The sequence below is a fragment of the Brachionichthys hirsutus genome, chromosome 6 (genome assembly GCF_040956055.1).
Source record: "Brachionichthys hirsutus isolate HB-005 chromosome 6, CSIRO-AGI_Bhir_v1, whole genome shotgun sequence".
Classification (NCBI taxonomy): domain Eukaryota; kingdom Metazoa; phylum Chordata; class Actinopteri; order Lophiiformes; family Brachionichthyidae; genus Brachionichthys; species Brachionichthys hirsutus.
The window spans coordinates 413956-528955 of NC_090902.1; the positions used below are offsets into that span (position 1 = coordinate 413956).

The following is a 115000-nucleotide window of genomic DNA, read 5'->3' on the forward strand; positions in this document are numbered from 1 at the left end:
CGAACTCGCTGGGATCCGAGCCGCCCGGCAGGTTGGCTCTCAGGATGGCGTTGTTCATCACGTTGAGGAACGCCCCCATGCTGTGCCAGCCTTTGTTATTGAACCAGATCTGAAGACGGACACGAGTTAATCACCGATCAATATCTCCTGATCATTAATAGGGTCGGACTGCTCGGTATCATCGGCCCTCCAGTAGCCGGCGCCGCACCGCGCCGCCCCGCCCCACCCCACGCCGCCCCACCCCGCCCCGCCCCACCCCGCCCCACCCCACGCCGCCCCACCCCACGCCGCCCCACCCCACCCCGCCCCACGCCACGCCGCCCCGCCCCACCCCACGCCCCGCCCCGCCCCACCCCACCCCACCCCGCCCCACGCCACGCCGCCCCCACCCCACCCCACGCCACACCACGCCACCCCGCCCCACGCCGCCCCGCCCCGCCGCTCACCTTCACGTTGTTCTTCGTGTCCATTCCGTTGATGAAACCAGACAGACTGTTGAGGAATCGATCAGCAGCGGCTCCCTGAAACATCAACGAGTGTTCCAATCACTTGGATCAATAACCGCCAGCGCGCCTTTCACAATAAGAGTCCTTCAGGTGAGGGCTCGGATCCATTTCTCTCTCTCACCTTCTGCAACTCAAAGATCTTCCTCACTCGTTCTATGGCGTCGTCGATCTCATTGGCTGGTGGGAGGAGCTGAGTGCTGCGGGCGCCCAATGAGAAGCCTCCGTACCTGCAGACAAGGAAGATCCAGACATACGGGACACGGGGGACGGGACACGGGGGCGGGACCGAAGTCTCTCAACCCGAAGCAGAACCAGAGGACGCACCTGAACTCGTTCACGCCGAGTTTGTTCCTCAGGCTGAAACAGACGGCCGACTGTTAGTCACCAGAATACTCGTTCGTGTACATCTGCAGTACTCGTGTGTGTACTGCCTCACCTCTTGCCGAGAATCTGAGCGTAGGTCTTCACCAGGTAGTCCGAGATGTTTTGTCCCGTCAGGTTCTGCAGGATGTCGCTGGCGCTGATGTTCATCTGACCCAGAACAGACCTCTTTAGAACCATCGTCATAAAGAACCACCAAGACCAGAACCTGGAGTCTGGGCGGGCCGGGGGGGGGCTCACCTCGGGCGGGGGCAGTCCTCCGGCTCCGGCGGGACACTCCGGCAGCATCATCTTCTTGTTCCCGGCGCTGCAGAAGCAGGCCGGAGACGGGTCCTCCATGGTCCAGTTGTTGGAGCTAAAGATCTGCGCGACGCTTTCAGGGACCTCGGGAATTCTCCACTCCTCGTCGACCATCGTGCACGGAGCCTCTCTGGCGGGGCAACGAGGCGTGTATTACATGTAATAAGCCGTTTATTACATGTAATAAGCCGTGTATTACAGGCGCCGGGGCCCGGGTCCTTACGGGACGGGGTGTCCCTCCATGCAGCGCGTCCCGAGGCCCGGATGGTCCAGAAGAGCGTCCAGCAGCTTCTCCACGTTAGCATCTCCCGGAGCGTCGTTGCTAACAGGCAGGTAGCAGTTTAGCTGTGGGCGCTAACGCCCTCCTGTGTGGGGCGGGGTGCAGCGGGGGGGCGGGGGGGTACCTGATGAAGGTGACCTGGTCCTCGTACATCCACGGCTGCAGCTCCAGGCTGGGGTACTTCCCAAACGGGGGGACGATCAGACTGAAGACGAGCGCGATGCAGACGAAGACGGCCGGGAGGACAATCTGGAAAGCAGCGCGACGTCAGCGGCGAGCTCAGGTGAACCGCCTCACCTGGGCGGCGAGCTCACCTGAGCGAAGAAGCCCTTCCTGGAGCGCCGGGCGTACAGAAAGCGTTTCCACATCAGGGCCACGAACTGCTGGCGCCGCAGGCTCCACCCACTCACCTGGTGGGAGCCCTTCCCGTCGGTGCAGGTCAGCCAATCGGTGTCCCTGCTCTCTGGGGGGTCACATGACACACAGGTCGGCTAAGCTAGCGTTAGCGCGTAGACGGGAGGTCCAAGTCTGGTCCAGTCCGATGTGGGCCCATCAGAACCAACCTGGATCCGTCTCTGTGCTGTTAGAGAACCTTCAGAACCAACCTGGATCCGTCTCTGTGCTGTTAGAGAACCTTCAGAACCAACCTGGATCCGTCTCTGTGCTGCTAAAGAACCTTCAGAACCAACCTGGATCCGTCTCTGTGCTGCTAAAGAACCTTCAGAACCAACCTGGATCCGTCTCTGTGCTGCTAAAGAACCTTCAGAACCAACCTGGATCCGTCTCTGTGCTGCTAAAGAACCTTCAGAACCAACCTGGATCCGTCTCTGTGCTGCTAAAGAACCTTCAGAACCAACCTGGATCCGTCTCTGTGCTGCTAAAGAACCTTCAGAACCAACCTGGATCCGTCTCTGTGCTGCTAAAGAACCTTCAGAACCAACCTGGATCTGCCTCAGAATCGTTGCCGTCGTTGTCGTCTTGGGTCAGCGGCTTCAGGCAGCTCTGATGGTCCCCTCCCCCGAAGGCGTGGCTCCGCCGCTGCCTCTGGACCGGAAGCGTTCCGTCTGAAAGCGCGTGACATCATCATTAACCGGAACGCTGTCGAGACTGATGATGTCACAGTCGGGGGCCGGCCCTCACCCGAGGGCACCTCCGTGTCGACGCCGTTATCTTCAGCCACCTTCAGGAAAATCTACGAACATTGAACATGATCAGAACAATCGATGAAGGGCGGTCGGGTCATCCTCAGCCGGCCGCTCGTCACCTCCTCCAGGGTGGTGTCGGACACGCCGTAGCTGGAGATCCCGAGGGCGGGCAGCCTCAGGTCCAGGTCTTTAAAGAGCTCCACGAAGGCCCCGTCCTTGGCGGCGCTGTACGGGAGGACGTAGGTCAGCTCGTGTCCCAGGTCCTCCACCAGGCGGGCGGCGGGGACGTGGCGCAGGATCACCCCGGAAACCAGGGACGCGTCGGCGGGGACAAAGGGGACGTCACAGATGGAGGCAGAGGGCCCGTTCTCTGGGGACGGACACGTGGGGTCAGATCCGCCTGCAGGTGAACGAATCAAACGTTCCGCAGCAACGGAGCGCTCACCGATGGCGGCGGCCTCACTCTCATGGTCGCTGCCGAGTCCGGCGTCGCTGCTGCTGACCGAGGCTGACTCCTCCCCCTGAAACAGCCGCGACACAGGCGGTTACGGAGCCGGCCCCGAACGCACCGCGGGCCCTGGCCACCTCGCCCCCGACCTGTTTGGTGAAGGACACGCCGCTGGACGAGTTCCTGCAGGAGCCGAGGGACGGCTCCGGGTCCCTCTTGACCAGGGTCAGGTAGTAGCCCGTCCCCAGCTGGGTCTTCAGGAACAGGGAGGAGCCCACGCAGCACAGCTTCCCGTGGGAGATGATGGCGATCCTGTCGCCCAGGATGTCGGCCTCGTCCATGTGGTGCGTGGACAGGATGATGGTCCGGTCTGCGGGACAGCGGACGTCCAGCGTGGAGTCAGGACCCGACACCGGCACCGCGCAAACAGCCAATCAGGGCAGCTCACCCTGTCGGTACTTCAGCAGCAGATCCCAGATCCCTCTGCGGGCGTAGGGGTCGACGCCCGCCGTGGGCTCGTCCAGGATGACCACCTTTGACCCCCCGACGAAGGCCAGCGCCACGGACAGCTTCCTCTGCATGCCGCCGGACAGCGCGTTGGTCCTGGAGGTCCGTTTGTGGGGCAGCCCGGTGTCCCGCAGGATCTGCTCGATCTCGCCTTTCACCTGCTGCTCCGACAGGCCCTTCAGGCGGCCGTAGAACCAGATGTGCTCCTCCACCGTCAGCCTGCAGGGGGCGCCGCCACGCAGTCGCGAGTCAAAGTGGAACGGAAGTCGGGGGTCGCACCGCGGCGCCGGACTCACATGCTGAAGAGGACGTTGTGCTGAGGACAGACGCCCAGACTCTGCCTGATGGCGCTCAGCTCCGTCCGGATGTCCTTCCCCAGGATGTAGGCGGTGCCAGAGGTCGGCGGGAAGAGACCGGTCAGGATGGACCTGCGGGACGGACGGCCCGGTTAGAGGCGTGGCCGCTGGTCCGTCACGCTGGTGCGTTGGGGAACTCACATGGTGGTGGTTTTTCCGGCCCCGTTGTGTCCCAGGAAGGAGGTGATCTGTCCCTCGTAGAAGCCGAGCGTCAGTCCGTCCACCGCCAGCTTCTTCCCGTGGCGGTACACCTTCACCAGGTTCTCGATGTAGACGCCGGGCTCCAGGTGAGCCGGCTCCTCCTCCATGCAGATCACTGAAACACGCGGCGCGTTCGTTCATCACCCCAGAGCGGCGCTGGGCTGCCGCCGTGTGGTTGCTTTGTGTCACTGCAGTCTCACCGTCGGGGTTTCCTCTCCGGCTCAGGGGAACTTTTCCGGACGATCCGTCTTTCTCTCCGAGCCAGTAGGACTTGGTGAAGGGGAAATACCAGGGCCGAGGGATCCCGTACTGGCCTGCGGGGGGGGGGGACATGTCCTTTGTGTGACCCGGTGAAACCCACGTCCACAGGTGTGACGGACTCCTCTCACCTGGAAACACTGCCTCGATGTACCAGGTGAGGGCGCCGTACAGGAAGGAGTCGAAGTACATGAGGACGATGGCGGCGCGGAGGCTGAAGTCGTCCTCCTCCAGGGGACTCGCCAGCAGGTTGTTCCACTGGATGCCGACGCCCTGCTCCTCAGACAGAGCGAAGTACTCGCAGCCGAACCCAAACGCCACCGGGGAGAGGAGGCTCTGCAGGGGGCGGGGACACGCGGCTCACGCGGACCAATAGGAACACAGCATCAGAACAAACGTGTCCCAGAGAGGACGGCTCACTGCGAAGACTTTGGCTGCGAAGCCGATGTAGTCCTGCCAGGCGACGCAGAGGATGTAGGGCAAGTAGAGCGTGAAGTAGACGATGCCCCCGCAGGCCGCCGCCAGGTTGGCACGGGCGAACGCCGTGCTGAGCAGAAAACACTGCATGATGGTTACCACGGCGAAGGATCCCAGGAAGAAGAAGACCACGCCCGGGTCGCTGTAGGGCAGCAGGTTTCCCTTCTGTTCAGGAATAAACGCAACATTCAAACGTCATCGAGGGCCCCCGAAGCTACAGAAACGTCATCGAGGGCCCCCGAAGCTACAGAAACGTCATTGAGGGCCCCCGAAGATACAGAAACGTCATCGAGGGTCCCCGAAGCTACAGAAACGTCATCGAGGGTCCCCGAAGCTAAAGAAACGTCATCGAGGGTCCCCGAAGCTACAGAAACGTCATCGAGGGCCCCCGAAGATACAGAAACGTCATCGAGGGTCCCCGAAGCTACAGAAACGTCATCGAGGGCCCCCGAAGATACAGAAACGTCATCGAGGGCCCCCGAAACTACAGAAACGTCATCGAGGGTCCCCGAAGCTACAGAAACGTCATCGAGGGTCCCCGAAGCTAAAGAAACGTCATCGAGGGTCCCCGAAACTACAGAAACGTCATCGAGGGTCCCCGAAGCTACAGAAACGTCATCGAGGGTCCCCGAAGCTACAGAAACGTCATCGAGGGTCCCCGAAGCTAAAGAAACGTCATCGAGGGTCCCCGAAGCTAAAGAAACGTCATCGAGGGCCCCCGAAGCTACAGAAACGTCATCGAGGGCCCCCGAAGATACAGAAACGTCATCGAGGGTCCCCGAAGCTACAGAAACGTCATCGAGGGTCCCCGAAGCTACAGAAACGTCATCGAGGGCCCCCGAAGCTACAGAAACATCATCGAGGGTCCCCGAAGCTACAGAAACGTCATCGAGGGCCCCCGAAGATACAGAAACGTCATCGAGGGTCCCCGAAGCTACAGAAACGTCATCGAGGGTCCCCGAAGCTACAGAAACGTCATCGAGGGCCCCCGAAGCTACAGAAACGTCATCGAGGGTCCCCGAAACTACAGAAACGTCATCGAGGGTCCCCGAAGCTACAGAAACGTCATCGAGGGTCCCCGAAGATACAGAAACGTCATCGAGGGCCCCCGAAGATACAGAAACGTCATCGAGGGCCCCCGAAGATACAGAAACGTCATCGAGGGTCCCCGAAGCTACAGAAACGTCATCTAGCTGTCAAGGAATGAACAAAAGACTGGCTGCAGACATGCTAACGTTAGCAGTAGCTGCTGCAGACATGCTAACGTTAGCTGTAGCTGCTGCAGACATGCTAACGTTAGCTGTAGCTGCTGCAGACATGCTAACGTTAGCTGTAGCTGCTGCAGACATGCTAACGTTAGCTGTAGCTGCTGCAGACATGCTAACGTTAGCTGTGGCTGCTGCAGACATGCTAACGTTAGCTGTGGCTGCTGCAGACATGCTAACGTTAGATGTAGCTGCTGCAGACATGCTAACGTTAGCTGTAGCTGCTGCAGACATGCTAACGTTAGCTGTAGCTGCTGCAGACATGCTAACGTTAGCTGTAGCTGCTGCAGACATGCTAACGTTAGCAGTAGCTGCTGCAGACATGCTAACGTTAGCTGTGGCTGCTGCAGACATGCTAACGTTAGCTGTGGCTGCTGCAGACATGCTAACGTTAGATGTAGCTGCTGCAGACATGCTAACGTTAGCTGTAGCTGCTGCAGACATGCTAACGTTAGCTGTGGCTGCTGCAGACATGCTAACGTTAGCAGTAGCTGCTGCAGACATGCTAACGTTAGCTGTGGCTGCTGCATTATTTGGATAGAAGGACGGATATTGATGCGTCATGGCTCTGGCTCAGGCTTCATCACCTTGAGCAGCAGCACCAGCAGGGCGGCGCTGATGAGCAGGGGGACGAGGCTGCTGATGAACCAGCTGAACCACAGGATCCCGTTATCCAGTCCCATAATCCTCATGGTCTCCTTCAGCCGCGCCTCCTTCTCGTACACGATGCTCTTCAGGATGATGGCCACCGAGTACATCCACGCCAGAGTCATGAAGAGGGGCATGGAGCGGTTGGTCACCCTCAGGAAACTGTGGACAGGCGTGGACAGGCGGGACGGGCGTGGACAGGTGTGGACATGCGTGGACGGGCGTACTTACATGTCGTCCACGTAGCAGGGGTAGGGCATCTGCTGGATGTAGACCCCCGTCTTCTCCTTGGTGCCCGTCATCGCCCGGATGATGCCGTGTTCAACGACGTCCTGCAGGTACGAGAATCCGCCCCAGATGTACCGCATGTCCTCAAAGGGGTCGGCGCGAGGACCGGGGTCCCAGTACCTGGAGAGGACAGACGTTAACGTCGCCCGACGGGTTCTCCAGCAGTCTGTGAAAGGTGAGAGAAGAGGCCACGCCTCCTCTCTCAAAACGATGACATCACTGATCTATTCTGATATTCTACGTCCGTCAGGCTCAGTAAACCAGGACTGTAGTAGTAATATAGAGTACTTTAGTATTAGTAATAGTACTTCAGTAGTAGTAGTACTGGTCTATGATCAGCTTTTCCGATTGTCCACAAACAAACATGTTAACACCGAGGTCGTTGTCCTCAGGAACAGTGTGTGTGTGTGTGTGTGTGTGTGTGTGTGTGTCTCTGCGTGTGTGTCTCTGTGTGTGTCTCTGAGTGTGTCTCTGTGTGTCTGTCTCTGTGTGTCTGTCTCTGTGTGTCTGTCTCTGTGTGTCTGTCTCTGTGTGTCTGTCTCTGTGTGTGTGTGTCTCTGTGTGTGTGTCTCTGTGTGTCTGTCTCTGTGTGTCTGTGTGCGTCTCTACGTACGCGTCTTTGATCTTATTGGTCCGTTCCACGTTGTCGATGTCCATTCGGATCTTGTAGTTGAGACTGGCGGGCAGTTCGGTGGCGTTGGGGTCAACGTCCGGGAAGACGATCCCCGCCCAGAACTTCCTGTCCTCCAGCAGCAGCATGGACTGGTTGACCATCCGCTCCTCCGTGGACACGGGTTCCAGCTTGTCCAGGTTCACGCACTAACACACACACAGAGGGGTCAGACAGCCACGACGACGCGACGACCACGGCCACGTGACCTCTGACCTCCATGAAGTGGGAGATGCTCATGATGGCCTGGTCGGTTTCGTTGAACACGCCCCTCCAGGTGAGCGCGCTGCCAGGTGGGCGGGGGTCCTCCGCCTGTTTGGACAGGAAGCTGGAGACGTCGTTGACCGTCCAATCAGTGGCGGCGAGCTGAGCGTGGAAGGCGCGCGCGGTGACGTCGTTCTTCAGCAGAGTCTGGAACATCAAAGGAAAACATTTAGAAAGCATTCAAGACAGAAAATACACAATGGGAGGGGCCTGTTTACCCTGATCGTGTTCATGTACTCGCTGTCCTCCATGAAGCTCCAGACTTTGGGTCTCACCTCCTCCCACATCCCACCGAGGTCCCTGAACACACCAAGCTCCTGGAAAGTCCGGTTCACCTGAAGGCACCACAGACACAGATATGAGAATGAAACAGACCCCGCCTCCTGCAGAAGGCAACTCAACAGGATGTGATGTCACACCTCATGGATGACCCTCTGGGTGGCGGGGGTGTGGGGGGTGTAGAGGATCTTCCCCATCAGCAGAGGCTTCACAGCCTGCCAGATCATCCTGGACATCGGGTTCGAGTCCATGTTCCTCATCAGACTGTTACAGTATGGAGCTGGAAGACAGACCAGTGTGAAGCCAGTTCAGTGTGAACCTAAACCAGTTCAGTGTGAACCTAAACCAGTTCAGTGTGAACCTAAACCAGTTCAGGCTGAACATAAACCAGTACAATATGAACCTAAACCAGTACAATATGAACCTAAACCAGTTCAGTGTGAACCTAAACCAGTTCAGTGTGAACCTAAACCAGTACAATATGAACCTAAACCAGTTCAGGCTGAACCTAAACCAGTTCAGTGTGAACCTAAACCAGTTCAGTGTGAACCTAAACCAGTTCAGGCTGAACCTAAACCAGTTCAGTGTGAACCTAAACCAGTTCAGGCTGAACCTAAACCAGTACAATATGAACCTAAACCAGTTCAGGCTGAACCTAAACCAGTACAATATGAACCTAAACCAGTTCAGTGTGAACCTAAACCAGTTCAGTGTGAACCTAAACCAGTACAATATGAACCTAAACCAGATCAGGCTGAACCTAAACCAGATCAGGCTGAACCTAAACCAGTTCAGGCTGAACCTAAACCAGTTCAGGCTGAACCAGATCAGGCTGAACCTAAACCAGATCAGCCTGAACCTAAACCAGTTCAGTGTGAACTGGAGCTGGGTCCTGGCCCTTGGGTCTGGGTTGGGTCCAGGTCGGTGTCTCACTAGACTTGGCGCTGTCCAGGCTGGAACCAGTGAAGCCAGTGAAACCAGTGAAGCCAGTGGAACCAGTGGAACCAGTGAAACCAGTGAAACCAGTGAAACCAGTGAAGCCAGTGGAACCAGTGGAACCAGTGGAACCAGTGAAACCAGTGGAACCAGTGAAACCAGTGGAACCAGTGAAGCCAGTGGAACCAGTGGAACCAGTGGAACCAGTGGAACCAGTGGAACCAGTGAAACCAGTGGAACCAGTGGAACCAGTGAAACCAGTGAAGCCAGTGAAGCCAGTGGAACCAGTGGAACCAGTGAAGCCAGTGGAACCAGTGGAACCAGTGGAACCAGTGAAACCAGTGAAACCAGTGGAACCAGTGAAACCAGTGAAGCCAGTGGAACCAGTGGAACCAGTGGAACCAGTGGAACCAGTGAAACCAGTGGAACCAGTGGAACCAGTGAAGCCAGTGAAACCAGGGAAGCCAGTGGGACTTACTGGTGGAGTTGTCGTAGGGCGTGGCGCCGGCGTCCTCGCCGCTGCTGTTCTGGTTTCCGAACAGAGCCTTGTAGTTGCTGTCCTCGTACCAGTTGAGGGACTTGATCTGCAGGCCGCCGCCCTCGGGGTGTCCACACACGATCCTGGACACGGCCTGGTACATGCTGGACGGCGAGGACGTGGCGTTCCGGGTCAGGAAGCGGATCTCCTTCCTCAGGTGGATCCAGCTCTTCATGCCGGCCAGCTGGACCACAGAGACACGGGTCAGAGTGGGAGGAGCCCCCGAACGCAACAGCAGCCTTCACAATAAAAGCACCACGCATCTCATTCTCAAAACCTGGAGTACTACTGAAGTACTCAATGTACTAGTACCAGTAGTACTATAGCAGAGGCAGTGAAGGACCAACTAAATCAGGGCGTCGGCGCTGATGTCCCTGAAGGCACCGTTTTCAGGAAGCGCAGGAGGTTACGTCAGGTCAACGGAAGTGAAACTATCGGTTCAAGACTTCCTGTTCTATTGATCCGAACAGGAAGTCGTCGTTTCGGCCGATGAAAGCGTTCCAGATGTTTATGGGCGTGTTCGTTTTCCAGAGTGACGTCATCGAAAGCGCTGAAAGGGAAGACTTAAGACAAAACTACCACAAGAACGGAAACGGGTACTTCTATTGTCCTCACAGTACAAGTACAGGGCAAAAACGAAAGCAGCGATAAGGCGCCGCCACACAATAAACACACACACATACTGGAAGGACAAGTACACAATAAACACACACACATACTGGAAGGACAAGTACACAATAAACACACACACATACTGGAAGGACAAGTACACAATAAACACACACACATACTGGAAGGACAAGTACACAATAAACACATACTGGAAGGACAAGTACACAATAAACACACACACATACTGGAAGGACAAGTACACAATAAACACACACACATACTGGAAGGACAAGTACACAATAAACACACAAACATACTGGAAGGACAAGTACACAATAAACACATACTCGAAGGACAAGTACACAATAAACACATACACATACTGGAAGGACAAGTACACAATAAACACATACACATACTGGAAGGACAAGTACACAATAAACACACACACATACTGGAAGGACAAAGCTGGGACCATGGAGGGGGGGGGGCAGGACAGTCCAGGGGTGTGTGTCTGTGTGTCTGTCTGTGTGTGTGTGAGCCTCAGAACACCGACCTGTCCTTTGGGAAATGTTTGGTCAAAGGGACAGATTAGTCCAGCAGGGGGGGACCCTCTCTGATCGGGGGGGGGGGGGTAATTAAATTTCAGCCGAAAAACGATGAATTTGTCTTGATCCAAGTCGGTCTCAGTAAATCCACATTTCTGGAGCCAAGGACGGACCCCCGTCCCTCTGAGTCCCTGCCCCCGTCCCTCTGAGTCCCTGCCCCCGTCCCTCTGAGTCTCTGCCCCCGTCCCCCTGAGTCTCCGCCAAGTCCGGCGGTCTGTGGAAACAGTCCTGCCTGCTGGGACAAGACGGGACCCGGTCTCTGCCGGCCCCCCCGGTCTCTGCCGGCCCCCCCAAAGCCTGGAAGAGTACTTTAGATCCATGGTCAATTTAGATTCACTTTAGTAGAGAGTAGAGAAAGAGACACAGAGAGAGAGAGACATCGAGAGAGGGAGATAGAGATAGAGAGAGAGAGAGTAGAGAGAGAGAGAGGGGGGGAGAGAGAGACACACAGAGAGAGGGAGAGAGAGAGACATCGAGAGAGCGACACAGAGAGAGGGAGAGAGAGAGACATCGAGAGAGGGAGATAGAGAGAGAGAGAGTAGAGAGAGAGAGAGGGGGGGAGAGAGAGAGACACAGAGAGAGGGAGAGAGAGAGACATCGAGAGAGCGACACAGAGAGAGGGAGAGAGAGAGACATCGAGAGAGACACAGAGAGAGAAAGAGAGAGAGAGTAGAGAGAGAGACATCAAGAGAGAGACACAGAGAGAAAGAGGGGGGGGAGAGAGAGACACACAGAGAGAGAGAGGGCGAGAGACATCCAGCTGCTCATCCTGACTGAACTTTACTCTAATAATCAGAGGAAACAGGAAACTAGTCTGTCCAGCGTGTCATCAAGATAGGACATCTCAGGGGGGACAGCGTTCCTCTCAGGGGGACAGCGTTCGTCTCAGGGGGACAGAGGGGACGTCTCAGCGGGTCAGGGTCTACTGCTGCGTCCCCCTAACAGACTAACTGTTGTTTGTTCCCTTTCTGGACGTCTTGCTGAGACGTCTGTCAGGAGGACACGCTGCCCAGCGGACCCGGTGGACCCGGTGGACCCAGCGGAACCAGCGGAACCAGCGGACCCGGTGGACCCAGCGGAACCAGTAGAACCGGTGGACCCAGCGGAACCAGCGGGACCAGCGGAACCGGTGGACCCAGTCCCCTCTGATGCTCTGGACAAACACACTGTCCTCCTGTCCTCCGCTACACCTGCTAATGCTAACGCTACACCCGTGATGTCATCGATGACATCATTTCAGTCATCGGGTGTGTTCTTACCTCCACCGCCAGCGAGCCCAGACTGTCCAGCAGGTTGTTGGTTGCCGTGGCAACCTGTTTGACGGCCTTGGGGTCGGACTCGACATCTCGCTGAGAGACAGAAGGAGACAGACGAGTCCGCGGTTTTAAAGACGCACTTTCGTTTTCACGCTAAACGTTCCCGGCGCCACTGAGGAGGCGTTCCCAGCTTTGGGTCTGCGTTGCCGTGGAAACGCCCCGTTCCGACAGCTCGTAGATTCCAGCTCACAAAGAGAAGGACCGGAAAAAACCCAAACTGGCCTCCGGGCCACGAAAACGGAGACAGTTCAGAGACGGGCTGGGACACGCCTCCTGCGTCTCACACACACACAGAAGGTACAATAAGCACACCTGGGGCCAGGTGAACCCGTTAGCTGCGTGGCTAATCAAGCTAACGGTCCAGCCGCCGCTCCAGAGGTCGACATGCCGTAAGCTAGCGGTGCGACGCTAGCAGGTCACGTGATCCGGCGTTCACCTTGAGGGGTCTGAAGAAGTCCAGGTTGTTCAGGAAGTGCTCCTCGGCGTGGTCCAGCCAGAGGGGCGGGGCCTGACAGATGATTTCCTGGACCAGCATGGTCACCTGTTGGTCTGGGATCGTCACATAGTCCTCCAGATTCCGCCCGCCCCCCTTCCGGGGACACATGTCCTTGAGGTGGACCCCAGAACCTTTCAGGATGACCTGAGGTGGACGGCGTAGAGGTCAGGACCGGTACCACGGGCCTACTGATGGATGGATGTGCAGAACGTGACCCCCCCACCTTCTCCAGGTTGACGCCGGCCTCCTTGATCTGCTCCACGATGCGTTCAGGGACCGACGCATTCCTCAGCAGGAAGCTCGACATGGTCTCGTTTTCTTGCAGGAAGTGTTTCAGCTTGAAGCCTGAGGACAAAGACAGAAACACGACACCTGGGACTCCCATCAACGGACCTGGATCCAGACAAGCCGAGACACACCTGAGGTTACATGGAAATGAAAGGGGGCGGGCTCTCTGGAAAGCAGCCAATAGAAGGCGAGGTCACACATCGGGGGGGGGGGCGCTCGTTTCTTCTTCTACAGGTTTAAACACGCAGCTGATCTTCAGTCTAACCCTGAACTCATGTTGGTCACAGCTAAACCCCGCCCCTTTGGGGGCCATGATGGTGAACGTTTAAACCCCGCCCCTTTGGGGGCCATGATGGTGAACGTTTAAATCCCGCCCCTTCGGGGGCCACGATGCCGAACGTTTAACCCCGCCCCTTTGGGAGCCATGATGCCGAATGTTTAACCCCGCCCCTTTGGGGGCCATGATGCCGAACGTTTAACCCCGCCCCTTTGGGGGCCATGATGACGAACTGCTAGCCATGCTAATCTGGAAGCTAACAGAAGTACACTTCCTGTTTGGGGAGGAGCAACAGGAGCTGAAATCTGATTGGTTCATTGATATTCTTGAAGCGCTGCTTCTTTCACTAATCATTAAACCCTCAAACGAAGCGCCTCACTTCCTGGTTCCTACGGCGCTACGGCGGCCCCGCGGGGACAAAGCGGCTCAGACGACACGCCGAGCTGCCTGACATCGGCGTCTCCGAGTGATGTGATTGGTCAAATTAGGACCAGCGTCCCCCGAGAGCTCCAGCAGAGAAACGCGGCGGCTTCAATCGGACTTCACTGCACGCCGCTAAACGACCGCGACAGCCAATCAGCCGCCAGCTACAGACCCAGAGGTGAACCGCTCCGGTTCCAGACCCCCTGCCGGGTCTCTCGACGGGATCTGTTAGTCCAGCTGCAGACGGACCCGTGTGAACCCGCCGCCGCTCGGCGTGGCGCCGCCCGGACGGGAAGCGCTTCAGATGTTCCTCTGAACACCTGGGACGGCGCTAGGCCGAACCTGCCGGGGCTCGTAGATCTGGGACACGTCAGAAGCTGCAGGCCCGCGCAGGCAGAGAAAAGACACGCCCCCCCCCGCCCCCGCCCCCGCCCCCCCAAGGGACGGAAAGCCGCAAATTAACACACAAAGAGGAAACATTCTTCAGGTTCAACGAGACGGAAATGTCCCGGAGGAGAGCCGGGAGGACGTGTAAAAGGCCGGCTCCGCCCCCAGAGGATCAATGACTGTAATCGATCACCTGGTGGACAGAACAGGTATCGATCGGACGCTCGTTAACGCCCGGAACAAAGCTAGCGCTAATGCTTTCTGAGCTCCGTCCCAGGCGAGCGTCCCGAGGACGAGCGTCCCAGGCGAGCGTCCCCAGGCGAGCGTCCTGAGGACGAGCGTCCCCAGGCGAGCGTCCCCAGGCGAGCGTCCCAGGCGAGCGTCCCGAGGACGAGCGTCCCCAGGCGAGCGTCCTGAGGACGAGCGTCCCAGGTGAGCGTCCCCAGGCGAGCGTCCCAGGCGAGCGTCCCAGGCGAGCGTCCCCAGGCGAGCGTCCTGAGGACGAGCGTCCCAGGCGAGCGTCCCCAGGCGAGCGTCCCAGGCGAGCGTCCCAGGCGAGCGTCCCCAGGCGAGCGTCCCCAGGCGAGCGTCCCAGGCGAGCGTCCCAGGCGAGCGTCCCAGGCGAGCGTCCCAGGCGAGCGTCCCCAGGCGAGCGTCCCAGGCGAGCGTCCCAGGCGAGCGTCCCAGGTGAGCGTCCTACCTGCGCGGCTGCTCTGCAGCGCCGCCAGCGCCCGGGTCAGCTCCTTGAACCCGTCCAGGTTCTTGTCGTTCTGACTGTACAGGAGGATCCTCTTGGCGTCGGAGAACAGACGGGAGATTCTGAAAGCAGCAGGAGGGACAGGAGGGACAGGTGTGACGCTGGTCCCACGCCGAGGCGGAGCCTCGCTGCGTTCAGGCCTCACATGGAGTCGTTGAAGTTGCCGACGACGCCCGGAGACTCGCCGGGTGTCGGGTGTCGGAAGCACGGGTTGTTGGCGTTGCAGAGAATTCCCTGGAGCCACGGCAGCGTTCCGGCCGACGGCATGGCCTTGTTGGGAAAATGACCTGGAGACGGGAAAACACAGAGACAGGAGCGGCGCCATCAGCAGCTAAGACTCATGGGAGATGTATGCACTTCAGCATCGACCACTGACTACCGTCAGAGTGTAGCCCCGCCCCTCTTCAAGATGCAGAAGCCTCGTCTTCACCGGACCTGACGGACGTTCTCACGTGTTCCCGAGGTGGGTTTGGACCTGCTGCAGGCAGACGACCTGAGGTGGGTTTGGACCTGCTGCAGGTAGACGACCTGAGGCGGGTTTGGACCTGCTGCAGGTAGATGACCTGAGGCGGGTTTGGACCTGCTGCAGGCAGACGACCTGAGGTGGGTTTGGACCTGCTGCAGGTAGACGACCTGAGGTGGGTTTGGACCTGCTGCAGGTAGACGACCTGAGGCGGGTTTGGACCTGCTGCAGGTAGATGACCTGAGGTGGGTTTGGACCTGCTGCAGGCAGACGACCCGAGGTGGGTTTGGACCTGCTGCAGGTAGATGACCTGAGGTGGGTTTGGACCTGCTGCAGGCAGACGACCTGAGGTGGGTTTGGACCTGCTGCAGGCAGACGACCTGAGGTGGGTTTGGACCTGCTGCAGGCAGACGACCTGAGGTGGGTTTGGACCTGCTGCAGGTAGACGACCCGAGGTGGGTTTGGACCTGCTGCAGGCAGACGACCTGAGGTGGGTTTGGACCTGCTGCAGGTAGACGACCCGAGGTGGGTTTGGACCTGCTGCAGGTAGACGACCCGAGGTGGGTTTGGACCTGCTGCAGGTAGACGACCCGAGGCGGGTTTGGACCTGCTGCAGGTAGACGACCCGAGGTGGGTTTGGACCTGCTGCAGGCAGACGACCCGAGGCGGGTTTGGACCTGCTGCAGGTAGACGACCTGAGGTGGGTTTGGACCTGCTGCAGGTAGACGACCCGAGGTGGGTTTGGACCTGCTGCAGGTAGATGACCTGAGGTGGGTTTGGACCTGCTGCAGGTAGATGACCTGAGGTGGGTTTGGACCTGCTGCAGGTAGACGACCTGAGGCGGGTTTGGACCTGCTGCAGGTAGACGACCTGAGGCGGGTTTGGACCTGCTGCAGGCAGACGACCTGAGGTGGGTTTGGACCTGCTGCAGGCAGACGACCTGAGGTGGGTTTGGACCTGCTGCAGGCAGACGACCCGAGACGGTCCAGGACGCAGCGGCGACCTTTCCTCCCAGCTGCACGCCGCTATCAGACGACCTTTAGGACTTCCAACGGGTCTCATCCAATCACAGCCCAGATTAGATTCGAGGATTCAAGATTCCTGGAAGGTCGGGGCCGATTGAGAGGAATGATCACCCCCCCCCCCCCCCCCATTCGACTCCCGAGTTCTCGGAAACATCTCAGAGTGAGACCTCCTGTCGTTCAGACACGTCGCCACGGTGACGGGCGCCTTCATTTATCCGTTGTCTTTCTTCACCTGATGATGTTTGTGTTTACCAATCAATGGAATCCATCCTATAAGCCCCGCCCCTGCATCGCCCGGACCTTTGGGGGTTTGGTTCTAACCCCAGCCGGGTTCTGGCAGGATATGAGATCCTGATCTGGGTGAGGGGAACCCGGTCTCCAGAGCTCTGCAGCAGGCGGGTTGCAACACGCCGCGTGAATCACGGCTCAACTATTCCTCACGTCGGGCCTCAGTTCTGCTTTCACATCCGGGCCTCTGAAGCAGAACCAGAACCCTGCAGCCGACAGCCTGAGTCCCCCTCTATCCAGACCTGGACCCCTCCCGCCTGTCTTACGTAACGGACCGCTGACCTTCACCTCCGCCGGTATCTCTCACGGCGCCGATAACGACCATAAAGCGTCATCCAGTCCGGATCCGGCTCCGATGTCCAGGAATAAACCAGATCCAGCTGATACCCCGAAGGATCAAAGGTCTGAAGCTGCTGCTGCTTCAAGCGTGATCACGTGACTAGAAAGGCTCCCAGCATGCACCTGGCTCTGGCTGCTGGTGCTTCTGCAGCGGGAGCGGGATCCTGATCCGATCCATCGGTCCGTTCTCCAGAAGAAACAAACTGCGTGGCCAAATGTAAGCGGACGCCCTGCTAACGCTGCCGGTTGTCACGGTGACCGGATGAGACCGGAGAGGAGTTCCTAATAAAGCGGACTGAGGAAGAAACAGCGGCTAATCAAATATTAATAATCAATAATCGTCCTGCCGCGTGTTTACACGCTGGCTTGTACTAGTACTACCACAAATACTATGACTACTACTATTACTACAGGAGAGGAGAGGCAGCGGTTCCACTGCCGAACAGGAAGCCGGACCGCTGATCGATCGGTTTCGTGGTCGTTTTGCCCTCAGCAGTGACTGCAGGCGGAGACGCTTCCTGTCTCTGCGTCTCGTCGGAACGTTAATCAATAACGGTCCTCGGGGCCACTGTCTCCTGACACACGCGTCAATAAAGTTATTTGAACTCACATTCATGCTGCTCATATGGAGGATAGTTCAACCGGACGGCGATGAGGATGAAGAAGATGAGGAGCGGCCAGATGATCTCCACCAGGAGCTGAAGCTGAGGGAGGAGATGGAAACCATCAATACACACAGGCTCCGCCCCCCGGCTCCAACAGGAAGCAGTTTAAAGTCCTTATTAGGATCCATTCACAATAAACGAGGAATCATTGATCGACTCAACAGAGACACTTTAGAGTCTCAGATCTCCTGAGAAGTGCAGTAAAGCGATGAGAAGTGCAGTAAAGCGATGAGAAGTGCAGTAAAGCGCTGTGACATGCGGTAAAGAGTCGTGACGTGCAGTAAAGCGTCGTGACGTGCAGTAAAGCGTCGTGACGTGCAGTAAAGCGTCGTGACGTGCAGTAAAGCGTCGTGACGTGCAGTAAAGCGTCGTGACGTGCGCTAAAGTGTCGTGACGTGCAGTAAAGCGTCGTGACGTGCGCTAAAGCGTCGTGACGTGCGCTAAAGCGTCGTGACGTGCGCTAAAGCGTCGTGACGTGCGGTAAAGCGCCGTGACGTGCGGTAAAGCGCCGTGACGTGCAGTAAAGCGTTGTGACGTGCAGTAAAGCGTTGTGACGTGCAGTAAAGCGCCGTGACGTGCCGTAAAGCGTTGTGACGTGCAGTAAAGCGCTGTGACGTGCCGTAAAGCGTTGTGACGTGCCGTAAAGCGTTGTGACGTGCAGTAAAGCGTTGTGACGTGCCGTAAAGCGTTGTGACGTGCAGTAAAGCGTTGTGACGTGCCGTAAAGCGTTGTGACGTGCCGTAAAGCGTTGTGACGTGCCGTAAAGCGTTGTGACGTGCAGTAAAGCGTTGTGACGTGCCGTAAAGCGTTGTGACGTGCAGTAAAGCGATGAGAAGTGCAGTAAAGCGTTGTGACGTGCAGTAAAGCGTTGTGACGTGCAGTAAAGCGTTGTGACGTGCCGTAAAGCGTTGTGACGTGCAGTAAAGCGATGAGAAGTGCAGTAAAGCGTTGTGACGTGCCGTAAAGCGTTGTGACGTGCCGTAAAGCGTTGTGACGTGCAGTAATGCGTTGTGACGTGCCGTAAAGCGTTGTGACGTGCAGTAAAGCGTTGTGACGTGCCGTAAAGCGTTGTGACGTGCAGTAAAGCGTTGTGACGTGCCGTAAAGCGTTGTGACGTGCCGTAAAGCGTTGTGACGTGCAGTAAAGCGTTGTGACGTGCCGTAAAGCGTTGTGACGTGCCGTAAAGCGTTGTGACGTGCGGTAAAGCGTTGTGACGTGCGGTAAAGCGTTGTGACGTGCCGTAAAGCGTTGTGACGTGCCGTAAAGCGTTGTGACGTGCAGTAAAGCGTTGTGACGTGCAGTAAAGCGCTGTGACGTGCCGTAAAGCGCTGTGACGTGCCGTAAAGCGTTGTGACGTGCCGTAAAGCGTTGTGACGTGCCGTAAAGCGTTGTGACGTGCGGTAACTGACCGTCTGTCGTCGTCGGTAGGTGAAGTTCTTCCACAGCAGCAGACCCAGCTGTGTAGAGACAGACATGTCCCTCTCTCTCTCTCTCTCTCTCTCTCTCTCTCTCGTTCTCTCTCTCCCTCTCTCTGCATTGAAGAGACAGACGCCAGCACATGGCTCAAAGGTGTTGGGGTTAAAGGTCAAAGCAGATAGACGACTCCTGAGACAGCGAGGATCTGGGCTGATAGCGAGGCTGCTGATCACGCACACACTTATCTCATGAACATACATGTATGTAACCACGACAACCACTGTCTCACAGGCTGATGTTTATTTGATCGGGGGAGGGGGTCCTGATTTACACACCATAAAGTGTTGATCAAAGGAAGGGGTGGAGCCATCCCACGTAAATGTCCCTGAACGCTGATGATTGATTAGAATCAAACAACCTCACAGAGCTTCAAAATTAATCACGTGACCCAATTGATCCAATCATCATCATCGTCGGCACATTCACAGACACGATCCGGTTCAGACCGGGAGCCTTCATGGACCGTCCCAGAACCAGAAGCTGGATCCGGATCCGGATCCGGATCAGGCTAACAGCTAACGGGCTGGATCACTGATGACTGCGTCACTAAAACACCTTCATATCTGATCGATTGATTATCAATAGTTCATAAACAGCAGGTATTACAGATAAACCTGTGATGATCGGGGACTCGGATGCCTAGAAATCATTTTCCAGAAACAATTTGAAATATTTTACGTGCCTTCTTCTGACGTCATGACGCTTTAACTTAATTACCGAGGAGTAAAACGGACAAACAAATGTTTACAGAGTGACGCGTTCACGGATTTTCTCCGAACGCTGCAGAAAAAAAGATTTTTTTTCTCTTTTAAAACTTTTGTTCTCGCGTCTCAAATATTTTAAATAAAGTTTAAGTTTAGTTTCAATAAGTCTGAAGAACAAACAAAAGTTCTAAAAACTTTATTCGCGTTTAACGAGATGATTTAAATTCGCCGTTGTTTCGCCTGAGACTGATCTGAAGTCAGATTTAAACTCCTCTCCCGGCGGAACGGCACCGGAAATAAAGTGTTGATGACGTAAACGTTCGATACGGCCCGTTAAATGTTTACGTACCGGTGTGGCTGCGGTCCTCCGGTCCTCCGGTCCTCCGGTCCTCTCTGCGGCGTGTCAGCTCTCACTGTCAGCGACTCACGTAAGACGGAGACCATAACAGCGATTCTGGTTCCGGTCAGAGCCAACAAAATAAAAGACATTGACGTACCATTTCCGGTTCGATCATTACAAATAAAGGCATTATTTCCGGTAATACTGATTCCGGTAAAATAGTTACAAATAAAACTAGCCAGTAAAATCACTGAAGAAAAAAAAGTCGTTATTCCGGATCCCGGAAGAACCTTGAATAAAACGACATGTTGACGCTGGTCAGGGTAACGTAACGTAAGTTACCCGGACGCACTGGTTCCGGTTGCATACTTCAATTTAAAACGCCTGCCTAAGAATCAAGACAGATTACCCCAGAGAAAACGACTTGTGATTCCGGTCAGATCCTTCAAAGTAAAACGAGTCGCATTGTTCCAGTCAGATCCTTCAGAATTCAGAGGACCAGATATGCTGGTTCTGATTAGAAACATAAACAAAAGAATAAAGGAATGAATTAGATCAGTATCCGGTCAAATCTTGACACTCATCAAAATAAGATATCCAAAAGACTCGTCAGTTAAGATATACTAGATCCTGTCATTCTTCAAAATAAAACAATCGGTACACCAATCAGTTCTGCTAAGATACTTCAAAATAAAAGACGACACACTGGACAAGGTAAATACTTCATATAATAAACAGATATAATATTAAAAAATCCCTCAAAATAAAGCAGTTTACAGCAAGTTATATCAAAATAAAATGCAAATACGTTAGTCAGACTGCTTATTGATTGATTGGCATTACATTGCGATGGGAAATATTTTCAGCTGCTGAACCGATTTAAATCAGCCGATTATCACTCTTTGATCAATCTGATTGGTTTGCAAGTCTAGGAACTCATCTGAAGCGGCTCCAGTCCTTTCTCTCCGGCTGAACGCAGGTTTGATTCATGTTTCCAGTGTAAACTCTGAAAACATGAATCGTGTTTGTCTCTTTCATGAATTTTATTTATCGGGGAAGATTTCAAAGAAAATCAGAAAAGCAAAGTATTTTTGTGTTTAGAGTTTATAAAGTATAAATTAACTTTAGTTGTGCTTAAAGCAAAACTAATCTACTGTTTAACACACACACACACACACACACACACACTCTCAGCCTGGTACAACAGTAAACAAAGAGACAAAAGCTCTCTGTCCACTGAAGCCGGTCAGTCCCACAGCCCGACTGTCCTCAGCCTGACTGGAACACCACGACCCTCCAGCATCCTCCCGGTCCTTCCCGGTCCTTCCAAGATCCTCCCGGTCCTTCCAGCATCTTCCCGGTCCTTCCAAGATCCTCCCGGTCCTTCCAGCATCTTCCCGGTCCTTCCCGGATCCTCCCGGTCTCCTCAGGTGTCCCCAGGAACATGGACTCTAAGCATCAGTCATCAGGCTCTCAGCAGCTCTTCCAAGTAAAGATAAAGGTGAAGCTGGTTTTACTGGTTTTACTGGTTTAAATCTAAATGTGATGAAATTGATCAATACACTAAATGGATTTTATGACTGATTATTTTTCCACCTTTGTTATGATTATCTGTGATTACAACTAACATGCCGTCATCACGTACGGAACCCAGGCACGGACCGAATACAATCTGTATTAGTACTACTATACTACTAATACTACGGTACTTTCTGCTTGTCCCGTGAGGGGTCGCCATAGCAACCCAACCGTCTCCATGTCTTCTCCTGGGTCGTCCTCTAGGCCTGAATGAGTAAATAACAAATTGTCTTGGTAGCCGATTATAAATAGAAAACTACTCTCTAATAGTATTACTTACATATTAATACATCAATAACGTACTAGTATCACACGCACGCCTTCCTTTGTACTGAGACTATGCGTTATTTTTAAATACTTCGGTTTAACTACACGTTTGTACTCCAGATGAGCGTCTGTCAGCGCAACAGCGCCACTCTGTCGTTGACTTTATTCAGTGGCCACTTCCGGTATTACATCGGCAAACGGTTTCTCGTGCGTCTTCCCAACATTGGAACAATGTGCGCATGCGCAATGAGATGAATGGCCGCTGCACCTGACGGCCCACCAGGAAGTGTCCTCAGCGTAAATCCCGCTCGGTTCGGTAGTCAGAGGACCGTGGTTGGACCGGACTGCTCCGTCTCCGCTCCGGGATCGGTCACCGGGATCGATCCGTTCGGGCTGAGCGCGGGGGGGCTGTCCGTCTCGTTGCCCCGCCTGTCGGGCTCCAGAGCCCGCCGCTGCTGAGCCGAGGCTCCGTGAAGCTCCGTGAAGCTCCGTGAAGCTCCGTGAAGCTCCGGGAACGTTCACCCTGACTGCGATGGGATGCTGCGGTAGCACGGAGGTGAGAGCGGCTCGGTTCGGCTCGGTTCGGCTCGGTTCGGTTCGGTTCGGCTCGGCTCGGCTCGGTTCTCCTTCAGCAGGGCCCCGGTCGGTTATTGTTCCTCATCCGGTTCCGAGGAACAGAGAGGGCCGATTCAGGATTACAGTCGGTAACGGTAATCCGATGATCTGCTCGCAGGCGCCGTTCACGTTACCGGGCCCGTTCCCGGTCGGAGCGCGCGTCACGGCTTTGTTATTGTGCCGCTCCGGTAAACACCGCGCTGAAGATGAGGACGGAGCCGAACCGAGCCGAACCGACGTGCTAGACCCGGTCCGGTCCGGTCCTGCAGGCCCGGCTCTGGTCCCGGTGTGACCGTGCGTGTGCGCGCGCTTGTGTTTCAGAGGACAAAGAGAGAATGGAGACCGCTGGAGGACCGGAGCTGCACCGACCTGCCCTGGTTCCTGCTCTTCACCGTCTTCTGCGTCGGCATGGTGAGACCCGAACCGAACCGACCCGAACCGACCCGAACCAACCCGACCCGACCCGAACCGAACCAACCCGAACCGACCCGACCCAACCCGACCCGAACCGAACCGACCCGACCCGACCCGAACCGAACCAACCCGAACCGACCCGACCCAACCCGACCCGAACCGAACCGACCCGACCCGACCCGATCACTGATCCATAATCAATAACGCGCTGGAATTAGCTTAAGATGCGTGTTTAGCACAGCCTCAGCACCGCCTTAATGATCGATCTGAACGGTTAATTATTGATTGACGTGACGTCACAGAGGTGAGACTTATTGTTGAACACATCAATAACTGATAATAAAACAAAGTCAATCACACCGGATTGATCGATCGATCAGTTTTGATGTTGTTACCTTTCATAGATGAGTAATGAAGGCTGATCGATCGTGGTGCTTTCAGGGCGACTGGGACACTTCAGCTCTCTGGACGCAGGTGTGACTGGTGGAAAGCCACCGCGCTAGCGATGATGTCACTAGAATGACATCACAGGAGCCAGGATCAATATCGATGCCGCATAATCAATAATCTAAATGCGACTTTCAAATCAAGATTGTGTCGATTGGACTGTTTATGTCTCATTTGGAACCGAAACCGATTTGATTATTGATCTGATAACCTGAACTAATCGTCAATGATGCCCGACCGGCTCTGCTGGGACCAGTTTGGACCAGAACCCACTAAGACTGTCCCGCCTGCAGGGCTCCATCTGCGGCTTCACCATCGCCACCGGCGGCGCCGCCCGCCTGCTCTTCGGCTACGATAGCTACGGCAACACGTGTGGACAACGCAACCAGCGGCGGGACGGCGTCCAGCTCAGCGGCCTGGACCACACAGACAGGAAGTAAGTCTGGTGACATCATAGTTAGGGTGGTGACATCATATAAACGAACACACTACTCCAATCAGCTCACTGCTTTGCTCTGATTGGCCCTTTCACGTTCAGCTATATAACTGGTACTACTACAGGTACTACTACATGTACTACTACTGGTTCTACTACTACCAGTAGTAGTACCAGTGCGTGTGGCCTTCACTGACCTCGGGGGCTTTGTGTCCTGCAGGTTTGTCTTCTTCCTGGATCCCTGTAACATCGACCTGGTCCAGAGGAAGATCCGGTCCACAGCTCTGTGTGTCTCTCTGTGTCCCACAGAGGAGCTGAGGACCTACCAGGACCTCAAGCGGTTCGCCATGCTCAACGGTGAGGTCATCACCCGGTCACACGCATGAAGGCCGGAGACACCGGGGTTGATGGGAAATGTAGTCGATGACTCAATCACAGCTAACGGTGCTTTCAAGGCTGGAAATGAGACGGAAATGAGGGACGCTGTCCTGCAGCATCTGTTTGAGACGGAAATGAGGGACGCTGTCCTGCAGCATCTGTTTGAGACGGAAATGAGGGACGCTGTCCTGCAGCATCTGTTTGAGACGGAAATGAGGGACGCTGTCCTGCAGCATCTGTTTGAGACGGAAATGAGGGACGCTGTCCTGCAGCATCTGTTTGAGACGGAAATGAGGGACGCTGTCCTGCAGCATCTGTTTGAGACGGAAATGAGGGACGCTGTCCTGCAGCATCTGTTTGAGACGGAAATGAGGGACGCTGTCCTGCAGCATCTGTTTGAGACAGAAATGAGGGACGCTGTCCTGCAGCATCTGTTTGAGACGGAAATGAGGGACGCTGTCCTGCAGCATCTGTTTGAGACAGAAATGAGGGACGCTGTCCTGCAGCATCTGTTTGAGACGGAAATGAGGGACGCTGTCCTGCAGCATCTGTTTGAGACGGAAATGAGGGACGCTGTCCTGCAGCATCTGTTTGAGACAGAAAAGAGGGACGCTGTCCTGCAGCATCTGTTTGAGACAGAAATGAGGGACGCTGTCCTGCAGCATCTGTTTGCTGTTTTGACCAAAGACTCTCACGGATATTTCATAGACGTGTCTGAGAACTGCGTTAACTTGTGGAAAAAGGGAAGAATATGTGACCTTTAAAGGTTAACGAGTATCAAGGGTCAAACTATCAGGAGTGTTGCTTTCAGGTTCTCTCTGACAATGGGCAAATTGAGTGATATTTAGCTAGCATTGATTGATGTTCAGTTGAAATATAGGTGTAGAAAATATAGATTTGTTTGTTTGGTCACACTTTGAAGTTTGATGAATATGCTAACTTAGCTGGCTGGTCGTGAGCAGTTGGTAGCATAGCTTAGCATATCAATATAAGGCCGAGCCTGTAGTGTCAGTCCTATTGGAAAATGAGAGTTCCTAAAAACATCTACCTGCTAACAGCTACCCAGTAGCATTGACTGGGTATTGACTACATGCTAACAACTAGCCAGTAACAGCTACCTGCTAACAGCTACCCAGTAGCATTGACTGGGTATCAACCACCTGCTAACAACTAGCCAGTAACAGCTACCTGCTAACAGCTACCCAGTAGCATTGACTGGGCATCGACTACATGCTAACAATTAGCCAGTAACAGCTACCTGCTAACAGCTACCCAGTAGCATTGACTGGGTATCAACTACATGCTAACAACTAGCCAGTAGCATTGACTGGGTATCAACTACATGCTAACAACTAGCCAGTAACAGCTACCTGCTAATATGTTCCTGTTAACATTCGTCCGTCATGCTAATACATTTTTTTCCCAGTCTTTACACTTATGGCGCTATGCTAACATATCAATGCTAACATCCACCAGCAGATGTTAGCGGGCGGATTACAAAACAATCCAACAAGAATCATCAATAAATCATTAAATGTTTGATAAATATTTGTTAAAAGTCACGTGTGTGTATAAATCGATAAGAAGTGGTGATGTCACAAGCTGCCCGGAGCTGACACAGCAACAACAAACAGCACACACACACACACACACACACACACACACACACACACACAGACGCACACGCAGTAACAAAGGCAGCATTAACGGGCGTGTGGTTGGTGCCAGTTAGCGCTGTTTGTCCTCCGTCATCCTCCGTGTTGATAACCTGACATTTGGCCCGATGACATCATCACATCTCGTTTAGCAGCCATGTTTGTTATGAAGAGAGTCGCTGTAGCGTGAATACACAGAGGAAGCGTTTCACCCCGAGTCCTGTCTGTAAGGCTGACAGCTAGCAGCAACATCCTGAGAAGACAAACAACTGGGCACAAGTTTAATGAGGACGTGGATAAAACGCTAAACGTTTAGCTACAGCTAGCAGCAACATCCTGAGAAGACAAACAACTGGGCACACGTTTAATGAGGACGCGGATAAAACGCTAAACGTTTAGCTACAGCTAGCAGCAACATCCTGAGAAGACAAACAACTGGGCACACGTTTAATGAGGGCGCGGATAAAACGCTAAACGTTTAGCGACAGCTAGCAGCAACATCCTGAGAAGACAAACAACTGGGCACACGTTTAACGAGGACGCGGATAAAACGCTAAACGTTTAGCTACAGCTAGCAGCAACATCCTGAGAAGACAAACAACTGGGCACACGTTTAATGAGGGCGCGGATAAAACGCTAAACGTTTAGCTACAGCTAGCAGCATAAGACTGGAAGCAGGAGGCAGCATTAGCTCATTAGCTTTAGCATCGCGTGTCTGCTGTGACATCATCAGGCGTCTGTCTGTTCCAGGCTCAGAGCTGTGTGGCTACGACCTAGCAGCTCATAAATATCCTGGTCTACCTGAGAGGTTCACCAAATGTCCCAAACTACCCGTCCCACCCAGGTACGTCCGCGTCCCCCCCTCCGACACCTTCCCGTGGGTGTCCCCGGCGTGACCTCTTTGACCTCTGTGCTCCAGTAAACCCCTGCCGGTGTTTAACCGCTGCACGCCGCTGGACGTGTCCTGCTACGCCCGGTTCGCCGAGGCCATGGTGACGTTTGTCGGCGACGACGGCGTCGTCCACCGCCTCATCGCCGGCGTTGCTGCCAGTAAAGAGATCATCGTTGGCCTGTGCTTCCTGGCTCTGGGTGAGGACCAATCATCATTCGGTCAGTCCACACACCGCGCCCGCCTGTGACCTGTGACCCCTGCCCACCTTCCAGTCCTCTCCATGACCCTGATGGTCATCGTCCGCTACATCTCGGCCGTGCTCGTCTGGATCCTCACGTCTCTGGTCGTCCTGGGATCGCTTGGTCAGGTTACTTCCTGTTTACGTCTGGACCCAGCCGGCGATCAGCTGATCCTAAAATGCGTCTGTCCCGTCTCCTCCAGCGGGGACCGGCGTCCTTTGGTGGCTGTACATCGACCACCGTCTCCATGGAAACGACAGCGCCGCTAAGGAGCCGGAGGCGGAGGCCGGCCGGGACAGTGGCCGGGCGCTGCTGGTCTACGCCGCCGCCTCCACCGCCTTCACCGTACGGGACACCGTGCGTCCGGCTCCTGATTGGCCGGCGCGAACCAGCTGACCGGCCCGTGTGTTTCAGGTGGTCGTCCTGCTGCTGATGCTGTTCATGAGGAAGCGGGTGGCGCTGACCGTCGCGTTGTTCCGCGTGGCCGGGAAGGTCTTCCTGCACCTCCCCCTCCTCGCCCTGCAGCCCTTCGTCACCTTCCTCGCCCTCCTCGTCTTCTGGGTCTACTGGATCCTGGTTCTGCTCTTCCTGGGCACCACTGGTCTGTCGGGCTCTTCAGGCGTCACCGTTCTGGTTGTTCTGGCCCGTTAATGTTTGTGTGTGGCGGTCTGCAGGGAACCCGGTCCAGAACCAGGAGACGGGTCTGACGGAGTTCCGGCTGACCGGGCCTCTACAGTACCTGACCTGGTACCACGCCGCCGGCCTGGTCTGGATCACGGAGTTCGTGCTGGCCTGTCAGCAGATGACGGTGGCCGGCGCCGTGGTCACGTACTACTTCACCAGGTGAGTCCTGGCCTGCACAGAACCGGGTCCGCCAACGCCACAAACAGGGTCCGGATCAGGGGGCGGTGGTCTTCTGTTCCAGATCAATGAGGACTCTGTGTTTCAGGGACAAGAACCGACTCCCGGTGACCCCCATCCTGTCCTCGGTCCTGAGGCTGGTCCGGTACCACCTGGGTACCGTCGCTAAAGGGTCCTTCATCATCACACTGGTCAAGATCCCGAGACTCCTCCTCATGTACATCCACAACCAGCTCAAAGGAAAGGTACAGACACACCTGGGTCCGCTGGTCTCCGGAACCAGGACCCGTTAGAACCCAGCTGTCTACTCAGCTGGGTTCCTCTGCAGGTGGCGCTAGACTCCAGGTCTCAAGGTGTTCCACCCACCTCGTTGTGGTTCCGGTTCTGGAGCCGCTGGTCCGGTTCTGGAGCCGGTTCTGGAGCTGGACCAGGGGAACCTTGAGTGGTGCAGGTGTTCTCTCATTGGTTGAGCACAGGAGCCAATGGCGCCCCTTTAGTATCCTGACTGGAACGTCCATTGTTGCTATAGAAACCACGCGAGTGGTTTTTACCTGTGTGATGTCATTGATCGCCCGATGATGTCATCGCCTCAGGAGAACGCCTGCGCTCGCTGTTTGCTCAAGGCTTGCATCTGCTGCCTGTGGTGTTTGGAGAAGTGCCTCAACTATCTCAACCAGGTAACAGCCGGGCCGCCGCGGGCCCTCCTCCCCGTCGCCATGGCAACGGGCTCACCTTTCTCCTCATTTCCCAGAATGCATATGCGGCCACAGCCATCAACAGCACCAGCTTCTGTACGTCAGCGCGGGACGCCTTCGTGATCCTGGTGGAGAACGCGCTGCGCGTCGCCACCATCAACGGCGTCGGAGACTTTGTGCTCTTCCTGGGGAAGGTGAGGCGCTTCGGCCCGGATCCGAGTGAGTAGCGCCCCCTACAGGCGGCAGAGCCAACACATATTTTAGACAGATACTGAGTCCAGACCTCGATGTCTCTCCGGTCAGGAGGAGCCAAATAGCAACAACAAGGCCAACCTGGAATTAGCCCCGCCCCCCTCCCAAAAAAACAGGGGGCGTCCAGTAAAGTCAACATCTGAAGCAAAAACAGAAAATCCAAAAGAGTTGCGCAAAACTAAGAATCGAAATGAACAAAAGGGCAGAAGGTTGAATGTTGTGTTGGAACTGGAAATATCCCAGAGGCGGGATTACTACTACTACTAATACTAATACTGCTACTACAACTAATAGTACTGCTACTAATACTGCTACTAATACTACTACTACTACAACTAATACTACTACTACTGCTACTACTACTAATACTAATACTGCTACTACAACTAATACTACTACTACTGCTACAACTAATACTACTACTACTGCTACTACTACTGCTACTAATACTACTACTACTGCTACTACAACTAATACTACTACTACTGCTACAACTAATACTACTACTACTGCTACTACTACTACTACTAATACTGCTACTACAACTAATAGTACTGCTACTAATACTGCTACTACTACTAATACTGCTACTAATACTACTACTACTACAACTAATACTAATACTAATACTGCTACTACAACTAATACTACTACTACTGCTACAACTAATACTACTACTACTGCTACTACTACTACTACTGCTACAACTAATACTGCTACTACTACTACTACAACTAATACTACTACAACTAATACTACTGCTACTACTACTACTACTACAACTACTGCTACTACTACTACTACTACTAATACTGCTACTGCTGCTGCTAATGCTAATGCCAATGCTAATGCTACTCGGGCTAACAAACCGCTAACCCAACTCACCTCCCGTCGGCTGAAACGCGTCCTTCGTGTCTCCTCAGGTCCTGATCGTGGCGTCCACGGCGTTCGCCGGCGTCCTCCTCCTGAACTACCAGCGGGACTACGCCGAGTGGCTGCTGCCGCTCGTCATCGTGTGTCTCTTCTCCTTCCTGGCGGCTCACTGCTTCCTGTCCATCTTTGAGATCGTGGTGGACGTCCTCTTCCTGTGCTTCGCCATCGACACCAAGTACAACGACGGCACTCCAGGGAAGGAGTTCTTCATGGACAAAGCTCTGATGGTGAGCCAGCACAGATCCACAGATCCATTCAGATCCATTCAGATCCATTCAGATCCATTCAGATCCCAGACAGGAAGTCAACACGGGAAGGGCTAGCTTTCACAATAAAAGCCCTGCATAAACTCCTGATCATGCATAAATTATTCTGTTATTTCCCTCGTGGCCCCACCTCTCAACGTGTGGCCCCTCCCCTGCAGGAGTTCGTGGAGAGCAGCCGGCGTTTGGAGCGAGCAGTGGAGCGTGGGCGGAGCCGAGTGAAGGAAGTGGCGTCCGAGGGCGTGGCGATGAAGCCCATGGTGAGTGACAGCAGAGGGAGCGAGGCCGGACTGGAGAGCTCGTCAGACGAGGTGTGGACGGGGCTGGATATTGGTGGGGAAGAGTGGGCGGAGCTTCAGGAGTTCCAGGTGTACTACCTCCTTGTCGGGGTGCTGGTGGACTGGGTGCTGACGGAGCAAGGCGGCTTCGTCCTCTGTCTCAGCGAGGACGTCGTCCTCTTCCTCTGCGTCTACCTGCCCACTTCCACCCTCTTCCTGTTCGTTAGCCTGCTGCATACACCAAGCCACGCCTCCTCCAGCAGCAAATCTGTGCTAACATGCTAACGACGTGTAGTAACTGCTGCATGCTAACAGATGTGTGCGAATGGGCACATGCTATCCTACCTCATCATCGTCATCATCATCACCATCTTCATCACTTGAAACTGAACTCTTTATTGACTTTCTATATTTTTACGTTTATACCTTTTAAATATTTTGGATTTCTTTTGCAGCCGTCTTTATTTTCCTGTTGGCCGTTCTTTTTTTACTTTCTATTCTTCAGAGCGTACTAAGTTATTATTATTTACTTTATGTATGAGTATTATTTAAATCATGATTTCTCACCATGGTGCTTTCAGGACTCAGCAGATATCAAACATTCTGTTCTTCTGATGTTTACATGTTTGTTATTAGTTGTGTTGTGTTCAGGTTATTGAAATAAATCCAACGTTTGATCAAAATGTCTGCTGGGTCCTCACCTAAATCATCTGCTGCTGCTGGAGGCCTTCACGTAACCATGGAGATGTCTAAAAGAGGATTTACTGCGACAATGATAAAAATAATAAACATGTTTAATTGCAAATAGCACAAAGACAAGACGACAGATTTTGAATTATTTGTTCATTGAGAATCTGATGTTAGTAACACGTCACTGCATTAACCCAGACAGGATTCTGCAGTGACATCACTGCATTAAACCAGACAGGATTCTGCAGTGACATCACTGCATTAAACCAGACAGGATTCTGCAGTGACATCACTGCATTAAACCAGACAGGATTCTGCAGTGACATCACTGCATTAAACCAGACAGGATTCTGCAGTGACATCACTGCATTAACCCAGACAGGATTCTGCAGTGACATCACTGCATTAAACCAGACAGGATTCTGCAGTGACATCACTGCATTAAACCAGACAGGATTCTGCAGTGACATCACTGCATTAAGCCAGACAGGATTCTGCAGTGACATCACTGCATTAAACCAGACAGGATTCTGCAGTGACATCACTGCATTAACCCAGACAGGATTCTGCAGTGACATCACTGCATTAAAGCTGAAACCCATTAGAAGAGCCAATCAGCCAATCAGAAGACAGACTTAATCAAACAAAGGTTGTCTTTGTGCTGCTTTCAGTTAAATGTTGGATTTACGTTTTACAGGCAGCATCACGATATGTTCCTTCCTCACTGGACCAATGAGTCGAGGTTCTGTTTGGGGGTTCTGGTCTTCAATCCTACGACCTTCCGATTGGTCTGACAGCGGTCTCAGCACCTGACTACCCATGATCCTTCACTCTTCCTCCATGCCGTCTGATTAACGGCTGGTTTCTGTTTCAGGCTCCTGGGACGAGTCCAGCGTGACCAGAATCAGGCTTTGGGACTTCTTAGAAGCCGACAGACATTCCAGATGTTTATTTTTACCAACGTGTGACATGTTTACTGCGGTTCCACTCCAGGGAGAACGATATTTTAATAAGAACCTAACAACGTAACGAAGCACTTTAACGAAGCGCTGCAGATTTTAGACTGGCTGATGCATCTTTTCGTAGCGATGTCGTTTTCTACCGAACTCAAGCGTCCCTGAACTCACCGTCTCCGCTCACGACGGGACACCAACTGGACTCCATCAGGACCAGGACGGCCGTGATGTCATCGGGGTCGTGGACAGCAGCCAGGCGGCTCCACGTCTGATTGGTGGATGAGATCTGTGGTGTCACAGGTCAGCTGATTGGGTTCCGTGTGTGTGAGAGACCGATGGGAGGCATTGATCAACATAACTGATCAATTATTATCTGTTGGATCCCTGGTCGACTGAACTTTGACCTGACCTTCTGCTCCACGTGTCCCGGCCTGTAGGAATGTGATGTGATGTCACAGAAGCAGAAATCTGATTGGCTGTTGACTCCTGGCCAGTTACAGACGCCACTAGACATGTCGCCGTGTGGGCGGAGCCGCTGCTCAGAGTGACTGCTACGCCCTGAGGGTCATGTGACCAATAGGCGTGGCCAATTGAGCAAATCTGCTGCCATGTTGACTTGCAGCTGCAGATGATCAATGATTGGTTTGATCGTGTTTCTATTCGATCTGAATTGTGTCCAGTCAGCTGGTTTAGAACCCAAAACAGCGCCTCCATCAGGCGGTGGCCGGGTGCTAAGCTAATAGCTATCTGAATGTGTCCAATGCTTCACGCCACCTGATTACACCACCCTCAGGTGTTTACTGCTAATGAGCTGTTAGCATGCTAACGCTACGGACGAGAGGCGAGGTACATCCCGGACACGTCGCCAGCGCACACTCACACCAATGGGCCGTTTGTAGGGATCAGTAAGCTGCATGTTTTTGGAGGAACCCGGAGAACATACACGGAATCGAACCCAGAACCTTCTTGATGTGAGGTGACAGCACTACCCACTGCACCACCCCAACCAGTTAGTGTTTCAGGCCCAAATGATAACTTATCTACTACGCAGAAACCAAGCTAGCGTCGCTAACTGAAAGTAGCCCATTGAGACGTTAGCCGTCGTCAGTCACGTGACTTACCCTGGAGATCGGGGCGTTTGTGACGTCACCTGAGCTGGTGAACGGTAAAGGTGGAAGGTCAGCATGTTCGCATTAGAATCCAGAGAGGGCGGCGGCTGGGGGACATGTGGGCGGAGCTTCTCGAGGCGATGGCTCAGTTCAGTCAGTCAGCAATAAAACAAAGAGCGTCACGCGACCACGTCGACCACACGTCTTCCTGTTTGCTCAACACGCTCGACAACGTCTCAGACAGGAAGTTCCTGGTCCGACACGGAGCAGCCGACTGGCCAACCTGAAAGGAAGGTTGTGACCACATGCTCGGCAGTCCACGTTTGTGTTCATGTTAATGAGGAGCTAATGAGCATCAAGAAGCTGCTCCAACGGCAGAGCGGAATCATGCTAATTAGCGCCGTAGCTTCTGCTCATGCAGCCTGATGACGGTGGAGCTTCATTCTGAATATAGACTGTATAGCAGCAACGCAGGTAGAGATGGGGGCGTGGCATTTTGACTGTCATCTGTTAGCAGCAGATAGCAGCTAACTCATAGAACATGGGGGGGGGGGGGCACCCACCAACAGGGATGCTAAATCATTGCTGAACTAGTCGTTGACACTGCTGTGCTACAGGCCACACCCCTTCCGCTTGCAAATGCTAGCCTGCTATTTAAACTCGGAGCAGAGCGACGTGACGTCGTTTGCTAAAGCCGACGAAACGCCGTCATCGCCCTGACTTTAGCAGCGCGTCCCGGGAGCATGTCGGCTAATTGCACTAAAGATGGAGTCGATTCGACGCCGGCGTCAGTTTAAAGTCGCTGTGAAGTATTTAGACGAAGTGTTTGTAGCTCAGATGTTAACGCACATATTCATGTTCAAACCTCCCTAAAAGGAAAATACTCCAACTGAAAGTTAAAGTTGTCCCAAAAACCTTTAGACGTGTTTAATTATGGGTCATGTGATCGCTGTTGCCGGGCAGATTAACCTGCTGACTGCAGGAGCTGAACGGTTTTGTAACATCAGTTAAATGTTAAAAACACACACACTAAAATCTTCATAGGCAAAGATTTCTTGCGTTTACACCAACCGACCACTAGATGGCAGCCCAATAACACTCTTCTTTCAACTGAGGCAAGAAGTTAGCATGTAGTGCTACTGTAAACAAATTGATACCGTCTGACACGGTATCAATAGATAAACTAGTTTCGATCATTTCAGATCCGTCATAAATCACGTGATCCGGTTCTCACCAGCTAGTTTTACTGAAACGTCAAAAAATTGGGTTCCAAAATCAGTTAAATCTTTAGGCAGTCACTCGCTTTTACTTAGTTAAAAACATATTTGATGATAGGGTCTGCTCCGTGTTTATGTAGCTGAGTTTCAAGTAGCATAGAAATTGGTATCTACATTAACAAGTCAGACATTAGCACGTTAGCTTAGCCAGTCAAAACATTTACATCGGATGGTTAGTTGGTGTAAATGTGTAGTAATTACTCATCTCTACCGAAGAATAAGCATGTGGCTAAGCTAACCTGAACAGCTCCACAAACACTCATGACCTTTTATTGTACAGAAATCAAACTGACTGATCCAAATAATTAATAGAAACACTGATGATAAACCATCATTAATATTAATATCGATTATTGTGATAATCCATCTGATGTATTGAACTGAGTAACAAAGCTTTTCAGCTCCTCTGCCACCTGCTGACCAATAATCGTCTTATTTTATCAAATGTAACCAATCAACACGCAGAGGAAACGCGCCGCCTCCTTCATAGCGGTAGTCCTAAAGGTGAGCTGTAGGCTAGGGACACTCCAATCACGATGTTTAGACAGATAATACCTATTTTATGTCATCACATACCAGGTGAACAGGTCGACATGATTCAAAAAATGCATTGAGAGAAATTATGCTAACTGCTAGGTTGTAGAGCATAGAACCTGCTAGCAGCAGCGTCTTATCACAAGATCAAACCAGCTAACAGGCCATCTTTGTTGCTTCGCTATGTTGACAGCCTAACAGTATTATCAGAACCATGTCCGTGGCTATTAGCGGTAGCATGCCTGCTGTTTTCATTCAGGTTAGTCGCAGGTCTGAGCAAAATATGTTTTCTCTCCGACGTCGTAACAGTTCCATAAACGTCTTTGGTGTGTCGGACACAACGATGCATCATCTGTATACAGACTAAAAAACGTACGATGACCTGGACTGCATGAATCCTGTCTTTAAAAAAAAAGAATCAAATCTGACTCCTGTTTTGAGACCAAATCAGTGAAACTAGTCTCGCCAGTTTCACGAGTAAAACTTTATTCGTTCATGTTCTTTTAAAAGCATCACAGATTTGTCTCGAATCCACTCGTCTAGACTGTTGTTGCCTACATTAGCACAAACCACCGTTAGCTAGCTGTTGGAAGTGAGGAAGCGTTTTGTTATCAAGCCAAACCATGTTTTTTTTTTTTTACCTTGGTTCTTCCTCAAAGTTACAAGAAATATATTATTTGTGAAATCTCATCTCTACAACTGCTGAGCTAATCGCTAATACGCTGGCCTAGCATTAGCCTCAGCAACACATCGACTGGAGCGTCGACTGGAGCGTCTCTCCCTGTAGTGAGTCACGTCGTGATCAGAATTACTTTGAGAAGGTTAAATCTGCGTTAGCGTTCGTCCGGCCCTGATTGGAACAGACGACCAGCTGACATGGTAGCGAAGATGGCTGCAGGTCCGACGCACCCTCGCTGGGCGATCAATCAGCTTTCAGATTGACGAGACTGAAACCTCCTGATTGACGTTTAAACGGGACTTTTTGCCGATGCGTGAGATTAACAGGTGTAACACTAGTCGTTAGGTTTCCTCTGCAGTGAAGTTAAACAACTTGTTCCTTTCTTATGGGTTGACTTTTTATATTTATCATTTCTTATGTATATTTGTTTTTTAAGAAAAATAATAAAATAGAAAATTTAATTCTGTGTCTGAATTTTTTGTTTTACTTTATAGAATAACTGTTTTATATGCTATGCAATTATCACGAGACACTCGGGTAGCAACTACCGGCTACTTTGATTAGCAATTAATACAATGGCACCTTTTATGATTAAAAATGTTTGTCTAATTCCAAAGTATTTCCTTTATTTCCCAATATCTGGTTTAAGATATAAATCAATAAGATTTCTGCTTCATGTTTGCTTATAAATAATGATTTCCTCATTACTGTTTTTCTCTCATTTTAAACTGAGATTTGCTGTAATTCTATCTGTAAATGTTTTGGATTAACATATAGACTAAAGACGAAACATTATTCAGCACTTTAAATATTTAATATTCTGGAGTACAATAATATGAAAGACAACAGAGCCACTAGAATATTCATCTGTTTTCATCTAAACAGAAACCTTTAACAACCAAAAGTAAAATAGGTTAGCTTATGCTAGCATCTGTATGACTTTTTCACTTGGTAATTCTCCTCGACTATTAACATGAAGCTAACAATGCTAGCCGAGTAAATGGAATGACACGATAATTAGGCAAAGAGAACATGATATTAACATCGTTAAGTAGACCCCTGTTAAACATGATGCTAACTTACACTAGCAGGTGAGAAAAAGGCCATGTTTGTTAGCCAGATGTTAAATAAAACATTAGAAAGTTGCTAATATTTTATAAAAGTGATAAAGCTTTGATTTGATGTCGAGTTCGCTTGTAATTAAAGTGAAAATATGTGTGAACAAAGAGTATAAAGACAATTAATAAAATATGTTAATTATTCAGGAGTGTTTGGAACAGCTTCCGGTGCGGCGTTGTTGCTAACTTCTAAATGGATTCTGGTACCTGGAACTCTAAACTAAAACGTCACTCCAGTTACAAAACAAAAGCTGCCAACAGATCTGGTGTCAGCTGGAGAAACTGTTTTCACACGGAACTCTTTACTGAGTCTGATATCTTGTCTAACATGAAGAAACTGATGGTCATGTTAGAGGACCCGCTAATGTTAGCTGCAGAGCTAGCAGCAAACATGCCCCGCCACAGAGAGCGACTACAGGGGAATTATCTTCTAGATTAATTCAGTGTTTGACCTGGTTAGCGCCCCCTTGTGGACCGGAGGACCAACCCTGACTGCCATGTAAAAAGCCAGGGATCAGTTTTTTCACCACCAGGTCAAAACTGGAAATAAAAAGTGAAAGTGAGTTTTAGCTAAAGTTTACAGTCTTGAACAGAAAAATAAGGTTGCCGTGTTTCACACGTTGTGCCAAGACTTTCCGTTTTCTTTGTTTTATGTGATAATAAAATCTACAAACATGACATTTCTCTTTGTAAGCATGTTTGAAATGTTTCTATCGTCTTTTTCAGGAATTCCTAAAAGCATATAAAGCAAGCCTGGCCCTTAGAGATCATATTAATACCTAGCAAAGGGAAAACCTATCCCATAATAAGATGTGAGCAGCATCTCTCGTAACACTGTCACTTCCTCGTTCACCGTTCGCTAAAGGCAAAGATAATGAGCTGATAAGATGATGAACCTTCGGTGGGGTCACAGCTCCTCGTCATCCTCGCTGGCCGCCACGTCCAGCTCTTTGTCTTTGCGTTCGCTGCTCCCCGTCACGAACGCCTTCTGCCGCTCCTCCAGGTCCTGCAGCTCCCCCTGCAGGCGGTCCAGGTGGACCGCTCGCCGGTTCCTCAGCAGGCGCCTGGGGAAGGGGTTCATGTCGGTGAAGGCGATGTTGGTCAACCTCCTGCACAAGCAAACAGGAAGAGGTTCACACGCGAGATCTGGAGGGCGTCGTCCTCACTGTGAAAAGACCTCGTCAACGGAAGCGGGCGGAGAACCGGGAACACCTGAGGAGAGGACGCGTCCTCACACCGATACCACCAGCAATCGGTCTCCAGACACCAGGTGAATCTTTACCTGCCCTCAGAGCAGGAGACTTTACCTCTAATGACACCAGGTGAGTCTTTACCTGCTGTCACAGATGGTCTTGGTGAAGAAGCGTAGGTACTGGTAGATCTCCACGCTGTCGTTGATCTTCAGGATGTCGTCTTCTTTGTATTTAAAGACAGCCAGGGCATACCTGAACATCACCTGCAACACAGATCCACAGGTGATCCACCAGGAGCTCCAGGTACCCTTAAAAACCAACCTTAGTTGGAATGTAAACAGAAACAGACACATTATCGTCATTCCTGTGCTCAACAACAAACACCACGTGTTTAAAATGAGGCATCGAGTCCATCAAACCAGGTGTGCTAAGCAGGCATCACCTGTAGAGAGTTCAAACACGGGTCTTCCTGTGATCGCCGTGGTGCGTTCAGGCGTACCTTGGTGCCCTCGTACAGGAAGGCGTCCCACAGCGGCAGCAGGATGTCGCTGGGCAGACTCTCCACAAACACCACCAGGAACCAGTTGAAGGTGACGAGAGACACGTCGACGCCGTGCTCGTCAAAGTGAGACGCCAACCGCGGAAGCTTCTCCCCCAGGAAGTCCTTCAGCACGCGCTGGTCGGCCTGAAGACACACCCCCCCGTCCCTTCATCCACCCGCAGGCGAGCCGGCGAGCGGGCGAGCGGGCGAGCGGGCGAGCGGCTCCTCACCTGAGAGGCCAGCAGGCTCTTGGTGTAGTAGTCCTGAGGCATGATGATTTCCACCACGGCCACCAAACACCAGAAGGCTTCTTCCTCACTCTGGAGGACGAGCAGAGAGATGGCCGCCAACCTGAGACACAGGTGGTGCCACAGGTCATGTGACCAATCAGAGTAAAGGCTATGACCTCATGACCTCATGATGATGTGATATGCCAGTACCTGTTCAGACCCTGGCAGTAGCCAATAGCGGGACTCTGCCAAGAGAAAGCCAATAGGATCCGGCGGAGCTGCTGGAGGGCGGGGCTAGAGGGTGAGGAGAAGTGCTGATTGGTCGTCAGAGTGCGATGGAGGTCCAGCTCGATCTGCCTTGAGGCGGGATGAGGAGACGTGCGACCCGTCTCACACAGCTGGAGACGGGCAGCCGGATGAGTCCCGGGTTCGGACCAACCAGGTGGACCGGCACGCATCATGTGACCCCCGTACCTGCTGGTAGCGCTGTGGGTGGAGCTCTCGGATTGCCCTGGTTCTGGTTCGGACCATCCAGCTCCACACCTGCTGGCGGTACTCCTGGGGGATCCCACCCCGCACCAGGCTCTTGAGCTCTGGTGAGGGGCAGAGGTTGTCGTCCGACCTGCCAGCGAGGTACTGAGCCCAGCGACTCAGCAGGGGGCGCTCTACGCTATCCTGCAGAGAGAATCAGCCAGAGCGTCTGAGGGTCCAGCAAGGTTCCGATTGATACCCGATAAAACCTGCAGACCCTTCTCCCCCTTGTCCCTCAGGCCCATTTGTAGTCCCGCCCCCTGACCATGAACAGACCGATCAAAAAAGAGGAGTGATGTGATTGGAGGTTTGATCAGGCAATCAGCATCAGCTGTGAGTCTAAATGTCTACGGGTCTACAGGTCTACGGGTCTACGGGTCTACGGGTCTACAGATCTACGGGTCTACAGGTCTACAGATCTACGGGTCTGCGGGTCTACAGATCTACGGGTCTGCGGCTCTACAGATCTACGGGTCTACAGGTCTACGGGTCTACAGATCTACGGGTCTACAGGTCTACAGATCTACGGGTCTGCGGGTCTACAGATCTACGGGTCTACGGGTCTGCGGGTCTACAGATCTACGGGTCTGCGGGTCTACAGATCTACGGGTCTACAGGCCTACGGGTCTACAGATCTACGGGTCTACAGATCTACGGGTCTACAGATCTACGGGTCTACAGATCTACGGGTCTACAGACCTACGGGTCTACAGACCTACGGGTCTACAGACCTACGGGTCTACAGATCTACGGGTCTACAGATCTACGGGTCTACAGATCTACGGGTCTACGGGTATACGGGTCTACAGGTCTACAGGTGAGGGCCCCACCTGGTGCAGTAGGTTGTGTGAGCGGATCTCCAGCGCCTGAATCTTGGCCAGCAGCTTCATGTCCTCCACCTCGTAGTCGGGGATGATCTTGAAGCCGTACTCATCCCGGTCACTGAGGACAACAAGCTCAGGTGAGGTCCTCCATCCAGCAGGCGGCCCCGTTGTCCCGTTGTCCCGTCCATCCCACTCACCTGGCCCGGTGCAGCTTCACAACGCTCTTCACCTCTCCTTTCAGGGCGTCCTCGATCATCTTCTGGACCGTTTTCCGGTGGATCGGGTCCAAAGACTTGGTGTCCTGCAGCTGCCGCAGGACACCCAGGTAACGGCTCTCCACCTGACAGTTACTGGCTTCCAGGTAGGCACACTGCAGCCAATCAGAGAAGAGGGAGAGCGCTGAGTGTTCCCAGGTGGACCCAGACGTCCCAGTGGACCCAGTGGACCCAGTGGTCCCAGGTAGACCCAGCGGTCCCAGGTAGACCCAGGTGTCCCAGTGGACCCATTGGTCCCAGTCTCACCTTCACCATCAGATTCTTCTCTTGCTCAGAGCTGTTCCTCCACAGTTTTGTCAGCTGGTAGATCTCAGAGTTCAGAAACTTGTTCTGGGTCTTGTACGCCTCGATGTCGTCCTGGAGACGAATCAATATCAACAAACGTGTGTGATCAGAAAGATCAATCATCTGGAGGATTTAATCTCAGCAGGGTGACTCTGAAGGTTCTGATCAAGTTCTAACGAAGACTTTGGAGAGGGGGGGACGGTCCAAAGATTCTGGACGATCAGGTGGACCCAGAATGTTTTTAACATTGTGGGAAAATCAATAGCTCAGATCTAATAACAATGATTGGAGCAGCATCGGATCCATCAGATTCTGATCTGGATCCAGGTCACATCCTGGACCTGGTGTTGCAGACTGCCCCCTGTGTCCACACTGAGGTACTGCCATCGATTGATGGACTCACCTTGAGGTCCTCGATGTCCTGCTGAAGCTGCTGGAAGGTCTGAAAAGACGAGACCGATCGATGCTGCTCGGACAGAACGGAGGTCACATGATCAGACAGCTTGATGATCACCTGACAGGAAACAGCAGATCAATAATCACCGATGGACTCCCTCTGGCCCCGCCCACCGGCCCCCTCACCTCCTGCTTGGCCTTGGTGGTCTCCGTCAGCAACCGGACCTCCTCCTGCAGCTCGGTCAGCTGAGCCTCCTTGTGGATCAGGGTCCTCCTGAGGGCGTCTGCCTCCACCGCCGCCCCCTGCAGGCGACCCCGCAGGTCGGCCGCCTGGCGCTCGCGGTGCCGCAGGAGCTCCAGGCGCTCCTGCTCGCCCGCCTCGGCCAGGAACTCTGCACAGGTTCTCTTCTCCAGCTGAGACGCCTCCAGCGCCTTGTGGAGGATCCAGACCAGCTCCTAGGGGGGGCGGGACTCGGTTTAGTCCTCTCGCCATGTGGGGAAGGTTCGTTCAACCCGGATCAATAACCGATCACCTTCTGTGCTTTGACCTCCTCCATCAGCATCTGTTTCTCCTGCTGGAGGCGGGACGTCCTGTCCGAGGACGAGGACGAGGACGAGGACAGAGTGTCTCGTCGGAGAACCTGCATGCTGCGAGTCTTCGTCTTCCTGCTCCAGGTGTTGAACAGCGAAGGCGACTCCCTGCCCTCACTGGGAGACGGCCCACTCGGAACGTCGGCCAATGAGATAGGAGGGGGCGGAGTCGGACACTCAGCGGGAGTCCTGGGTGATGGAGGGACTAAAACCAGAGACCGGAGATAAAGTAAATGTAGAAAACATTAAGGATCAAAGTGGAGAGTGACGAGTCCAGAACGCGAGCAGAACCAGGACCAGGACCAGAACCAGGACCAGGACCAGAACCAGGACCAGAACCAGGACCAGGACAAGAACCAGGACCAGAACCAGGACCAGAACCAGGACAAGAACCAGAACCAGAACCAGGACAAGAACAAGAACCAGGACCCGGACCAGAACCAGGACCAGAACCAGAACCTGGACCAGGACCAGGACCTGGACCAGGCAGCTGTTCTTCTGGTACCTGCGGCGCCGCTGCTGTCCGTGGGGCTCCATGGCGGCGCCTCCACGTGAAACACGCTCTGACTCCACTCCTGAGACGGCCTCTTACAAAGAGAGCGGACCGAGTTCCTATGAGCAGACACAGAACCGGGTCAGTCCAGACCAACGCCACGTGAAGCCCAGTGGCTCATGGGAAATGGTGTTCAACGTTCACTCACTGGATCTCGATGAGCGGGTGTTTGATGGACACGTTGGCGAGCGGCGAGCCTTGTAGCGACACGTTGGCCGCCTCCTCCCCCACCAGGCCCAGCGGACTCTCCAACATGGGCAGGAAGTTGTCTGCAGAAACAGGAAGTAGAATTCAGTCAAATCATGAACGTATCGAGTTTCCAGGTCCGGATGCAGCTGATGCCGATTGGCTGACCACGCCTCCAGCGTGCTCCTCTGCTCTGATTGGTCCATTCAGGTTCAGATATTTTTGGCTCTCATTCTCCAGACGGCGCAGATGTTCAGGAAGCAGATGCAAATCAACAGGAAGTGATGCAAATCAACAGGAAGTGATGCCAACAGACCGTCAGGTCAGTCTGAACAGCGAGGCTCAGGTAAGGCAGTCCTGAACCCAGATCTGTGTGAGCCAATCAGGAAGCTGCAAACTCAGTCCAGGTACAAACGACACCACCGTAAGCAGGGAGCGCCCGCAGTGACTCATCGCCGACACGGCGAGCAGGACGAGTCACGACAGGAGCAGCATACCTGAGAACCAGGTGAGCTGCTCCTCAGCCACAGGCCGGCAGCGATCACGTGACATCATGAGAAACCTGAGTGATGTCACAAATATTAATGATGTGGGCCGATGTGATGGTTGATCAATAATCAGTTATCGTTGATCATGTCGTAATTCAATTCTCAGTCCAACAGGATGGGGTCAACCCAACGAGAGGAAACGCATCACTTCCTGTTTCCCGCTGCCCCACCCACTCATTTAGGGGGAACGCATCACTTCCTGTTTCCCGCTGCCCCACCCACTCATTAAGGGAGAATGGGCGGTTCCTCACGCAGCTGGCGTGCGCACGTTTCCGTTGATCAATGTACCGAAACGTTTAATCAGCCTCGCACACGCTCCTCTAGCGCCTCCTGCTGGCTAGTACCGGAGGACAGCAGGCCTCACTCCTCTAGCACCTCCTGCTAAACGTTTTCCCGCGCCTCCACCGGAGTCACACCGGAGTCACACCTGTTGGGGGATCGGGCGTGTGTGAGGCCCACGCAGGTATAATATCCTCCTCCTGCTGCAAAACTTTAACGAACGTTCTTCCTGTAACGGAGCAGCCAGACTGTTCTCAGTGAGTCACTTTGAGTCCTGCCCTCGCCTGGAGGGAGGATTTCACAGCTTTCCCACAGAGCAGGAGGAGGAGGAGGAGCAGGAGGAGCAGGAGGAGGAGGGGGAGGGGGAGCAGGAGGAGCAGCAGGGTAATAATACCCACCCTGGATTAGCCCAGGGAGGAAACACCACAAAGTCCCATCTGAAGGAATCCGATTATTACAGGAAGTGACATCACACAGTCGAAACCACACACCAGGAAGTAACCAGTTAAACCAGTAGCATCATCATCATCATCATCATCATCATCGGCTGGGATGGATATCATCAACGGAACCGGTGGAGCCCTCACCTGCGGTGTTCTTATTGGTCGTCTCGGGACAGGTGGACCTCTGCCTATGCTGCCAGCGTTTAACCTGAAGCTGCTGCAGCCAATAGAGCATCAGCTCCTGTGTCACAGCCTGTGGGGGAGGGGCAAAGGTAACGAGCCAGCCAGGTGTTAAGCTCAGGCAGGTGAGACGGCCTCGGAGGAGCCCTACCTTCAGAACGAAGGTACGCTCGGGCGTCTTCATGTGAAAGGTGCCCCTCTCGGCCTTCAGGGGGTAGCTGAAGGTGGCGCTGCAGAGCTCCACCCGGCCCAGCGGGACCACGTCCTGCGGCGTGCGGAAGTAGAACAGCTGGTTGTTCCTCCCCTCGTAGGCGAACCAGCGCAGCTTCCACGTCCTCAGGGGCCCCCCCTGCTTCTGGAGGAAGCCGCACAGTTTGGGCTCTTCTGACTGAGAGGCCAGGGGGCGGGGCCACACTTGGTCAGAGAGCCACTCCATGTTGCGGGGCGGAGCTTGGAACGGCGGAGCCACGGATGGCACAATCTGTGGAGGGGACGGGAGAGGCGGTGCCGGCTGGGCGCCACGGTGACGAGGAAGAGGAGGATCCTCATGGAGTTGAAGACGAGGAAGATCTTGGTGGACTTCCTGCTTCTCAGAGGGGGTTGAACTGAAGTTCTCTGGAGGAGGATCCTGGTTCTGCATGTCCAACCCAGAGGATTCTGGTCCCGCTGGAGGCGGTCCACCCCGTCCTGGTTCAGCCTCGGTCTTCATCTTTCTTGACGAAGGACAACGCGACCGTTGTTCCTCCTTTCGTAGCTGGTCTGGTTTTGATCTGGAATCCTTGTTGGTGCGTTTGAGACTCAGGAGGTCCGGTTCATCTTCGTGGGTCTCTTCTCTGGAGCGCTGCTCAGATTCTTGGGTACCCTGCTGAGGGTCCTTTTGACACTGGGGGGTACTTCCGGGACTCCGGCTAGTATCTTGGTGACTTCTGCAGGTCTCTGCTGGACTCCGGCCGGTCTCTAGTGGACTCTGGCCGGTCTCTAGTGGACTCTGGCCGGTCTCTAGTGGACTCTGGCCGGTCTCTGCTGGACTCCGGCCGGTCTCTGCAGGACTCTGGCCGGTCTCTAGTGGACTCTGGCCGGTCTCTAGTGGACTCTGGCCGGTCTCTAGTGGACTCTGGCCGGTCTCTGCTGGACTCCGGCCGGTCTCTAGTGGACTCTGGCCGGTCTCTAGTGGACTCTGGCCGGTCTCTAGTGGACTCTGGCCGGTCTCTGCAGGACTCTGGCCGGTCTCTGCTGGACTCTGGCCGGTCTCTAGTGGACTCTGGCCGGTCTCTGCTGGACTCTGGCCGGTCTCTAGTGGACTCTGGCCGGTCTCTGCAGGACTCTGGCCGGTCTCTGCAGGACTCTGGCCGGTCTCTGCAGGACTCTGGCCGGTCTCTGCAGGACTCTGGCCGGTCTCTGCAGGACTCTGGCCGGTCTCTAGTGGACTCTGGCCGGTCTCTGCAGGACTCTGGCCGGTCTCTAGTGGACTCTGGCCGGTCTCTGCTGGACTCCGGTCCCGAGACCCGGGTACACTGCGTGACCCTTGACTCTGCCGGCTGTCCTCCTCCGAGGCTGAGATACGATCAAGCGTCTCCTCATTAGCGAAGGCAGGAAGCGGGTCAGACGAGGGACTTCCTGCCGAGCCCCTCCCATCCATCCTCCTGAAAACGAAGAGGAGGACGAAGAGCAGAAACTTGGTGAGACTCGGTTTGGACCCGTGAGACCACGACGGCCGCCGGGTTCCTGATCCACATCGACCCGGCGTCGTTTGGGTCGGTCCGTTAAAGAGCAGGAGAAACTTCTCCGACTGCGACGTCACAGTACGAAAACGTGCACGAGCGTGCGTGCACGAGGCGTGCACGAGGCGCCGCATCCGCAGAAACAGAGAGTAGCAACATGTCAGAGTACTACTACAGAGTACTACTACAGAGTACCACTACCGCGTACTACCACAGAGTACTACTACAGAGTACTACTACAGAGTACTACTACAGAGTACCACTACCGCGTACTACTACAGAGTACTACTACAGAGTACTACTACAGGGTACTACTACAGAGTACCACTACCGCGTACTACTACAGAGTACTACTACAGAGTACTACTACAGAGTACTACTACAGAGTACTACTACAGAGTACTACTACCGCGTACTACTACAGAGTACTACTACAGGGTACTACTACAGCGTACTACTACAGAGTACTACTACAGAGTACTACTACCGCGTACTACTACAGGGTACTACTACAGGGTACTACTACAGAGTACTACTACAGAGTACTACTACAGAGTACTACTACAGAGTACTACTACAGAGTCTACTTCAGCTCCAAATACTGTAACGACAGCAGGAAGCAGCAGGATCCAACCTGCGCGTTCATTGGTTCAATCTCCCGCAGGTGATCAAGCTGATAAAACCGCAGCCAGGTGAGTCTGGAGAGCACGTGATCACCTTATATCACGCGCGCGCGCACACAACCCCCTACACGCGCGCGCGCGCACACACACACACCACCGTGATAGAGAGCGTTTACCTGTGGGGGCGTGGCTTGAACCCACCTCGTCGGCTCCGGATCCTGTTTGAAGTCAAACTGCTTCACGGCGTTTCTTCTCGTCTCCTTCTAGTTTTCTCCTTTCATGTCCCCTCTTCTCCTTCTCCTCCTCCTTATTCCTCCTCTCCTCCTCCTCCTCCTCCTTATTCCCCCTCTTCTCCTCCTCCTCCTCCTCCGCGTCCTGCGTGGAGTCCGTCTCGTCCTTCCTCTTCCTCATCCGTTCCTCCCGCCGGGAACACTCCACCTCTGCTCATCAAGACAACGTCACTAAGCGCACCATTTCCGACACGTTTCAAAATAAGAGCTGCTTTTCACAATAAAACGGCGACAGAAGGGACGTCGTTCTGACGTCATGAATTTTAACTGCGGGGGTGATCGATGACGGTCACGCTCAGAACTTTATAACTTTATTTTTATAGTACTTTCCAACAACAGGGTGATTGAAAGTGCTTTACGGGGAAAAATAAAAGCATTAAAACAAGAAAATAAAAGCATGCATAAAAACAGGAATATAAAAGTGCAAAATAAGAGACACAAAATTAAGGAAACATTAAGAGGGTCTTAAAGAGTAGCATTAATTCCAGAGATGTTTCACCCTCGTGTTTTATCTTACAGGCTTTAAAAAGCAGGAGTAAACAAAACCAGTTTTAGGTCTGGATTTGAAACCCGTCAGAGCTGGACCAGACCTCAGGTTCCAGGGTGTGGAGCATAGGAGCTGGGTTCTGATCTGGGACCCTGTCCCTGATGATCTGGGGCCTGGGCGGTCCAAAGCGCACCAGCAGATCAGAAATATAAACCAACCGGAGTGATGCGATCCTTCTCCTGGTCTTGGTGAGGATGTGGGCAGCAGCATTCTGGATAGTCTTCAGGCTGACCTGGTCCTCATGTGGCCGTTAAAGTTCAGGTCAGAACCCATCATGACCCGAGACTCTTAATGCCAACGGCTGAAACGGATCTTTGTTTAACTGAAGGAAATCTCGCCCCATCCAGGCAGCGATTTGTTCAATGCCCCCCACGTACCCCTTCCTCGGGACTCGGGGCCTCTGGATACATCTATGTAGACGTGTGTGTCATCAGCGTAACTGTGTCCCCCGTAATGCGAGCCAGAGGGAGCGTGTAGATGTCGAACAGAAGTGGCCCCAAAATGGAACCAGGGGGAACTCCACGTTATTTTTGTTCACGCTGAGGCGTAACTGCTAATGGACAGGAAGTAGTCCCGGTCTTTTAGGTAGGATTTGAACCAGTTCAGTGCTGACCCATAAAGCCCCCCCCCCCTAGTTTCTAGTTCAACGACAAAAACCCAGAATCAATAAAGAAACAGGAGGAGTGATTAGGAAAGCAAAAATATATTTTAATATAATCCGTCATGGAACCGGACAGATAATGAACACTGAATACACACATCAAACCAGTCTGACCACTGGGACCAGTCTGAGGACCAGTCTGACCACTGGGACCAGTCTGCGATTCCTTATTCCATTATTTACTGACTGATTTCAGAAGGTTTTGTTCTGTCTGCTGCCCCCTGCTGTCCAATCAGAGTACTACGTCCTGTCACGACATCATAACATGAACACATAATGACGTCATTGAGCACATTAGTCAGTTAAAGGCATCGGGCGGTTGAACATAAAACCATTGATTAAAGAAGATTATTGCTACCGATATGTTGTTTATTGATCACATGATGCAAGCAAAACATCAATAGTCTGATCAGTTACGCTCATAAATACAATTAATAGAAAAAACTAACTTGTCGTGTGACATCATCGAAGTCGTGATGTCACAAGAGTCAGCTTGTGTTTAAGTTAGAGAACTCTGGGCTACGTTAGCCGCTACTAGCATGTCACAGCCAATAGGAGAGCAGGAAGTCAAGAACAAGATGAAGATACAGGTGTGCTGTGCTGCCCCCTACAGGCAGGTATTCACTGCAGATAGAGACTAGATCTAATATACTTTAAAATACTGCAATACAATACCACGGTCCTACTTTCAGTGACAGACTTGAATCCAGGGTTTTGACTTTAATACATTTTTTCTGTGCTTTTGTTGAGTTGAAAGCTAAGCTAAGCTAAGCTAGTTAGCGTTCAGCAAAACTCATGAAAACATTTCTGTGTACAAATACTTTAATGTAGTGAAACAAATGATGAATGGAGTAGAGTGACCTTCACCCCGTCAGTCTGGAGGACGGCTTCAGAGACGTGGTGACCAATCAGACATCATAGGGCCTCTCCTCCTCCTCCTCCTCCTCCTCCTCCTCCGTCTTCTTGGTGAAAGCAGACGACAGCTCCTGCAGCAGGAGTTCCTGCGATGGAGAACAGACTCCCTGCTGACTCCTCCTCACTGCAGGCGGCTGGAGGACACCCAGAGAGCCGCAGTCCGTTTCTCCTCTTCCTCCTCTCTGCTCCACGGCGCCTCCTCCTGTCACCTGTTCCGCCTGTGCAGGTTCCTCTGGAACCGGTCTGAGCGGTGGCTGTTCTGGGACATCCTGGGTCTCTGCGGCACCGCGGGACCGGAAGCTGGTCTCCAGGGATTTTAGGACCTGCAGCCCAAAGTCCCCGACCTCCTCGTAGAGCGGCTCAGGGGGGTCCGAGCGCTCCTCGAAGGAGTCCTGCTGCACCTTCATGGGCTGCAGGTAAAAACACAGCGAGCGCATCGGTTCATAGGTATCAACTAAAGGTAAGAAATACTCAGTGTATCAATAAAAAGGAATACTGATACTGATACGGTATTAATTAAAAGTAATATGGACTCACAAAGTATAAATTATAAGCATTAAGTACTCAAAGTATTAACTGGAAGTAACAAATACTCACAAAGTACATGGAGAGCGTCCTCCTGTCGTGTAGTTTTCTCTGTAGAAAGTAGAAATATAAGAAGTAATGAACGGAGGAGTTTTTCTGCAGCGTGTTTCGTTTCTTCTCGTTGTTCTGTTCCTGGACCGACCCGGGGATCCAGGCGTGACATCATCAAACCAAACAGGTGTCATTAAACAGGTAAAGAGTCTGACCAGCGTCTGATTGGCTGACAGCATGCTGCTGTTGCTCTCGTCTCCTCTGATGGGGACGAGCGGCATCGTGCCGAACTTCTGCTTGGAGATGTCCGAGGAGGAGTGACGCCGGAGCACCGGAGGAGCCGGGTCGTCGTTCTGGAGGAGAACCAGAGGGGGCGTCGGCAACCTTCGTGACATCATGAACCAATGACAGCGCTAGAAAGCAGTCTCACCTGAGCTCTGAGGAAACTGGTGATCCAGTCCCAGAGGTCAGCCTCACAGCTGCAGCACAGGTACCTGAGAGGAGAAGACGTCGCCATGGCAACAGAGACAACCTTCCGGTGAGTGTCAGCAATTCAAAATAAAAGCATCGTCCACGCAAGCCGGGCTCAACGTCACTCGCTGAGCAGTTTGTCCGACGGTGTAATTCTGGCTGCTGCCACCAGGGGGCACTAAAACAACGAAAGAATAACTGCTGCAAGTCTGCTGCCTCAAAGCTTCACCCATCAACAAAAACAACAACAAAAAGAACAACAAAACAACATCAAAACAACAACAACATCAAAAACAACAACAAAACAACAACAACAAAACATCAAAAACAACAACAACACAACAACATCAAAAAGAACAACACTGATGAGTTTGTTTTCTACGTGTCTGAAGCAGGACAGTGATGATGATGATGATGGTGATGATGATGATGATGCTACTCACAGCTGGTGCTTTTCTGACATCACTGTGAATCCCCATCTGCAGGTGGACAGACAAAACAAATGCGTTCTGACTGGTCACTGCTGACCTTTGACCCCGCCCTCGTCCTGCTCCCCTTTGACCTCCTTTGACCTTCACGTTACCTGGTTGGCGCCTTTAGTTTCCGGCGGATGCCTATGTAGATCTTCATGGACTTCAGGGTCCACTCCTTCTCTGGCTTGATGCTCTGGAGGACAACACAGGCCGCTCAGGACTGGGACAGGTGTCCAGGTGTCGACCGGTGGACGTGGAGACGCAGGCGTTACCTTCCTGTCCTTGAGCAGGAGCAGTTTGCGCTGGAGGATCTGGAAGGTTCTCTCCTGGAACCGGTTCCCCTGGAGGAGCTTCGGCGGTTCCTCCCGACACCGCAGCAGACCGATCTTCACGATGTCGCTGTTGTACGCTGGACAGACGGAAGCACGCGAGGTCAGGCCGCGCTCTAAAGCTCAGGTGAGCACGCTGACTTACAGGTGAGGATGTTGATGCCGTCTCCTTTAGGAACTCGCTTCACAACCAGGTAGGCGGAGCTTGGGTCGGACATCTTGCACCACTGAAGGGCCTGCTCCAGGACTTTCTCTTTGGGGTGTAAGGGACGCTCTGGAACAACAGGAACGCCGGCCATCAGTGGGAACGCACACACGCCACAAACACACCTCTCCAGGTGTGTGGCCCCGCCCCCTCACCCAGCTGTCCATCCTCGATGGCCTCGAACGCCATCCAAACGTCTTTGTCCCCAGCTGGGACATTCCTCATGAACAGGACCTGATTGGTCAGCTCCTCAGCACACATGGTGGGAGACACCTGCAAAGGGTCAAAGGTGAGTCTCCTCACAGGCCAGGTGAATCCATCCTGGACACGAAGGCTGACCTTCAGAGTGACGCAGCAGTCCGGAATCTTCATCTCCAGGTAGACTTCGATGATCAGGTCACCAGCCTGAGACAGCTGGACAGATCATCATCATCATCATCATCATCATCAATCACTGAGCACCAATCATATTTGCTTTATCGGAGCGTCGCTGTGATTGGTGCGTGCCGTTACTCCTCCCTGCCTGGAGGTGGAGCTGTGTGTGAATTTGCGGTCCAGGTGTTTGTAGGGCTGTGAACCCTTTGCCATGCCTTGTTCTTACTCTAGGCCCCGCCCACATCCCACTGACATCATCAGTACCTGCGTGTCCTTCCAGGTGGTGATGAGGCTGATCTCCAGCTCGATCTGCGTCTGGTGCTCCTCGTCGATCTGGAACAGAACCAGGTGACCAGCCCGCCCCGCTCTGACGGGTCGGCCGGCGGACGGACCCGGGCTCAGCGAGTACTCACGTCAAAGACGTACAGGAAGTTGTCTGTCAGGTCCTCTACGATCTTCACCTCGTGTTCTCCCTTCCCATCAGTCTGGAACAGACTCGGAGCGAACAGCAGCGCCAGGTTCTTGGTGCACATCTGGTTCAGATCGGCACACTTCTGGACTCTGAGGGAGACGAGCAGCGGCGATGCTAACAGCTTCAGAACGAGCTAGCGCGCAGACAGGTGAGCTGAGAGCAACGGTGAAAACGTTCCCGCCTACTCCATCGCGCTCTCCTGTGATGCGTTCATGCGCTCCCTTAATAATTGGAAATAACGTGGACGAGGGAGACCGTTTGACCTGTTAGCAGGTCTGCTAGCGTGTAGCATGAGCTCACCTGTACAGGTGACTGATGAGAGCGGCCAGAGTGGTCCTGTTGACTCGAGGAAGACTCCTGATGATCTCTTTGTAGCGGTCCAAGCGGAGACTCTTCTGAGGGACTTCTGAAGATGGAAACCGGAGCCTTTGAACCCGGCTGGTCCAACTAAAACCCAATCAGGACCCTGACGTCTTCAGAACGAGGTGACCTGGCGCTAAGCTAACTGGACTTACTGGCGGCCTCCTGCCACAGCTGGTGGAGGTCAGCCATGAAGATGGGGTCGTCCACCTCCCTGAAGAACCTCTTGAGCACGTCCGTCACGTCCTCGATGAAGTGGTCTCCTATCCTCAGCTTGACGTTCCGTGCGTCCTTGCGGAACTCGTCCATGAGGAGTTTGATCCTGGACCTGGCCCCGTTCTTCCTGTAGATCCCCTCGTGGCCCAGACCTACGGAGCACGCTCAGAAGGTCACTCGGGTACGGCGAGAGGAACGTTCACAGTTACAGCCGGACCGAACCGGATCGCCCGTGGCGATAGCGCCAGGCTCCTCCTCTTCCTCACCGTACTGAGTGATGAAGGCGATGCAGCTGTCCACGATGATGGGGATGTCATTCCGGCTGAGCTGCTGTTCTCTCAGAGTGTTCCCCTTCCCGCCGGCTGCTCGCTGGATGTCCGAGTACCACAGGGAGAAATCCGACCGGCCGACGCCTTGAAGGTGTAGCGTCCTGACAGGAAGTAGACCGATCAGTACCGGAAATAAAAGTCCAGCAGGAGGAAGTACTTCATCTCACCTTCCTTTTTCTACTAAAACCAGGATGTCCTTCTTATCGTGGTTCTCGGTCTCGGAGGTGATACCTTCAACACAAGCAGAGACATCGATCAGACCCGATCCACCGATCAGACCCGATCCATCGATCAGACCCAATCTATCAATCAGACCCGATCCATCGATCAGACCCGATCCATCGATCAGACCCAATCTATCAATCAGACCCAATCTATCAATCAGACCCAATCTATCAATCAGACCCGATCCATCGATCAGACCCGATCTATCAATCAGACCCAATCTATCAATCAGACCCGATCCATCGATCAGACCCAATCCATCGATCAGACCCAATCTATCAATCAGACCCGATCCATCGATCAGACCCAATCCATCGATCAGACCCGATCCATCGATAAGACCCGATCCATCGATCAGACCCGATCCATCGATAAGACCCGATCCATCGATCAGACCCAATCCATCAATCAGACCCAATCTATCGATCAGACCCGATCCATCGATCAGACCCGATCTATCGATCAGACCCGATCCATCGATCAGACCCGATCTATCGATCAGACCCGATCCATCGATTAGACCCGATCTATCGATTAGACCCGATCTATCGATCAGACCCGATCCATCGATCAGACCCGATCCATCGATCAGACCCGATCCATCGATAAGACCCGATCCATCGATAAGACCCAATCCATCAATCAGACCCGATCCATCAATCAGACCCAATCTATCAATCAGACCCGATCCATCGATCAGACCCAATCCATCAATCAGACCCAATCTATCAATCAGACCCGATCCATCGATCAGACCCAATCCATCAATCAGACCCAATCTATCAATCAGACCCGATCCATCGATCAGACCCGATCCATCGATCAGACCCAATCCATCGATCAGACCCAATCCATCAATCAGACCCAATCTATCAATCAGACCCGATCCATCGATCACGTGGGGCATCTCAGACCAAGACTCGGACTGACTGAGTTCCTGCAGTCGATTCAGGTCGATGATGTCTTCTGCTGCACCGTCATTTTGGGGACAGATGAAGAGGTTGGACTTCTGCAGGACGAAGTAGGCCTCCTTCCACTGCTGGGGATCCAACATGGCTCGGTACCGAAGCAGACCGACCCGTTCAAACTCCCGAGTCAGCAGGCAGTGGCAGCTGAGGGGGGTTGCAGCCTGACGGAGACGGACAGGAAGGTTAGTCGACACCAGTCAGATGGATTAACTATTAACTAGTCCCAGTCAACAGACCTTCCCGATGGACCTGGTCCAGCTGTGGAGGGCGTCGGCGGTCTCAAGACCGAACTGATACAGTTTCTCTGTCGTCAAGTACAACTCGAAGGTGTACCGGAACCTGACAAACGGAGAAAGGTCGTTCAAACCATGGAACCGCTTCGAGCTGAGGCGAAGGGGAAGCGCGTACCGGTCGATGAAGCCGTTGTTGTTGTTGGCGGCGTTGGGTCGACTCACACCCAAACACACGATGTCTTTAACGCTGATCTGCATGCAGGGATCAGCTGATCGGTCCGACTCATAGAAGAGCAGGGACTGATCCACGGAGCACCAGAACTTCTGGAAGTCTGATATGAGGACATTTGATTTAGTTAAGAGTTCTTCATGATCGTCTTTCTCCTCCTCCAAGCTTCCCACCTTCTCGTGATTTCCTGGACAGCGTCCCTCTGTGGACCGAGCTGGACTTGTAGAGGTACCCAGAGTGAAGGACCGGCTGCATGATCTCATCATACACACTGGGATCTGAGAGCAGAACACAAGAACGGCTCAGCTGCAGCCTTGGTTCTGTCCGACCCGTCAGTTAGAACTAAGGTTGGGAAACATTTACTCTTGAACCAGAACCAGGACTTTTCTCTCACTGTTCCAATAAATGTATCATTTTATTGTCAGAACTGGATCGAAACATGTCAGAACAGCTTCGTGAAGGACACCCAGACCTGATCCAGTGCAGTGATCCAGGAAGCGATGATGTCGTTGGCACAGGTTAGCGTTGCTGGCATCGTTAGCGAGCTGAACTGACTCCGCCTCTGAGAAAATCTGAGTGACTGTTTTCAGAAGGGTCTGTTCAGAGACGGCGGTGCACAGGACCTGTTAAAGAAAGACACCTTAAAAGACTCGCTCCACAGAACTACCTCCTCTGTCCTGTTCTGATGCCAGGTTTTCCTTCCAGCCGGTTACTCAAGCAGGTGATTTTAATTATCAACACCTCCTTCAATTTGAGAGAAGGTGCTCATTAGTGAGATCAGCTGCTGGAGAGATGGTTGGAAAGGAAACCTGGAGTGTCTCGGCCCCCCATGGAAGAGTTTGGGCACCCCTGGAACTGTTAGGGTGAGGGCGACGTGTCTAAAATGTTTAAAACGTCACCAGAGGAAGAGATATTAGCTAATCAACAAACTCATGTCAGCTAGCCAACAAACTCATGTCAGCTAGCCAACAAACTCATGTCAGCTAGTCAACAAACTCATGTCAGCTAGTAAACAAACTCATGTTAGCTAGTCAACAAATGAATCTGGATCTGTTGAAGCCTTGGATTTTGTCGTAAGCATCGCATTCGCCCGTTTCCTGACGACAGAGACTGGGGTGGTGATCTCAGTGGCGGTTCCCTGGCTCGGACCTTGAGCAGCTCCTCCTGGCGGCTGAACGCCGGGTGACTCAGCCGGTAAAACCCCTCTCTGTATTTCTGGGTGATGAATTCTCTCCTCTGCTCAGGTGAGGCGTCACAGTCCAGCTCGTCTGATGGAGACAGTCGAGCCGCCCAGAACTCATTGGCCCGGTCGTTCCCCAGCATGATGAACAGCTGACACACAAACGCAAACACCGTCAGCCGGTCTCACCTGTTCCTACATCCAGGGGTGAGACCCTCCGACATCACCTGCATCTTAAAACACCTGATCCCAGAGAGGGACATCTGAACACCAGTCCAGACTGGTGCTGCTCTCACCTGGACGATCTCGTTGCTCCACACGCTGGTGTCCAGTTTCAGACTCTGAACCTTTGAGACCATGGTACCCAGTCCTCGGTGCTGTCCTGCACACACACACAGGTGGACAGAGAGGAGGTCCCAGTCCGTTGACTCCAGGTAACACTTGATTGATTACGTCGTAGCCTCCGGTACCTGCACAGTTCTTGCAGATGACCACACACAGGTTGATGGCGGCCCAGTCGGGGTTCATGGCCTTGCAGTCGGCACACATCCTATTGGACCGGTTGGACCAGATCTTCTCGGCGACCTCGTAATCCGACAGAGTCTCAGCAATCGACTCCTGCAGCGCCTCCATCCAGTCCCGTTTGTCCCGGTCCGACTCGGCTGTGAAGCTGAGGAGGCGGAGCACAGGTGAGCTGGTGATAAACACCTGCTTCCTCTCTGGAGCTGGAAGCTAAAGAGTCAGACAGGAAGCTCCCGCCAGCTGAAAACAATGGCTGTGTATTGGAGGAATGTGGTGATTGGCTGATCAAACCTCCAATCAGATACAGTTACACACTCCGAGAATAAACGACAGTACTTAGTAGTACTACGTCTGTAACCTGTGAGCTTCTACTACTACTGAACGTCTGAAGCCGTTTTCTGGATCACGGCTCTACTTTCCGTCAAGCTGTTCATCTTGTTACCTCTGCAGGTGCGTCAGCTTTACCTCTGCAGGTGCGTCAGCGTTACCTGTGCAGGTGCGTCAGCTTTACCTGTGCAGGTGCGTCAGTGTTACCTCTGCAGGTGCGTCAGTGTTACCTGTGCAGGTGCGTCAGTGTTACCTCTGCAGGTGCGTCAGTGTTACCTGTGCAGGTGCGTCAGTGTTACCTCTGCAGGTGCGTCAGTGTTACCTGTGCAGGTGCGTCAGCTTTACCTGTGCAGGTGCGTCAGCGTTACCTGTGCAGGTGCGTCAGCTTTACCTGTGCAGGTGCGTCAGCGTTACCTGTGCAGGTGCGTCAGTATCAGCAGCGACGCGGTCGTACCTGAAGGTTTTATACGGAGTCATCAGATCAAAGCTCTTGTTTTTTCCATCTCTGACCGTCGCTCCTCGAGCTTCGATCAGCGTGATGCCGATTCCACTGCGAAAACACTGCACACACACACACACGCACACACACACGCACACACACACACACACGCACACACACACACGCACACACACACACAGGCACGCACACACACACACACACACACACACACACACACACAGGCACGCACACAGGCACACACACACACACACACACACACACACAGGCACGCACACACACACACACACACACACACAGGCACGCACACACACACACACACACACACACACACACACACAGGCACGCACACAGGCACACACACACACACACACACACACACACACAGGCACACACACACACACACACACACACGCACGCACACACACACACAGGCACGCACACACACACACACACACACACAGGCACGCACACACACACACGCACACACACACAGGCACGCACACAGGCACACACACACACGCACACACACACACACAGGCACGCACACACACACACAGGCACGCGCACACACACACAGGCACGCACACACACACACACACACACACAGGCACGCACACACACACACAGGCACGCGCACACACACACAGGCACACACACACACACACTCACACAGGTAAATAAAATGTGAAATCAGCAAAATTCCAGTGTAATTAAAATCAGGAACAAACCGATCACAGAATCAATAATCCGTTTTGGGGGTCAGAGGTCATCCTGTTAGCGGCGTTGGTACCGAACATGTCTCCAATCAGAACACCTTGAAGTTCACCTTAAACTCAACCTGCCTTTTAAAGAATTACAGGCCGACACCGTGAAACGGGACGGAAGCCATTGATCCCGTTGTTCTACAGAACCAGAACCAGAACCAGAACCAGAACCGGACCTCACCTGTTCGCTCTTGTGCAGCCAGATCTGCTCGGTGTTGATGGCAGCATAAACTTTAGATTTGGTTCCTTTCAGATCCAGGACGCCGTGTTTCTGGCAGTGAGACCCGGGACCGAACCGGCGCCGACCAAACACCAGCTGATCTCGGACGTGTTCCTGCAGCGTGCCGACCCACCGCCGGCGAAGCGCTGAGACGCATCATCATCATCATCATCATCATCACCCAAACCGGATCAATCAATCTGCAGCACGAACCCATCTGGGATGGAGTTTTCGGGTTTACCTTCAGTATCAGCCCGGAAGACAAAGATCCGGTGATTCGTCACAATCTCAAATCTATTGTCTTTAGCGGGGCGGGCCATCTGGATGGCAGCCAATGGGATCACTCCTTTAGGGTAGACATCCTGAAACAGAACAGGGCGGGAGAAATGACCCAAACCATCTGGGTCAATGCTAACGTATCAGAACCAGAATCCGGGCGAGAGGGTTTCATCGCCGATGGCTCAAACACAGACATTAAAAACCGTTTATCGGTGTCGGCGCCGCTTCTGGTGAAACAAGGGGCTGTACTTTCTAGCTAACATGCTAACATGAGTTAACAGTTCACACATTAGCAAGCAGCAGCATCTTTGGCGTTATTGATTACTGCAGTGAAACAAAAATGACAGCGGATTCTCGTAAGATATCTCTGAATCACCTTCTCATTGCCGAAGTACATCAGGTTTTTACCGTCAAACTTCACATACCGCTTCTGGAAAACATAATTTCTGCAAAATAAGAACATATGAGATCAAGGTTATAACCGCCGTTATAAAGAAACACTGAAGCACATATTCTTCACAAATAGATAGCAGAAAACAGCTGAGTCATGTTTCTACTCATATTTACGGGGTCGTAAAACATAAAAACGTCATTTATTATCGACTACATAGGAATACAATATAACCGGACACAGACTTCAGAATGAGATGACAACAGTATCACAAGTTTGACGAGATAATTCGCTGGGTACTTGAAAACGAATGCTAACATGTTAGCCCGTTGAGGGCAGAATGCTAACTCCTTTGTTTTTGGCTTGCACCGCGCTAGCATCTTAGTCAGTTCATCACAACATCTGTATCTCCGTTGTGATCAAATTGGTCAACCACAGCAGAAGAAAAGTTGACAACGACACACACCGAGTGGAGGATGAAGAAGAGAAGAAGGAAGAGAGGAAGGTAACATGGCAGCACCTCAGGAGGGAGGAGACACAAGGATGAGGAGAAAGGAGTAGACACAGGACAACTGCCAGTGCTGACCTCTGACCCCTGACAAACAGGACATACAGCTTTCAACACACTGTGGACCCTTATTAGCTAAGATGCTAACTTATGATTAGCATTCCTAAATGAAGTGACAACAAGAAAGAGTTAATGTCAAGTAGAGGACAGATAATGTGACTGACCAATGCTAGTATGTTCTATTAGCTAAACAGTACTACTGGGCAGTAGCTAAGCTATGTATGAATGTCCCCTCATGGAACCAGCTGAGGAAATCAAACGCACCCCTGTGGAGACAGCTTCTCCAGCCAGCCGCTGATGATGGGTGGGGCTCTCTCCGTCAGGGACGTGTAGCTGGCATAGGGGGAGATGGTCAGGTCCTCGTCAGACTCTACGGGGAGCATGTGGGCGGGCAGGGAGGGGTAGCGGACGGGGGGCGGGGGCTCTCCCACGGTGCTGTAACCCTGAGAGTCTCCGGAGTGAAGAGCCTGGGACAAACATTTCTTCCAGAAGAATTTTTGACCCCTGAAAGTAAAAATGAAACTTTTACGGGTTAGTTGTTGTAACATCTGTTGACACCTTTTTTGTGTGAACATCAGACAATCAGATTCCTGGTCTTTCTAGCCTTGTGATGTGTTTTAAACATTTTAGGTCATTGTTACATTTAGAAAAACAGTAAAGAATCTGTTCTGTTATTTTGTAATGCTTAATGAACTACAGTATAAACTTTGTTTGTCTGAATTCAACACAACTCAAGTTTAAACTGATAGTTAAATAAAATTCGTATCGAACAGTGGGCCGAATAAGGTGCTTTGAGGCACTCCGCAGATAACTCGATATGCAGATGACATCGATCTATATCTATCTGACAGGTTACCTGAATCTTCTGAGAAAGCAGTGTAGACTGATTTTTTGTTTGTTTTGAACCCGTTAAAGTTTGTGGACTGCAGGGTGTTTTTGTGTATTTTGTACACCAAACTGTTTATTCATGTAAAACATTTCAAAAGTAAATAATTTGATGAGGGAATTAGATTCTAAGCAACAGCCATATAGGTCAAGTATATCAATATATAGAGGGTTTTCTCTCTTGTTTGACACAATACTTTATGTCTGATGACTCAAAGCTAAAAAAAACCTTTTAAAAGTAGCTGATGTCTTACCCCTGACCTTCTGCAGATCTCTCCTCAGCCCTCCTCGAGTCTCTGTCCTCCACTCGGCTCCTCTCTCCCTGACGGACCAAACATCGATGAGATCATCTTCGACAAGAGATATTAAAGTTCATTAGGAAGCGAATATTTGTAGTCCTGTCTCACCTCACAGTTGAGAATACTTCTTCTGTTTTGAAAAATTGTTTCGCAGTATGGGTTGATCTCATCCTCGGGGTCATCTGTTGAAGCTGCTGAGCAAAGGAAATTTAGGTTACTGGGTTCTCTGGCATGGATGGTAATTTAAACCCAGTCTGGCACTGGTCTACAGCGCATCTAGGCTGCCTTCATGAAACCGATTTCAACGGTTGTCCTTAAATCCCTGAGGACAGCCGCCCTGCTTCCATGGGCAGTTTGAGTCATACTCACCTCTGGCTGAGCCTGAAGAGTTGTTACTTAAAGTGCTGCCACTGAAAACACACCAGAATAAATTATAATCCAGAATTGATTTGAACACACATCAGCGATTCATGTCAACATTTAAGTAGTTGGACTTCTGAGCATCAGAAGGTCAGGGTGACCTTGACCTTGAGACTTTACTATGGAAGAAGGTCTTTTATTAATGCTAGTGGGAACAGAACAGCGAGGAATTACAGAGTTCAGAATGCTTTAAAAAGAAGTGGTGAGTACTTCATCTGCAACAGAAGGTATCGGGTCAGTTGGTTGGTTGGAAAGTACATGGATATGTACTGTTAGTCGGTAGGCAGCGATGTAGGTCAGATGACTAAAACGTTCAGTGGTTTCGACACAATATTTTACTCAGCTCATCTAAAAAGGCTAAAACCTCTTTTATGGATCCGGGTCAGGAAACCAGGAGTGACCAACCTGTTCCTCTCCTGGTTCTGTCTGGGTGGAGTCGGAGGCGCTGACTGCTGTATGCAATAACTCCTCCCACCACTGGAGGAAGCCGTAGAACCAGGTAAAGTGCCCCAGTAGATCTCATTAGAGACCATCTTCATTCCCTCACCTCTGGGTGAGCTGGACGTTGAGGACCCAGAAAGCCTGCTGTTGTCAAGACTGTCATGACAGGAAGTTACCAGGGGAGTCTGGTTCTGGTCCAGCTCCACGGGGCACGAAGAGGAGGGTGGTGACCCCTGTAACATAGTTGGGGGGACCACACGTTTCAGTCTTGGAGGAACGGGAGGAAGCAACACTCCAGAATCTGACAAAGACAATCTACGACTTGGCGTCCTTCTGTCCACGTGGTTTTGTCCTTGGCTGGGCTTTGTTAGCTTGTTGTTGAGGTCCGACGTCAACCTGTTAACAGGTGTGGGCACGTCCCCTGTGGTCAACCCCTCTAACACAGTAAAACAGATGGATTCCTGGGAAAGCCTCCTGGGCGTGGGCGGTACAGAGTCCGGGCTTGGACAGAATTGGACGGGCGCCGTCCGGCGGCGATTGAAGACGGTTCTGGGTTTGGGAACCGGCTTTATCGCAGGTTTGTCAGAGTTGGAAAGCATGGCAGTGAGGTTCGGAACCGAGCTGTTCCTGAACGCCTCAAAGTGAGCAGTTCCAGTCAGGGATGTGGTTCCGTGACGTCGCTCTGTCACAGAGTGACAGCGGTCACGTGGCAGACCAGCTTCCTGGTTGGCTCGTTGAGACTCTGTGATGTAATCGACCAATCTTAGGATTCTCTTCCTGTGTCCCGTGGCGGTTATTCCGAGGCTGACCAACACGTCATGATCCAGGTGTGTGAAGTCTTTAGCCAATAAGAGCCTGCCTTGACGGAAGGTGTCCAGGTACCTGCCGAGAAAGGAGAAAGTGTGTTTCATGGACTCGTATAGCGTGTGTTGTATGGACTCGTATAGCGTGTGTTTTATGGACTCGTATAGCGTGTGTTGTATGGACTCGTATAGCGTGTGTTGTATGGACTCGTATAGCGTGTGTTGTATGGACTCGTATAGTGTGTGTTTTATGGACTCGTATAGCGTGTGTGTTGTATGGACTCGTATAGAGTGTGTGTTTTATGGACTCGTATAGAGCGTGTGTTTTATGGACTCGTATAGCGTGTGTTTTATGGACTCGTATAGAGTGTGTTTTATGGACTCGTATAGAGTGTGTTTTATGGACTCGTGTAGAGTGTGTTTTATGGACTCGTATAGAGTGTGTTTTATGGACTCGTATAGCGTGTGTTTTATGGACTCGTGTAGAGTGTGTTTTATGGACTCGTATAGAGTGTGTTTTATGGACTCGTATAGAGTGTGTTTTATGGACTCGTATAGAGTGTGTTTTATGGACTCGTATAGAGTGTGTTTTATGGACTCGTGTAGAGTGTGTTTTATGGACTCGTATAGAGTGTGTTTTATGGACTCGTATAGCGTGTGTTTTATGGACTCGTATAGAGTGTGTGTTTTATGGACTCGTATAGCGTGTGTTTTATGGACTCGTGTAGAGTGTTTGCTTTATGGACTTGGACTTCTCACCTCTCCAGATGGATCGCTACGAGCAGTGACTCAACCGGGGTGCTTCCATCCAGTGAGGCCATGACGACCAACATGGAGTCTGGGTGTGGTTGGTTGTCATCCCCGACCTACAGCAGCTCCAGACGCAGGACATCCGTCTGCAGGAGACCAGAAGAGACGGCAGTAGGTCAAAGTCCGCTCACAGTTTGTCCTGCAGGCCCAGCAAACGAACGCCTCAGGCAGCAGTTAGCAGTTAGCTCACACATGCTAACCCTCGCTACACAGACGCTAACGGCGGGACAATGTGAATCCTTCTTTCTTTAAGGTTGCACTCAGATACCATCGCTGTGACCTCTGACCTCGCCCTCCCCGCCAACCAAAACCACTGAAGCAGAACAAAGCGTGATGTCATCAGGCGGACACAGACACAGCATTGTTTCTGCAGCAGAGTGACCTCTGACCTCTGGAGGACACACAGGATGCAGGGAGGGACTGCAGCTGAGGCGGACATGTCGCTGAAGGGCGGAGGCTGTCAAAGAACAAACCGCGTTCGGCTGACGGTCTCCCAAAGAACGGCTCATCAATGCCTCAGCCGATCAATCAGAAAGGACCACAGTCAACATCAAAGCGGACGTGGGGATCCAGATGCAAATCATGACTCGGCATTTATTCCTGTTTATAGAAAGAGTTTACCGGATGGTGGAACAGTTTGGTACAGTCTAAGTCCTGGTTTATAAAAGAGACACAGTCTAAGTCCTGGTTTATAAAAGAGACACAGTCTAAGTCCTGGTTTATACAAAAGACACAGTCTAAGTCCTGGTTTATAAAAGAGACACAGTCTAAGTCCTGGTTTATACAAAAGACACAGTCTAAGTCCTGGTTTATACAAAAGACACAGTCTAAGTCCTGGTTTATACAAAAGACACAGTCTAAGTCCTGGTTTATACAAAAGACACAGTCTAAGTCCTGGTTTATACAAAAGACACAGTCTAAGTCCTGGTTTATACAAAAGACACAGTCTAAGTCCTGGTTTATAAAAAAGACACAGTCTAAGTCCTGGTTCCCCGACCTCTCACAAAAACTGATCAGAAGTAAAAATGTCAGTTTTTACAGGAGGAAAGGAGACAAATATAAAGAGAAGAAAATGAATGAGGAGGAGGAGGAAGAGGAAGAGGAGGAGGAAGTGAGTCAGTGTAGCTTCCTCCTTGACATTTTTCCTCCTCCAGTCGTCACATGAAACCAGCGACTGTTCCCTGATCAGCTCCGCTGAGGAGACGAGTTCTCCTCCCACCCTGCTGGTGAGGATGAGGATGATGATGATGATGGTGATGATGAAGATAAGGAGGATGTCATATTTCACCTCGCCTTTCACCATTTGGTGTTTCTCTGGCTTTGATGACATCATCAGATTGATCAATGCTATCAGTTAAACTAGCCTTTAGCTGATGACGTGAGCATCATGGGTCATTGACCGACCAATCAAAAGCCAGCATCGCTTCTGTGACACGTTTGGGAGTGAACCGCATTGGACTGACTGTAGGTGAGTGTAGACGTTGCCATGGTGACGCCATTGTTATGGTCATGTGACACAAGCGAGCTCTTTGGTCGACTAAAATCTAAAACAAGGAACCAGCGATGGAAACTGTAGACGGGTCGACAGAAACGGACCTCCTGTGGGCGTGGCCATCAACGGCGCCGCTTGAATCCCATTGGCTGCTTCAAGCAAACAACAGAAGGCGCCGCATCATCTCAACAAACTTGCTGATTCCTATTTGTTGTTGTTGTTGTTGACGTGTCTTTTGATCATGTGACCGCTCGCGTCACTGGGCGGGCTTATCTCACCTTCCAGATCCATGGGGGCGGGGCTATGATTGACTTTCCTTTTTGATTTGTTGAGCCTCTTTAAAATGTAAATGAGCCAATCAGATTTATTGAGCGCTAAACACTGAATCCGGTTCGTGTCGGTACTTTAAAATGAATACTTAACTTTACGGTTTTGCTACGTATGACGTCACAAGCTGCACACTATGCATCATATGATGTGTAATGACGTCATCTGTCGAATGGCGGCCACCGCACTGAGCAGAACCACGGCGTCACTCGGACTCACACCAGAGATGCGCCTCAGTGCGTCACTTCCGGCCGGACTGTCCAGCAGAAACACGAACTGGGAGAACTGGGAGAGCTGCAGCGGACCGCTCTGCTTCCACCTGACCCTGAAAACGTGATGAGGCTCACCTCTGGTCCAGAGTCGGTTCGGTTCGGTTCGTGCCTGGTCCAGTCCGGTTCTGGTCCCGGTCCCGGTCCCGATGGCTAAACCAGTGAACTCCGGAGCGGCTGGCGGACAGACTGGGAACACTGGGAGGAAACTTGGCTCTCATCTGAACTACGTCAAGTTGCGCTGAACGGTAGCCGAAGACGCTTCCGCTTCTGAATTACAAAATAAAAGCCGCAATACAATACCCCTTCCGTTTCTGTTCCGAAATAAAATCGATGTTACCGGCTTATGACGCGGAATCTGCGTTACGTCACCAACTAAAGAACAATTGAAAATAAGCATAAAAACAGCTAAATGCGGCTCACAGGTTGAAAAGTAAGAAAATGTAACCTTCAGAGTTCACAATAATCTGAATCGAGTTCTGACGGATTCATGACGTTCATATTTTAATAAACGGCTTAACTTCCATCACGTGACTGGTCACCTTGACAACGTTTCAACTCGTCACGTCTCAATCGAGTGACTTCAATGACATCATCGAAAAAGGAAAGAAAGTTGTTTAATAGAACTGAAATAAACAAAATATGAACAATGATTCTTAACAGAAAGAATCCAGAACCCACAGGTGGTTCCTGATACAGAACCTGCAGGTGGAGCCTGATCCAGAACCCGTAGGTGGTTCCTGATCCAGAACCTGTGGGTGGTTCCTGATCCAGAACGTCACCACTCTAACATCCACGCTAAAATCTGAAACCAGCCAAAAGGACCCTGAACTTAACCTTAAAGGGGCGGGGTCTCGTCATGGTGACTCAGCACTTATTTTTATTTAACAAATACCGGCACATCATTCCTACTTGGTTTGGTGTCGTTCTGTTCTGGTAAAATGGACTAATGACTGGCTCTGATCAATAAACATGAACCCCCAGACTGCCCCTTTAATGGGGGCAGCAGAACCATCGGGACCTCGAGAGGAGTCCTTCAGCTCAGGCAGGAAGTTGTCAGCGGACACATCCTGTCCCGGGAGCAGCGGGCGTTTCCTCCTCGCCATCCAAGCAGCAACCAGAGAGGAAACAGGAAGTGGCTGGAACAATAGAGAGCGGAGCGGAGCGGAGGCCAGCGGCATTCTTCAGGATGTAGGTGGACAAGAAGGTTCCGTCCTGGGAGGAGGAGGAGCAGGAGGAGCAGGAGGAGCAGGAGGAGCAGGGGGAGGAGCAGGAGGGGGAGGAGGAGCAGGGGGAGGAGCTCCGGTCATCTCTACATCATAAACTCAGGAATTATTCTGCTGCAGCTCGGTCACAGACGTAGAGCGACCTGCACAGAGACCTGACATTTAACCACAGCGCCACCGTGTGGTCCGAGCTCACCACCGAGCCGCGACCCGTCCCCGGATAAGAGGAAGAAGACGACAGATGTCCGCCCGAAATGTTTATTTCTTATGAAATCTTAAATTTGGTTCTAATTGAGGAATAAGATTTGTTTTAAATGTGTGAATCCAGGATAATAAGCCTCGTGTTGCTCAATCTCAGATGACTCCGCCCACCTCCCCCTGAGCCAGCGAACACCTGCCAGGTGAGTTGGGTCCCGAAATATTTACAGAAGAAGAAGCGATAAAAGAGTCTGCGGTCAGCCGGACACACACAAAGCAACGAACACGGGGGGGGGGGGGGGGTCCGTCCAGGGTCTACGCCTCTTCGTCGTCGCTCTGCGCCGCCTTGTCCTCGCTCAGGCCGCTCTCGTCGATGTTCTCCAGGGAGTCGGCCCGCTGGACCGCCAGCTCGGCCACGCTGACGCACGGCAGGACGTTCTGCTCCGGGAACACCCACGGCTTCAGGCCGGGCTCGTGCTTCCGCTTCCACTCCGGATACTTCAACGACGCCTTGTAGATCTTCCTCATCGCCTGGGAGGACGGAGACAGAGAGGGAGGATCCCGTGAGGGACAGACACAAGTCGTCTCGAGGAACACGAGGAGGTTCTCTTCACCTTCGGAGCCACAAACTGAGAGACTCTGTTCACGACCCACTTTGGCAACGATCCTGCAGGAGAGGACCAGACGGAACGTTAGACCCAGGGCCGGACCCGTGTGGGGCTCAGGCCACGCCTCACCTCTGGGGTCCATCTGGGTCAGGTAGTAGAGGGTGGAGGAGTTGGCCCCGTTGGACTGGATCAGGTATCCAGTCAGGAGGGACACGGCTCTGACGCAGTCCTTCTTGGGAGGGTGTTGCTAAGAGATGCGCGGAATTAAAGGGTTAATTTGATTGAGGGAGTTGAACCCGGGCCAAAGCGAGCCAGGAGGGTTCAGTTCCTCTGGGAATCTGATCTCCAGACCTGCAGGGTTCTGGTTCAGAGGTTCTGATCAAGCCACCCAGACCAGGTCCACCTCCACCGGAGCCTGGTGCCCCCTGGTGGCAGGCGGGAGGACTGTAGCTTCTCCTGTCTGTGTCCATGGAGCCTCACCTGCCTCAAACTACACCTGTCCCATCCGAGGACTGGGCCAAACCAATATTCAGGTACCCTAGCAGCGCCACCTGCTGGCGTGCGAGTCCTGCTTTGCGCTGTTGGCGTGTAGACGGCGAGTTTTAAGACGACAGCGTTTACCGTCGATGCTCACCGGATGCTTGACGGAGTAGTTGATGATCAGGTAGTCGCCGCCGAGAGGAAGCCACGAGCGCAGCGTCACGAAGTCTCTGTTCTTCAGAGGCCGAGGACATCGCCCTTCAAACACAACACGTCGTCAGAGACGCACCTGAGCCCGGCGTCTCACCTGTACCTCCGACAGCCGCCCTGAACTGACAGGCGTAATATCCGACGTCGGCGTTAGCCGTCAAGCGGCCGATGTCGTAGGTGTCGATCATGTTGGTGTCCCACTTCCTGCGGTAGCTGGTGTCATGGACAACGTCATACAGCGTCTCGGCCGTCACGTCTTTACACGCCGTCCTCATCTGAGAGTCAGACAAAGACGATCGATCACACGATCCATCCGGCACAGAGCACGCTTCCTGTTGTGCTGTTTGTACTTCCTGTCCCTTCTTCTTCTATGACGTCACCCGTCCACCTCATTCAGACTTCCTGCTTCCTGTGCGTTTGCCCTGCTCTGTGATTGGCTGTCATGTTCTGCTGGTTTACAGTCTGTGTTGTCATGTTAGCGTTAGCGTGTTAGCTAACTAGCTGACAGGCTGTCTTGATTCATACATTTGTGTTCAAACAGAGAACACTGATGTATAAATACTCCACAGGGTATCCATCTTGTCTCTTTCTCAGCCGCGCTAATCGCTACGCTGAGCCGCAGTTATCGGATGTCTCTCCGTGTAACTCAATCAGCGGCTCGACTGCGGCGTTAATCATTCATACAGCGTCGCGTCACCTACACCTGCTGCTAGCGACAGGCTAACCACCTCCTCGCGGTAAACTAGGTTAACTAACCTTATTGGACAACACTAAACCAGCAACGCTAGCTAGCTGCTCAGTGTGAAACATAAACTGATAATGCAGCTAAGCTAACAACCATAATGCAGTTAGCTGGTTTGAAGTAACTCTGTGCTACATGCTAAACACAAGACACAGTCAAGTTGCTCCTTTTTGAGCTAAGCTAGCAGCTCCCCTTTAGCCTTTTGGCTAAAGAATCAACATCTCATCTGTCTTTAAGAAAAGTCAGCTAATTAGCATATCAGGTACTTCAAGTTAGTTTTGGTCTGAGATTTAATTACCGGTACCTAAACGTGTTTTTGTACTAGAGACATGATGAGGCCCATCTTCACACCTGATACGTGAATTGTTTTAGCAACACTTAGCTTAGAAGCTAACACAGTGCATCAAACACTAACGACCTGGTCACTGGCTCCGCCCTGTTTGAGACACCTGAGAAAGAACCCGACTCGCTGCTGATGAGTTATTGATTCTGGCTGATAACGCAGATGATGACGTCATAAAAGCAGCTCCCAACGACAGGGAGGTGACATCATCAGCCAGCCTGATCAGCTGACGCGTTGGGCACACCTGCACCACAGGTGTCGTCCAACAGGCGGCGACTCTGCTTTCTCTGTTCACATCATCAGGATGAATTCTAGATCTGGATCGGATTCATGGTCATGGAACCACGCACGCGCGCACACACACACGCACGCACGCACGCACGCACGCACGTCGCCGTCCTCGGGTTTCCAGCGTTATGCCCCCCCCCCCCCCTGAATCTTTCAACACGCGGCTCGTCTTTCCCCTGCAGGAACTGACGGCCGATCCGAGACAAGCTGGCCGGGACCAGGACCCGCTGAGCAAGGCATGATTTATTGGTGACTGACGTCACGGTTCTCGAACATCAGTGACGTCAGTGAAAGCACTCAGTTGATAAAGGCGGGCCTGATCCATGAGCCTCGGGATTATTGATAATGATAATCAATAATAAGTTCTGACTTTCCGTTTACAGCCACCCGAGCGGTCGTGACGCGGCCCCGAGGGCGCGCCCAGGTGCGCCGCTCACCTTGACCTTGTGCACGCTGGCGCCGTCCTCCGCGCTGGTCCACACCGTCACGCCGCCCTTGTTGTAGCGGCTGAGCCACCCGTCAGAGGCCAGACACTGGTCTCTGAACGACGTGAACACCGAGTCGTCCGGGATCTGGACCTGCATGGTTCACCAGACCCGCCCGGGACCGGTGGAGCCGGGATGAAGAGTAAATACAGAGCGGAGCCACTGACAGCTGCTGTCTGCTCGGATGTCACCTGTCTCACCTGTCTCACCTGAGGACCGCTGCAAAGGTGAGACCGGAAGAGGGAGGTCTCACTCTCATCGATCTTTGGAAATGGTGGATTCAATCCTTTAAAGTTCAACCTCACATCTGTTCATTCGGAGGCCGCATTCATCTGAAGCGTCTGTGATGTGTCAATCAATCAATCAATCAATCAATCAGTCAATCAATCAATCCGTAACAATCCGAAACATTTAGGGTATTATAATTGTGCCGGACAAGAGAGCGGCTCAACTTCTCTGTAGACGATCTCTGATTATAGGCCATGCTGCGTTCAAGTGCTCCAGGAAATATAAGCCTGATCTCAAGCTGCTGAGCGCAGAGCTTCATCAAACACGTCTTTATGTTTAAAACGTTTTTTATTGATCACGTTTCAGTTTGTCAGTAACTGATCTCGGCTCCTTCATCGGATTCAGTGTCTGTTAGATTTGAATCGGGAGTCTTCAAACAGCCCCTGAACGCATCAGTAACTGATACCTGATGTTCAGGTGGAGCAGTGGGTGGAGCCAAACTGATGGCGAACAGGTCAGGTAGCAGCAGTTGTTAGTTTCCATCACGGGAAATATAAAGGAGAGCTTTCCAGAAACATGAGCCACTAAAACCACACCTTGTACTTCCTATTAAAACTACAAAACTATCATAACGGTTCTATTAAAACTACAAAAAAATAACGTTTCTATTAAAACTACAAAACTATCAAAGTTCCTATTAAAACGACAAAAATAATACAGTTTCCATTAAAACTACAAAACTATCAAAGTTTCTATTAAAACTACAAAACTATCATAACGGTTCTATTAAAACTACAAAAAAATAACGTTTATATTAAAACTACAAAACTATCAAAGTTTCTATTAAAACGACAAAAATAATAACGTTTCTTTTAAAACTACAAAACTATCAAAGTTTCTATTAAAACTACAAAACTATCATAACGTTTCTATTAAAACTACAAAACTATCATTACGTTTCTATTAAAATGACAAAAATAATAAAGTTTCTATTAAAACTACAAAAATATCATAAAGTTTCTATTAAAACTACGAAACCATCCCGAGCGGAGTCAGACTGGTTCCACCGCTTCAGATCCACCAACCAATCAGCTGATCTGATTGGTTCTATTAAAACCAATCAGCTGATCTGATTGGTTGGTGGATGATGTTAACACGCCGACATGTCTGTTAGCATCTGTTAGCTTAGCAACACCACATATTTCTTAATGAAATATAACCTCGTTACAGAAGTCCAGGTTTATTTATTGATGGGATGACATACAGTGTCGATGTTCGGCCGCACGGGGGCGCCAGAGGAGAGCTCGTGTTTTACTGCTCTATAACTGTGACCACTAGAGGCGCTGCCGAGCCGCTAATATAGTTTCTATGGAACATCAAGAACCGAACCAGATTATCGATCACCTTCACTGACTGCAGGAACAATCAAAGCTGATCACAGTTATAATCAAAGGGTTTGTTCTGAGCACGGTGGCCTCTGTGGGACAATTTAAACGTCTTTCTGTCTGAACATCTGCACGTTTTCCCTCTGTCTCCTCCCTCTCCGCCCCCTCCCCTCCCCTGGACTTTATAAAGCGGCTCCAGGAGAAGGTCTTGCTGAAGAGAGCAGAACTCTCACCAGTGAAGATGAACGTGTGTGACCTGGTCCTGGTCCTGGGTCTGGGTCTGACCCTGGTTCTGAATGTTTCTGTAGCCCGGTCCCCATACCAGGCTGTCCTGCAGCACAGCCGGATCAGAGGCCGCCAGCAGGGGTGAGTCTATTGGAACCGAACCAGGTCCAGAGCGGACTGGTTTCTCTTCCCTTCATGTTTTTAACGTCTACTAGAACATCCGATCGAACGGTGATGATGTCATCAGGACTGGTGCAGATATCGATTAATATTTCTGTGCCTGCAGCAGCTGCAGATCCAATTCTCTCCAGTCCACCTTAAACTCTCCGGTCAGGTTAAGGTGGACTCATCCTGAGGAGAAAAACAAAACGTTTATTTTACAGATTAAAGTTTGATTAATGACTGCAAAATAATAAAGTGATCTCACAATAAAAAATCAATTAATAATATTTGCTTGTTTAAATAATAAAATATGTTAATCATAATGAAGACATGAAAGAAAGGCTTTTAATAAATACACAACAAATATATCGAACTGAAGATGGAAAGAACTTTTAAATAATCCTTGTTCATTTCCCTTTTCTTTCCGTTCATTTTCTTTGTCGTCGTCCCCCCCCACTCACACACGCACACGCACACACACACACACACACACGCACTTTATCTAAAAAGTTCTGGTTTTGATGGGGGTCATTCACAATTCCCACACTTCCCTGTCCTTGAACGCCTCGTTCATAATGTCATTACCAGAAGATTCAGGACCAGGATTTGCAGGCTGAAGAAATGAATGGAAATCTCCCACAGACTTGAACGCCACACGTCATTCCAGCTCATTTTGAGCTTAATGGTTGAAAAGGAATAAACCAACCCAAAGCGAAGCTGCCATTTAAAGCGTTAATAAATAATAACAATCTGTGCCCGATCCTGGCAACTGAGGGGTGTTCAAGGCCATGGGAACTTTCAGAGCCATTAGGACTTCTGTGTTTCTGTCTAATCTTTGCCCCTCTCGTCTTTCAGGCCGAATGTTTGCGCCATGCAGCAGCTCAAGGGCACCAAAAAGAAGTATTTCACCAACTGCAAACAGTGGTACCATCGCAAGATCTGTGGAAAGCCCACGTGAGTCCGAGCCTCGCCGCCCGAGCCTCGCCGCCCACGCCGATCCGTTTCGCTTCGGTCCCACTGGAGGAGGAATGTCCCTCTCCGGGTGTCCTCACCTCTTACATAACCCCCAAAGAAGAAAGTCTGTTAGAGCCATCGGTGTCAGTTTACCCCCGAAGACAGACCCTGCTGGGGAACCCCAGGGCTCATTCCGGGGACGTCTTTCTAGATGGTCACGTGATCGGTTTTGAGCAGTAGCAGCTCTGTGGAGCTAAGTGGGTCACTGTGATGCACGCATTCCTGCTAATGGTTTCACACCAGTCCACCCCAGAGGAGAGTAAACACGAACGACACGGGCCCGAGTGGAAAACCACACTGACAGCAGCGCCGGCGTGGTGCGTTCAGGCGTGCTCCGGTTTACAGCGACTCGAAAAACAGAAATGCATTTAAAAAAATCATCATTCAGGCTGTTTTCGGTGCTAAATAGCGTGTTGCTAAGGAATATCGGGTGCCATCACTGCTACCGAGATGCTAAGCTAACACCTTGAAGACGAAACACAGATCATGACTCAGTTGTTAACGCCTCATTTTAAATGTAGCTGTTGGTGGAAGGCGCTAGTCACAATGGTTAGCGCAGTCCTAGCTGATTTAAGCTGTTTTACTTTAATAAGTGGGATTAGCTAACTCTTGCTATGATGATTTAAATGACATAACTTTAGCAATACTAGCTGAAATTAGCCAACTGAAGTGATGATAGCTGTCATTGGCTAACATTAGCAATGCTAGATGACATACGCTAACTTTCGATATGAAATCTGAACCTGGGGAACTATTGTGATGACTGCTGATATAGCTAACATTAGCTGTACATGCTACGAAGGAGATGTGTGGTAGTTTAGCATTCTACTTGAGTTAGCTGTTGTCATGCTAATCAATAATGTTCTGAGATGTGTAGATTTTAAACTACAGTCAGAATATGCGTCTTAATGAAAAGCTGCGGAGCAGAACTGCTCGAGGTCGTTGAACGCAGCCTCGAATCAACGGATTCTTTCAGCTCCGAACAGGAAACTGAAAAAAGGGGAAGTTTGAGGAAGTGAAGCTGCTAACGGACGCAAACAGTCCCCGTCTGTGGACGGATGGTGGGGGACGTTCGAGGTTGACCTGTGTGAGGCGTCTTTGTCCTCTGTTTGTGTGCTAGCGAGTCTCTGTGGACGGGGATCAGGGGTCAGAGGTCAGCAGAAGGAAGACCCATAACTCTCCTCCCCCTTCCTCCCCCCCGAGCCGTCAGACTCTCCACAAGCTCCAGTCGGAAAACGAAACCGTTTCTGACTGGGAATCCATGATCCAACATGCTAACGCCATTAGCATCAGTTCATCACCCAAAAGCAGCCATGTTGGGTTGTAGCCCTAACCGAGACAGAGAGAAGGACCCGAAAGCAGCACCAGAACCAGACAGCCTGGTCCAGAACCTGTAGGCGGTTCTGTTAAAATGAGCAGCCCATCAGCATCCTGAGAAGAACTGAACACGGAGATCTAGAATCTGATTGGATGACGTTAAACATGTGACCATTCCAGCCCGAGAGAAAACTTCTGCTTTCTGCTCTCCTCCATCAGCTCCAAGTTAAAATAGGAGCTGATGAGGCCGTTGGTTGGAGGTCCTGTTGCTCCTCCCTGAACAGGAAGAGTACGTCTGTTAGTCTCTTCTGGAGTGTTTCGGAGTCTTTTCATGTTGGACCGAAACCAGGATGAAGGACGATCCAGAGAATGTCTCCGCTTTGACTTCTGCCGAGCGTCTCGCCAATAAACCTTGTTTATTTGGTCAGACGTCCACGGCGGCCATCTTTGTTTATATGCAGAGTTTCCATCTGGTCCGATAATCAGTCCAGTGTGTGGACGGGGCCGCGCGTCTCAGTAGCCGGTCTCCATCTGTTTACATTCTCCTGCCGACGGTGCGAGGCGGCGGGGGCTCTGGGCGGCGGGGGCTCTGGGAGGCGGGGGCTCTGGGAGGTTTGGCTTTTTCCGTCTCCAGATGTTCAACTTGATTTTGTTAAAGGAGCCTCTCCGATCCGAGACCTCGAGGCCGAACGTCCTCCGACCGGCTTCGTCTCACCTTGCATGCGGAGACAGACTCTAACAGTCGGACACCGATTGGCTTAAGCTAGCTCCGAATCGTCACGCCCTTCACTTCCTGTGCCCCATATGTTGCGTTCGGGAACACCCAGGAACGGCAAGTCCTGTCTTGTATGTCCCTCAGGACTTGCTTCCTGTTACCAGCAGGGGGGCCCGGCCACTGACGCCTAGTTACAACCAAATGTGTTGTTAGCAGCAAAACGCTAGGAGCTCCCATGCTCCTCAAACACATCAGTGATGTGGAACATCTTCCGTTTCCCGCTGCAGGGTCATCACCTATGAATGCTGTCCTGGTTATGAGAAGATCCCTGGAGAGAGAGGATGTCCTGCAGGTACGACCTCCGACCCTTCAGGAACCGACGCTTCCTAATTTATGTCATTTAAAGTAGAAGGAAGTAGCTTAACTGAACCAGAAACAGAAAATGTTTCACCGCGTGAACCTGGAACGCTTCACCGCGTGAACCTGGACCGCTTCACCGCGTGAACCTGGACCGTTTCACCGCGTGAACCTGGACCGCTTCACCCCGTGAACCTGGACCGCTTCACCGCGTGAACCTGGACCGCTTCACCCCGTGAACCTGGACCGCTTCACCCCGTGAACCTGGACCGCTTCACCGCGTGAACCTGGACCGCTTCACCCCGTGAACCTGGACCGCTTCACCGCGTGAACCTGGACCGCTTCACCCCGTGAACCTGGACCGCTTCACCGCGTGAACCTGGACCGCTTCACCCCGTGAACCTGGACCGCTTCACCCCGTGAACCTGGACCGCTTCACCGCGTGAACCTGGACCGCTTCACCGCGTGAACCTGGACCGCTTCACCGCGTGAACCTGGACCGCTTCACCGCGTGAACCTGGACCGTTTCTGTTGGCGTGTTGAGAGTTAAGTTTCTGGTTCTGGTTGAACAGCAGCGCCAGGTGAGACACACCTGCCTTCAAAGGAGCTCTGATGTCCGTTAGAACCTGAACACAACACACGTGTTCTTGCATTGCTTTGTACCCACATGCAGTATTTAAAGTGTTTATTCAAAAGGAGTTAGACACGCCCTAAATGAACATTGGGCGACGCCCAGTGAGCAGATAGGAAGAAACAGGAGCATCACTCTGTTGGTCCTTGCAGCGCTGCCGCTGGTCAACACCTACAACACGCTGGGCGTGGTCGGCGCCTCCACCACGCAGATGTACTCCGAACGAGCCAAACTCAGGGAGGAGATCGAAGGACCAGGAAGTTTCACCTTCTTCGCCCCGAGCAACGAGGCCTGGGCTGCCCTGCCCACGGTCGGTACCGCCCCGCCCCGCCCCGCCCCGCCGCCCCACGGGGCCCCCTGCTGACCGTGTGGGTGTGGTTGCAGGAGATCCTGGACGCGCTGGTGAGCAACGTGAACATCGAGCTGCTCAACGCGCTTCATTACCACATGGTGAACCGCCGGCTGACCTCCGAGGAGCTGAGACACGGCTCCTCCTTCGCCTCCATGTACCAGGACTTCCACGTCCACGTCCACCACTACAGCAACGGGGTCATTGGCTCGCGACCTCCGACACCGGTGCGTAGGGCCGATCGACAGCTTCGCTGATCGGGCCGTTGCCTCCTCAGATTGTGACGGTGAACTGCGCCCGCCTGACCAAACCCGACCAGCACGCCACCAACGGCATCGTTCACGTCGTCGACCGCGTCATCACCGCCGTCTCCAACACCGTGCACACCATCATCGACGTCGCCGACGACTTGGAGACGCTGCGCGTCAGTACGCTCGCCGATCAGTCGATCGGTCCGATCAGAACGCGGACGTAAACGGCGTCCTGTGTTGCTCGCCTTTCAGACGGCGATGGCGGCAGCGGGTCTGACCTCCATGTTGGAGAGCGAGGGCCAGTACACCGTCTTCGCTCCCACCAACGAGGCCTTTGAGAAGATTCCCCAGGCCACCCTGAACCGGATCCTGGGAGACCCCGTCGCCCTGAAAGGTGGACTCCGTTCTGTTCGTAGCGTTGGACCCGCTTAGAAGAACCCTGACCCCAGTCCTCCCGTCCCGCCCCCTCAGACCTGCTGAACTACCACATCCTGAGACACATGCAGTGCGCCGAGTCCATCGTGTCCGGGGTGTCGATGGAGACCCTGCAGGGTACCGCCCTGGAGGTGGGCTGCGACAGAGACCAGGTGACCCTGAACGGGAAGGCCATCGTCACCTTGAAGGACCAGCTGGGAACCAATGGGGTCGTCCACTACATCAACGAGCTGCTGATCCCTGACTCAGGTACTACCACAGTACTAGTAGTACTCGCAGTAGACTGAAGTACAAGGTAGTGAGTCCGCAATGACTCCTCAGGAGTACTGCAGTACTCGCAGTAATCTGACTTGCTGTTTACTGCTTGAAGCTAAAGTCCTGCTGGAACTGGCTGAAGGTTCAAACGTTGCCATAGCGACGCGGCTGTTCATGGAGGCCGGTCTGACCCCCCAGCTGACGGGCTCCGAGGCTCTGACCATGCTGGCTCCTCTGGACGACGCCTTCAAAGGTAAGACCACCTTCGACCGCCATGTTTGTTGGAGCCGGACCGAAACGATTAACGCTAAACTCTTCATCCGTTGCCATGACGCCCGTTTAACCACTGGAGCGTGACGTATAAACCCAACCGGGCCCCGCCCCGCCGCGTGTCTCTGGTTGAGCGGGGAACTCTAACCGCTGGGGTCTTTCTCGTTTCCTGCCCCCTGCTGGTCTGGAACAGGAAGCCCGGCCATGACGCCCGAGCTCCAGAAGCTGCTGACCAATCACGTGGTGAAGGAGCAGCTGTCCTCCAAGTCGCTGTACCACGGCCAGGAGCTGGAGACGCTGGGAGGACTCAAGCTCCGAGTCTTCGTCTACAGAAACGTAAGAACTGGACGCGGACTGGATGGGGACACGCGGGACACTTTGATTCTGGTCACCAGCAGACAGTAAATAAAGCCACGTCTCGGAGACAAAGAGCCGTTGTCCCCGGGGGGTCTTCATGCGACCCGGGTCCTGATCTGGGTCCTGATCCGAGTCCTGATCCAGGTCCGAGTCCTGATTCGGGTCCTGGACTCGTGGGTGGCTCGTGTTTCTGCTCAGTAATGATCTCTGCCGACCAAAACACACTTCCTGCTTCCCACGACGACTAAGTCTTTCCAGACGCCATCAAAGAGAGGGAGTGTGTGTGCGTGTGTGTGTGCGTGTGTGTGTGTGTGTGTGTGTGTGTGTGTGCGTGTGTGTGTGCGTCTGTGTGTGTGTGTGTGTGTGCGTGTGTGTGTGTGCGTGTGTGTGTGTGTGTCTGTGTGTGTGCGTGTGTGTGTGTGTGTGTGTGTGTGTGCGTGTGTGTCTGTGCGTGTGTGTGTGTGTGTGCGTCTGTGCGTGTGTGCGTGTGTGTGTGTGTGTGTGTGCGTGTGTGCGTGTGTGTGCGTGTGTGTCTGTGCGTGTGTGCGTGTGCGTGTGTGCGTGCGTGTTGTGTTCAGGGACGTCGTGTAAAATCGGTTTCCGGATACTCCGTTCCCTCGTGCTTCCATCGCGGTCCAGAATCGTGTCTTTCCGGAGCAGGTAGACCAGAAGATGTGGATCAGAGCTCCGGTCCTGACTCTGGACGGTACCAGAACCGGACCGGGTTCCTGCTGCTGGTCTTCACCTGCCTCTCGGGGGTTCTCGTCTTGTTCTTGTAGAACCTGTGCATCGAGAACGCCTGCATCGCCGCCCACGACAAGACGGGACGCTTCGCCTCCATGTTCACCGTGGACAAAGTCCTCGCCCCCCCGATGGGAACCGTCATGGACGTCCTGAAGGCAGAGGACCGCTTCAGGTGAGGCGGAGACCCCCTTCGGGACAGAGGAGGGACCTTTAGTGGCGCTGGAACCAACACGCCTCCTCCTGGTTCCAGCCTGCTGGTCGGCGCCGTCCAGACGGCGGGCATGACGGAGCTGTTGAACCGGCAGGGGCAGCTCACCTTCTTCGCCCCGACCGACGACGCCTTCAACGCCATGCCGCCGGCCGAACGCAGCCGGCTGATGCGTGAGTGGGAAACACGGGGGGGGTATGACATCATCAAACGACGTCGCTTAGCAACAGATCAGAGATTTATCAGGACTTTTATAAGCCGAGCAGAGAAAGGACGAGTGCAGGCGACCCGCGGTTCCGCTGTGAGGTTCCGCTGTGAGGTTCCGCTGTGAGGTTCTGCTGTGAGGTTCTGCTGTGAGGTTCTGCTGTGAGGTTCTGCTGTGAGGTTCTGCTGGATCAGCCGACCTGGGCCGGCCTCGTTGAGGCGGCGCTGGAAGCTCTCCTTGTTTGGGCCGAACGGTTTTGTTGATGCGATGGAAGCAGCTTTAATCATCTTCATATAAACTGAGTGCTGCAGACACGGAGACGGAGACAGAGACGGAGACAGAGACAGAGACAGAGACGGAGACGGAGACGGAGACGGAGACGGAGACGGAGACGGAGACGGGGACGGGGACAGGGACGCGGACACGCTGCCGGGGGACGCGGATCGTATCTGATCCAATTGAACCCGATCAATAAACAGATTTGTCTTAGAATCCTTCTGAAATCATTCTCACCTCGTCTGTCGTCTAGGTAACCGTCAAGAGCTGTCAGGTGTGCTCAGGTATCACCTGGGCGAGGGCTTGCTGGTCAGCGGCGGCGTCGGATCTCACACCAGGATCCAACCTCTGCTGGGGGAGAAGCTGGAGCTGGGCGTGGTCGGTCCCGCCTCCCCCGCTCCTCGATAACTTTATTTAAACGGCGTCTCTTAACGGCGCCTCTGTGTTTCAGCGTAACTACACGGTTTACGTCAACAAGGTTCCCGTGGCTGACGCCGACCTGATGGCGACTAACGGCGTCGTCCACGCCGTCGACAGCATCATCAGACCTCTGCGTGAGTTCCTGCTTAGGCTCCGCCTCCAGCTGAGACGTGTGGACGCTTGATCACATGACGATGGATTTGTCTTTCAGCGCCGAAGGTGGACAGGGAACAGGCGGATGGACCTGCAGCTGCTCACAGACCGGCTGCCTCGTCCAGGGTGAGACTACAGAGCAGACGCAGGTCATAGAGCCTACATAGAGCCTACATAGAGCAGACACAGGTCATAGAGCAGACATAGAGCCTACATAGAGCAGACACAGGTCATAGAGCAGACATAGAGCCTACATAGAGCAGACACAGGTCACAGAGCAGACATAGAGCCTACATAGAGCAGACATAGAGCAGACACAGAGCAGACGCAGGTCATAGAGCCTACATAGAGCAGACATAGAGCAGACACAGAGCAGACGCAGGTCATAAAGCCTACATAGAGCAGACATAGAGCAGACACAGGTCATAGAGCAGACATAGAGCAGACGCAGGTCATAAAGCCTACATAGAGCAGACATAGAGCAGACACAGGTCATAGAGCAGACATAGAGCAGACGCAGGTCATAGAGCCTACATAGAGCAGACATAGAGCAGACACAGAGCAGACGCAGGTCATAGAGCCTACATAGAGCAGACATAGAGCAGACACAGAGCAGACGCAGGTCATAAAGCCTACATAGAGCAGACATAGAGCAGACACAGGTCATAGAGCAGACATAGAGCCTACATAGAGCAGACACAGGTCATAGAGCAGACATAGAGCCTACATAGAGCAGACATAGAGCCTACATAGAGCAGACACAGGTCATAGAGCAGACATAGAGCCTACATAGAGCAGACATAGAGCCTACATAGAGCAGACACAGGTCATAGAGCAGACATAGAGCCTACATAGAGCCTACATATAGATGACAGAGCACATTACTGGCCGTCTAAGCTGTTAAACTGTGGAAACACTTCATGCCCGGCTTTGGTTGATGGATGACGTCACTTGACAGACGATGCTAGAGTGACACCTGGTGGATAAAATGAAACAATGCAGAGCAGCGCTGACATTCATACATGTAAACAAGACCATAAACAAACACGAGTCGTGTTGACGTGACACCGAACGGCCCGCCCCCCTCTGACGTCACGGAAACACCGTTTGAATAGTGACCAACATAAACGCAAACATGAAGGAGGAGCTACGGACACCCGGAAGGTGCAGAGGCAGCGCAGTGGAGACCTGACAGAGATTAGAACTGACAGGAAACTCTCCTTCTCTCTCCCAGTCCGACTCCAGGAGCTTCAGGAACGGTGAGTTCAAACGTTCCCGTCTTTCTGGACCGTTTTCTGTTTCTGTGGGGAACGAAGAATGAAAATAGAATCTGTGTCGCCATGACATCATCCAGACGCCATTTTCCAGAAGGTGGTCAGGAGTCGCTCCAGCAGGACGATGAGGAACCAGTAAAAGCCCGCGGAGAACGTCAGCAGAACATCTGAGGAGCTGCAGAACACAGAACACAGAACTCAAACAAAGAGTCCAAACATCCCGCGGTCCTCGAACGCTGCAAGTCCAGTTCCCGGGTCCAGCCTCAGGGCAGGAGACGACGCCAGGCCCGAGGGAACGATTGGGTCAAATCAATCAGTCGCACAGAACAGAACCAACACAACAGACCCAACAAAATAGAACCAACAGAACCAAACAGAACCAACACAACAGACCCAACACAACAGAACCAAACAGAACCAACACAACAGACCCAACACAACAGAACCAACAGAACCAAGCAGAACCAACACAACAGACCCAACAAAATAGAACCAACAGAACCAAACAGAACCAACACAACAGACCCAAACAGAACCAACAGAACCAAGCAGAACCAACACAACAGACCCAACAAAATAGAACCAACAGAACCAAACAGAACCAACACAACAGACCCAACAAAATAGAACAGAGCCAACAGAACCAAACAGAACCAACACAAAAGACCCAACAAAATAGAACCAACAGAACCAAACAGAACCAACACAACAGACCCAACAAAATAGAACAGAGCCAACAGAACCAAACAGAACCAACACAAAAGACCCAACAAAATAGAACCAACAGAACCAAACAGAACCAACACAAAAGACCCAACAAAATAGAACCAACAGAACCAAACAGAACTAACAAAATAGAACAGAGCCAACAGAACCAAACAGAACAAAAAGAGCCAACAGAACCAAACAGAACCAAACAGAACCATCACAACAGAACAAAACAGAACCAACAGAACCGAACAATAAACAGGAACCCATCGTCTAGCATTCTGACCTCAGTTCAACGTGTCTGCCGTTGTCCCTTCTCTGCTGCCTACCAGAAAGCATCCTGGGTAATGTAGGCCCGCTAACTGATCAGTCACCGATCAAAAGATGGATCACACCGTGTGGTCTGAGGGGGATCTATACAAAGATCTTTATTTGTTCTGTTTACTTAAAAGAAACGTTTGAGACCAACGTCTGATGTTTCACAGCTTTTGTAAAGTGTTTGTCGTTGTTGTTCTTCTTCTTCTTCTTCTTGTTGTTGTTCTTGTTGTTGTTGTTGTTGTTGTTCTTGTTGTTCTTCTTCTTCTTGTTGTTGTTGTTCTTGTTGTCGTCCTGCGGCCGAACAAACGAAGCGACCTGGCGGGTTTCTGTTTTAGGGGTTTCTCTTTGTGTGTGTTTTTTTAAATAAAGCTGAAACGAGCTCTGAACGGTGTGCAGTAACTGAAGCCGAGTGCGCGCACTTCCGGGTTCACGCCCCTCCAGCGGGTCGCGTCCGCGCCGGAAGAGGATCGGTGCTGTGAAGTAATGACGTAGTCCAGGTGAGGCCGTGAACGCCTCGCAGGCGCGCGCGCATATTCGCGATGAAGAAGAACAGCCGGACGTCAACACAGATATTACCTGTCTGAACACAAAACAGCGCCCCCCGGTGACGAAACCGGAAACAGCAATAAAGGAGCTTCTCTGTTCGGCGTCTCGCGGGTGTTGCTGCAGCCAATCGCAGCGAGAGGCGGGATCTAAATGAACTCGACGTTAACCGTTTAGAAAAATATCACGAATGTATTTCACGTTAAATTAGTTTGTTAGTTAAACTCATTTGAGATGAAATGAAGGCAAAGATGTAAACAATGTTTTTATTGGTTCATTTATGTCAACATGAATCTATTGATCAGAATCGTACAACTCGTAATGTTGTGACGTTACATTATATTATAATATTTAAATGATGAGTGACATGTTTTCATTTACATTATCAATGAGCCGTTTCCACGGTGACGAAACGCAGACATGAAGGCGCGTTCATCCCGGCCTACGGTGGCCCGCGAGGCGGCGACATCGTTACTTCAGCGGGGAGAACGGACACGGGTACATGAGCCGGCTCTCCTGAGACTCCAGGTGGGCGGCGCTGTTTCTCACTGAGAGACAGAGGTGGAGCCGTCAGGACGGACGGATGACATCACACAGCGACGGCGTCTGCGATGGGCGGAGTCTCACCTGCGGCGACCACTCGGGCGTCGTTGTGAGCTTCGTGTCGAAGTTCAGCTCGCCGGTCGGCGCTTTCAAACCACCAGAGGGCGTGAACTGTCCAGGGGGCGGTGACATCATCAACACGCAAACCAGGTCTATGACATCACAGTGGAACCCGTCTTTACGGCGTACCTCTGTTCAGCGTGCCGAACTCGGTGTGAAATGCTCCCACCAGCTTGCCGTACCCCGGTGCATCATGGGCATTAATGGCTGCCTGGAAGTCACTGCCCCACACGGCGGGGCCACCGGGACGCATCTGGAAGGAAACCAGTTCGAACACGCCTGAAACGCACCGGGAGTTAGGGTCCACGTGACGTCAGCGAAAGCATCGTCCAGGGGGCGGGGCTTACCGCCATCCTGGGGAGGGCTCTGCAGTCGGCTCCAGGGAATGAGGTACGATACCTCGTTGTCCTGGGACACCAGCATCGGCATCATCGCAGAGATATACTCTGAGATCCAGGAGGGGTCCTGAGCCAGGGCTGCCCGGACAGAAGCCCGCTGAGCATAGCTGTCTGAGGAGGAGGAGGAGCAGGAGGAGAAGCAGGAGGAGGAGGAGCAGGAGGAGGAGCAGGAGGAGGAGCAGGACTGTTAGTCTGCAGAACGATGAAGAACCTCTCACGGGACGGATTACCTCACCGTACTTCCATATGTGGATAACCTTGTTCACGCCTCCATACTCCACTTTCCAGTAGCCAATCAACTCAGAGTGGGCGGTGCGCAGGTGGATCTTCTCATTGGTCAGGTTGAGGAAGGCAGAGTTCTGGTCTGGGTGGATGCAGTAGGTCCGGAACTCATACAGGGTTCTGAGTTCCTGCTGTGGACCCGTCGATAGATGCACCCGAGGCTGGAGGACGGACGAGACCAGAAGGACCAATCAGGAGGCGTCACTGGGAGACAATGCCACGTGTCATCAGCATAGAACGGGGACAAGTTCTGGTGTCTCTGGGTTACGAGACCAGGTGGAGGCACATGTATAAAGAGAACCGGTCTGGACCCACTACTGAACCCTGGGGTACCCCACAGATGAGTGAAGGGGGGGGGGGGGTCAATTGACAGACATCTTTTTAGATAGCAAGAGAAAGATGTGTTGGATATTAAAAGTCTGCTAGCCTTAGATGCTAGCAGACTGGTGTTGTTAAATGCTAATAGACTGCTAGCCTTAGATGCTAGTAGACTGCTAGCCTAGATGCTAGCAGACTGCTGGTGTTAAATGCTAGTAGACTGCTAGCCTAGATGCTAGCAGACTGCTGGTGTTAAATGCTAGTAGACTGCTAGCCTTAGATGCTAGCAGACTGCTGGTGTTAAATGCTAGCAGCTTTAGATTTTACATTCTGATAATCTTTCTACACTATTGTGGTGAGTTTGTGTCCGTCCAGTCAACCCTTCGTAGTTCGGTAGGTCTGTAATCACCTGTAATCACCTGTAATCATGCTAGCAGCATGCTAAAGTCCAACGCTAGCAGCGGTAGAGTCAAGGGTTAATGTTTGTCTTTGAAGTTTCTGACCTTCTCTCTGAGTTCAGTCCAAACCTCAGATTGTTTGTTTGTTCATTAAACCTTTATTCACCGACTCCAGCTCTTTTCTGTGAGGAGGAAGTTCTACTGGAATCCGGGCTGGACTTTGAAGGAGACCCGTACCGACCTGTCCCGATGGAGGCGTGTCCTGCCTGGATTTAAACTCACCTGGGCAGCAGGTCTGAGCAGGCCAGCAGATGATCTGAGGAAGAAGCTGCTGAACCGCAACATGTTGAAAGCGAAGCGACGGAACCGGCAGCCCGGAACCAGTCAGACCCGAGAACCAGCAGCCCGGAACCAGTCAGACCCGAGAACCAGCAGCCCGGAACCAGTCAGAGCCGAGAACCAGCAGCCCGGAACCAGTCAGACCCGAGAACCAGCAGCCCGGAACCAGTCAGAGCCGAGAACCAGCAGCCCGGAACCAGTCAGACCCGAGAACCAGCAGCCCGGAACCAGTCAGACCCGAGAACCAGCAGCCCGGAACCAGTCAGACCCGAGAACCAGCAGCCCGGAACCAGCAGCCCGGAACCAGTCAGAGCCGAGAACCAGCAGCCCGGAACCAGTCAGAGCCGAGAACCAGTCAGACCCGAGAACCAGCAGCCCGGAACCAGTCAGAGCCGAGAACCAGCTTGTTTGATGGTCAGAGATCCACTGTGAACACGAGGTCTCACTCTGCAGAGAGAAACAGACGACAGAATAAACGGCTGCGGAAACGCTCTTCGCCGTCTGTGACCCCGCCCCCCGCCCCGCCCCGCCCCCCCCACGCCTGCGTTTGTCCCGCAGCAGCGCTTTGCTAGCTTAGACTGCGTTAACTTGTTAGAATATATCTCCTTTGAAGAATATATTTCCGGTTCCTGGAGAAGCTAAAGAGTGAGCCCTCTTCCGCTAATGGCATCTCAGACGGAAGAACGTCGGTGACGTCACGATGCTTGAATATGTTTGTAATAAAGTATCGATAAATCATTAAATCGTCGTTTCGTGTTACCGGTTCTATTTTTACCCGCGCGGGGAATCCGTTTGATTCAATGATTTTATTTGGCTTTAAAACGACGACGCGTTTTACGTCACATCCGCCCAGGAAGTGTTGGCTTCGCAGCGGTCGCGTGGTGGACGCGTTCAGGTGCGACATGTTCCCGGTGCTTCAGGTGTTTCAGGTGGGCGTCCGACGGGCGCTCTTCGGAGGCGTTCGTTTCGGTGCCCGGCGTGTCCCCGCTGCGGGCTGTGCGGGGTCAGTGCCCGGCTCAAAGGCTGCGGCAGACCGCAGGTTGAGCCGGAGTTGCACCGTCGACCCGAACATGGAGGAACAGTTCGTGTTCCTGGACGACACAGGTGAGAAGTCGCGTTGCTACGTCATCCTGTCCCTCCTCATGCATATTAATGAGGCTGCATGACGCGTTTCAGACCTGGATGAGGAGGAGTCCTGGTCTGCTCCTCCTCTTCCTCCTCTTCCTCCTCCTCCTCCTCCTCACCACGACGCTCCTCTGAGAAACTTAAAGTCTTTGGAGAAACAGCTGCACGTGTTAAGGGGCGTGGCCCAGCAGGAGGTGGAGCCTGACTCTCACTTCCAGATCCACGACGTTGACTTCCCATTGGACGAGAGCATCGTCGCGTCGAAGAAGAGGAAGAAGAAGAACGCCGGTAAAGGGCAGCACAAGGTTTTCGGCACGCCGGACGCGGACGAGCCGATGAGCGCCACCTGCTGCTCCGGCTGCGGCGCCGCGCTGCACTGCGCCGCCGCCGCCGCCCCCGGGTACCTCCCCAGTGAGAAGTACAAGGTGCTCCTGCGGGAGCAGCGACTCCACGGCGCCACCTGTCAGCGGTGCTACCTGCTCACGCACCACCACCAGGCCCTGAGCGTCACCGTGACCTCGGAGCAGTACCGGGACGTGGTGCAGAGGCTCCGCCCCCTCAAGGCGCTGGTGCTGCTGATCATCGACCTGCTCGACGTGCCCGACTCCATCATCCCCGACCTCCCGCGCCTGGTGGGGGGCAACAAGCACATCGTCGTCCTCGGCAACAAGGTGGACCTGCTCCCGAGGGACTCGCCCAACTACCTGCCCCGGATCCGGCGGCAGCTCGCCGGCTACTGCCACGGCGCCGGGTTCGGCGCTCAGGTGACCGACGTGCACCTGATCAGTGCCAAGACGGGCTACGGCGTGGAGGCGCTGATCTCCAGCCTGCAGCGGTCCTGGAAGTACAAAGGGGACGTGTACCTGGTGGGCGGGGCCAACGCCGGGAAGTCCACGCTGTTCAACGCGCTGCTGGAGTCGGATTACTGCAAGTCCAGAGCGTCCGACGTCGTCCAGAAGGCGACCACGTCGCCGTGGCCGGGTGAGCACGCCGGTCGGTCGCCGGGCTCGCCTGATCCTCGGCGCTCTGCTCTGATTGGCTGCTTGCTGTGTTGCGTTCAGGGACGACGCTGAATCTGCTGAAGTTTCCCATCATCAACCCGACGCCGTTCCGGATGTTCAAGCGACGCGAGCGCCTGAACGCAGCGTCCAGGCAGACGGAGACGGGGACGGGACCCCTCGTGGGTGAGACGGGGACGGGACCCCTCGTGGGTGAGACGGGGACTGGGTGGGGTGAGACGGGGACTGGGTGGGGTGAGACGGGGAGGGGACGGGATCCCTCGTGGGTGAGACGGGGACGGGACGGGGAGGGGACGGGACCCCTCGTGGGTGAGACGGGGACTGGGTGGGGTGAGACGGGGACGGGACGGGGTGAGACGGGGAGGGGACGGGACCCCTCGTGGGTGAGACGGGGACTGGGTGGGTGAGACGGGGAGGGGACGGGGTGAGACGGGGACGGGACGGGGTGAGACGGGGAGGGGACTGGACCCCTCGTGGGTGAGACGGGGACGGGGTGAGACGCGCATGTCGGGGAGGAGGATGTACCTGCTCATACGTCTAGCTGTCCTCCTGTCCTCCTGTCCACCTGTCCTCCAGGTCGCGTTGGCAGGACTTTCAGGTCCGACCCCGGGTCCAGGTCAGAGGAGATCGACTTCGATCCCAACAGTTTGGCTTTCGGAGGGAATGACGACGGACGCGTGAAGCAAGGTGACGTCTGATTGGAGGATTGCCCTCTGGTGTGAAACGTGAAGACGCCTGCTGACCTTTGACCTCTGACACGCAGCTCCCAGCGGGACACCTGAAGCGTTCACCTACAACGAGCTGAAGGACGCTCATTGGCTGTTTGACACGCCCGGAATCCTGAAGGAGAACGACGTGAGTAGTACGAGTACCACAACAAGTACTACAGCGCAGTATCACTATTACGCCGTGTGTTTGACCAATCAGCTGCCTGCTCCGGCTCCCTCAGATCCTCGGCCTGTTGACGGACCAGGAAGTGAAGATGGTGCTTCCGTCCCGGGCCGTCGTCCCCCGGACGTTCGTCCTGAAGCCCGGCATGAGTCTGTTTGTGGGGGGGCTGGCCCGGATCGACTTCCTGCAGGTCAGAGACCAGGACCGGTCAGAGACCAGGACCGGTCAGAGACCAGGACCGGTTAGAGACCAGAGACCGGTCAGAGACCAGAGACCGTCAGAGACCAGAGACCAGAGACCAGTCAGAGACCAGAGACCAGTCAGAGACCAGAGACCCAGTCAGAGACCAGGACCAGTCAGAGACCAGGACCAGGACCAGTCAGAGACCAGGACCAGTCAGAGACTAGTCAGAGACCAGAGACTAGTCAGAGACCAGAGACCAGTCAGAGACCAGAGACCAGTCAGAGACCAGAGACCAGAGACCGGTCAGAGACCAGAGACCAGTCAGAGACCAGTCAGAGACCAGAGACCAGTCAGAGACCAGGACCGGTCGGAGACCAGTCAGAGACCAGAGACCAGAGACCGGTCAGAGACCAGAAACCGGTCAGAGACCAGAGACCAGTCAGAGACCAGAGACCAGGACCGGTTAGAGACCAGAGACCAGTCAGAGACCAGAGACCAGTCAGAGACCAGAGACCAGTCAGAGACCAGGACCGGTCGGAGACCAGTCAGAGACCAGAGACCAGTCAGAGACCAGAGACCAGGACCGGTTAGAGACCAGAGACCAGTCAGAGACCAGAGACCGGTCAGAGACCAGAGACCAGTCAGAGACCAGAGACCAGTCAGAGACCAGGACCGGTCGGAGACCAGTCAGAGACCAGAGACCAGAGACCGGTCAGAGACCAGAGACCGGTCAGAGACCAGAGACCAGTCAGAGACCAGAGACCAGAGACCGGTCAGAGACCAGAGACCAGGACCGGTTAGAGACCAGAGACCAGGACCGGTCAGAGACCAGGACCGGTCGGAGACCAGTCAGAGACCGGTCAGAGACCAGAGACCAGTCAGAGACCAGAGACCAGTCAGAGACCAGGACCGGTCGGAGACCAGTCAGAGACCAGAGACTAGTCGGAGACCGGTCAGAGACCAGTCTGTCCACTCTGTCCACAGGGACAGCGGTCCTGCTGGTTCTCCGTCGTGGCGTCCAGCCGCGTCCCGGTTCACGTCACCCTGACGGAAAAGGCCGGCGGCGTGTACGAGAAGCACGCGGGACACGTCCTGCTGTGGGTGGGTCCCGGACCGCCGGTCACATGACCACTGCCTGCTGCCCAAACGCTGATCAATGTGCTGCGCTTGCGCTCAGGTGCCTCTGGGGGGTCGGAGCGCATGAAGGACTTCCCCCGTTGGTCCCCCAGGACTTCAGGGTGAAGGGTCGAGTGTTCCCGGAGGCGGCGGCCGACATCAAGCTGTCATCGGCAGGTAGACGGTTAATAAATCAATAGCTGTTAATGGACCCCCCCCGAGGCGGTCCAACTCACCTGTGCTCCTACATCCCTCCCGCAGGCTGGGTGGCGGTGACGGCAGCAGCAGGTGACCAGGTGGCGTTGAGGGTCCACGGTCCGGCGGCGGCGCCGTTCACCCTGAGGACGCCGGCGCTGCTTCCCAAAATCGTGTTGGTGAAGGGAGAGCGCATCAGGAAGTCCGCCGCCTACAAAACCGTCAAGCCGCCGCCGGCGCCGCCGCGGGACGGACGGCTGCAGGGGAAGCAGGGATGAGCGGGAAACGTCCCGTTTCCATGGAGACGGAACCTCACGGTTGTGTTTCGGACGGGAAGTAAAGACTGAAGAATTCGATTTGAATATCTTTATTTAAAAAGGAGCCGTCTGACATGATGACATCACAGCTGGAGGAGAGAATAAAGAGTTAATCGTTAACAGTCACCTGATAAAGGATCGATCGGAATCATTGATAAACGTGATTCGTTGAGTGATTCGTTTGGTCTCTTTGGAACGTGAAGACCGACTCATTGATTGGTGATCGGTTTAAAGACGGAGAAATGAACCCGGGCGTGTCCGTCGTCCTTTCCGTGTAACTCGACACCCGGCGTCGGCGGGAAGCAGGAATATTGCACGGAATTATTTACAGGGAAACCGACGTTCCGTCGGGACGAAGCCGCGGAACGTTTCAGAACAAGCTTTTAACGACTAACTTCTTACAGCGTGGAGCAAACAAATTGATCAATCGTTTCAGAACTCAAAGGCTTAAATGGAGGCGGAGCCGATTGTCAAAAGGCACTGGTCGTCATTGATCCGCTCCGATCGATCAATGAAGCAGCTGCAGGTGATCAATGTCTGCTCAAATCTACCTGTCCGCAGGGACCAGTTCCCTGGAAGGGACACTAGGGGGCAGCACACAGAAAACTCCAGTCAGAAACCAGTCGGTGACGGCAAACAAACTGGTTCACGCCTCTAAACAGGTGCGCATGCTAATGAGCCGCTAGCTAACCGGGACGGGACAGACCGGCGTCCCCCTCATGTCTGGGCCTGGTTGTCGGCCGTCTGGTCCATGTAGTACACGTTGACCAGGTGGCGGTTCAGGTGGCGCCGGTACGCCTCCTCCAAGGGGAACGTGCGGTCGCAGAAGATGCACGTGTGACTCTTCAGCGCCGGCGGCGTCGGGATCTCTTCGGTTGGCGTTTCGGGGTCGTTGGCCATCTTGCCAGAGGCGGCGCTGTTGAGGCCGGAGTCCTCGCTGCCCTCGGAGGAGCTGTCGCTGATGTCACTTCCTCCCTCGTGGCTGCTGTGGATTCCCTCGTCGTCCTCCGGATCAGCGGGTTTTGTCCTGCTGAGCTGGGGGCGCCGGTGGAGGAGGCGTGTCCTCACCTGTGGACGCCTCCTTTGGCGAGAGGTTCTCTGGCCGTTGGCGTTCCGGGTTTGTCCTCTGGGGGGCTTGGTCCAGCCGAGCGGAACCTCCTGGAGAACCCGTTGGGGGAGATTTGACAGAAACCGGATCCACTTTTGCCTTCTTGTTGCCACTCCTGGTCTTCTTCTCCTCCTTCGCCGGGGCCGTCTCATTGGCCCGGTGTGCTGTGGGCGGGGGCATCGTGCACCTTCTCGGAGTCTTCTGGACGAGGCTTCAACAGCAGCTTCTCCGGGGCGGTGGTCTTCTGCCGCTTGGCTTTGGAGGGCGTCTGAGACGAGGACTCCTTGGACGGGTCCAGGTCCAGGTCCAGGACCGCCACCGGTTTCCTCTTTGCTGCTTTCTCCTTTTTGATCCACTCTTCTGGTTTCTGGGCCGCTTCCTGGGCCGGTCCGGGTGACTTGAGAGACTTCTTGGACCCGGATCTTCTTGGCTTGTTGAGGCTTTTGTTCTCCTTGTCAGGCCTAAACTTTTCTTGGTCTTCTGGCCCGTCTCCGTCCTCGGGGTTCGGTTTGTCCTCTGCTCGTTTTCGCTCTGCTGGCGTCCTCCTGGCTCGTCTCTTGGCTTTGTCCGGCCGTCGCCCACGGTTGCGGTCTCTGCTTTGACGGCTTTAACAGAAGTGTCCTCCTGTACCTTCTCGGTCTTCTTCTGCCTTGCCGTGACCTTTTTGTCCAGCTCCTTCCCTTTTGGGACGTTGTCCTTCTCGGACGCGGTGCCGTTGGCTTTCTTATGGACCTCGTCCGGAGCGTCGCTTGGCACCGGCAGGCCGGCGTTCCTGAATGACAGATTGATTGGGATGGACTCTACACCCGGGTCCTTGATGTCCTCATCCACATCAAAGTCCTCCTCGACGTTGGACGAACTGTCGGACCTTCCTGCCGTGGCGTTTTCCTCGGCGCCGTCCAGCCCGGGCTTTTTGATGCGTAGTTTGACCTTTGAGATGTCCATGGCCACGTCGCACCCGGAGTGCCGGGACTTGATGTGGTACTTCAGGTTGCACTTCTTGGAGGCGGCGTACTTGCAGAGAGGACAGAGGAACTGACGCGGGTTCAGGTGGAGTTCCACGTGCTTCTTGAAGTTGCTCCGGTCTGCGGTCTTGTACTCGCAGTACGGGCAGGACAGAGGTTTGGGGCCGTCGTGGACCTGCCGGGAATGCCGGGTCACCTCGTGCTGATTGGCTGCCAGGTAATTACAACTCTCACACTTGAAAGGTCGCTTCTCCTGCAGACAGGAAGGAGCAGAAGTCAGAGCAGGGCAGAGGGTCATGTGACAGCGTACAGGTAAGACGGCCAGGTGAAGGGTTCATGCAGCAGACGGGTCTACGGCCGGCAGGACGGAAGACAGAAAAGCAAAGCACGTTACCATGGCAGTCCAGCAGGGGGAGCTTTAGTGAGACAACACAGACGTGTTAGAATGTCAAGAATACCCACAATACCGCTGGTACTACTACTGCTACTACTACCGCTGGTACTACTACTGCTGGTATTACTACTGCTACCACTAGTACTGCTACTACTACCGCTGGTACTGCTAGTGCTAGTACTGCTATTGCTAGTACTATTACCGCTAGTACTACTACCGCTGGTACTGCTATTGCTAGTACTACTACCGCTAGTACTACTACTGCTAGTAGTCACATTAGTACATGAACACGTCGACCTGAATGAAATGACAAGTCATTGTTAACTAACGTGTTGCCGAGGCAACCAAAGCCAATAAACAAAAACAGGTAAACAAGCAGCAGTCGACCAGGTGCGGGACAGCGTGGACTCACCTGAGTGGGTCCTCATGTGTCTCGTCAGGTGGGTCTTCTGGGAACTGGAGTAGTCACAGTACAGACACAGGAAAGGACGGACACCTGGACAAGAGACGCAACCGTCACGGGTTCAGTCCCCTCAGCGGGCGGTGACGGGTGGGCGTGGCTCACCTGTGTGCGTGCGGATGTGCTGGATGTAGTTGCTCTTGCGGTCAGAGAAGTAGGAACACTCGATGCAGGTGTGCAGCTTGCTGGGGAAGTGGTTCCTCAGGTGTTTCCTCCAGTGGTACTGGCTGACGGTGGTGTACGGGCACAGGGTACACTTAAACACCCTGCACGCGCACGCACACACGCACACGCAGCTGTGGGTCCCGTACGGACACCCGGCGGACCCCCTGGACCCCCTGGACCCCGGCCTACCTGTGGTCGTTGCCCTCCTTGCTGTGGTGCTTCAGGTGGGCGATGTAATGGTCGTACCTGTTGGTGTTGTAGCCGCACCGCTCGCACCTGATCAGCCCTTTGGCGTCGCCCAATGGGAGCGGGCCCTCCCCGCTGCTGTCCGCCGCCCCGCCCGCGGGACCCTCAGGCGTCCCCGCGTCCTTGCTCCGGCCCTCCACCCGGTTCACCACCATCATCTTGGCGATGCTGTGGGAGCTCAGGTGTTGGACGAACTCCTGCTCGTTCTGCGCCTGGAAGCGACACGGCTTACAGTGGAACGCCTTCTTCTTCTTCGTGCCCTCGGCGGGGACGGGGGCGGGGGCGGGGACGCCTTTCTGTTTGACGTCCTGCTCCGGTGTCTTGGTGCTGGCGGCGGGGCGGGGCTCAGCGTCATGAATCAGGTCTTCGGCCTTGACCTTGTCCTCCTGGTCCACAACGGTGGCAGGCGGCGCCGGGGACTCTGGGTACTCGATGATACAGAACTCTCTTTGGTTCTGGTTGTCATAGCTGTACCTGGAGGGAGACACAGGTGAGTAAAGACACGGGCGAGTAAAGACACGGGCGAGTAAAGAAACACGCGACTAAAGACACAGGCGAGTAAAGACACGGGCGAGTAAAGACACAGGCGAGTAAAGACACGGGCGAGTAAAGACACGGGCGAGTAAAGACACGGGCGAGTAAAGACACGGGCGAGTAAAGACACGGGCGAGTAAAGACACGGGCGAGTAAAGACACGGGCGAGTAAAGACACGGGCGAGTAAAGACACGGGCGAGTAAAGACACGGGCGAGTAAAGACACGGGCGAGTAAAGACACGGGCGAGTAAAGACACAGGCGACTGAAGACACAGGCGACTAAAGACACGGGCGAGTAAAGACACAGGCGATTAAAGACACAGGCGAGTAAAGAAACACGCGAGTAAAGACACAGGCGAGTAAAGACACAGGCGACTAAAGACACAGGCGACTAAAGACACGGGCGAGTAAAGACACAGGCGAGTAAAGACACAGGCGAGTAAAGACACGGGCGACTAAAGACACGGGCGAGTAAAGACACGGGCGAGTAAAGACACAGGCGAGTAAAGACACAGGTAAACGCGTCATCGTGGCTAAACAGCTGAAGCGGGGACGTCTCATTGATTATTCATGATGTCATCGCCTCATCCGAGGACACAGGTGTGCCGTCACCTGCCGGGACAGTAAGGTGTTGACCTGATGAAGCTGTCGTCCTCGCTGTCCGAGTAGCCGCATCCCACCGTCTTCAGCTCCATCATCTCCTTCTCATCCGCCACGCTGCCGTCCCCACCGGCGCCGTAGCCGCCACAGGCCCCGCCCTCCGCTGCCGTGACCGCCGCCACGTTGGCCAGCATCACCAGCTGAGGGGCGGACAGCGCGTTCCCAGGCGTGCCGGGACTCGGACCGCCATCGCTCACGGAAACGCCCACAGGAAACGTCCCCGCCGAGGGCGCGGTCTGAGCGGCCATGTTGGATCGGTGTTCAGCTCAGCTCGGCCAGAACCAGAACCAGAACCAGAACCAGAACCGGAACCAGAACCGGAACCTGCAGGGGGGACAACATGGAGGGTGAGGAGGGCGAGGACGAAGGCCCCAGGCCCCGGGGCCGCACACCGGATTTATTGATCCTAATCAGGAGCTGTCGATTAGAAACTACACACATTTAGTGACGTCATCAAACAATCAGTGACGTGCCGGATGTAACGTAACCAACATGACGTTTTTTGTCGCGGCTCTGACGACATAAAGGCGTTTCACGTCACGTCGCGTGGACACAAACAACCGCGACGCGGTGTTCGTGCGGGTTCGGTTCCGTGACGAACTTCGTTCGGGTTCGGTTCCGTGACGAACTTCGTGCGGGTTCGGTTCCGTGACGGAGTTCGCGGAGCGGAGAATCACGGAGCGACATTTTGATGGACGCGTTTAAAGTTAGCACGAAGCTCCCCGGGATTGTTTCCCGGTTGAAAACTCCACGGTGGTTGTTTTTATTATTTTATTTAACCTTTATTTAAACTCGGAGGCTTCGGGCGGGTTCGGGCGGTTCCGGAGTGTTAGCCTTGGTCCTGATCAGCCCCGGACAGCGCCTTCTTCTCCGACTCGCCGCCTCCATTTTCCTCCAAACCACCAACAAGTTTGCTGCCGCGGAGCTGCGGCCGCCGCCCGCCGCCAGCGGCTCGGTCCGCCCGCCACCCCGCACCGAACCGCCGCCAGACTCACCCGCAACTCCGATCCGAACTTTGCTCGCGCTTCCTTCGCTCGGTTCCGACTCACAAACGAGTTTTCTTCGACGAAAGAAAAGTTTCCGCACATTCCTCCACAGATTCGCACGTAGCGCCTGTGACGTCAGCACGTCGCCCCGAGCTGAAACTTCAGACGGAAAAATAGTTAGTGAGCGAGAATCGATAAATCAGCTGTTAATCGAACAGAAAAGTGATTCGCGACTGATCTGAAAGCAGCTGTTAACGTAGATAAACGTAGGTTTGGTTTAGAGGATCGATCCGAGCCTTTTTACTCCCCTAAAGTAAAGAATCGATTAAATGTACGCGGTTAATTTGTGGTTCAGTGAGTTCTGAAACTTACATTTAGACGCTGTGACCTGAACGCCTCATCTGGGTCGAACTTTGACCCTCATGTTGGTACGTGAACGCATCCTCCGCGTTCATGTTGGAATTCACTGGAGCTGGTACCTGAACGCATCGTCAGAGGACGCGCTGCAACTTCCTGCAGTTGGTCCGTGAACGCATCATCAGCGGCCGCGTTGACGAACGTCGATGAAATCAGAAACCACCCGTGGTTTGGCTCCACCTAGTGGTCGACCGTCACTCCCACCTCCACCAGCCCCGCCCACCACACGATGCAGTAATACTTGAATTACCAAAACTTATTGTACCAATAATCTACATACATATTATATATTAAATTGATCATGTGATCACCATTGCCGTGGTGACGGCCAAAGAAAAGCAGCTCCTTATTTGACCACCAGGTGGCAGCATTTCCTCTGGACGTCGGCAGAACCCAGCGAGCTCCTGCAGGGAGAAAACTAAAAAACAAAAACAGGAAGGTGAGGAATCACACATGAAGGCGTTAACAGAACCACAAGCGCAGGAAGTGGACCAGGAACCGTTTCTTCTGTGGTTCCGTCCGAGATGAAAGGTCGGGTTCGGCGAGGGACTGAACCACCGAAGAAGAAAACGACCACGAAGCCCAATCAAGACCTCTGATTAAAAACAGAGACGCTCATTGAGCTAGCTGGTGAGCGGTTATAGCTAATGGATGGTTCAGTGTGCAGCTCTACCTGGACAAAGGTGTGTTTGCCACGCCCACCCCGAGTGTGACATCAGACCAAGGTGGCCGCTGCGTGACACTGAATGAACCCTGAAGTTGAAGCTTCTTCTCGAGGCTGATCTCAGGTTTTCATTGGCTACAGAAGAGCAGGAAAATACCAGGATGTAAGACACGCCTCCACGGACACGCCTCCAAGGACACAAACAAACAAACACAGAAAACGTGATGAAGAGTACCTGGCTATGAAGTCGCTTTGATGTCTGTGAGGCGTCAACGACAGGTGAACCTGCAGCACCTGGAGGGGGCGCTGTGACCTCACAGCCTGACCCGCCTCACTTCAGCTTTTCTCCTTTTCCCATTCCTCATTAATCTCTTCTTGCTTCATCTCCGTGTTTCCTCCAACTTCCTCTTCCTGTTTAATTTCCTTTCTTCCTCTCCTCTTCTCTCCTTCCTTCATCACTCCCTTCTCACCTGTAAATAAACAGAATTAGATGTAATCCTTGTCTCTCCTCTCCTCCTGCATCCTCATTAGCTGTTCTCTCGGCTCCTCCTCTCCTTCCTCCTCCCCTCCCCTCCCCCGGCAGTACTTCCTGTTTCTGACCTCCAACATCGGGCTATTTCCTGTGAGAGGAAACCCGCCCTCAGACGCAGGAGAGGAGCTGAGTGAGGAAGAGGTAGACGGAAGAGCAGGAGAAAAGGAGCAGAGGTGAAATAAAGAGGAGGGTGGAAGGAGCAGGGGTCAGAGGTCAACGTGTAAACAAACAAACCAGCGTCTCAGTTGGACAATAGAATCGGAGGTGAACGGGTTTATCACTGACGGCGTGTCGTCACCTGTCGTCATGTGGATCCACCAATCAGAGGAGGGTTCTGACAGATTGGGGTGAGGGGGGGGGGGCAGTGTGGGTGAACCCCCCCCCCCCCCCACCATCAGTGGTAATTGTCCTTATTTAACTTTGATTTGGCAAAAATTGCTAATAAATAAATGAACTGCGATTTGATGGAAGCATGAATTCGGGTCACATGACGACGCCACACGCGGTGACTCCTCCCACTCTGATCTTATCAGGCGTCGTTGGCAGCAGATCACCTGCATCCTGCTTTTAAACGTCCTGAGGCGAACAAAAGCTGAAGCTGCTGTTCAACACAATGCTAATGATGCTAACGATGCTAACGATGCTAATGCACTCACACACAATCAGCTGAAGCCAACCGTCTGTCGCCCTCCGTGCGGCGAGGAAGGCGATACGCTTGAACCCTTCCTGCAGGGTATTCTGGGAAACACGCAGCTGCTCGGATCAATCGGATCCGGCTGTCGTCAGGATTCTAATCCAAAGATACCGACAGATACTATTGATCAGAGCGCTGAAAAGTCCAAGAACATTCTTCCGAGATAAATAAAAATGAACGTGTTAAATCTTCTTTCACTTTGTTTCTGAGCTCATTTGAATGAAAAGATCTTAAATCACAAAATAAAAGCGATTCGCTTTGATCTTTCTCGTCTGCAGACGATGCAGATTTCCAGAATCACGTGATTTTGGGGGTTTTATTTTCCCTCGTTTCAGTCAAACATCTGTAAACTTCACCTCCCTTTAAGCCGGGTGGTGAATAGTTTCTCATCGGGATCAAAGCCTCCGGTGAATGCCGGCCTTTGGGATGTGGATCTGGAAGCGGTGATGAAGCGCGGCTGGGATTTCACCCAGACTCCGTTTTCCAGAGGACTTTCGGGCCTGAAGGTTGAGAGCGGAGGGAGTTCGGCTCCGAGTGACGGAGCCACGGTGTCGGGTTTCGGTAAAATCGCTCCAGGGTTTCCTGCCGGAGCAGGAGGGCTTTTCTTTGTGTCGGGTTTGGAAGCATTTGCATACGACCCTCCTCCCCCTCCCTGCTGATTGGCCGGGGCGCCGGCAGCGTGTGGAAGCTCACATCCAAACTTTCTCAGTCTGAGCAGAACTTCCAAGCGTTGAGGAGGATGAAGCGGGAGGCTGGACGCCGGCAGGCGGGGGCAGGACGGGAGTCCACGACCACAGGATAAGGTCTTAGGTTCACCTCCCGTGACTGGAGCTTCACTTTTCGTTTTAGGCCGTCAGAGATTTGATCATCTTTGATGTTTACCTTCGTCGGGATCTTCTCTTGGACTCTAAAGTCTCTCCAGAGACGTGTAGCGATGTCCTTTTGCTGACTCGACGGGATCCTTTTGATGCTTCAGGTCATCATGCTGCTGCTGCCGCTGCTTCTGAGCCTCTTCTCGGACGCTCGCTCCTCTGAGCCGTCATCCATAACGGTCCAGTACCGGGTTTGGGAGGAGCAGCCGGCGGGAACCCAGGTCGGCCGTCTGGTGGACGACCTCCGGCAGAGGGGTGAAACCGGCCCCTTGGAGGATTTCCAGGTGGTGGAGCATGAAAAAGCCCTGCCCTTCTCTGTCAGCACTCGAGACGGCGCCGTCTCCACCCAGGGCCGGTTGGACAGGGAGGAGCTTTGCAGGGGGTCCGACCTTTGCGAGCTGGCCTTTAGTGTCCTCTATAGGAGAAGCGGTGCTGTGAATTGTCTGCGGGTTCGTGTGGAGGTGATGGACCAGAATGACCATAGTCCCAGTTTCCCCAGTGCCGTTCAGGAAGTGGAAATCTCAGAGACAGCTGGTCTCAGGATGCGAATTCCGTTGGACCGAGCGTTGGACCCTGACGCAGGGCCGAACGGCCTCCAGACCTACTCACTGTCCGTCAATCAGCACTTTGCTCTGGATGTAACTGTTGCTCCAGGTGGGACAAAACAGGCAGAGCTGGTGGTGATCAAAGAACTGGACCGGGAGGTTCAGGCCTCCTTTGACCTGACCCTGGTTGCATGGGATAAAGGGAACCCTCCCAGATCTGGGAGCACATTGGTCCGTGTTAATATTCAAGACTCAAATGACAACAGTCCCGCGTTTGAGGACAGCACTCCAACTGTGGAGCTGCCCGAGGACACCGCCCGAGGGACAACCATCATCAGCCTCAAGGCCACCGACCGGGACCAGGGCGCCAATGGGGAGGTGGAGTATTCTCTCAGCAAGCACACACACCTGCATGTACAGAGACTCTTCTACGTGGATCCACAAACCGGGGCCGTGAGTCTGAAGGCACCTCTAGATTACGAAGTCCAACCGTCTTATGAAGTCATCGTACAGGCCCGCGATCGTGGGCCCAACGCGATCCCCACCCACTGCAAACTGCACGTCAAGCTTCAAGACGTCAACGACAATGCACCCAGGATACACGCCACCTGGACTTCCCCCAACTCACCTGTGGCCACCGTGCTGGAGGGAGCACGAGAAGACACTTTCCTTGCCTTGGTGGTGGTGTCGGACGCAGACTCCGGAGACAACGGCAAAGTGACAGCAGACATCCAGGAGGGGTCGGGGCCTTTCCGCCTCAGACGTATCCACGGCGACAATTACATGATTGTGACCAATGGCAGCCTGGACAGAGAGACGGTAATGAAGTACAACCTCACGCTAATCGCCCAGGACTACGGAGACCCCCCCCTGTCTTGTGTTAAACACCTACCTGTACATGTCCTGGATGAGAACGACAACGCCCCCGTCTTCTCCACCTCCCTCTACGAGGCATCGTTTGAGGAGAACAACATCGCAGGCTACCAGGCTCTCAAAGTCGAAGCCCAAGACGTCGACCTGGAGCTCAGCGGACGAGTTTCCTACTTCATCCGCAGCGACAACGAGGTGGACGCCGATACGTCTTTCTCCATTCACCCGACCAGTGGCGTCATCAGCGTCCGACGCCCCCTGGACTACGAGGAATCTCACAGCTACGCTTTCGTTGTGGAGGCTACGGACCAGGGTCACCCACCCCTCACCAGCACAGCGACCGTTCAAATGCACATCCAGGATGTGAACGACAACCACCCGGTCATTAAGGAGCCACAACCCAGAAAGGGCGTGGCTTCTTTAAGCGTACCTGTCAATGCAGACAAGGGGGAGATCGTGACTGAGCTGGGGAATGACATGGAAGAGGGTTCCGGCACTTTGCCGATCACTCACTCCGCCAGAGAGGGACTCGTTGGGTTCCTCGCGTCCACAATTAAGGCCGAAGACGCAGACTCCGGTTTGAGCGGACAGCTCAGCTACCAGATTACCGACGGAAGCGCCCGCGGATTGTTCTGGTTGGACCCGGCTACAGGCCAGCTCTTTGTTAACACCACTAACGCTACCGAGCTGATCGGAACCACCCTGACGGTAAACATCGCGGTGTCCGACATGGGCCGGCCCAGCCTTGAGACCAAGGCTACGCTGGAGGTGACATTCATCAACCTCAAGGACCATCTGAAGAACTCATCGCCAGGTAACCGTGGGCGGCTCAGCTCCACCATGATGATGGCCATCTGCCTGGGCGCCACCTGCCTCCTGCTTCTGTTAGCCGTGGCTTTGGTGACGACGTTCTGCCGCCCGGACAAACGGGACAGCCGGGCCTACAACTGTAGAAAGGCCGAATCCACATACACCCGCCACCCGCGGCGCCCACAGAAGAGCATCAGGAAGTCAGACATCCAGCTGATTCCCGTCATCCGAGGGAGAAAGGAGGAGCCTCCTGAGGATGACCACGAAGCCCAGCCATTAGCTCCATCACCGGTGATGCCAGGAGACCAACCAGAGGCACAGTACGCCTCAGCGGCGTCAGCCTCGGACTCCAGCTCCCCCCCCCACGGACAGCCGGAACAGGAAGCCGCCCAACCCGCCACCCACCGAACCAGAACACTTCGGAAACCTGGAAACATTGAACTTGATGGCACTTTGCCCCGAACGCCTGCCACGCCATACCGAACTCTCGGGAAAGCCAGGAACCCTTCATCATCCTCTTCAGCCTCACCTTCAAGCACTCTAAAGCGCCAGGCCCGGGTTGAGGGGCAAGACTCGGAACCGCTGGACTCAGCATCCCAGGCGACCCTCAGGAGGCCAAAGACCTCGGAGGGACGAGGAGGTCAGGATGCAGAACATCAGCGAATTCTCCAGAACCTGGTCCGACTGTCCATGGCTGCGTTCGGAGACTCCATTGAGCTGTCCTCTGCTTCCCCAGAGGTCCAGGTAGGTACTGGTCTCATCTGAGGGGTTTGTGGGGGGGGGGGGGGGCTATCATGCTGCTCCGTCACCTTTACTGAGATGAAGCGCTGCTTCAGAGTCCAGAACAGGGTCTGAATCGGACAGACCCAGACCCATGTTAGAACCGGACAGGAAACCAGAACAACGGCGGGCCCTCTGTTTTTACTCGTCCACCACACGAGACAGCCCCCAAAAGCTGGGCCGGTCAGAACCGCCCGGTGTGGAGGTCGGGGCCGACGCCCAGCAGACAGAACAAAGCGCTCATCCGGTCCAGAGTCCATGAGAGACGGGTTCTACCCAGCATCCTCCACTGGAGGTCGCAGAGGAAGCGGTTCACCTCCTCCTCCAGGCTCCGCCCACCTCCACCTCCTAGTGGTCAGCCGGTCCAGGCAGGAAACCGCCAGAGAAGAATAGGCTTTATGTGGAGGTCATTTCCTGTACAGCTACACACACGTCATGGTCGTGTGTGCGTGTGTGTGTGTGTGTGTGTCTGCTGACGCCACACACACACACACACACACACCTTCCAACACAAAGACCAACACCACTGTTACCTGACGGTGGCGTCTACATCCTGGTTTACTTTAACATTTTGGTTTCATTTCTGAAAAGCTTGATGTCGATCACGTCACATTTTCGAATTCTCTCTTCCCCTCTCTCCATCGTCTTCCTCCTTCCTCTTCGTCCCTCCTCTTCCTCTCTGCAGCAGATCTCCCAGCTCCTCTCCCTCCTCCACCAGGGTCAGCTGCAGCCAAAGCCCAACTTCAGGGGGAACAAATACTCTCATCGCAACGGAAGGTCAGTTTGAGTCCTCCACCCTTCCTCATCATCGATCCTTCATCACCCGCCCATCGTCCTCCGTCCTTCATCCTCCACCTTCCCTCCACCTTTATTGTCTCCATGGTGATCGAGACAGAAGACCATAGATCTAAACTCGTGAAAAGGAGCGTCCCGAGGTCATGGCGAATATTAAGCCCCTCCCTCATTGTGATGTCATCTGCAGGTACGGAGGCCAGGACTGCTCTGATTGGCAGAGCACCAAAGACAGCGGGCACGGTGAGAGCGAGGCTGGAGACGTGGACTGGGACCCGGGAAGAGACTCCCCTATAGACCCCCAGCTGGAGGAGGGGCTTAACAACCTGCTCCACAAATCAGGTAACAGAGACACTAATAACAGAAGCTAACAGGCTAACAGGCTAACAGTACCGCTAGGCTGATTCCTCGTTATCAGAGGTTGGTATTGAGCTCCTGCGTCTCTTAGCATGTTTTTATGAGTGGGTTCGTCTCCCGGTGGGTTCGTCTCCCGGTGTCGTTGGGTTCGTCTCCCGGTGTCGTTGGGTTCGTCTCCCGGAGACACTTCTTTCACTCTTCAGAACAAAAGCTGCTTTAACCCAAAACATAAAAAAGTTTCACTCACAATGGAACCAGGAAGAAATGTGGAGAACCGGAAGAACACAGGAAATAACACGGCAGCAGATTCCACAGCAACGTCCGTCCACACGGCCGTCCACACGTCCGTCCACACGTCCGTCCACACGGCCGTCCACACGTCCGTCCACACGTCCGTCCACACGTCCTTCCACACGTCCGTCCACACGTCCGTCCACACGTCCGTCCACACGGCCGTCCACACGTCCTTCCACACGGCCGTCCACACGTCCGTCCACACGTCCGTCCACACGTCCGTCCACACGTCCTTCCACAGGTCCTTCCACACGTCCGTCCACACGTCCTTCCACACGGCCGTCCACACGTCCGTCCACACGGCCGTCCACACGTCCGTCCACACGTCCGTCCACACGGCCGTCCACACGTCCGTCCACACGGCCGTCCACACGTCGGTCCACACGGCCGTCCACACGTCCTTCCACACGTCCGTCCACAAGGCCGTCCACACGTCCGTCCACACGTCCGTCCACACGTCCGTCCACACGTCCGTCCACACGTCCTTCCACACGTCCGTCCACACGTCCTTCCACACGGCCGTCCACACGTCCGTCCACACGTCCGTCTCACGTTTAGCTTGATGGCCACATTGGTATGCTAGTGCTACGAGCATGGACGTGTTATATTTATATTATTTAACTCTTAGCTTGGTAGTCAATTTGGCGTCTTAGCTCAACTAGAACGTTAGCATTAATAGCATATCAATGCTAACTCTATAATCCTAGCAGATTGCTGCTGCTGGTGTGATACTTAGCATGTTAGCATGTTTGTGTTGTTTGTCTCACTTTTGTGTCGATAATAATATTGGGATGCTAATGCTACAATGCCAGTGTTATTAGCATGTTGTATTGTACTTTATGTTTCTTTAAGCTTGATAGTAATATTGTTATTAGCATAGCAATGCTATTAGCGTGTGCTTTGATAGTACAGGACGGGGTGGATGTAGCGGGTGGTGCTCGACTCACCCCCACCCTCCAGGCTCGGAGTAACTCACACCAGAGAGTTTGATGAAGACGTCGCAGCAACCTGCCTCGTCTTCATCGCTGTCAGGATGATTCATGCACATCTTTTGTTGGGGGCTGAAGATGATGTTACAGGTGTGTGTGGAGGAATGTGTGTGTGTGTGTGTGTGTGTGTGTGTGTTTAACACGATCACCTCACGATGGCTGCATTTCAACACATTAACGTGATGCGTTCAGTAAACGGAGGAGTTTTCTGCGCTGGAAGGATCTGTGGAGAAATAGTGCAAAACAAAAGGAGGAAAGACGGAGAGGAAATTAAATCTGAGGGAGGTCTGTCCCAAAGACAGTGTGCATGTGTGCGTGGGTGTGTGTGTGTGCGAGTGCATGTGTGCGTGCATGTGTGCGTGCATGTGTGCGTGTGCATCTGGTTGGGGTTAGATGAAGCACGTTGATTGTTCTCAGATGTTAAGCTAACTGCCTTTAGCGCCGAGCCGATGAAAACATATTATTATTATTATCATAATTATCATCATCATCGTGGATGGACAGACCTATCAGAGACATTCAGTGTCCTGATTGGACGGGTCCGGGATCCGACGTGTTTCCCCCAAAAATAAATAAATAAATGAGTAACCGTCGGAGACGCTGTTTACGCCTCCGACGGCGTCTGGGATGTCTTCGTGTCGCCTGGACGGGATGTCTAGCGCTACGTTTAGCGGCTGGACGCCATGCAGGCAGGAAACGTCACCGGATAAAAGCACGGTGTTGTTTCCTGCTTCACTTCCTGCCTCGTCCTCATTGGTCGGCGAGGACAGGAAGAGTCCGGCTCGCAGAACAAATCTCGTTTCTTCAGTCAGAAAACAAAGAGAACGAAAGGAGGAGGGGGTTGGTCACAGGTGTGCGGGCAGTGGGAGGGGCCAAGAGCAGCACGCCCAACCACAGAGGGCTGGGGGGGGGCGGCGCTGATTATTGATCCATCACTTCCTCTTCCTGTTTAAATGCGTCATGTGATTCTCCCTGCAGACGACGTCTTCTCAGAGGCCGGCGGTCCGGCTTGGATGGCGAGACTGTCCCTCCCCCTCACCGCTGACTATCACGACAACGTGTTTGTCCCTAACGGGCCTCCGTCCCCGGAAGGCGAGCTCCTTCCTCGTGCCGCTCTGGACTCCTCGTCCTTCTCCACATTCGGTAAAACCCGGAACTCCCTCTGCTGTCATGTCTGATCGTGTCCTGCGAGGACACAGTGACACCTCCTCTGTCCTCTCAGGTAAAGCTCCAGGGAAGGACGGCCCACTGGGCGGGGCCCTCCTCTCCGAGGTCAGTACGCTCTTCGAGATGTTGATGACGCAGAAGGCCGACGCCCACCCCGGCCCGGGTCCTGACGTCCTGTACCGGCTGTCTGCGGCGTACTGCCGCTCGCTGGGCCTGGACGGCGCCGCTGCCACAGAGAAGGGGTCGGGTCTGGCCCCGCCCTCTGGACGACCCCAGAAGAACCAACCTGGACTCGATAAACACACGTTTGACGTAAATGAACTTTAAGCTGTGTCGATTCTTTTCTTCTCACCCATGTTAACGAGCCGTCTGTTGCCAAGGCAACGGAGGATCAGCTTCGTCATCTTCAGAAACATGCTAACGTTTGCTAACACGTTCACATTTTGGAACCAGAAGAACCGTTGGAGGAACCTTCTCAGCTCATGTAGCCTTAAATGGAACAACGTTTCTACGTCATGCAACAACAACAACAACATGTTGCTATGGTAACCACCAACCAGCTTCAGGGGTCTGAAGGTAAACAGAAAAAGGCCATTGAAGGTTATTTAGTTGTCAGAGTCTAAGAAGGTGAAGCAGGAGGTGATAAATGGAGTCTGTCTCCAATCCAGCAGGAGGCGCTGTCAGGGAGGAATGGAAGTTTCAGTCTGGAGAGAGGAATTCTGCTTCTGTTCTTTAACTGGATTCTCTTTCAGTTTCTCACTTCTGCCCAAAGTTTGTTTTTGTTTTTACTTATTTAGCTAAATATCTGAGCAGCACTTTGTAAATAGTGTTTTTATATCAGGAAAACTGGCGAAACATTTTTATTGAATGTTAGTTTTCCTGGATTTGTACTCAATAAAGTGTTTTATGCTGTTTAAACTGGACACCTGATGTTTGAAGTCTTTCCTATAAAACGTTATTCTTTTTTCTTTCGTTTATATTCCTACACTTTGAGAACTGACAGGCTTCATGAAAACAGATTTCCTTTTGGGTTTAAATCACATTCAGAGCTTAGTAAAATACATTTTATATTAAAATACCGGTACATAAAATGAATCAAAATATCACATTTGATTAAATTCCATTCAGAACGACAATAAATTTATTTGGATACAGTTCGTTACGTCACGAGATGAACAGCTGTTCAGTCTCAGCTGTCATTCTTTTTCAGAATAAAAGAAGATTCAGAGAGAATAAATGTGGAGTAAAAGGTGAGCCGCTGCCATGTTTCTTTTGAGGAGGCCGCCATCTAGTGTTCCAGACCCGCATTACACCCACCGGAACGCTGGACCACAGCTCCCCCTGATGAGCACTCAGGGAACAACAAGCAGCGCGAGTGACGTCACGGCGGGAATCATTTGATTGACGGATATTAATCAGCTGCTGCTTCGCAGAGAATAAATAAACACTTCCGGGTAGAGATGGGCCGAAACCTGTTTCACTGGTTCAACAAACGTCACAACGAAACACCGGAAGTGACGTGTGCGTCGAACGTTTGGCTTCATTCATTAAAGGAGACACGCGATACACGGTTTACCCCCCACCCCGCCCCCTTTTCATGACGTGTGTCACTTTACAATAAACTCAAGCCCAGCGCTAACACTTACGTCTTTAATAAAACCTGTTTTTAGTTTTCTTTGCCGCATTTAAACGCGTTGGTTGGCCGTTATATGTATATCTATAAATCACACACTCACCGCAGTCGACAGGAACGCCTCCTCCGCCTCTCCGTCAGCGAATGCTTTTCCATGTTTTCCATGTTTTCCATGTTCCACTATCCAGTGAGAAACGTTAGAACTCCGATTAGCACGCTTCGCTAGCGCTCCGTTTTATCCGGCTCGTCTCTGAAGTGTTTTTTGACGCCGCACACTCGATGTCCTGCAATCCACACTTTCACAGCAAAGCCGGTCCAACTGTGTTGGGTTAGGGTGGGGGCTAACTAGCCATGCTAACGCCGCTGCTCGATAGTCTGTATTTTATTAACTTTATTAACAAAACCACGCTGCTAGTCTGTTTTTTAAATGAACTTTAGTAACAAAATCGTGCTGCTCGATAGTAAAAAAAAACTTTATTAACAAAATCACGCTGCTAGTCTTTTTTTAATGAACTTTATTAACAAAATCATGCTGCTAGATAGTAAAAAAAAACCTTAACAAAATCACGCCGCTAACCCTAACCCCCCGATCCAGACTCCCAGCCTCCGACAGCAGGACCGGACCGGACCGGACCGGACCGGACCGGACCGGACCGGAGAGCAATGTGACGGCGGCCCATTAGGAAACACTGGAGGGCAGCAGCAGCCTGCAGATGAACCGTCCTCACAGTCCAACGGGTCAGCGGCACCAGAACCGTCAAGCCCCACCCAACTATGAATCATCATCATCATCATCATCTTGTGCTCCGCCCCTTTACAGTCAGTTTCTTAGTTTTGCTTCCTGTCTTGCTGAAGACGTCTCACAAACAGAACCCCCATTCTTTTTTTTTTGATTGGTCCTATTCTTTAACTGTCCGTCACGTTGTCACGAGGCTCCGCCCCCTCCCGCTGACGCATGGATCCCGCCCTACAGGAAACACCTCACACCTGTTGTTACTGTCACAGACTCAAACATCCTGCCGTCCATCGTGGTTCCGAGATCCGGTCCGTCTCGTTTGAAGGATGGGTTTGTGATGTTTAATAAAGAGCCGTCTGTGAGGGGCAGCCGAGGCCTCCCCTCACGGTATCTTTGTCATTGATTGATTTGATATCGGACCTTATCGATGACAGCGACGCAAGGATCCGTAGAAACGCCTTTAATCAGAACCGGGTGAGAGCGGATCCAGATCTAATCGCCGCCCTGGTTTTATTAGCAGATGGATTTGCCACCATTGGTTTAACCTCCTAATCAGGTATCGCCGCGCTTGGTCCGCCCCCGCCCCCGCCCCCGCCCCCGCTTCAATTAAGACCAACGGAGATGGAGAGATGAGAAATAATGAAAGATGGAGGAGATGCGGGAAAATGAAAGTGGCTGTCACAAACAGATTGATGGAGAGATTCGTGTATATATGAAAGAGCTAAGAGGAGATAAAGAGGAGAGGAAGAGGAGGGGAGGAGGGGAAGAGGAGGGGAGGAGGAGGAGACATGGAGGAGGGGAGGAGACCCAGATCCTCCAGGACGAACTGAAAACTTGTCTCTACATGTTCGCATCTTGATCAACAAAGTCGACCCGTTCTTTTGTTCGGCCCGTCAGAACCGACTTCCTGCTGGACTTCCTGTAACGCGCGGCGGCGACAGGAAGTCGGCCTAATTACACCTGAGCCGTGGATCCACCTGAGCGACTTCAGGCTGCTTTCCTGCAGCCGAGGCTTGATCCGGGTTTAATGGGAACCCGATCCCCCCCCCCCCCCCCCTACCTGGGATTAACCTCCTCATTATTTCTCCCGTCCACTTCCTCCCCGTCTCGTTAATTTCTTTCTCCTTCAGCTTCTCTCTTCGCAGTTTAAATGTTTTTCCAGACTCCATTAAGGAATCACATCGGCTCCCAGACCGCCCCCAGAGACTGCCCCCAGAGACCGCCCCCGGAGACCGCCCCCGGAGACCGCACCAAGAGACCGCACCCGGAGACCGCCCCCAGAGACCGCCCCCGGAGACCGCCCCCGGAGACCGCCCCCAGAGACCGCCCCCGGAGACCGCACCAAGAGACCGCCCCCAGAGACCGCCCCCAGAGACCGCCCCCAGAGACCGCCCCCGGAGACGTGCCACGCCCACTGTGTACTACAAAGCATGCCACCCGCCTGGCAGGCCACACCTACTTCATCTGTAATGTCCACGCCTCTCAGACTCTCTTGTGATGCTAACGCTAACGCTAATGCTATCAGAGGCTCCGTGGACCTTCCACCTTTTGGCATTCTTCCCGCCCGTCGGCTTACCAGAGCGTTCGCGCCGCTAGCGGCGAGCCAGCGTGAACTCATTTCGCAGGTTAATTAGAACAAACGGATCAGCTCGGCGCCGGCGAGCGGCTTTCGGTTAGTGAAAGGTTGCGGCTGCGCTCCGCCCCGCGGCGCTCCGATCGTCTAAATGCCACCTATCGATCGCTCCGTCACGGCCGGCCGCCACCGTTAGCGTCCGGTGATTGAGCGGCGAACCGTCGTGGGTTCGAGTCGTTGAAATGAGCACGGATCAGGCTCCGCCCCTCGCCGCATTCATTGATGAAGCCTATCGATGATATCAACCAATGAGGATCATGTCCTCATTGGTTGAAGCAGATCATGTCCTGCTTCGGTACCAAAATCTGAGCCGTCCACCAAAGAAGTGTAAACGAACAGAAACGTGATTGATCCAGACTGAGACCAGTTAAATGAACAGAACCGTGATTGATCCAGACTGAGACCAGCTAAACGAACAGAACCGTGATTGATCCAGACTGAGACCAGTTAAATGAACAGAACCGTGATTGATCCAGACTGAGACCAGTTAAATGAACAGAACCGTGATTGATCCAGACTGAGACCAGTTAAATGAACAGAACCGTGATTGATCCAGACTGAGACCAGTTAAATGAACAGAACCGTGATTGATCCAGACTGAGACCAGCTAAACGAACAGAACCGTGATTGATCCAGACTGAGACCAGTTAAATGAACAGAACCGTGATTGATCCAGACTGAGACCAGTTAAACGAACAGAACCGTGATTGATCCAGACTGAGACCAGTTCTTGTAGTCGGACCACATACTGGGAGGCGGAGGAACCAGGTCCTGGACAGGAGCCATTCTAGTCCAGGTTGGACTTCAGGTCCGAGCTATCGTTCAGGCTCAGGGGAATGAAACCGTCCTAAAGCCCGACTGGGTCGTGGACACCCTTTGTGTTCTGAGCTCAGGACTCGGTTGACCCTTGACCTACGACCGTAGAACCAGCACCACCTGCTGGTCAACGCCAGTCTCCAGTAGATAGCGGGTTAAACCACCAGCAGCATAAACGGGTCTGGTGCCGGACCGCCGCCCCCTGAAAGGATGGAGGACCTGCTGCCATGGCAACCCGACCCCGGATTCGCGTAACAAAACGGCTGGATGGAGGTTAAGGTTTAATGTTGAGCCAACAACCAGCTGGAAAGGCACAGAACCCATTAACCGTCCCGGCGCTGATCCGTAAGGCGACCGCTTGACTTCCTTAATAGCTCTCAATTGATCGGGGCGGACAAAGGTCGGGAGTTCACAGAGTTCAGTCTCTTACCTTTCAGAGTAGAGCCGAGAGCGTGACCCTGAGGCACGCCTCCAGACTGAATCACAATGCGCTTCCTCTCAAAGCCTTCCATCAGCTTCCTGCCTTTCTGTTTCAGCCTCTTAAGCGCCGAAATGACAAGAATGAAGGAAAACCTTGACAAGCCACGGGCGGGTAAACGGTTCGGCTCTCCGGCGGCCTTTGGAGAGGAGAGAGAGATTACGTTCAGGCTCTCCTCCATTTACGCCCACAGAAGTAGCAAACACGGTGAACTTCAAATGAATAGAAACGGATTAGCCTGCGGATAAAAGCAGGCCGCTCGTTTCCTTCTTATCAATAAGACAATCGAACCACCCGTCGATGCATCAGTCGCTGCTCATCTTCGACGCGCAACAGGAAGTCGCGATATACAGTAGTACCTCAGCTTACGAATGTCCCTACATCCGAAAGTTTCAGGTTACGAAGTATCTGAATGGGAAAATATTGCCTCTCGTTACGGAGGCGTTTCAGGCTACGAAGTCAAAAATAGCTGCTCGTAGCTGCTCTGCCATTGGCTATCGCCTAAAATCTGCCTGGTAACCCGTTGCGTATGCGTGTATCCCAGCACGCTATTCGTGTCCCCCTCGTGTCACCCGGAAAAAGTGTTGACAAGTCGGGCTATTGCTCATTATGATGACGTCTGCCTCGCACATTTCCGACGGATTGTCAAAAGCCGGCAAAAGCAGACGTCATCGGATCAGTTTTTCAAGAAACGCGAGGCAGAAAACACCGCAAAGGACCAGTAAACAAAGAGGACAAAAAGTAACAGCTAACAGGTAGATTAATATTTAAAAAAAATATCATAATGTAGCGTCCGTCGGACGCTGGAATAAGCACACGACGGGTAACTCTCCCTAACTCCCGCAGCTCTCCCGCAGCTCTCCCGTTCTCCTCCTCCTCCTCACGGCACCCCCACACACACACCGCCCCTCCTCCCTGGATGCCTTTGCGGACTCTCTGCAGCGTAGGAATAATGAACACTCCTAAAACATGAACCGTTACAATACTTTTGCGGGGCTTGGAACGGATTAGTGCATTTACATTCAAAATGCGTCTCTACTTACGAAGTTTTCACGTTACGAAGCTACTCCCGGAACGGATTAAATTCGTAAGTAGAGGTACCACTGTACGGTACAGGAAGCAGGAGCAACAGCTTTAAAGAAACGGCTACCGACGACGGGCAGCGAATTAACGCTGCTTTAAAGTTGGGTCGGATCAGGCGATGACGCATCGTCAATCTCAAATGTTTGAAACAAGAGCGCTAATCCCAGTAGGGAAGCTAACTTTAATAGCATCTAAAGACAATGGTCCCCTCCTAGTCTGATCCTCGTAGACCTGCCGTTGATGCTAACAGTGATGCTAGCCTGTTGAGGAAGCTAGCAATAATGCTAGCCTGTTACAGTCGCTAGCAATGATGCTAGCCTATTGAGGAAACTACCAATGACGCTACCTTGTTAAGGAAGCTACCAATGATGCTAGCCTGTTGCAGAAGGATGTAGCAGTGCTAAGCTAAAGCATTGCTACTTCCTGCCCGACCCGCTCTGCCTCTCAAGGGTTAGCTTCTTCCCTTAGCAGTGGTTAGCATATTAGCATCAGCCATTCCTACCAGGTTCAGGCGATGAAGTCGTCTGTCATGTATCAGCTTCTTCCTCATTTTAAACTCTGTGTGTGTGTGTGCGTGCGTGTGTGTGTGCGTGTGTGTCTAATTAGAGAGTGAGATTGTTAGCACGTGCAGCACGTCAGCAGACGCTTGAGAAACTGCAGCGCTCCTCATCGGGATGAAACGGGCCCAGGAGGGCGGAGCCTCCGAGTCCCTCATTGCTCTTATCTGCTGAGACTCGCTGCGAAGATGAAAGTGAGCGTTTCCCTTTGGAAGGAAAACGCAACGCTGATGAAAGACCGGAGTATTGATTTGGACCGGAGTTAAACGGCGAGGCGGCGGGAGGCCTGGCCGCGCAGCATCCGGCGTTAGGACGGGCGGCGGCGGATGGGACGGATGGGATGGATGGAACGGATGGGACGGATGGAACGGATGGGACGGATGAGACGGATGGAACGGATGGGACGGATGGAACGGATGGGACGGATGGGACGGATGGAACGGATGGGACGGATGGAACGGATGGGACGGATGAGACGGATGGAACGGATGGGACGGATGGGACGGATGGGACGGATGAGATGGATGGGACGGATGGAACGGATGGGACGGATGGAACGGATGAGACGGATGGAACGGATGGGACGGATGGGACGGATGAGATGGATGGGACGGATGGGACGGATGAGATGGATGGGACGGATGGGACGGATGAGACGGATGGGTCGGATGGAACGGATGGGACGGATGGGTCGGATGGAACGGATGGGTCGGATGGGACGGATGGGTCGGATGGAACGGATGGGTCGGATGGGACGGATGGGACGGATGAGACGGATGGGACGGATGGGACGGATGGGTCGGATGGAACGGATGGGTCGGATGGGACGGATGGGTCGGATGGAACGGATGGGACGGATGATTCCTCCATATCTCAGGAACGTTCCGGTTATTGCGAAGAGTTTTAATCAACAACAATAAATAAGAAGCGTCGTAAAGCGGGTCCAGAGTAATGACGGTTTCCACGGCGACGGCGCCGTGACGAATGGCTTTAATCAGCGGAGCGGCCGCTTCCTGTTCCCGATCAAACAGGAAGCAGCCGAGGACAATCGCTGCTTCAAGCCTCATTGAGCGTCTTAATGTGAATCTTTACGTGTCGGCGGCGAGATTAAGGGCGTGACACGGCGGCCGCGGCGATGGCGATGGATGGCGATGGATGAAAGGAGCACGAGGGGGGGGGCAGGAGTCATGAAGTCATTATACGGCGCTGACCGTCTGGGCGGGCCACGCCGCGACGGACGAGCAGCGGCCAGTAATGTAGGCTCCGCCTCCACAAACACAGACGACGAAGGAAGGCGTTTGTTTGTTAACATCTCATCCGGGTGGGCGGGGCCAGGCGGGGGCGGGGCTGACGATATATTGCAGAGAAGAGCTCCAGCAGTAAATTTAGCTGCCGGGCCGGAGCTGCTAAAGAAGAAATCGCTTTCTTCTCGGGTCATCAATATCATTCTCGCTCGCCGCCTCATTTTGGCGCCAAAATTCTTTTGTTGCTCCGACGTTTCTGCTGCAATAAAAGAACCCAGAACACGGAGACAAATGGCGGTCCAGGAGAGCGACGCCTCCCTCAGTTCAAAACCCCGGCGTGCTGCGGCATCCACATCCTTCAGGCTCGAACGTGTCATCTGCGTCGTCGCCACAAAGGAAATAAATTAGGAAAGTGTGAAGAAAGCCGATGTTATCGGCGCTGACGGGTCCGGCGGGCTCGGCTCGGGGGCGGAGCTCCGGCCTTTGTTCAGGTGTCGCTTTTGTCACATTTAAATTCTGTTAAAGCTCAAACATTTATAAATTTAAATGCGTCTGCAGCGCCGCCGTTTACGCACGACGTCGGATAAAATCACCGTTTCCTGAAGACGAGGCGGAACGGAAGGAAATCTACGAAATCTTCCCAGACGTGGAACCTTTGGACACCCCCCGATCCGGGTCTTCCCAGACGTGGAACCTTCGTTCGTGTTAATCGTGTTTCCCGCCTTCACTGATCCGCCGCCGCCGTGTCCAACCCGCTGAAGAACCTTTTCTGTCTCTGACGCCACTGAATCCGTCTGGTCCCGGACGAGGCCTCTCTTCATCCCGCCACATGCGGGAACATCCGTCTTCGTCATTCCGGGGAACACTCGATCTGCAGCACTCTGGAATGTTTTATTAAAAGTCTCATTTCTTAAGCGGGACGTTTAAGGTAGCCGCCGCCATAAATCACTCCCGGATCCGAGCGGCCCGATATTCCCATCCGATCAGGTCCAATCCAGTATCGATCCCATCCCATCCGACCCGGGATCTCAGGCGGGTGTGAGCGCGAGCCGGGCTAGCTCCGCCCTCATTAGCGTGTGTGTGTGTCTGAGGGCTAATCCTTGCTAATGCTCTTTAAGCAGGCTAATGAAGTGAGCTGCAGTCGGTTCTGATGGCGCCCATAAATTATTGAATAAATAACAAAGTGGATTGCAGCGTTCTGGACGTGGGCGGGGCTAAATTATGCATGAGCTCAATATTTGTAAACGTAATAGGAAGTAAGTGCGCTGCCATTAAAACGGCAAGGAAGTGCATCCCTGGGCCGCCGCTGTTAGCCGGAAAACAACGAGGACAGCAGCGATGCTGCCGCCGTCGCCACGGCGATGGACCTGGACCCGGCAGAGGACAGAACCGGTACCGGGACCCGGGAATCTGAACGCTGCTTAAACACGTTTCGTTACTTAACACGCTACTGAAAACACGACTTCCAACAGGTAGTTGATAAAGGTGAGTAAAGGTGCGCTAACGTGGCGCCAGCAGAGGCGTGAACGATCCGGCTTTCATCACACTAATGGCGCGGAGGCCCCGGAGCGCCGGAGCGCCGGAACGCCGGAGCGCCGGAGCGCCCACATTTCAGCGAGGTTTCAGATACAGGTGGGAAAAGGGCAAACTCTCAGCTGGTGACGTTGATCAACGGGCGCTGGAAAGGTCACGCCGTGTCTCTCGACATGCCCCCCCCCCCCCCCGTGGCGCCCGTGGGAGGGAGGCCGTGTGAACATCTCGCGGTTGATCACTGATGATGTCAAAACCCGGCGAGGCGCTGCTGGGCTCCTCCCCTCTCAGGCGCCGCCTCCGATGAGGGCCCGCCTTCATTAGTAGCTGTCGACGGCGGCCATGACCTTTGACCTCCACGACACCTGGCCCGAGGGCGGGGCAGACACTCGGGACAGGATGGCAGATTAATGCTAAAAAACAAAGGCGGAGCTTCGTGAAGTGGGCGTGGGAACAGGAAGTTGCTGTCGTCGTGCAGCACCAGCGGTGGTTTGGTTTGGCCACGCCTTCTTTGGCGTGGTCCCTGGAGGGATGAGGCTGACGTCCCGGTCCTCAGGGTCCCGATGAAGAACCAAAGGTTGGAGGTCTTTGGTTCTGGTCCCGGTGTGTTGGGGGGGGGGGGGGGGGGGGCTCTGTATTTTTATCATGAAGCCTGCTGAACCCATTCAGTCTGGTGGCGCCTGTGATTTAGCACACGGCGCCGGGCGGCGGCTGGGGGGCGGCTGAGGGGCGGCTGGGGGGGGCGGCGGCCTACTTTATCACCTGCTGGCTCAGCGGATTCAGACGCCGGCTGGCTCCTCCTCAACTGGCCGTAGACCAGGAAACGTTTCCCCACTTCCTGTTGACTTCAACTGACC

At 53.2% G+C, this 115000-nt stretch overlaps 10 protein-coding genes across 10 annotated transcripts in view; 4 read left to right on the plus strand and 6 right to left on the minus strand.

Moving 5' to 3' along the window:
* The window catches only part of abca1b (ATP-binding cassette, sub-family A (ABC1), member 1B), a 28359-nt gene extending 8049 nt beyond the window's left edge, over window positions 1-20310 (minus strand). The window contains 36 exon segments of the mRNA XM_068740022.1: window positions 6-109; window positions 447-517; window positions 581-590; window positions 628-733; window positions 831-863; window positions 943-1037; window positions 1128-1317; window positions 1411-1509; window positions 1592-1716; window positions 1782-1930; window positions 2409-2531; window positions 2608-2659; window positions 2732-2940; window positions 3058-3133; window positions 3210-3430; window positions 3509-3786; window positions 3864-3995; window positions 4065-4239; window positions 4325-4438; window positions 4514-4718; window positions 4803-5024; window positions 6712-6934; window positions 7004-7180; window positions 7674-7879; window positions 7947-8141; window positions 8213-8329; window positions 8414-8553; window positions 9688-9931; window positions 12227-12316; window positions 12720-12923; window positions 13003-13124; window positions 14855-14973; window positions 15057-15198; window positions 17637-17730; window positions 19101-19222; window positions 20221-20310. Of these exon segments, the coding sequence (XP_068596123.1) occupies window positions 6-109; window positions 447-517; window positions 581-590; window positions 628-733; window positions 831-863; window positions 943-1037; window positions 1128-1317; window positions 1411-1509; window positions 1592-1716; window positions 1782-1930; window positions 2409-2531; window positions 2608-2659; window positions 2732-2940; window positions 3058-3133; window positions 3210-3430; window positions 3509-3786; window positions 3864-3995; window positions 4065-4239; window positions 4325-4438; window positions 4514-4718; window positions 4803-5024; window positions 6712-6934; window positions 7004-7180; window positions 7674-7879; window positions 7947-8141; window positions 8213-8329; window positions 8414-8553; window positions 9688-9931; window positions 12227-12316; window positions 12720-12923; window positions 13003-13124; window positions 14855-14973; window positions 15057-15198; window positions 17637-17730; window positions 19101-19166 (4928 nt within the window). The 5' untranslated portion in view covers window positions 19167-19222; window positions 20221-20310.
* Window positions 20311-22588: 2278 nt separating this feature from the next.
* On the plus strand, window positions 22589-30875 carry slc44a1b (solute carrier family 44 member 1b). Its single transcript, XM_068740192.1, has 15 exons — window positions 22589-22612; window positions 22993-23082; window positions 23826-23968; window positions 24189-24325; window positions 26752-26845; window positions 26921-27090; window positions 27166-27255; window positions 27335-27477; window positions 27547-27733; window positions 27807-27975; window positions 28082-28238; window positions 28587-28670; window positions 28745-28882; window positions 29864-30100; window positions 30298-30875. The coding sequence occupies exons 1-15, from the start codon at window positions 22589-22591 to the stop codon at window positions 30697-30699; spliced, it is 2265 nt and encodes a 754-aa protein (XP_068596293.1). The 3' UTR covers window positions 30700-30875.
* Window positions 30876-36463: 5588 nt separating this feature from the next.
* On the minus strand, window positions 36464-46587 carry tbc1d2 (TBC1 domain family, member 2). The gene is given in 19 exon segments (XM_068740162.1): window positions 36464-37886; window positions 38112-38233; window positions 38470-38655; window positions 38742-38862; window positions 38952-39139; window positions 39216-39416; window positions 40103-40214; window positions 40294-40466; window positions 40618-40728; window positions 41060-41170; window positions 41239-41508; window positions 41586-41848; window positions 42149-42255; window positions 42345-42465; window positions 43797-43905; window positions 43984-44648; window positions 44694-45475; window positions 46353-46446; window positions 46449-46587. Coding segments are annotated over 19 exon segments (4077 nt in total). The 3' UTR covers window positions 36464-37684.
* A 1995-nt stretch (window positions 46588-48582) lies between these two features.
* On the minus strand, window positions 48583-62442 carry arap3 (ArfGAP with RhoGAP domain, ankyrin repeat and PH domain 3). Its single transcript, XM_068740201.1, has 35 exons — window positions 62369-62442; window positions 60771-61688; window positions 60315-60355; window positions 60054-60136; window positions 59901-59968; window positions 59026-59265; window positions 58660-58788; window positions 58179-58248; window positions 57765-57885; window positions 57485-57669; window positions 56534-56640; window positions 55701-55900; window positions 55527-55612; window positions 55200-55382; window positions 54523-54673; window positions 54224-54328; window positions 53997-54153; window positions 53825-53927; window positions 53551-53749; window positions 52563-52626; window positions 52333-52496; window positions 52006-52218; window positions 51791-51896; window positions 51432-51579; window positions 51283-51351; window positions 50983-51057; window positions 50799-50916; window positions 50584-50712; window positions 50382-50518; window positions 50220-50302; window positions 50080-50115; window positions 49596-49659; window positions 49381-49518; window positions 49187-49225; window positions 48583-48999 (listed from the first exon to the last, which is right to left on the minus strand). The coding sequence occupies exons 1-35, from the start codon at window positions 62440-62442 to the stop codon at window positions 48583-48585; spliced, it is 5220 nt and encodes a 1739-aa protein (XP_068596302.1).
* A 3804-nt stretch (window positions 62443-66246) lies between these two features.
* stard15 (StAR-related lipid transfer (START) domain containing 15) lies at window positions 66247-69186 on the minus strand. Its single transcript, XM_068740629.1, has 6 exons — window positions 69040-69186; window positions 67357-67504; window positions 67174-67277; window positions 66669-66786; window positions 66546-66598; window positions 66247-66462 (listed from the first exon to the last, which is right to left on the minus strand). Exons 1-6 carry the CDS (start codon window positions 69184-69186, stop codon window positions 66247-66249), a joined length of 786 nt encoding a protein of 261 aa, XP_068596730.1.
* A 1755-nt stretch (window positions 69187-70941) lies between these two features.
* tgfbi (transforming growth factor, beta-induced) lies at window positions 70942-80457 on the plus strand. The gene is made up of 17 exons (XM_068740144.1): window positions 70942-71066; window positions 71943-72041; window positions 74421-74485; window positions 75274-75431; window positions 75506-75670; window positions 75748-75894; window positions 75974-76115; window positions 76193-76405; window positions 76527-76664; window positions 76875-77017; window positions 77818-77954; window positions 78033-78163; window positions 78725-78849; window positions 78923-79025; window positions 79103-79170; window positions 80279-80303; window positions 80399-80457. Exons 1-17 carry the CDS (start codon window positions 70942-70944, stop codon window positions 80455-80457), a joined length of 2043 nt encoding a protein of 680 aa, XP_068596245.1.
* A 1590-nt stretch (window positions 80458-82047) lies between these two features.
* On the minus strand, window positions 82048-84461 carry nipsnap3a (nipsnap homolog 3A (C. elegans)). The gene is made up of 6 exons (XM_068740143.1): window positions 84229-84461; window positions 83184-83391; window positions 82898-83059; window positions 82680-82829; window positions 82515-82601; window positions 82048-82435 (listed from the first exon to the last, which is right to left on the minus strand). The coding sequence occupies exons 1-6, from the start codon at window positions 84289-84291 to the stop codon at window positions 82359-82361; spliced, it is 747 nt and encodes a 248-aa protein (XP_068596244.1). The 5' UTR covers window positions 84292-84461; the 3' UTR covers window positions 82048-82358.
* Window positions 84462-85144: 683 nt separating this feature from the next.
* On the plus strand, window positions 85145-89107 carry noa1 (nitric oxide associated 1). The gene is given in 10 exon segments (XM_068740142.1): window positions 85145-85389; window positions 85462-86391; window positions 86472-86621; window positions 87006-87116; window positions 87193-87284; window positions 87379-87510; window positions 88488-88608; window positions 88681-88710; window positions 88713-88796; window positions 88881-89107. Coding segments are annotated over 10 exon segments (2064 nt in total). The 5' UTR covers window positions 85145-85187; the 3' UTR covers window positions 89093-89107.
* Window positions 89108-89839: 732 nt separating this feature from the next.
* Window positions 89840-93912, minus strand: LOC137894690 (RE1-silencing transcription factor-like). The gene is given in 8 exon segments (XM_068740141.1): window positions 89840-90154; window positions 90156-90413; window positions 90415-90813; window positions 90816-91453; window positions 92008-92094; window positions 92164-92324; window positions 92413-92943; window positions 93617-93912. Coding segments are annotated over 8 exon segments (2676 nt in total). The 3' UTR covers window positions 89840-89848.
* Window positions 93913-97924: 4012 nt separating this feature from the next.
* On the plus strand, window positions 97925-108300 carry pcdh12 (protocadherin 12). Its single transcript, XM_068740630.1, has 8 exons — window positions 97925-100798; window positions 101553-101611; window positions 101817-101968; window positions 102242-102818; window positions 103238-103356; window positions 104245-104409; window positions 104489-104745; window positions 107965-108300. The coding sequence occupies exons 1-8, from the start codon at window positions 97925-97927 to the stop codon at window positions 108298-108300; spliced, it is 4539 nt and encodes a 1512-aa protein (XP_068596731.1).
* Window positions 108301-115000: the final 6700 nt, after the last annotated feature.

Bases quoted from the DNA above. Each gene is read 5' to 3' on its own strand.
- nipsnap3a (XM_068740143.1), bottom strand. From the start codon at position 84,291: ATGTTGCGGTTCAGCAGCTTCTTCCTCAGATCATCTGCTGGCCTGCTC. The intron at 83,060-83,183 runs GTGAGGTAATCC...CCTCCTCCTCAG, and splicing joins TATCCACATATGGAAGTACG to ACAGCTATGCTCAGCGGGCT. The intron at 82,830-82,897 runs GTAAGCCCCGCC...GGTGCGTTTCAG, and splicing joins GAGCCCTCCCCAGGATGGCG to GCGTGTTCGAACTGGTTTCC.
- stard15 (XM_068740629.1), bottom strand. From the start codon at position 69,186: ATGCAGGTCCAGATCCCGGACGACTCGGTGTTCACGTCGTTCAGAGAC. The intron at 66,599-66,668 runs GTGAGGCGTGGC...CCTCTCCTGCAG, and splicing joins GACCCAGATGGACCCCAGAG to GATCGTTGCCAAAGTGGGTC. The intron at 66,463-66,545 runs GTGAAGAGAACC...CCGTCCTCCCAG, and splicing joins CTCAGTTTGTGGCTCCGAAG to GCGATGAGGAAGATCTACAA.
- pcdh12 (XM_068740630.1), top strand. From the start codon at position 97,925: ATGCTTCAGGTCATCATGCTGCTGCTGCCGCTGCTTCTGAGCCTCTTC. The intron at 101,612-101,816 runs GTCAGTTTGAGT...TGTCATCTGCAG, and splicing joins TACTCTCATCGCAACGGAAG to GTACGGAGGCCAGGACTGCT. The intron at 103,357-104,244 runs GTGTGTGTGGAG...TTCTCCCTGCAG, and splicing joins GGCTGAAGATGATGTTACAG to ACGACGTCTTCTCAGAGGCC.
- arap3 (XM_068740201.1), bottom strand. From the start codon at position 62,442: ATGTTGGTCGTCATGGCCTCACTGGATGGAAGCACCCCGGTTGAGTCA. The intron at 50,713-50,798 runs GTGAGGGGGCGG...CTGTTGTTCCAG, and splicing joins CATCGAGGATGGACAGCTGG to AGCGTCCCTTACACCCCAAA. The intron at 49,226-49,380 runs GTCAGACTCTTT...TACTTTCTACAG, and splicing joins TGTCAGCCAATCAGACGCTG to AGAAAACTACACGACAGGAG.
- slc44a1b (XM_068740192.1), top strand. From the start codon at position 22,589: ATGGGATGCTGCGGTAGCACGGAG. The intron at 26,846-26,920 runs GTACGTCCGCGT...TCTGTGCTCCAG, and splicing joins AAACTACCCGTCCCACCCAG to TAAACCCCTGCCGGTGTTTA. The intron at 28,671-28,744 runs GTAACAGCCGGG...CTCATTTCCCAG, and splicing joins GCCTCAACTATCTCAACCAG to AATGCATATGCGGCCACAGC.
- tgfbi (XM_068740144.1), top strand. From the start codon at position 70,942: ATGAACGTGTGTGACCTGGTCCTGGTCCTGGGTCTGGGTCTGACCCTG. The intron at 76,665-76,874 runs GTAAGACCACCT...GGTCTGGAACAG, and splicing joins TCTGGACGACGCCTTCAAAG to GAAGCCCGGCCATGACGCCC. The intron at 77,018-77,817 runs GTAAGAACTGGA...TTGTTCTTGTAG, and splicing joins GAGTCTTCGTCTACAGAAAC to AACCTGTGCATCGAGAACGC.